Source organism: Myodes glareolus, chromosome 14, assembly GCF_982192425.1.
Source record: "Myodes glareolus chromosome 14, mMyoGla1.1, whole genome shotgun sequence".
Classification (NCBI taxonomy): domain Eukaryota; kingdom Metazoa; phylum Chordata; class Mammalia; order Rodentia; family Cricetidae; genus Myodes; species Myodes glareolus.
Window position 1 is genome coordinate 41,202,821 of NC_142039.1, and position 135,220 is coordinate 41,338,040.

The following is a 135,220-nucleotide window of genomic DNA, read 5'->3' on the forward strand; positions in this document are numbered from 1 at the left end:
ATGTGATAGCTGTTGTTTTGTGATATGATTGACTCTGACTTCAATTGTCATCAATTCCACAGATCCAAACTCCACAAACAATGCTAATAAAGGAAACACAGAAGTTCAACATGCTGTCAATGAGGTGTTTCTAAAATCCTGTAGTGTTGCTGGTGGGAATGCAAGCTGGTATAACCCCTTTGGATGTCAGTGTGGCGATTTCTCAGAAAATTAGGAAACAACCTTCCTCAAGACCCAGTAATATCACTTTTGGGTATATATCCAAAGGATGCTCAGTCATGCCACAAGGACATGTGCTTAGCTATGTTCACCTGGAAACAACCTAAATGCCCTTTGATTGAAGAATGGATAAGAAAAATGTGGTACATTTACACAATGGAGTACTACACAGCAGAAAAAAATGACAGTTTGAATTTTGCAGGAAAATGGAAGGAACTAGAAAACATTATTTTGAGTGAGGTAACCTAGACACAGAAAGACAATTATTACGTCTTTCTCATAGGTGGTTTTTAAACATAAAGCAAAAAAGCCAATCTACAAATCACAATCCCAGAGAACTTAGACACCAATACGGACACTAAGAGAGACTTGCATAGATATAATCTACATGGGAAGTAGAAAGTAGAAAAAGACAAGATCTCCGTAGTAAATTGGGAGCATGGGGACCTTGGGGGAAGGGAAGAGGCAGGGAGGGGAGCAGAGAAAAATGTAGAGCTCAATAAATATCATTGAAAAAAATCCTGTAGTGTTATCTTGAATGTTAAAATTGATATAAAAGTGATTTACATTATCAGTATTTCTATGATATAAAATATGTCTCCAGTTTCATGTATTAATAAATGCAAACTGTGGTATTCATTAAAGCTCTGAACCAGAGTAGAGAAACTGTGTGGGTGTTTGATGTTGAAACAAAAACACTTCTGTAAATGATAAGGTTTTACACCACATTGATACTTATTCTTCAGTATCTTTCTTAGTTCCTTTATTTCTCTTTGTCTTCAAGATGGGCATGCACTTAAATTCCCTGAATTTTGAGACAAATCTAGTCCTTTATTTCTTCCCTTTAAGATACAATACATTTTCTGAGACCAAAATTATTCGCTTGACAGAGAAGCCAATGAACATTGCCCAACGTAAAGATTTTGATACTTTTCTGTAATGAGATAGAAACAATATCAAAGGTTTCACTCTTTTACATTAATCTGAGGGTTAAGCTAACAATAGCAGAATTACACATGAATGGGTGAATCTTCACTCTTGTATTTCAACTACAAATCTCCAAACTCAAATCTCCAAATTTTCTCCAGGTGATTCTGACATAAGAGAATAAGACATAAGACTCTTCTTATGTCTCCAAATATGAATGCTTTAGGTTTTGCATAGCACGCTCTTACCCAGCCATGTCTGAGAGCCGGGGCTAGCTGGAATGAATGGAGGCAAACAAACACGTTTCTTCTCATGTGAGTATTTCTGTGAAAATCTGGGCTTGCTGTTGTTCTAGTTTGCTTTCTGTTGTAATAAACTCTTTGACCAAAAGCAGCTTGGGGAGCAAAGAGTTTATTTCAGATGACAGGTTATAGTCTATCATTTCGGGAAACCAAGAAGAAAACGAAGACACAAACCTGAGCATAATCCAATTGAGGAAAGCTACTTCCTGGCTTACTTCCTGGCTCATGCTCTCTGACTTTCTTAATATAGCTCAGTCCCATTTGCCTAGGAATAGCCCTGCCTACAGTGGACTGGGCCCTTCTCCATCAATTAGAAATCTAGAAAATCCCCACGGACGCGCCCCTGGCCCAATCTGATGGGAGCAATTGCCTGTTCCCAGGTGTGTCAAGTTACCAGTCAAGATTACCTACATCACCTGCAAAAAACTGGGACCAGACCAAGCTGCCGGATGTGAGCTCCTGGTAGGAAGATGGGGCTGGGGTGCAACTGGGCCAAGGTGAAAAGTTAGAGTTTAGTTCATCTTGGCGGGAGCAGTCTCTGTAGGTGGCCTATCTTCAGGCTGTAACTTCGGGGGCGGTGGCCACAGGGAAGAAAGCAGTGGTGGATGTTTCCTGCCTAAAGTGTCACTTTGGGACCAGATGAAAGCTTTGCCATCCTTCTGAGCTCACTGGAGGACGGCTTTGCCACCTCCGTGAGGCTAATGTGCTGGTTTTTTTAACACAACCATGCCTGTGTCAAACAATACACGTTTACTCAGGACTTCACTGACCCTCAACACTCCTGTCTCAGCCTCCTCTGCACTAGAGTGTCAGGTATAACCCACTATTCCTGTCTGCCTTTTATAGCGTTTCTAGGAATTTGGGAGTGTTAGAAACGTAGGACACTCTGGTCATTTCCATTTTGGATAGGTTAGCGAATGTGTTAAGGGGAAAAATGTGATTTTAGAAAAGCCGAAAGAAATTAGGCATGGTTTTGATTCCTTCCACTACACAATTCTGAATTCCTTGCCATTTTAACATGATGCTAGGCATGATCTTTCAAGGCAAATGTATTAAAGACAGAATTTGTGGATGCAATGTTTAAAAAATGAACGGAGTACTTATTAATTATCTTAGGCATCACTTTTCATTTAATTAAAAATAAATAATAAAACTGTGGCTTGTATACCTGGAGCTATACTCTGCAGCAGCATTTGAAACAATAAAAACCAGAAACAATCTTTGTGCCCATACGAATGAGGATGATTTAATGAACAAGGATATGTTCCCTTGATCAACTGATACACAGTTGTCTGAAGAAGGGCTCTGTGAACTAATTTGAACTGAATTACTGGACAGACCTTCAAGTAATAAGACAAACCCAAAAGAATATTCATGCTCTGAAACTCTGTAATAAAGAAGACAAAATAAGAAAGATGGTTTTTGTTCATCTGTATAGAATAAATTCAGGGAAGTATTTATTAAGTATTAAGTATTTAAAGCTGAAGTGATTGCTTACTTATAGCAGGCAGAAGAGAAATAAATAGCTAGAAAGGGTAGCAGGAAGAGAGGATATATTCTTTCATACAACACGAAATTGAAACTGAGCAAAACAAGCTCTTAATTAAGTAATTAAGACCAACAGGAATCCAATCGACTACAAACACTGACACAGGAGTGAAGTTGAATTAAATGAAGAGCAGGAGAGGCCTGCCCAACGCCTCTTGGCCCTAGGTGGTGGAAGACATCCATTAACGATGAGCGTCTCTATGGTGGGGAAATGGTACAGAAAGAGAAACAGAGCTGTGCTGTGGAGAGAGGGGAAACTGAGGAAGTCAAGAGGGTGAGCAACAGGCTGAAGTGGGTGGCCTGCTTGCCACCCGGGGCCATGGTGATTTCTGGGCCCAGGCTACTGCCCAGTACCACGTCTGAATTTGTAGTCCTACCAGAGCCAGGGGCTGTGCTGATGTCTGTGGCTCATGTTGCCCCCAAAGGCCACACGGCTGCCCAGGGTCTGGACTGCCACCTGTGGCCTTATTGGTGTTCAAGAGCCGTTTTGCCTTTGCGGCCTTGCAGATCTGGGTGGCACGCGCTGCCTCCCAAGGCCATGCTACAGCTGGGGTCTGTGTTGACGCCTATGACCCATATTACTACTGGGGACCTTGTGAGCCACGCAGGTGGAAAGAATCACGCCTTTTGAAATCCAAGGGCTATGCTGAGTTGACCCCACCCTTCACTGGGACCTGGTCCTGCCCAACACTGGCCTTGGCAGCTGGAGTGCTGGTCCCACCCCACATAGGAGAGCTGATCTCATTCCTCACCGTAGGTGTGGGTGAACCACCTGATGGTGTGGATGTAGGAGAGGGGGGCTATGGCCCTTGCCTGAGGGTAGTGGTCCCAGCAGAGGCCTGGATTGACTAACTCAGCTAGCACCTAGACCCACATCCAATGTTTCCAGTAGGTCCACCCCAACATCTAACCCATCCATAACCTGCTGAAGGGCATGAAGGTACTGGTCCTGTGGAACCAGAGGTGCATGCTCTCCATGACTTGGGGCAACCCCAGGATATCCAAGAGAGTTTTGGTAAGGTTCCTGTATTGATATTGTTCCAGAAGTCAGAGAGGCCTTGACGTGGACCAACAAGCCAGTGCAATGAGCATTTGCCAATAAATCTGTTTGAACAAAAGGATATCCTGCTTGACACAGCACATGACTGACACACCACATGACACATCACATGACACATCACATGATACATCACATGACACATCACGTGGGAGCTCCCAGAGCCACTAAGATGAATGAAGAAATGATGGAGAGGTGGGAAAGATGGAGCAATGTGAGCTTTTCTTTTTTGTTGTTGTTGTTGTTTTATTCTGATTAATATTGTTATTTTTAAAATTTGTCTTTGTGGGTGTGCCGCAAGAGTCAAGGGAGAGTATGGAGGGACTGGGAAATGAATGGGGTTTGTGTGCATTATATGACATTCTCAAAGAATCATTGAAAAGTTAAGGTTTAAAAACAAATGAAGACCATGATAACCTTGCGGGAATTAAGAAGAATAAAGACAGGGCTGGAGAGATAGCTCAGCAGTTAACAGCACTGACTGTTCTTCCAGAGGTCCTGAGTTCAATTCCTAGCAACCGCAGGGTGGCTCACTACCATCTATAATGAGATCGGTGCCCTCTTCTGGCATGCAGGCAGAACACTGTACATAATAAATAAGGTATGTTGCTCAGTGGCCGAAGCCATAGGAGTGAGTATGCCTCGTCAAGATGGAAGGTGAGAACTGATTCCACAAAGTTGTCCTCTGATCTCCACATGTATGCTGTGGCATAGACATGCTCACACTCACACATGCAATAAATAATTCTTTAAAAAAAAAGATGGAGATAAACTTAAATCACGAAGGAAAACAAAGATACAACTCCCCATGCAGTGATCTAGTGGAAGTGCTTCCTCAGGAATATGGGTTATGGATTTAAAAACAGAACTGTCTCTATTCGTTACACTTAGATGGACATATATAATATTCCGTGTTGTAGACAATGAGACCAGAGTTTTCTCTTGTGGATGTCAGTGACATTAATCAAACTAATTTATGTTACAATATTACTGGAAGTCACTTTAAAGTGGAACCACATTTATAAAAACCGAACACAGGCCTCTGTGTGAGTGCTGGCAGGACAGCAGATGTACACGCCTGTCTTCTGTCTCACCTGACCGCACACAGAAGTAGTCCAGTCCTTAGAGGCAATTACCACACTGATAAGGCTTTTAGACACCGTTCACCAACAAAAGGAACTAGTGTTCTTTACTGACGTTTGTTGAATTCCATGGCTAGGGTGTGGGGAACTATAGAGCGGGCCTGGATTATGTGCAAGGTGCGAAAATGAGGCTGGGGAAAAAAGAAAGGAAAAGAAAAATGGAAGTTTCTTGAAAAATGGAAGTCAGGTATCTCAAGGAGCTCGTAATGGTCAGAGTTAGTACTATTTGACAAAATAAGAATAAAAGGAAGAATTTGATTTTGATTTTAACCCATAGAATGATATATATGTATATAAAACTATATATTTACAAATAAATAGAGGTGTTGAAAACGTTCATATGGTTTAAGTCTAATTAATAGATACGGAAGGAAAGAAGCAGACCATCATACAATCACTCTTATGCTCTTATAGATGCAATCTAGGATGGATGTGGAAGAACAGGATTTCCCAGAGTTTTACATGTCTTCCCAGAAACATGTATTAGCTCTGAAGAAAAAGATAATGCGTTCATAGTGAAGAATTCCCATAGACATCACATTGACCTAGTAGGATAAATTTCACAAAGTGACAAGGTCTGTCTGTCTGTCTGTCTGTGCCTTTCTCGCCTCATATCAAGAAGTATGCTTCATCATTTGGGCAGTGTATCCTGGGAGAAAAATTATATATCTCCAAGTTTGTGTTCCTGTTGCTGTCATAAACACCATGGCAAAAAAGCAACTTGGGGAGCATCTTAGTCACTATTCTGTGACTGTGAAGAGACACCCTGACCAAGGCAACTCTTATAAAAGAGAGTATTTAATTGGGGGCTGATTACAGTTTCAGAGTATTAGTGAAGTGTCATCATGGCAGGAAGCCAAGATGGCAGGCATGGTGCTAGAGAAACAGAGACACACACACACAGAGACAGACAGACAGACAGACAGACAGACAGACACACACACACACAGACAGACACACAGAGAGAGATAGAGAAAGAGAAGAGAGAGAGAGAGAGAGAGAGAGAGAGAGAGAGAGAGAGAGAGAGAGGTGAGGCTGGCACGGGCTTTTAAAACCTTAAAAGCCTGGAGACACACTTTCTCCAACAAGGCCACACCTCCTAATCCTATCAAAGAGTTCCTCTCCTTGGCCACTAAGCCTTCAAACATATGAGCCCAAGGGGGCTATTTTCAGTCAAATCACCACAGGGAGGAAGTTTTTTTTTTTTAATCCTACTTATTATGGTCTGTCATTGAGGGGAGTCAAGCCATGAACTCAAGGCAGGAACCTGAAGGTACCATGTGGGAAAGTTGCTTACTGGCTCATATTCGGCCAGCTTTCTTATTCAACCCAGAACCATTTCCACCAAGGATGGCATTCCCTCTAGTGGACTGGACCTCTCATGCCAATCAGCAATCAAGAAGGTCTCTCATTAGACATGATCACAGGACACTGGTCATACTTCAGTTGAGACCCCACGACTTGTCAGATGATCCTGGGTCATGTCAATTTGACAATAGAAACATTCCAGGATGATACAAAAAAAGCACCAAAGATACATAAAAGTGAAAACATCAGACAAATGCAAATCAAAGGGCAGTCTTCAAAATGAGTGATCCTGACTGGGGATGCGAGCCAATGGTGGAGTATGTAGTTAGAGCACACAGGAATTGTGTGTGGTCCCCACCTGAGCTCGGTCTTCTAAAGATGAGGCCACTAACGAAGAGACAAAAGAAAAAGTAAAAATTAAAGTCCGTGATATTCTGAATCATGTCCAAGAGTCAACAAAGGATGCTAGCAGGAAAATCTGCAGAACTTGGAAAAATATCTGAAGTTTCGTTAACATTGTATCAATGTCCATTTCCTGTTTTTGATAAGGACAAACAGTTACGTAAAATATCAACACTACTGAAAGTCAGTTGAGGGAAATAAGAAAATTCTTGAGTGCTTCTTGCAACTTCTCTAACAATTTAAAAATAATTCAGAGTAAAACTTATTTCACCAGCTGGGAAAAATAATAAAAATATGATATCTTTTTGTGGTAGGTTTTTCTTTCTTTTTTCTTTTCTTTTTTTTTCTGAGACAGGGTTTCTGTGTGTAACAACCCTAACTGTCCTGAAACTATCTCTGTAGACCAGGTTGGCCTCAAACTCTCAGAGTTTTCCTTGCCTCCGCCTCTTGAGCGCTGGGATTAAAGGTGTGCACCACCACCATCTGGCAGAATTTTCATTCTTGTGTCTAAATCTTCATGCTTTCTAAATTTCTATTGTAAGGTGTACATTTATGAGCAAAGATCATGTTTACTTCAAAATGTGACTAAGCTTTTGTTTTGATTTGTTTCTGTGCTAATTTCCTCAAATATCCAGATACTGTTCCTCTTATCATAACCTGTACCTTTATTGAAATGATTTTCCATTCACTTAGTTTTCTCTTAATTTATTATGTATATGTTTAATTGAACAATATGGTTCTATTGTCTTTGCTTCAATTATTTGTAGTAATAGTACAATCAGTGTTTTGTGCCTTGATACCCCCCCCCCCCTTTTCCTTTCTCCTCAACAAGCATTGTTTCTAGTGTTTCGTTTTTGTTTGGGCTGTTGCTGTTCTTTTTCTGAGTCAGAAGGCTGGTTTGTCAGCAGGGAAGTCCTGATCTTCCTTCCCAAGGATGAGCATCTAAATCCACACCACCCCCACATGTCCAGTTTGCCTTTTTCTTGTGTAGAGGCTGCTTCATTAGAAAGAAAGAAAAGAAAGAAAGAAAGGAAGGAAGAAAGAAGGAAAGAAGGAAAGAAAGAAAAGAAACGTAGCCCAGCATGCCTGCTCACAGTAATGTGCTGACGGTTCTATGATGCCGATAATTTGTAGCCTTGGACTCCTGAGTTCTCAGAGGCAGTGCTGCTGGTACCGCTAAGTATGATACAGACAACCACACATGGAGGCCACTTCGCCACTCTCTTTAGCCATTCAAGCTTTTGATGCCCCTAGAGCAAGGGCCAGAAGTATGAAAGGAGTCTTGGAGGTTTCCAACTCCCTACACCCTGTCTACTTAGCTATAGCCCTGGACATCAGGGCACAAGGATAAACTAACTCCTCTGTTCCCTATCTGAACTTCTAGTGCACCAGCTCCATAGGAGTGTTAGACTCTTTGCCACTGACGGAAATGGAAGGGACTTAAGAGAAGTGAGATCGGTCTGCGCTCACGGCTTTAGAACGTTCAGTGATGGCTCCACGGGTGTGATTTCTGTTGGTACAGACATCACAGTGGCAGGAGTGTGTGGTGGAGGACACTTCTTTCCTGGTGGTAGCTGGGAAATAGGGAAAGGGGAAGTCCTGTAGGAGATCCGTTTTTCCATGGTGTCCTCCTACCTCCCCATTTCCCCTAGATGAGTTCCACCTTCAACTTTCACCACTTCATGGTCATCTCTCATATTGTCAACCCCGCAGGGGACTAGCTCATTAGGTCTGTCACTTTCCAGAAGACCATCAGCCTGCAAGGCACCAGTAGGTGAGTGTGTGGCCTGACCTTTCAAATGTAAACTCTGAGTGGTGAGAGGAAGGAAGATGGTTTAAGCTGCTGAATTTTGGTGTTCTTTGTTACATAGCTTGGATAGCCTAAACAGTAGTGGTTTACACTGACTGCTATTTTTTGAAACTCATTTTATTCATAACCTTCATTATGAAGCACATTTTGTATCAAATACATTCACACGTACATGACCTATTTAAGTGTGGAGGCCCAAAGAGGCCAAATGTCAGAGAGTGTGGGACTTGTTTTTAGTTCATTCGAGATTATTGTGTGTTCTAACTCAAAGGTCCCACCTAGTTGTAAATTAGAGTTCTGCTCTCTTAAGGGTATTGTAAATAGGTGTGGTTAGTTGCCAGCTCTCTTGTTCCTGAAATAGGGAAGCAGTTGGTTCCTACCTAAAACAAAAGTCTAAGGATCCAACTAAGTTCCCGTTCCTTTTACGGAAATAACTTGGGATTCCACACAGGGAGTGGTTTGCCTTCAGAGTGTTTGGTCTGGGGTATGAGCATGGGATGTAGCCTTGACTTCCAATTTGCACGTTAACACAGTCCTTTGCTTTGCTCGCACATTTTAGGGTGAGGGGTATATTAACCAGTTGGAAATTAAACACGGGCGAATTTTCAGTACTCAGTGAAATTCCCTCCCGATAATATCCTATGGTTTCTGTGTTTTATTATTTTTGTTCGTGTGTTTGTATTTTTTACTATATTTCTAAATTCCCACGCCTCCACTTGGAAGAGGGTATTTTGTCGAGGCTGGCCCCCGACATTTAAGACAAAAATTTGAAGTAGTAATGGATACACTTTCTAAATTTATTACATGCTACTTTTTCTTTTCCACTCCTCCTTCTTTTTAATTTTTTAAAAAGGGTTATTTTGTATATGAATGTTTTGCCTGTGTGTATGTATGCCACATCCCTGCAGTGCCTTTGTAGGGTTTCTCTGTAGCTTTGGAGCCTGTCCTGGAACTAGCTCGTGTAGACCAGCCTGGCCTCGAACTCACAGAGATCCGTCTGCCTCTGCCTCTCAACTGCTGGGGTTAAAGGCATGCGCCACCACCGCCTGGCCAGGATTACATTTTAAATTCAATGGAAAAGCTTGACAGAGTTTACTCAGTTACTATGGGACACCAGGAGATAATTCTTTGCAATCTGCAGGCAAGTTAGCATTTTTGGAAAAAGTATAGGTGGGCAATATTTTATATATGGGGATGAGGATTTTAGTATGTGCTCTCTTGGGATTGGAGATCTTAAGACTATAAGACATAAGTGTTCATATACATTTTGTCCTTAAAAGCAGTGCACATTAATTCTGAAAACAACAAGGATGTTCTCCTCTGTATGGAAAGATGGCCTGTATGAAACTAGGCTTTCAGAGATGCTAACCTCTTTCCATTACTTTTAATATTGGTTCTGCAACCATTTTCTTAATTCATATCTTTTATCTATTCAGAGGTCTTGCTGTAAAGTGATTTCCATAATAAAGGAGAGAATACTTTTGGATTTCTTGTTCTTCAGCTTCTCTATATTCTAGTTTGCTTTCTAATACTATAATTGTTATCTGAGGACCTCAACTTATAAGGAAGAAAGGTTTGCTTTGACTGTTTAGGTGTGGACTTGACTGACTGCATTCATTGTTTTGGGGACTACAGTGACATGGTACACAGTGGTGGAAGACTCCTTATCACATGGCTGCTGAGAAGCAAAGAGAATGACAGTGTACAGTGGACTGGGAACTGACATATACTCCAGTAATTTAGTGTCCTTTCACTAGCAGGCCCTGCTTTTCACAGGTTCTACTTTTCCCCACTGCATTACAGGGTAGGACTAAGCCTTCAATCCACTGGTTTTTGAGGACTTTCAAAATACATATTGTAGCAATATTACATTTCTAATTATTACTTGATCAATTTTCTACATTCTATATTATATGACTGCTAGATTTGTAATCTAAGCATTATTTAATAAACAGGATCACTAATTTATAAATGTCTATAGATTAGCATAAATGCTTAAGCAGATAAACTCTTGCATCATTATCTATTACTACATAACAAACTTTCCAGCACACATAGTATCTAAGTTACTTGTCTTGTTGCTATGACAAAACGCCTCATAAAAGCAACTTGAGGAAAGAGTCAATGCAATGCCCATCAGAAATCCCAGCCAAATTCTTCAAAGATTTCGAAAGAATGGTACTCAACTTCATATGGAAAAGCAAAAAACCCAGGAGAGCCAAAACAATCTTGTACAATAAAAGAACTCCTGGAGGTATCACAATCCCTGACTTCAAACTCTACTACAGTGCTACAGTACTGAAAACAGTCCGGTATTGGCATAAGAACAGACAGGGGGACCAAAGGAACTGAATAGAAGACCCAGATATCAATCCACACATCTTCAAACATGTGATCTTTGATAAAGAAACAAAAAAACATCAAATGGGAAAAGAAAGCATATTTAACAAGTAGTGCTGGCATAACTGGAAATCAACATGTAGAAGAATGAAAATAGACCCATATCTATCACCATGCACAAAGCTCAAGGTGATGAGTACATGGTTTTGAGATGTGGTTTCTCATGAGGTGTTAGCTGGACCTGCAGAAAGCCCAGTGGGCTGGAGAATGGGCTCTGATGAAGCTGGCAAGTTGTGCTGTCTGTTGGCAGAAGGCTCTGCTCATAGTTCATGTGATCATCCACAGGGTTGCATAGCAACTTACATCATGGCAGATTGCTTCCCCAGAATGAGTGATCGAGGAGAGCAAAAAGCACAGGTCCACTGCTCAGCGCTTCTGACAGGGCAGTCGTATACTTCAGGAAGAAACTGTACATCCTGTAAACTGCAGGTGAGAGCGACTGTTCTGCAGATAGCTCCTCGCTCCAAATCTCAAGCCTATCGTTGACTAGATGACTAAGAATTTTACTCAGTATCCTTTTTCAAACTTCCTGTCCTGAAATCTGGGCAAGGATACTGCAATGGCTATGCTATTGTTCTCAACAATTCTTGCTTGTTGTGGGGGAGACTAAGCCTCTGCTGTCATCGATGTGCACTTGCAAGGCCCCTCCCCATGGAGGGACCTTTTTTTTTTTTTGCTATCACATCTGTGTCATTCATCACCATGTGATGGATGCCTAAGTGGAAGGTGTCTGATTTACAGCTCAGTGATTTTCCTGCATGCCCTCTTATCTCAGTCTAGGTCCTTCTATGGTTAAAATGCAGAGTAGAGCCCCCACTGTGCACCAGTGTGCTTCCTGCATTGTTTTCTGGTCAGTAGACTAAGTAAAGATTGGAAGATAATCTTGAACATAGAATTATGTATGATAAGTGAAAATGCTTTGAAAAGAGGTTTCTTGACCAATTCTAAGGGCACTAGTGTTGTGAAATATTAGTTTGAGATGTGTTACATTTGTTTCTGATGTGGGATGTTTGTTTAATGATGCACAGATGTGTTACATTCTTTTGTGCTGCATTTGTTTAACTCCGTGAAGCTATGTGACTTTGCCTGTCTAAACCAGCTAATTGGTCCAATAAAGAACCAAGTGGCTAATAATTAGGCAGGAGAGGACTAGGTGGGGCTGCCAGACAGAGAGACAAATAGAAGGAGAAAAAGAGAAGAGGGAAGGAGTGAGAAGAGGAGGAGAAAGGATGCCAGCCACCCAACCAGCTAAGGAGTAAGAAGAAAAGAAAGATATTTAGAATAGAGAAAGGTAAAGCCCAGAGGCTAAAGGTAGATGGGATAATTTATGAAAATTATCCTAGAAATAAGTCATTAAGGCCTGGGGAGAGGGGTGAGGAAACATTCATAAGAAAGAATAAGTCTCCACGTGTTTATTTGGGAGCTGGGTGATGGGCCCCAAAGAAAAAGAGTAAAAGCAACCAACTACACACTAGTAGTTACAGGGAACCAGTCACTACCTGTGATCTCTCCTCTTTCTGAGCTCAGGAAGACAGGCTGGGAAATTCATGGGAATATGGATGGGGAAACAACCCCTTGCTTCTGAGTCTGGTTGAAGCAAATCACCAGCTGAAAGCCAAGAATTGCAACACAGTTACCACTTGAGAAGTTTGCCAATGTGGAGACAATGTTTCTTTTGCACGTATTACTTTTGAAGGGTCGGAGCTTATATGGCTTTCAGTTCTTGTTTCTTAGCTGTATGCCTTCATTATTCTAGGAATCTTACCAGAAACTCCATTTACAGTAAAAGACATGACTTTTAACCCCTTGTGTAACCTTTGTGATATATGACTCTATATTATCAGACCATTATCTTATCCAAGGAACCCTGACCTACCCTGTAATCATACTTACTGGAAATGGGCAAAGAGGAGAGGAGAGTGAGTGACTTATAAACTGGCTGAACAGTCAAATTCCCAAAGCTTCCTAAGTCCTGAAAGCAGTTGCCAGTGGACAATGAAGTGGAACTATCCTTGAGAAGCCCACAACTGTGATCCTGGGTCTACCTTATTCTTTTCTTCAACCCTTGTATATTTGTGTGTGTGTGTGTGTGTGTGTGTGTGTGTGTGCGCGCGCATTTGTGTGCACATGTGAGTTCAGGCCAGAGGACTTTGGGTGTCATTCTATAGAAGCCACCTTGTTTGTGAGATTTGGGTTCTCTAGTTGGCCAAACCAGCCAGCTCCAGGGCTCTACCCATCTCTCCCACGCAGCTCTGTATTATAAGCACCCATTTCCGTGCCTGCTTTCTTTTCCATGGATTTTGAGGATTGAATTCAGGTCTGCAGTTTTGTAAAGCAAGCAGTTTTCCAACTGAGCTTGCTTCCCAGTTCCCTTTCTCTTTTTAATAAAATGCAACTTCGGTTTCAAACTTGCTTTTCCTGAAATTCTCTTTTGCATCAAAGGAGCCGGTGTGATTCAGAGGTCTCTGAAAAGGAAGTTTTCGGACTCCTGAGGTAGTCCCGGGCTGTGTCTCCTGAAGCACTTAGCAATCCTTTGCCTTTTCCACCTCTGGTTTCTCTTGCTTGAACTTCACGGGCTTTGTTCTAGAGAAACAGAATGGAATATCCAATGGGATTAAGTAGAGTGGCTTACAGGCTGAGGTCAGCTAGTCCAGCAATAGCTGTTTCCCAACAGAAAGAAGGAAGTCTACACCATAGCTCACCAACTATTACTACCATTTCCACAGAAGACAAAATTGAATCTGCAGATGTAACATACTAGAAGGTGTGTGCAGCTAAGAAACCTAGCTTTGCTGTCTGCCCTTTAGGGAAATTTCCTCTTGTGACCAATTCTACTATCTTTTAGGAATGACTGTTATCCCTGTATGAGAGAATGCTATTCTAATCCTTATTTTTATACACTCTTCTTTGTTGTGGGGGTAGAGTAGAAATACAGAGGCAAAATCAGAGATAGCAAGCGATTTGTAGGCATGTAAGCAGTATAGTCCTTTGCTATTCTAAGGTTGGTTCCAAGCCTGCCACAGATGCCCCATTCCATGGATGCTCAAATTCCTTATATAAAATACAATAAATAGTACTGCATACATGTGACTTAGACCACTTACACTATAATACAATGTTATACCATGGGAACATCTGTTATACTGTGTTTTAAAGACAATAAGGACAGGATTCCTGATTACTTTAACCTGTGGGACTAGGAAGAATGAATGAACTTATTTTATAAAGCTGAGACATGAATAAATGTAAGAATCTCTATAATCTCTATCAGGGTACTCTCTTTGTATGGTAGGGACAATTCAATGCTTGGGGTCACCCCCATTTCCCTTTTAACTCTCTTCTTGTTCTCTGTACCCTCATTCCTTTGTCTTCAGATGCAGTGCTCCCCCCTTTGTCCTCAGATGCAGTGTTCCCACCCTTTGTCCTCAGATGCAGTGCTCCCCCTTTGTCCTCAGATGCAGTGCTCCCACCCTTTCCTCAGATGCAGTGTTCCCCCTTTGTCCTCAGATGAAGTGCTCCCCCCTTTGTCCTCAGATTTAGTGCTCCCACCTCTTTGTCCTCAGGTGCACTGCTCCCACCCCCCTGTCTTCAGAGGTAGTGCTCCCATCCAGAACATACTTTCTCAACTTTCTTTGTGGAGAAATTCAGGAGTCTTCACGTCTCTTAGTTAGGGTTACGATTGCTATGATGAAACACCATAACCAAAAGCAAGTAAGGGAAGGGAGGGCTTATCTGGCTTACATTTGCACATTTGTCTGTCATGGTCCATCATTAAAGGAAGTCAGAGTGGGCACTCAAACTGGGCAGAAACCTAGAGGCAGGAGCTAATGCAGAGTCTATGGAAGGTAGCTGCTTACTGCCTTGCTCCTCATGGCTTGCTCAGCCTGGATTCTTACAGAACCTTGGACCACTAGCCCAAGGATGGCACCACCCACAGGGGCTGGGCTTGACCTATTAATTGTTAATTGAAAAAAAAAAAAGCCAAACAGTTGTATCCTTTGGAGACCTTTTCTCAATCGACATTCCCTCCTTTGAGATGACTTCTAGATTGTGTCAAGTTGACATCAAACTCTTCAGCACATCAACATTCTTGGATTTACAGGACCGCAGGCTGCGCAAATCACCTCAATCCCCAAAGCAGGAAACTTAGTGCACAGGCTTAGGGCAGTCCTGATGAAACAGCCACGCGCCGTGGGCTCCAGCAGTGTGAGACAGTGCAGTCTTCAGGACTAGGCATGGCCTTCAGCACCACCTTCTTCCAGCTGCTTCGGAAAGGAGTTCATTATTGCATTCAGTCCCACTGTTAGCAAATGTATTCATACAGCGGTTCAGGGAATATTTCAGAAAATTTAGGTAGAGGGAACTAGGTCATTAGGACAACAGGGGATGAGTGGAGAGACTCTAGAGCGGGGGAGCAACCAAAGTGCAGCAGAAATGTACTACCTTTCCCCTGTTAAAGAAACAGGGCAGGAAGAATGGTACTGTCAGGCAGGAGCAGAACTGAACCTTATGAGGTGGGTGAAGAGCCAGCCAACTGAAGCAGCAGATTGGCTTTTAGTGGAGCCAGAAGTGGAGCTCCAGAGGAGATAGAGAAGTCGTAAGAAAGAGTAAAGGAAGAAGTATTCTGATCAGTCTGTCACCTTCTATCATCGCCTCCCATTGACCAAACAGTGAAGCAGGACAGTAGTAGCACATGCATTTAATCCTATCATCTTGGAGGCAGAGGCAGGTGGAGGTTGAGGTCAACCTGATCTACATAATGAGTTCAGGCTAGCCAGGGCTACAAAGCAAGACTCTGTCCCAAACAAAACAAAACAAAACAAACTAAGATTAAAAAAAAAAGCTGGGTGGTGGTGGCAGCACATGCCAGCACTGGGGAAGCAGAGGCAGGCTGATCTTTGTGAGTTCGAGGCCAACCTGGTCTACAAGAGCTAGTTCCAGGATATGCTCCAAAGCTACACAGAAACCCTGCCTTGAAAAAACCAACCAACCAACCAACCAACCAACCAGCCAACCAGCCAGCCAGTCAGCCAGTCAGCCAGCCAACCAACCAACCAACCAAACAAAACAAAGAAGTGAGCAAGATTAGATAAAAGACATGGGGCATTCCAAAAGATAGAAAATATTTGAGAAGATGGAATCTAGGTGATTAAAGATATGGGAATACTGAGATTTCTTCACTTGTGATAGTCTGCACGTAATTTGCTCCCATAATCTCATAGGGAATGGCACTATTAGGAGGTGTGGTTTTGTTGGAGTGGGTATGGTATTGTTGGAGGAGGTGTGTAGCTGTGGGAGCAAGCTTTGAGATTTCCTGTGCATAGGGTACCACCCAGTGTCTCAGGTGACTTCCTGTCAAGTGATGTGGTCCTGCCAGATGTAGGACTCTCAGCTTCCAGCACCACATCTTCCTGCATGCCGCCATGCTCCCTGTCATGATGATAATAGACAGAACCTCTGAAATTGTAAGCGAACCACTCCAACTATATATTTTCTTCCTAAGAGATGGGGTCATGTGATCTCTTCACAGCAACGTGATGATAATAGACAGAACCTCTGAAATTGTAAGTGAACCACCCCAACTAAATATTTTCTTCATAAGAGTTGGGGTCATGTGGTCTCTTCACAGCAATGGAAATTCTAACGAAGACATCTTATGCAGGATGAAGCCTTTCTCGGGGGCAGCTGGGGGAGTGGTCCAAGAAACACAACGACTACTGAAATTCTTGTCTCAAGAATTTGAAGAATGAAATTCCAGGACCCTACAGGGTGAGTTTCAGAGAGGCTTTTATTATAGACCCATCGCTTGAAGCTTAAAGAAGATGGCACTGAGCTTCCGTGTATCAGACGGGGCTCAGGAAATGGGGTACCACTAAGATAGTAGTCTGGGGCTTTTAGAAGACTTATTGCAGAAATTGGGGTGAGGTGTAGGAAGGAAGATGAGCTGGTCAGTCCAGCAGGCACACCCAGGTGTCCAGGTGCCTCCTCTCACTTTCAGTCACCTAAGGCAGTACAGTCTTTAGGCCAAGGCACTCACTAGGAGATAACAAAGAAATAGAAACCAGATTGCCCTCTTGCCCTCTTGGCCTTCTGGCCTCCAATAAGGACGTTGTCAGAATGACTGCTTTGGAGTCCCTGCCCTACTTGACCTCCCTTTATCTTCTGATCTGGTGAGAAGTTATAGCCTCACCTCCTAAGGAACCAAGGACCTATTCATTTCCACCGACTACCACCTGAGGAGCAAGGTAATGCCTCCTCCCCCAGCAGGTCTTTCTGCTCCTGGCTTCTGTCTCTTCTCTCAGAGGCACCAGAGTCGTGTATGCTAGCTGCAGCTCAGGGGAAATGCATGCATGCAGCCTCTTCTCTTGCATCAGGCAGAGCTGCATATCCAGGTGGGGCAGCCTCACACAGAGGGGGCTGGGCTCCGTAGCCCATACTTTCCCCATTGCTTCAAGAAAGAACAGGACTGATTTGAATACGGAGCACAGCTATTTTCTGTGTGGGTGTCAGCTGGGAAAGCCAGCTTCATAGCACCTGGGAAAACTGGCTAATTCTCCCACAGGGAACGATGCAACCACTCTTTCTAGTTCATTGCCAGGCAACCCAGAGGGAGTCCCTGGGGTTGCATGTAACAATCTCTGCTATGTATACAATGTGTCTCCTCATAGTATTTCTGGCCATGCTACTCGGAAAGTCCCTGCTGCTACTGTCACCATCCGTAGCCACCCTACCGTCACTGGGGAAGGCATCTTTTACGGTCCGGAAATAGGATGGTCAGGAAAGTCTTTACTTCATGGTGATAGCTGAGTAAAGGGCTGAGAGCAGTGAGGGGTTCTGATAGGTAGGAGATAACACTTAATTGTTCAGTGTCTGAAAACCAGTCTCACAGACTGTGCAGCTTGAGTCAAGCCTGGAAGCATCTGGGTTTGGGGTGAGGGGTCTTTCTAGGTGGCAAGAAGGTACAGTACAGGAAGAGAGACAGAGAGAGTATGTGTGTGTGTGTGTGTGTGTGTGTGTGTGTGTGTGTGTGTGTGTGTTAGAGAGAGAGGCAGCAGGGGAGGCGTTTTGTTGGGAAGAAACAGGTTCTTTAATGCTGTGGTGTGCTGGGAGATGTCTTGCTTAACTTTGCTGGTAACTAAACAAAAAACTTGAAGTCTTGGTTGGTTCTGTTGCTTAAGTATTACATTTATGGGTAATTTCACCCTGCTGATACACAGAGACTCTGAATGTAAGACAGAAAGGAAGGAAGACCTCAGACTGCTGCCATCTTCAGTGTGAGTTCTGAGCGAGCAACAAGGGCTGCCACATGACTGAGTGTGCGGTGTACAGAAGCCACCGCCCACACGAGTCCCCTTGGTATAACTGTGACTGTGACCTTGGAGATGCCCTGTCAGAGGCGCTGCGCTCAACTGTCAGCCTCTCAGACTACTGAAGCAATTGTTAGGGTTGCCTCTATTAGGTTTTGAGGAGGCCCATCAGAGAAAACGATTTTCCTGCTTTGGGTGGAGACCTACCATTCCAATCTACCCACAGCGTAGGAGGTAACACCGTCAGAAGGCTTTGCTGCCTTTGACATGTTCACCCACTCCACTGGGTCTGCTGTGTCTAAACTTACACAGGTGCACACAGTCCACACACAGGTGTGTATCCCCGCTTTCCTACTTAGCTTCTGCTGTTAGCTTGACACAGTCCTGAGTTATCTCAAGGAGTCTCAAGTGGGGGTTGGCCTCGATGTTGGGAACATTGTCTTTAGGGGCATTTTCTTGATGTCTAATTGATGCTGGAGTGCCCAGCCCTCTGTGGGTGGGACCGTTTTGAAGCCTGAGATCCTTCTTTGCACAAGCAGGTCAGCTCAACTCATGCCAGAGAGAACAAGTCAATGAGCAGTGTTCCTCTGTGGATTCTGCTTTAGCTCCTGCCCAGAGCTCCTGCCGTGGCTTCCCTCAATGATGAGTTGTAACCTGAAAGATGAGATAAATTCTTTCTTCCCTAAGTTGTACTTGGTCCTGGTATTAGTATTGTGGCAACAGAAGCCATGTGGGTACACACATACACACACACAAAACAAACAAAGTAAAGATGTCCATATAGACTTAAGCAAATGCAGTAAGGGATGAGAGCGAAAGGTGTTTCTCAGAATAGTGCATAAGCAAAATGGTGCTGGCTTCTCCGGAGTCTCTTTTGAGAGCCTCAGGAGCTGTCTGTGTGATTTGGTGCTTCTGAAGTCCATCACTCAAAGGGTTTCTAAGGTGCCTTAATTTTTTTTTTTATGCGATCGTAATTGGTTTCTGAGGTGTCCTGGACATGATTACAAGTTATAAGATAGACTCGTTGATCACATAGCTTGGGGGGATCCCAATTACACTAGGTCACAAGAGAGTCCAGATGGACTTTGACAGGAAACAAAGCGACCCCGTTCTCAGATCGCTGCAGATGTCCAGCAGCGGAAGCAGGGGTTTGAAAACTCAGAGGCCTCACACACTTGGGTCTCCAGCATGGTCTGTTATTTTAATGTTCTTACTTGAAATATCTCTACAGAAAATGAAATTGCTTTGTAGGCAAACTTCATGGCGAATTCTGTTGGTGGTACTGGACTTCTCAGACTCTCAGCTAGAGAAAACTGTAGCCAGTGTCAGGGGAAAGGGGCTCCTTTCCTTCCCGAGTCCCTTTAATTTCCCCTTTCTCTCCTGCTTCATATTGTAGATGTATTCTTAAGAATAAGCATGATGTGTCCTTCCAACTCAGCCTGTGAAACAATGTTTCTGTCTCTTCACCTCCTGGATTTTCAGGGCCAAAAGTAAAATTTCTCCCCAGCATTGGTCTTAGGAAATCAGCTATTTCTTAAGGCACTAACAGCTATATGGCAGACATCATCAGGTATCATATGGAAACAGAAAACACAGCAATGCACCAAATAGATTATAGGGTAGCAGAGGCCATTTCTCTAGGCTTGGGGTGCAACCCAGGTCAATGCTACTACTGAGCTACCTACCCAGGCGGAAGAGACATTCTATGAGGGGGATAAAGTAGGCTCTCTAGTAGGGGTGTGTGGTTCCTACACAGGCAAGGTAGAAAATGAAAGTTTCCTACCCAAGCAGGTAATCTGAGTCACTGCCTTCCTCCCCTGTCACCATTTTCTTGTCCTCTTCAGGCTGAAATTTGGGAAATCTACATCTATCAAAACATTTTGCTTTCAGCTCTCACAAAAGGAATGATATGGCAAATGAATTCATTTTCATTTTTGTTATTTCTTAGAATACCAAATACTTCATCCTCTTGATAATTTTTCATTTTCATAGCCCTTTAGAGATGAAGAAATTAAGGTTCCAAATACTGTGGTAGCACAGTTTTTAGTGGAAAGACTCTTGAATCCAATCCCAGGGCGACCTGAACTTCACACGTTCACCATTCTAGTAACACATGACTACAGCTATAGTTTAGTTGTGATCTGGGGTTCATTGTGTGGAAATTGTCTCACTAAGTGGAACGGGAAGCAACCCAAACCCCCTAACACTGTGGGTTGTGCTGTGGTTTGCACGTGACCAACAAAGTCACGCTGGGAACTGAATTACCAGAGCCATTCTTGCTCCTTTGTGTTTGCTGAGCGTCTTCCAGTCAGCTTTGGGCCTGGAGGGAGGGTGAACAGGAAAAGAGTCTGGTCTCTCTCACCTGGACCAAGGCCACACTCCTCTTTTTCTCTAGGATATTTGTTCTCCCGCCCTTTGGTAAGCCCAGTATCTAAACAAGGTCCCCCTTGCTGTCAGGCCATGGACTGAAGGTTACATCATCAGCTTCCCTTGTTCTGAGACCTTTGGCTGTGCAGTCAGACTTGTGTGTTCTGGTCCTGGAGCTTCTCAGCATCTGTCGGCTGTATATCTATCTAAACAGATGTCCTCTCTGGATAGATCTATTTGCCTATCTAGTTCTATATTACTCTGTTTTTGTGTCTTTGGAGAACCTTGCTAATATAGGAATAATTACATAAATTAAGACACACATTTGTGTTACAACAGCATCCAACATCAGATGGCAAGAGCATGTGTTCTCTTCTGGAAGGTTCTCTAAGATAGACTGATTAAAAGAGCACATGTACAGCCTGCTTCCCTCTAAGATGAAAAGGAAAGAGTGAGATAAAATATGTTCATTTTGAGAGTCACCAACATAAATCAACACTGGAACGTTACACAAGGGGGAAAAAGGAGCTAGGGAGATGGAGAAAGGTGGATTTTTTATTTTTATCTTTTGGCAGGGTTTCTTTGTGTAGCCCGGGCTGTCCTGAAACTGGTTCTGTAGACCAGACTGGTCTTGAATTCAAGAGATCTGCATGCTTCTGCCTCCCAAGTGCTGGGATTGAAGGTGTGCATTACTATGCCCAGCTAAAAGGTAGATTTTTAAAATATTTGTCTGATTAAAAATTATGTGTATGTGTGTATGCCTGCTTGCCTGCTTGCCTGCATGTGAGCCACATATGTGTGATGCTGCGGAGGACAGATCTCCTAGAACTGGACCCTGCTGCAGAGAAGTGCTGAGACTCAAACCAGGGTCATCATCAGGAGCTGCAAGTGCTTTTAACTGCAGATCTCTGAAGCCCTAATACATACCAAGATATTATTATTATCTTGGAATAATAATAATAATATATTATTCCAAGTTATTCAACATTTCCACTGCACGACTTCAGAACAGACACATTTCTCCCTAAAGGAGCTCCTCTGGACTTATTATTCTCCTCTCCTGCCCTCCCTTGTTCATATGAAGAATAAACCTAGACTGTTTATATTCTTTGACAATTTTGTGCAAGTGTACAATATATCTGGATTATTTTTACCATTTCCTTTTCTCCTTCACCTCCCACTCCTGTTGAACCCCTTCCTTCCTTTCTTTTCCCTAACAAGGCTCCTCCCTGCCCCCAAACCCCAGCATTTTTATGACCCACTGAATTCAGGGTTATTTGCATAAACCTGGGTGGTAGGTTATTTTCTGAATCCTGCAAGACTACATTTGTGTGCGTGCTTTAAAACATATTTCCTTAGCAATAATGATGTATTTTAGAATTTTCTTCTTTTGCAATATATTTTAGAATCATAACATAGGGACTAAAAAACAAGTTTCTCAGTATTTCTAATCCTGGCATAATATGTTGCTAACAACCTTATTTAAAATAGAAACAGATTTCGAGACTTTCTGAGGATAAGAAACACCTTCTGACCCTTGACTGATTAAGGACAGAAGAGAGTTGTCTGTACGATGTCAGAAACCAGCAGAACTGTTCAAACATGACTGGAAGAGGGGTGAGAACTGAGGAAAGAAATAGCCAAGAGACAAAAGATAGAGTCGGGTGGATGTCTAGGGAATACTGTATCCGCCCAAATTTATTTCTCATAGCCCTTATATACCCCAAGCAAAAGGGGAGGGTAAAAGACTACCATGCCATGCTATGAGGGACAAAGGAGTGTAATTACTTCCACATCTCTCAAAGCATACAGTAACCACACCTTAGATCAAACATTCAGTTATCTGGCTTTGAGGATCAAGAACAGGTTTGAACTCTTTGTTTTTAGGTCACGATGGAACAGAGAGTCCAGTCTGTGGGCTCCCACGGTATAATAGATGTTCCAGCGCAGAAACGCGGAATGTGCTACTTCTTCAGCTGTACAGGCTGAATGTCCACACATCCTCATCTTTGTTTTCCCCGTGGGTCTGCTAAGCAGACCCTTCTAGTCCTTGTCGGCTCAGTTTAATGACTGTGTGGCATCTCTGTGTGTAGTTGCTTCTAGCAAAGCCCAGCAGGGGAGGCACTTTCCATCCTTAGAGCTTCTTGAGTGCTCTTTGGGTTCCCAGCTTTTCCGGTTGAAAACCCCCATCCCAGACTCCAGTTTCATGGACAGAGCTCTGCTATCCACTGCAGGGTTATAGTCTGAGATTCAGAGATTATTGATCAGAAATTTCAAAATTTTGACTGTTTTCCACATACTTTTATCAATCTTTACATCCTATGATTTGGATAGTTAAATTCACGTTGAAAGAATGTAATTCTAAGTTCAGTAATACTTACAAAAAGCCTGTAGCCTGCAGTAATATGAAAACAATGAAAAACAGTTTAAATCCAATCTTCTTTTTTGTTGTTTATTTTTTCTTCAAGATAGGGCTTTTCTGTAGTTTTGGAGTCTGTCCTGGAACTCGCTTTGTAGACCAGGCTGGCTTCAAACTCACAGAGATCCATCTGCCTCTGCCTCCTGAGTGCTGGGATTCAAGGTGTGCACAACCACTGCCCATCTTAAATTCAATTTTCTAATAAGGTAACATTCCACATGGAATCACATGTAGTCACTGCCCATTTAAGGACTTGTTTAGTATTGAAAATACGTTACACCTTGAGCAATCATTCAAAGGACTTATACAAAGCACACAATACATGTGAACACCTTACTACTCATCTTTTTAAATTATCCTTCTTATTCCCCTTTTGACATGTCATACTATGCCTGCATATTCATTTGCTCTCTGAGTTTAATTAGGGTCTTTGCATAAGCATAGGTAATTAGTTTATTTACTAGATCATGAAAGACTAAGTTTCTGGTAGGAAAAATAATTTTAGGCCTGTGACACCGTTAAACCATTTCTGAGAATTGATGGGTTTGGTAAGCACTTGATAGCCCAGCATTTCTTTCTTATGGAACCTAAAGGAGAGAAGAACTACAGCAAGTGTGTTGGGAATTCTCTCTGCCTTCATCAATGCGCAGACCCTTTTCTTTGTTCTGAGTTAAGTTCCCTCTAGCTCGTGGCCCTTCTCAGTTCCCCGCATAGGAAATTCCCATAGCCAAAGGGCCCAGATTCCCAGGAAGGATAGATGCTCTTAACTTTGCCCACTGCATAGAGATGCCAGTTGGCAACCAAAATACAAATGTCTACTTGTAACTGAGACAGGAGTCAAGTCTTTAAAACTCAAGTGTATTGAGAGAGCCCACAGTTTGAGAGGACAGTGCATTAAAATCCCGAAAATCAGTCTCCAAACTCCTCTGCAGATGGAGAAGATGGGGTGGAGGCAAGGCTGTCAGTCAATCCAGAGCTTGGTCCTGCCCTTTCATTAGGTGACAGCCACATTTCTCAGACTGGCGGTGTCCACACCTCGCTACTTCTACTCTCTTCTCATTCTGTGGATGCTGAGGTTCAGGCTTTTCTTGACAGGGAGTCTAACTAGTTTCTGTTGGTATTAACTTTGTACTCTTCCGGGGGCATCTGGGCTGGAAATGGTGTAACTCAGAATGAATAAACAGCAGTGTGTATGCTAATCCAGTAATGACTCATATAAGCCAATCCCTTTCTACAGCACGGAGTAAAAGTGTCTTCATAATGTAGACTATGAAAGAGTTCCCATCTGTCCCTCTCTTCTCTTGTCACAGTTAGACTCAAATTTCTGGGGTTTTGGTTTTGTTTCACTTTTCTATTTAATTTTTGAGTACAGTGTCTCTCATTTACTACTGGGTCAGTAGAAACCAAAACAATTAGTTAATGTTTATCTGAAACTCAGATTAATCTGGTATACATCGTATCTCTCTCTCTTCTCTTCTTTTTCTTCTTCTTCTTCTTCTTCTTCTTCTTCTTCTTCTTCTTCTTCTTCTTCTTCTTCTTCTTCTTCTTCTTCTTCTTCTTCTTCTTCTTTTGAGACAAGGTTTCTCTATGAAACAATCCTGGCTGGCCTCAGACTCACAGAGATCTGCCTGCATCCCAAGTGCTGGGATTAAATGGAATTAAAAGTGTGTGTTATCACTGCCTGGCTCCACACTGTATCTTGTGACCTGATTTTCACATGGCACCCGAGGGAGACTGTTGAATATACTAGCCCTTTAGCACAGAGGAACAAGAAGTCCCCAGCTCACTGCTACCCTAGAGAACTTTGAGAAAGACACATGCATCTCTAGTCTGTCCAATCCATACAGCAGCCCCTGGAAACTTGAAATATGATGAATGAGACTGTGAGCCTGAAGTTTAAATTACTGAACAGAAGTAAAAAATGTGGCAGGTAGCTCTGCTGAGCTGGGAAGCACAGATCTATAGTGTGTCCTGTGTTCTCTTTCCAAACCTAGCTAATACAATTTAAGACCAAGAAGTGACTAAAATGGTCCATACCTGGAAATATGCTTACAGCTCTCAGAAGTTTAGACTGTGAGTATCCATTCTGTGCAGATGCAGATTCTTGTGTGGGAAGATGGTTAGGTGCCAGTATAGACACAGGGAACATATCATTCTTCAACAAACTCATCCAGTAGATGAGATAGCTAACTATATAATTTCAGCATTTAGAATGGAAAAAAAAATCTACCACAGAGCAGACATCTAAAATAGATGAAATAGCCTTTTTTGTTTGTGCTTTTGAGCTGTGTGACCCCTTTCCGCCAGGACTTTAGGCAAACATCTGTTAGCTATAGATCTGCAACATTTAAAGACGGCTCCTGTAGTGCGATTCAGCCGGCAGAGAATAAACCTTAAAAGAACTCATTGTTACTGTGAGACAGAAACTGGGGGACAAACTGGGGAAAGAGAAAACAAAGGAAGCGTTACTGTGTTTCTGCCAGGTGGGTAGGAGGAACGGGAATTTCCGACATCAGCAGCAGACAGTTTTATACAAAAGTTAGACAAACATGCTTTGGACAATAAAAGGCTGTCTGAGCAAAGGCATCCTTCTCTGGTTCACTGACCAGATATGTGAATGTTCACTAAATGCCAGACTCCCCGGTGGGTACTGGGGCATGACACTTGGTAGACCAGTTCTCTACTTAATGGAGCAACATCTAATTGGTGAGGGAATGACAGGATCTGATAACCTCAGACTATTTTTTAAAGAACTGAAGCAAGTGCTCACTTCGGCAGCGTGTATACTAAAACTGGAACAATATAGAGAAGCCTAGCATGGCCGCTGCACAAGGGCATACAAATTTGTTCAGCAAGATGTATTTCTTTTATCTCTGAACATGACACTATTGCAATTCTCAACTCACAGGAGTTCTAGTTACCTGCATATAACTGCACAATATCAAGACAACCCAAACTCTGGCATAGATGGGATATCTATGGCATATATGTTTGTGTGTGTACATATGTAAATATATACCGGAAATGTGTGTATGTATTTCCTTTTCACTTAATGACACCCCTGCCAAAAGTGTATTCATAAACACAAAAACCATGCATTAATGCTGTGGTATACAAAAGATCTTTAAAATGTCATTGATATTTATATCTCATAATTTAAAATGCAAACTCCTCCTATTTAGGTCTATTTTACAGGCGACTCAAAGGCTGAAACTGCTGTGACAGGAAAGTTAATGGATCAGCATTTCAGAGAGTTAATAGCAATACAAAAACCTTACAGCACCACAACGCAAGGCTATGGGGGAAAGACGATGAGGCCAGACTGACTTGAGGAGCAACGGAGATGACTTCAGAGAGGCAGTGTGGTGAGAGAGGCCAGAGACAGTTATGCGAGGATCCTCAGATGAGAATAAGAAATATGGAGGATTAATTTGCACAGGTCTGGATGTCTGTTGTGACTCGTAGGATTGGTAATACAGGAAAAGCATTAAATCTCGCGGGCTTGAATAAGCAAACGCAGCAAAGGATGGTCATGTCATTCATGCCATACCCGGTACCCTGTCAGCCAGGGCTGGAGCCAGCAGCAATGGCCTGTGCCTGCACCTGGATATCAAGCTCCCCTTCCAGAATCATGAGAAAATAAATTTGTGACGTCATTCGAGTCACCCAGTTTGTGACATTTGTTATGGGAGTGATAGCAGCCTGGCGGATCAGAAAATGAAGAGAGAGGGTGCTGCAGTAACAGACACCCAAAACTATGAAAGTGGTTTTATAACTCGGCAATTAGGAAAGGGTAAAACAATTCTGAGGATCATTTTGAAAAACCTTACTGCAAAGAGCCCGTCAGTAGAAATGGGGTTGTCAAAGGAATTTCTGGGGCGCTTAGAAGGCAGAATGAAGGGTGATGTAGGGTGTTTCTGTTTACACATTTTGCACGCTGGGGGAAAAGGTGATCCTCATTCTGAAATGGCACCAAACTTGGCTGCATTAGTTCAAGTGTTGTTGAAGGTAACACTTACAAGTAACAAAATTAGGTATTTAGTGGAGTAGCTGTATAAGCTAAATTGGGAAGAGAGATTTAATCCCTTCATATAAGTAAATGTCAAAGGAAAGAGGTGATTTGGATCAAGGCAATAAGCCAAACACTACTAGCTCTTTGATACTGTAAAAATCTATATATCTACCTTCTTTTTTCATATTACATTTGTTTTATTTTGTTTGTGAATGTGTGGGAGAGTGTGTTGGTGGGAGTCCTGGGATTCAAACTCTGGCTGTCCATCTCAGCGTGGAAAGGTACTTACTTGCTGCTGAGACATTTAGATTACGTGCTGTTTCTTCTGAGGCAGGGTCTCCTGTAGCCCAGGCTAGCCTGGAACTCACTATGTATCTGAAGGTAACTCCCAGCTGTCCTGTGTCCATGTCCCCAGTGCTGGCCTTACAGACACACGCCGCCACACTTCGGTGTTGAAGATGTATGGATGAGTAGCCCTTTAACAGATACATCATGGGTGCCAGTTGTGAGCATGCTCACTTCCTCAGCCATCTGAGCAGAAAGCCCCAGAGAGAGAGGTGGGGATCATTTCAGCAGGGATATTACACATTTAATCTAAACTAAGGAAGTGGAACCGAATGAAGGAAATTGTCATGCCTTTTGGATTCTATATGAAGAGACCATAAACTATTCTACTGTGAACAAGTCCTGGCTTCCAAGAAACAAAAGAGTACTCCAGAAGTTGGTTCAAGATCATTGCGGCTGACACTTCCAGTTAGGGTATGCTTTCAAATTCAGCTGATGGTGGGAGAGGGTGGGCAGAGTTTGGTTTAAATAGCCATGCATGGGCCAGTCTTTTATGGAGAACTGCTTGATTGGAACCCCACCTAACTACAGGGTCAGGACTCTGTGCAGAGGAGGAGTCAGCCTCATACAGATTCAAGCCGGTAGCATTGCCACACAGTTGGCCTGACAGTTGAACTCAGAGTCTGTGAGTGTATTCTCAAGACAAGATCTAATTGATTGGCCTTCTTAGATCATGGACTTGCTTGGGATGCGTTCTCTTTATTCTTCAACATATCTCCCTTTGGGCACGCAGATGTCTGTCTTATGCCTGTCACAGCTGTATTTTAATGTCGTTTATTTGTAATTTTTTAAAATATGTGTTTGTTTCTCTGCACCATGTGCCTGCAGTGCCTGCAGAGGCCAGAAGAGGGCATCAGATTCATTGAAACTGGAGTTACATATGGTTGTGAGCAACCAGGTGGGTGATGGCCATCAAAGCCAGGTCTTTGGCAAGAGCAGCCAGTACTCTTAATGGCTGAGTCATCTTTCTGGCCAGACAGCTGTATTTTAGAGGCATATGACTTGGCTGGTTTCACAGCTTCACAGCTGGAGAGAAATTTTGACTCAGGATAAATGTATCTTGTGTCTGCTCCTGATTCAGATGATCTACATATCACTTTGGTCTTTAGAATTAATACTGGAATGAGTTAAGTCTTTGGGGGCTTTGGAGATGTGATAAGAGTATTTTGCTTAGAAAAATGACATTGGTTTTGTCAGGCCAAGGGTGAAATTTAGAATGGATTGTGAGTCAATATCCATACATTGAAACTCTAAACCCAGGTGTGACTATTATTGGGGATACGGATATAGGGTTTGTTGAAAAAAGGCCAACAAACACACAGTGAGACAAAAGTCAAGCAGGGAGCATCGTCTGGGGCCAGACACAACAGTACCTTGGTCTTACACTTCTAGGCCCTAGAAGAGGGAGAAGTCAGGGAACTATTTGACCATCAGCCAGAGGAGACCTGGACAGTGGAGCGTGTGATAAGGGGCTAAGCCTTGACAGCCAAATAGCACATAGGGAAGAATCTGGACTTCAGCACTCTTGCTTCTTGAAGACAGAGCTCAGCTGACAGCAAGTGCATAAGTGCTAGAGCCTCCAAGATATACATTCCCTCATCATAGACAAATTAGCATTATCAGTGAGAATTCCGGGAAAGATGCTGTGTTGGTGAAGACAGCTTGACTGATTAGACCTGCCACGCTGTGGAGAGGTCCGAATGTTTTCACTCTGGAGGCTAATCACCTCTTCTCGGCTAGCCTTGGCCACCTGAAAGCCACTCCTTGCCCACTTCTGAGTCTGAACTAACATCTTGTGATCAATATATAAAAAAAACATGTTGAAATTGATTAACTTAGCAGGCCACTAGCTTTCATCATTCCAAATGATAAGAATGTCATCAAATAGCATCTGAGACCTAGAGAAAAGCTTCTTCCATCTTGTTGTATCCACCCCTCTGATGTACCCACCAATCTGTTTTAAGCGTGCCTTGATTTATGACTTTCTTTGTACTATAAGACTATAGAACACCAAGAAAATGCTTGCATGTTGGGACATGGAATTTTGGGTTCTCAGGCCATGGTCACTAAGATTTAAAAATAAACTAGTTCTTTTATTGTTGCCTGTGTGTGTGTGTGTGTGTGTGTGTGTGTGTGTGTGTGTGTGTGTGTGGAGAGAGAGAGAGAGAGAGAAAGAGAGAGAGAGAGGGAGGGAGAGAGAGAGAGAAGACAGTTATTATGTGTGCCCGGAAGGAACCCTAAGGATGATCCACTCATACACCAGCAGAGCCCCCTGAATGGGAGTGATGTACTCATTGAGTCCAGGCCCACTGATGTTTTTTCTGCTGGTGAATTATTGTGTTCTTTTCCAGGGTTCTCAGATCTCACTCCGTTTGACTCACAGTCTGTTGGTTTACTAATTAAGGACCCTGAGATGATAGATCCAGGTTTTGGTCAGTTTTCAAAGTATTTGGTTTAAGGTGTCTAATTGGTTTGTTTTGAAAGAATTTTGGTGTAGAAATTTGATTTTGTCTTGTCTGTTTTCAGGTCTCTAAACACGTTTTGGATTTTATTTGCTTTTGGAAGTACGAAGGAATTTTGGTTTCTGTTTTGGTTTGCCATTGATTTTGCCTTTGGCTTGTTTTATTACCACTTGGCCTTTTTCTCATGACATTCTTTCCCAAAAACCTAATTCTGTGATTTTCTGTTGCATTTCATGTGACCTTACCAGGTCTTTAGCTTAGGATATGTATGGGCACTTTTTCAGAAAAAGAGACAATCCATCAAATAGTGTTTTAATAGGGTGGGGGTTAAGGTTTCTGAGATTTAGGAAGTGCTTGGAGACAAACCTCCATCAGGTACTCCAGATGTCCTTACTTGTGACAATTATTGACTTCCAACTTGCAAATATTTGCAGAGATGGGGCTATCTAACCAAAGGAAACCCAGTTTTATGGTCTCCCCACTGGGAAGGTGGATGGTTGTATTAGTCAGGGTTCTCTAAAGAAACAACTGACAGATGAATCTGTATATATAAAATTGGAATGTTTTAGAGTGGCTTACAGGTTATGGTCTGACTATCTTGCATTGGCTCTCTCCCTGTGAAAGTTCAAGGACCCAGTAGCTGCGCAGTCTACGAGGCTGGGTGTCTCAGCCGGTCATTAGCACATGTAGGAATCTGGAAGAAGTGGCATACAATGAACGTGGCATTGTGAATGAACTTGACAGCAAGAGTGAGCATAAGCGCTCCTTTCTTTTAGGTCTTTTATTTCAGCTGCTATGAGAAGGTGTGGCCCAGATTTAAGGAATGGATCTTTCCACCTCACAAGATCTGGATTTAGGATGAGTCTTTGCACTTCAAATAATGCAATCAAGACAGTCCTTCACAGGAGGACCCAGATGCGTAGGTTTCAGTTAATTCCAGGTGCAGTCACATCGACAGCGAAGAATAGACATCACAGGGGAACATTCGATGTTCCAAAACTGGCATTTCTGTATGCTTAATTAAGTTCTAGGCAATAAAATAAAAGCCACAATTTTTATAAAAAGCGTTGAAATTGGTAATTTATTTTTTTATTGATATTTATTGAGCTCTACATTTTTATCTGCTCCCCTCCCTGACTCTCCCCTTCCCTCTTAGCCCTCCCCCAAGGTCCCCATGTTCCCAGTTTACTCAGGAGATCTTGTCTTTTTCTACTTCCCATGTAGATTAGATCTATGTAAGTCTCTCTCAGTGTCTTCATTGTTGTCTACGTTCTCTGGGATTGTGGTTTGTAGGCTGGCTTTCTTTGCTTTATGTTTAAAAACCACCAATGAGTGAGTACATGTGATGATTGTCTTTCTGTGTCTGGGTTACCTCACTCAAAATAATGTTTTCTAGTTCCATCTATTTTCCTGCAAAATTCAAGCTGTCATAATTTTTTAAAGTTGGTAATTTATAAGAACTCTAACAGAAGCCTGCATGTGCGTTAGAATGAGATACTAGTGAGGAATTTATTTAAGATGCCGATCAGTGCCTTGTTCAGCTATCATCAGAGAGTCTGAACTGACTCTCAAAAGCATTTAAAATCTATCAACTTAGCAGACCACTAGTTTTCATCATCCCAAATGTTAAGAATGTCATCAAATAGCATCTGAGACCTAGTGAAAAGCCCCCTTGATCTTGTAACTGCCCCTTGGATGCACCCATCATTTTATGATTAAGACTCTCGTTCTGTAAAAGCTATAAAATGTTAAGTACATGTTGGGATGTGGAATTTGGGGTAACCTAAATTTGTGTTCTCAGGATATGGTCACTCAAATTTGGCTCTAGAATAACCCATCTCTAATTCCAATTAAGGTAATGCTGTTGTGTCATGGCATTCCCTACCGCCATCCTCTCCAAAATAAAACCAAAGAAAACCAGCACCACCAGCCTGCTATCCAATCAGTGTTCTTAAGGTAGCCCGAAGAGAGAGGATTGTAGTGGGTATGGCCTTGACAGTCAAATAGCATATGTGGAAGAATATGGAATTTAGCACTCCTGTGTTTTTGTTTTTCCAGAAACAGTCTGAACTATCAGCAATGTGCATAAGTTCTAAATCCTACAAAATATAGATGCCTTCATCATTGCCAAACTACTATTAAAGTCCTTACATGTATCAGGGAATAAGGAAAAGTTGATTTTAATGCTTGAGAACTCAGCTTATTTTGAAGTATTCATGACATATCTATTTCCTCTGAATGGCATAAAAATTCTATGTACTTGTTATTTAAAAACAGAGATCAATTTGTTAATGATAGTTTCCAAGTGTAAATACAGGTGATGAATATCTTTAGCAGATACCATCACGATACTAACCTCTCTTGCTTTAGTCTAAAGCAGAGACAAAAAGAAAGGTTAGAATTCTTTGTTACATATGAACTCTCATTGGTTCCAGTGTGAGTGGAGAATATACAATTAACTTCCTGATAATCTTTTCATACATGTGCATTATACTTAATATTTAAAAGGAGTAAATATAAAGATGAATAACTACAATTTAGGATCATCGGATGATGAACTTCTAATGAAATAACCTATGTATAACTAAAATACATCCTTATAATTTTAAATTATATTACTTCAAGTGGATACAAAGAAAAAAAATCCACAAAAATGAGTGGCGATGGCAGGGAGGAAGGGAAAGAATATTACTGTCCATAGATTATTTTTCAGTGTAAAGGGATAGAGCAATTGGTGATACCATATTAAAGTTTCTTTTTATTTTTGCTTTATGTTTGTTCTGGATGTGTTAAAAAAATCAAATGATAACTCCATCTCAGTCTTATGTCTCAGTAAAACCCTAAGATAAGTGTTATCTCTGGTGCCTGAGAATCTTCCCTGACCAGGAAGCCAGGGTAAATAACTTTTATCAATGTGCCCTAGTATAGAGACGTCCCCAAGACCTTGAGACAGAATTGGTGAATATCTGCTCAAAGTCTGAAAGGCAGCTGAAACTGCCAGTCATTTAATGTTCTAGAGAATTCTGTCCAGTGATAGGCAGGGTTCTGCGATATAATTAGTGAGTGCAAAACAGAAGTTAAAGAATCACGTCAGAGATGAGCTGGGTCAGAGATGTGCGAGATGCTCTGTGTTCTGTAGCCTGTTCTTAGCTGCCCCTCCAGTCAGAGCAGTACAGCTGTCAGCCTTGTATCTCCCTGCGGCACCCCAAACAAACTCCCTGCACGATCAGAACACTAGAAAGCACGATCTACTTGAAAAGATGATGCTATTTGAGTTTTAGTTTGGTGTGTTCTTATTGTCTTCCCTGGTAGTAAACTAACTGTCTAGAACAAAATGCCTTCTGGCTTGCACTGTGTCTGATACATTCAATTCAACTGCCACTCAGTAATTTTTAAGCAAGCGTCTTTGTAGTTCTTAGCCAAGTATTAACAATTTAACAAGTTGAGGCCTTGACCTTATGGTCTTGTTTAAGATGAAAATAAAAGGATTAACAATGTTCATGATGTAACCATTCACAAGCAAATGTTCAAATACAAACATTGTTCTGGGAACCTGAAGCAAAGAATTCAAACCTCAAGTCCTCGCTACCTTATCTCCTAACTCATCCTGTGGAAACAGGTCCTCTTCCTCCTGAACACCATCCTCCCGTAATATCAAGTCTTATTTTGTGCTATTTCAATGTTTTTCATAATAATCTCTTAGGCAAGGATGGTTATAGGATAACTAAGCATTTGGAGTGCTGGCTTTATAAGCCTGGGGACTTAGTCACCTTCTTTCAGCTCTATTCCTCTGTCTATAATAGCAATGGAACAGGGTCTTGATTGTTGACTCGCAGGGATGAATATGGTGGAGCGCACATGTGGCTGGCACACAGTGGTGCTTAACCAGCCATCTTGACCAGCCTTGCTGTTCTAACTTCAGGACATGCCCTATAGAGTTTTGGTTTCTTTCATAGCAAAGTGAATAAAGATACAGAAAGACACAGAAATACTGATGCAGGGAGAGTTTACACACAATCTGAAGGTCTGTTTCACCTCTGGGAAATTTGGGTTCAAAGGGAACTTGACAAGATTTTGAAAATGATTCCAAGGCTCATATGAAGGAAGTGAGATCCAAGGATCCAGTTCTCAAATTTGAAGGATGCCTTCACTGCTGAGCTGGACGCCTCATCTCACAGTAGCAGCTGTGCACAGTGAGACCAGATTTCCCGAACCCAGTTGCTTGTGGGACCTCTCTTAACACCTTGGAAGCAGGCAGATGATGCTCAACTGTATTTCAGCGCTGAGGAGCTTGAACTGAGAGGGTCAGAAGTTCAAGGTCATTCTCAGCTTCCTAGCAAGTTTGAGGCCAGCCTTGGGCCCTGCATAAACAAACAGAACTATTCTTCCTCAGCCTGGTGTATTGATGTGCATCTGTATTCCTGACATTTGAGAAATGGTGGCAGTAAACTCAGGAGCTCAAGACCAGCCTGGGTTATGTAGGTAGCACTCAGGCTTCTTGGATTGCGTGAGACTGGTTCTCACTCAAAACCAAACACCTCAGAAAATTATTTTTCTTTTCTCTCTTTTTCAAACCTAGAGCACTAGTATCGACAGGTGGTTTCCCATCCCAGCACTAACCAGGCATGACCTTGCTTAGCTATTGAAATTAGGGATGTTTAGAGTAGTATGGCCACACACAGGAAATTCTTACAATCAAGGTGATTGTTTTTCCTCTGCCCTATCTTCAAAGCTCCTGGGCACCCAATTATTTTCCTTTTAGAATGTCTGCTAAGGAATGAATAAGAGGTTGTCTAGGTCCTCATACATTTGTCAGTATCTCAAGACCACAAGGACAGGCTTTGCTTGGATTAAGAAACATTACTAAATCCGGCATGGTGTCCCAAGCCTTAATCTCTGCACTCAGAAGGTGGAGGCAGGCAAATCTCTGAGTTTGAGACCTGCTTGGGCTACGAGGGATTCTGAGAAACCATGACTCGAAAAAGGAAAAGAAAAACAACCTCCCCAAAATAAAACAAAAACCAAAATCACACCTAATCCACAGCTACTACATACGTGAATTTGAATTGTGGGGACTTAATGGTCACACCCTCAGTGCTTTAGTGGAGTGTTTGTGGTTCATGCTGTCCAGAGGAAAAAGTTGGTGAGACTGAGAGCTCTAGAGTTAGGAGTTTCCCTAAGGTTTCAGATAACCTCCATTTCCGTTGTTTTGTGGAGGTCTCACATCTCATCGGCTGTTTGTAAACTGAGAAATAGAAGTAAATTCAATAGTACCCATTGAATACCTTAGGCTGTAGGTTAATAGTTAAGATGGATACCACTCTCTATTACCTGGTGAGAACTAATAGTTGTGGAAGGTACGTTTGGCTTTTTATATGTCCTTATTTATCTAGTTACATTCTAGGAGGCTCTACTTCTGCAGTTTGTTCAACTCTTTCTTTGAAAACGTGGGGGCTCTGAAAAGAGCCTTTGGGTCTGAAGCTTCCGGAAGTTCTGATGGTTGTCAAATTACTTTCCCTTGGCCTTGTGGTGGCTCTCAGTCTTCTTGGGCAGCAGCACCGCCTGGATGTTGGGCAAGACGCCGCCCTGCGCGATCGTCACGCGTCCCAGCAGCTTGTTGAGCTCCTCGTCGTTGCGGATGGCCAGCTGCAGGTGGCGCGGGATGATGCGCGTCTTCTTGTTGTCGCGGGCCGCGTTGCCAGCCAGCTCCAGGATCTCGGCCGTCAGGTACTCCAGCACGGCCGCCAGGTACACCGGGGCGCCGGCGCCCACCCGCTCCGCGTAGTTGCCCTTGCGGAGGAGACGGTGCACACGACCCACGGGGAACTGCAGGCCGGCCCGGGAGGAGCGGGTCTTGGCCTTGGCGCGAGCCTTCCCGCCCTGCTTGCCACGTCCAGACATGGTAAAGCTACAAGGAATCAGCCGACACAACACAAGCCACTAAGCTTTGTAAAGCACGGCCGCTTTTATATTTTGTTCCTGGGTAGTAAAAGGCCACATTTGATTGGTTACAAGAGGACTCAGCGATATAGCCAATAGAAAATCGGAATCTCAAACCCTCATTTGCATGATTCCACCCACGAGCCCACTAGTGTTGTTTCTTCCAATTAGCTAAGACTTATTTGAGATCCTTCATTAGCATAAACGCCCTATAAGTAGGAGTTGTCTACTTCCAACCCACATTGAGCTTCCTGTGTTTGGAGATCTCAAGATGCCAGAGCCAGCGAAATCCGCGCCCGCCCCGAAGAAGGGCTCCAAGAAGGCCGTGACCAAGGCGCAGAAGAAGGACGGCAAGAAGCGCAAGCGTAGCCGCAAGGAGAGCTACTCGGTGTACGTGTACAAGGTGCTGAAGCAGGTCCACCCCGACACCGGCATCTCCTCCAAGGCCATGGGCATCATGAACTCGTTCGTCAACGACATCTTCGAGCGCATCGCGGGGGAGGCGTCGCGCCTGGCGCACTACAACAAGCGCTCGACCATCACGTCCCGGGAGATCCAGACGGCCGTGCGCCTGCTGCTGCCCGGGGAGCTGGCCAAGCACGCCGTGTCCGAGGGCACCAAGGCCGTCACCAAGTACACCAGCTCCAAGTGAAGTGACCGTTCCAAGTAAGCCTGTATTGCGATTCCAAAGGCTCTTTTCAGAGCCACCCACCTTCTCAAAAAAAGAGTTGTGACAAAACACTATTGAGCTTATTTTAAGATTTATGTAAAAGCTATTGGTACTTTAAACCCTTTTAATTTTTAGTTGTCAGGGCTACGTAAAGCATTAGTATGTTTTTAGTTGTGTTTTGAAATGTTAAATAGAGGAAAATTTTAACTTCCAGAGCCTATAAACGTCATTTCCGGTCGAGCTGTGTCAGCTTGCCGGAAGGAACGAAGTCGTAGAGCAAGGAAGACAGATAATGCAGTCAGTTAAATATGGTAATACTCTGGCTACTGGTGGACTTTTGTCTTTAAAACACTCCAGGTGGTTTATTTTTGGGAAGAAGTTCGAAGTTCAAGTTCGCTTTCGTTTTGAAAGCTCGAAACAGGAGCAGCCTGTTAAAAAACAGCCTTTTCATATTTGTAGATTTAACATACATCAGACCCCCTGAGATGTTGGCTCCGTTTTTGATAAGTTTTTAGGGTACAATAAAATGTAGTCTGCCGTTATTAAACGAACCTCTGACACTGACAATCGCCGCCCCCAGATGCTGGTGAGGAAACGAAGCAATTTGTTCAAAAGAGATGTCGACATTTATCACACGTTTGAGTCCTTGGCCCAACTATATTTCAGTTTCATAGTTCCAGTGGGGTGAAAGGCAGTAAGGGGAAACAGCCACTGGGTGGGGGTGAAACTATAATTTTTGAATGAAATAAAATTTTATACGAGTGATAAGAATTCAACATGTCAGCTTAAAAACCAAATTCACAGGCAAATTAAAAACTTAGATAAAAAGACTTTAGATGAATATTAAAAGGAATGAATTAGTGTCTCATCATTGGATACTCTTTAGTTTTAACTTAGAAGTTACAAAATAGAAGACATTGATATGTTGCCGCTGAGGAGTCTAGCCCCTAGCAGGCCTTCAGCAGGTCAGAAACAGAAGTGAAGCAGCAGCTGGGAGAGACACAAAGACTCAGGCGACTTTTGCTCAGGATCAAAGCTTAATTCTTCATTTTCTTTTCCTCTCTGGATATTCTTTATCTGTTCTGTCTCTGTTCTGTTCTTTTACCCTGATGTTTCCCTTCTCCCAGTTCTCTTTCCTAACGTCATCCTCTTTATTTCTGTCCTGATGTTTTTCCTTCTATATCTTTTCTTCTATTTTTTTTCTTATCGCTTTTATACTACCTAAGACAAAGACTTCAGTGCAAGGAAAGATTCACAGCCATAAGTTATATATTTTTCATAAACAAAATCTTCACATAGGAAGAAATCATATTAAGATCACAAGTTACTTGTTTTCCTTAGAAGCTCTAAGTACTTAAACATTTTTCTGTGTGTTAATTTTCCCACCATAACATCTCCACCCCAAAGCAACGATTCTTTTGTTATTGATTAAAACATGTTTTAAGGAAGTTAAGTATATTTTAGCCAGTTCCTTTTGTACTGGCAGGCAGCTGTCTGGCCCTCAGTGCAGCAGATTTCTATTTTCTACTCTAGAGAAACTTTAAATGAATGGTCAGCTAACAATCTAGTTTACTTTGCGCCCAGCAGAGTCATTTAGTTTCTTTTCACAACTTTGCTTTTAAGATGCATACCGGGGCTGGAATTAGTTCTGTAAATTATGGGACCGAGGAAGGCAGGTCTAACCTTGGGTGTTGGGACTAATTGCTTTCTTTTGTCATCCGCCTGTTTTTCCACAGACAGCATTCCTGATCTATAATGTATGAAAAGGCCTTTAAGGGGAAGATGACTTCTAGTCTATTTTTGTCTTTTTTGTGTCTCTTAGAGGAGCAATAGGCACAATAACCTAAACCATTTCCCTAATCATCTTTACTGTCTTAACCACTTGTATCTTTCAGGCAAACTCAGAAAGTCCAATTAAATCACAGATCTAACTATTATTACCCTTATAAAAGCCATCTTCAATATAATCTGCAAGTAAATTGCCCAGAGAGGAGTGGGATTTTCCCAGGAAACAATCACACTATATTCGATTTGGTGGAATCCCTTTGTAGAGCAATCACACTTTGCCAAATACAGAAGGAACAAGGGGCATTCTGGAAACAATCCTCCCAGGGGGTCTGCCTCTCCAGGCTGCTCCCAGAGAAGCTTTGTTACCCCTGAACTGTCTTCCACAAGCTCTATTCCTGACTGCAGTTCCTCTGACACCGCCAATGGCAGCTTGTTCTGTGTTAACTCTCTCAATGTTAACACAGGTTAGAATGAGCTTTGCTTAACAAATTAGAAAGCCCTGTCCTTTCAATTTAGGATGGTGGTAGTCATCCGTGCCTTTGCTACTTTTAAGTCTGTAGGCGTGAAAAATACACCGTGAGCCCGGGTTTGGGATTGGGGCTTGTTAGTGTATATATAAGGAAACACGATTGCTTGCTTCATTTAAGGACTGTCTTTTATACCCAGTTCCCTAGCTACAGAGGTAAACAAATAAGGATACATGATAATGATTAAGTTACTCTGTGTTTTAAGGAAGCTGGTAGTCTTAAGTAATATAGCTTAGTAAGACTCTAACCTGTGACTGTCCCAGTTTTCTTTTTGTGTAGCTGGGATTTATGTTCATATTTTAATGCAAAGATCAGTCCTTTTCCAATATTAAATTCAAGTTTAAGTTCATACTAAATTTGGCAGGATGAGTTTTAGACCAAAACCTATTCTGGGAGTTTTCTCCTTTGTTTCTTAGTGACAACCAATTTCCCTCTACACTGCAAAGAAGGTTAGGATACTAAAATAATTAGCTGTGTTTGAGTTCCCAGGGACTGTCTGGGAAGTGACATAATTGATTCTTTAAAAATTATTTTGGAGAGAGTACTGAGAAAATAATACAATCAATAAAGTGCTTTCTATGCTATATGAAAACCAAAGTTCAGTTTTCAGGACTCAATGTAAAAAATGCTGAGTGGTGGTGGCGGTGGTTTGTGCCTGCAGTCAACGCACAAGGAATGTGTGCTAATAATTAACTGACTGTCCTTGAGGTACGGACAAATGTCACCACACAGACCTTGCACAGGACAATAATGACCCACACAGAAAGACGGGCTGAGGAGTGAAGAAAGCATCACTGAAGAACAGGGAACTGAGCACTGGTTCACACCAGCAAAGCTGCTGCAAAGCATTGCTCCCTGTTGAAAAGGGGAAGCCTCTGGGGTTGAAGTTTAATTCTTATGGGGAGACTTTAAGGCAAGCCGTGCACTATTTCCGTGCCTCAACTTCTTCACCTGTACCTTAAGGGTAACGGTAATCGCTCCCACCTTCTAGAAGGGACACAGCAAATTCTGTAGCATTGCAAAGTGTCTTCCTTCAGGTAGTGGGAAAATTGTCACTAAGTGGCAATGGAGAAGATCCCCAAAGACTGTTTTGTTTGTTTTTTCATGTAAAAAGCATCTTAGCTGTCCTAATATTATGAACTTAGAACTTCAGTTTAAGATAGGTAAAAATGAAAGTTGTCAGAGAAAGGTTAAAGAAGTTTTTCCCTTTAAAATTTATGTCTTTTCTATTTTGTGCGCTTGTGGTGGGTGGGGAAGCTCACACTTGACGCTGCATAAGTACAGGTCAGGACAACTTGAGGGAGTCCACTTTCTCCTTCTGCTTTGTGGATCCCAGGGATTGAACTCGGGTCATCAGACTGGGTGGCAAGCACCTTTACTTTCTGAGCCTTCTTGCCAGGTCAAGGTTAAAGATCTTTAATCCACATGCATGCTGTCTGTGCTTGTCTGACACAGTTTATACATTTTATTCTTATATTAGAAGGATGTGAAACAGCTTTATGTCAATCTGGGTAATAGTCATTAAGAGAGATGGAATTTTATACATTATAGAATTCAGATAAAAATGTTAGATGGAGAGAAAATGCACCCCTCCCCCAAATGTAATCTCTTTAGGAACTCTTAAGGAGATTTAAAACAGTTATCCCCAAGGAGTTTAGATCCAGCATTTTTTTTAGACACTCCCAGTAATTACAAGTTTATGGCATTAAGCATCCTTTATCTGAACCCTCATCCCGTGCTCCCTGGGTGAGGAAGCCTGCAGTCAAGTGAGCCAAGTAAGTACATAGCTGCTTTCGGCCTTTTCTTCAAGACATAATAAACTCACTAGATTACTTAGATTCTAAAATCAGCTTGCTGCGTCTTTAAGTATTGTAGTTGATTATAAATTAGGAAAAGGGAAGTAAGTTTTCTCACAGCCCCCTAGTTCTGAGTAGACAGAAGCAGTTGAGGGGCTGAGAGTTGGCTTAGTGTTAGTGGCTGCCCTTCCAGAGGACCTGGGTTCAATTTCCAGCCCCCACCTGGCAGTTTACACCCGAGTGCAACCCCAGTTTCAGAGGATTCCATGCTCTCTTTCAGTGTCCATGGGCACCAGGCCTGCAAGGAATATGCAGATAGATATACATGATGTACACTCATAAAAGAAAATAAATGCAATTTTGGGGTCTCCTAAAGATTTCTGTAGAGCAACATCCCAATGTGCACTTTGTAGAATATTGGTGGTCATCCCCCAGTGTCGGGTCGCCCTGCTGCTGGCTCCGAAGTGATGCAGACTAGAGAATGACAGACCTATCGCAAGGAGGCAACTCAGTGCCTTTTTTTTTTTTTTTTTTCCCAAGACAGGGATTCTCTGTAGCTTTGGAGCCTGTCCTGAAACTAGCTAGACCAGACTGGCCTCAAACTCACAGAGATCCACCTGCCTCTGCCTCCCGTGTGCTGGGGTTAAAAGGCGTGTACCATCACCGCCCGGAAAATTAGTACATTCTTGACATGCAGTCCTGGCCTTCCTCAGCAGTATCGCATTCTCCAACAGCAAAATAACTGCACTCAAGAACAAAAAAATTAAAATTTTTGTCATGCCTAACCATGGTTAACAGCTTGCTGGAATTTAGAATTTCCATGGAAACAACACTGACTGTATCTGCAAGGCCATGTCTGGAGGAATTTTAACCCTTTAACTCTCTAAGTGTCATCCCCTGAGCTGGGGTTACAGACTGAATAAGAAGCAGAAAGCGATCTTCCGGACCCTGGATTCAGGGTGACCAGCTACGTTCCTGCCACCTTGCCTTAACTGCTGTGACGGGCTGGGCCGTGAGCCACAGCAAGGTGTCCTTCAGTGGCTTGTCAGCATTTATCACAGCAGCAAGGCAGTAATTCAGGGACCTTTATTCTTGCTTTTCTTTTTCTTTCTCCTTTCTCTCTCTTTTCTTATGCTTAATTTCCCTCACATGTTCTCTACTGTTATCGGCCAAACTTAGAAAAGCTGATTATTTTAATTTTCAACAAATGTCCAATTCTATTATTAGACTTCCTTAAACAATCGAGGTGATGGACACTGGACTCTAGCTTTTACTCACGAATTTGGACTTCAATATATTGAAATAAATATAAAATTCTAAACATATGTAATATATATATTGTAGAATTGCTTGGGAATTTTACAGTAATGATTCAGGTCCCAAGGTATTGGATAGAAAACAAACAAAAGCTCCCAAACACTGCCAGCTCCAAGTGTGGATCAAAAATGTCCATTTTATAGGTATTAAAGAGAGTGCTGAGGGTTTTGAACTCTAAGAATCAGAGGTTGATCTCCTGGCCCAGTCAATTCTAAACATAAAGAGGAGCTTTAATCAGGTGAATAGGAAGGGAAGGAGCAATGGGTCTCCATCAGTCTGGTGTGTGAGCACGCATGGTGAGACACAAAGCTCGGGAAAGGGGCTTACAATGCTCAGGATATCAGGGATTCAGGAAGGCTGGCTCCATAGAGTAACAAAAAGACCTCCCGGTTGTCAGACAACATCCGGTTCAGCCCTCTGGGTGGCTGGGCAACAGTCGCTTTTCTTCCTTGGAAGAAAATAGACCTGAGGGTTTCATAAGTCTGGTTTCTCCAATGCTTTAAGCTGTGCCTCCCACATTTTCCCTTCTATTCTTATAAAGGACCCCAGGATGGCTTCTCAGTTAACAGTGTCTGCTGTGGGTTAGATGTAGCCACAGGCTTACAGTGATTTAAGGAAGGAGGCTTAACCCTTCTCCCCCTGCCCTGCTGGATCACTGCTACGGAGCTGTCTATCTCCAGAGACTGGCTCATGGGCGAAGGACAGAGTGCTTGCCCTCATGGGACTTCCACCTCAGCTGGGAAGACACCGTGTAAACAATGGGTACTCTAATTCTGGGTGTACAGAATGTCAGAATGGCCTAAATTCTGGGGAAAGCAAAGCAGTAGAGCAGAGAAAGGAGGATTATGCACGGCAGCAAATACAAAAACTAGGAACTCTGATGCAAAGGCTTGCTATCATTAGCAGTTAACTGTAGCATCGTGCTTACTGTGTGCCAGGCACTGTTCTAGGAGTTTTACGTGCCTCAATTAATCCCTAGACAATACGATGGAAGCTGGAGGAATGCTTGAGGGATTAAAGCAGAAAAGAAAACAAGTGTAGACTGATTAAGTCTGTCTTGTGCTCTTCTGGATGCACATGCTCTTCTGGATGCACATCCATGCTGTTGTTCTTGTTGCCCTGATAGTTGGTGTGATTTAAAGAAGGAGCTGTGAAGATGAGTATGAACACTTGAAAAGGGAGCTGTGGTTCTTTCCCGCGCAGTCCTTTAAGTGTGCTACTTTTCTTGTTGTTTCCATTTATTTTGTGTGTGTGTATATGTCTGTCATGCGTGTGTATGCACACGTGTGTGCAAAGATGTGCAAGCCTATGCGTGCACACTGAAAGAAGAAAGGTTTGGGTGTTCTCTTCTAGTGCCCTCTGCTTATTTCTTTGAGGCAGGTCCTTATTGGACCTGGGTCTTGGGTCTTCTTGGCCAGGCTAAAAGCCAGCAAAGTCTACTTCTGTCCCTGCCCCTACTTAGAGCCAGGGTTACAGGCTTTTGTGGAAATGCCAAGCTTGCTATGTAGGTGCTGAGATCCAAACTCCTATGCTCATTGCAAAGCAACCACTCTTAACCATTGAGCCAATCCTCCAGTCCCTAAGTTCAATGCTTCTTTAATTGTGTTTACATACACTTTATTAAAACAAAGATGCTGGAAGAAACACAATGAGGTCTTGGGCCTTCAGAGGTCACACCCTGAGTAGGAGAGATAGTAGAAATGCATACCTCCCACTTATTAAAGAAAGTGAATCCCCTTACCTCTGCTTCCCTCTATTGTCACCAGGTTCTTTTGTTCCTCGTTCCTGGTTGCCCAGACCCGAATAATCATACAGAAACTACATTAATCACAACACTGTGTGACCAATAATTTAGGCATATTTCTGGCTCACTCTTATATCTTAAAATCAACCCACTTCTATTAATCTGTGTATTGGCTTACCGGTAAAGTTCCACTGTGTCCTTCTCCTTCAGTAGCTACATGGCGTCTCTCTGACTCTGCCTACTCTCTATTTCCTGCCTGGCTTTACTCTGCCCTGTCATAGACCAAAGCAACTTTATTCATTAACCAATAAGAGCAATACATATACAGAAGGACATCCCACATATCACTCAGTGCCTCCCTCATGTGGGAATAACAATCACTACTTTTTCCTGCTTTCTTCATGCAAGGACCCTTGCAGTCCTGCACAGGCAACTCCACAGGGTCCAGCTCAAGCCAGTGCTCCCCCTTTGTACCATCCCTACACCTGGGCAGTGCCACCATTTCCCTTAAGAACAACCCTCACTCCTTTTCCACCTGATGGATCCCTATCCTTTAAGGTTTTCATGAAATGGAACTCCCAGGACACTAACTCGATAATCCCATTAATCCTTTATTGAAACCAGGCTCTGTAGTAAAGGGGTTAGGTTTACTGTATAGGCCCAGCACCTATCCGCATCTGGGGATACCAGTGTCTGTTGCTGAGTTCCATTCTTCTATAATCAGGAGGGGAGCAGCCGTAGTTTGGCATAGTGTGGTTGTGATGACTAAGTGCATTGAATGGTATTCATAGGCTCCTCAGAACACTGCTGGTCTCTCAGGAAACAACAACAACAACAACAACAACAACCACAACAACAACCACAACCCCAAACTGTGCTAATCCCCATTGTCATTTTCACTCCAGGAAGAGCTGCAGGCATCTGCAGAAGACCTAGAGTGAGTTCACTTTTCTCTTTCTCTCTCTGCAGGAGGAGTAGACCCAACATCTCTTCTCCCGCTCATCAGCGCTGGATGTTGTTTCATCTGACAAATGAGACAAGGGAAATGGATGGTTCTAGCAGACTAATGGCGGTATTGAATTTCAAAACTCGAGAACAACTGATAAGCATCTGGCGAAAGATTCGATAGAAAATGTTCACCGTAGACCTTTGTGATAGGAAAGACACACATGAGTAGAAAATGAAAATACTCCTAGCTAAAAAAAGCTTTGAAGTGTTGGTGATATGTGAATATATAGTGTACATATAATAAAAATATCACGTAAAGCAAAAACGCATCCTACGTATGTAATTTTAATTAAATATGATTAGAAATTACTATATGTGGAGGTATGATATTTTATTTATGAATGAATCACTACCTATGTAACTAGTTTTGTATTTTTGAGTTAATTTGCATCTCTATTTTTTGGAATATAGATCATGCAAATTGTAAATCTTCATTTATAAATCTCTTACTTATAAACCTTTTTCTTCTTAAGAGGAAAAACTTAGGTCAACCACCTGAAAGAAACAGGCCTGGACAGGTCTGGGTATATGTGATATATAATTTTTTTAATGGTTATTTTCAGTTGCCTGGAGCAAACTATGAATCCAAGTTCTTTTTCTGAATTTTCAATTACAGTATCTAAGAACTCATTACATTTGTCGGTTCCGTGTTACCTTTAAAGCAATAGATTCATATGCGCTGCCAATCTGTAAAGGTCTGCTTGATGACTGTGTAGCATTGACAGTTAGTGGTCCAGAAAGCAGGTCTGTGATAAAGGGTCAGAGAGACCAAAGTGATATCAAATTTATAGTCGCCCAGAGAGACGGACCTGTTTTCACAGGGAAGATCACACTACACTGGCAAGGTGGAAATTAGTCTCATAACTTTTAATTGATAGTTTTGTTTTATTTTGTTTTTAGCTTTTTTTCCCCCACAGGAAACATACTAGAATAAAATATATGAATTTAGGCATTTTATTAAGATACCCTTGTTTTCTGGACTATGTGTGTGAAGGTCAGGGGGAAGAAGAAACTTTTTATCTCTTGCATTCAGAAATTTGACGCCTTGTCCTCAAGTGTTGGTTCAGAAATATTTCAGAAGTAGACTTTCCCCACACTGTCCCCCTAGACACTGCCTTTGAAATTCTAAGGTTCCTGCTAGAGTCCCAATATTATATACTCAGCACTTATCAGTAATGGTGATGATGTTTATTTCAAACATATAAAGCCTAGATACATACTACAATAATATAATATTTAATTTTCATGAACTTCTGATGACTCTTGGAATAGAGAATACACTTTTCACACAAGCATCTGGAGAGTTTCACAAATAGCCCGAATGAGTTTTCTTTGGGTTGAGGAACTGGGCTCTGGTGATAAAAGATAGAAAGACAGGAAATTCAGAAGATACAGGTAGGGGACAGCCTTAGTCAGGGTTTCTATTGTTGTGAAGAGACACCACAACCATAGCAACTCTTATAAAGTAATACATTTAATTGTGGTGGCTTACATTTCCAGAGGTTTAGTCCATCATCGTCATCTTGGGACTTGGTGGCATGCAGGCAGACATGATGCTGGAGAAAGAGCTGAGATTCCCACAGCTTGACCTTCAAGCAACAGGAAGTGGTCTGAGACACTGGGTGTGGCTTGAACATATATGAGACCTCAAAGCCCTCCCCCACAGTGACATATTTCCTCCAATAAGGCCTCTTGACTCCAACAAAGCCACACCTCTTATTAGTGCCCCTCCCTTTGGAGGCCATTTTCTTTCAAACCATTACAGGAATAATTCACCCCGACCTCAAGGTGTAATTTCTGCTTTTCACTGTTTGGGAGTCAAGTTTTAATACAACCATCTTTAACAAGAGGAGCACAACGGCTCACAAATTGCTTAAGGACAACACATATGTGACCTCTGAGGACAGCCGTGCGTGCTCACCTCTCATCCCTAAGCCTGAACGGTGCATCCTATAAACATCCCTGTCAGTTCATTCACAAAGGAAATTCTTGAAGAGAAATGAGTAACCACTTCATAAAACTTTACTTAATTTTTGAACTGCTTTATTAAATTTTAAAGACGATTGAGCAATGTAACTTCAAAACCACAAAATATACGTGTAGACATACTCACACAATAAATTCTCTCACACACACACATTCTCTTGCAGTCCCGGACTTTGGACCTAGGATCTACTACATGCTAGAGAGATGCTTTATTACTAAGACACACTCCCACTCTTTTCAGTGTGGTTTTTATTTTGAGACAGGGTCTCCCATCTGGGAACTTATTCTACAGCCCATGCGTGCTTTGAACTTAGACCCTCTTTCCCTTCTAGCCCATGGTGGCCTCAATCTCATGGCAATCCTCCCTTCTGCCTCAGCTGCCTTAATTCTGGGCATATTTTCCACAAAGCCCAATTGTAGGCACTCTTATCTCCAGACGTGCCCCATGGATGCTCTGAGAAGAACACTTCTCTAACACACCAGCAGCCGCATCTACCAGCCCAGTCACTTTAAGATACTGTAAACTGTCATTCCAGCTTTATAATTTTATAGATAATTAAGGGGCAGGCACTATGCCTATTCAACTGGGTAGATAAGACAGAGAGAGTAGGCCCCTGGTGGTGTTTAATTCGCGAAAGGAGAGGCAAACTCCGTTGAAAAACACCCTTGAGGTTGGTTGATTTGGCTACAGAGATGCCCTTGGTGAGACGTATATGATGGCGTTTGAGCAGTTCCTCTTACGATTCAGGGGAAGTAGTGCCTGCCACATGCTCTGTGGAGCGTTTATTAGGCTCTGCTCCCTTCAAGAAGGCCTCACTCTGGAGTTTTGAGATAATTCTAGGAACACCGTCTGATTCTACAGTGAGATGACTAAGATCCCTGTGTTACTTCTGTCACATATATAAAGTATTTCGGTAAGACTTCGGGCCTGAATAATTGATTTTAATCGCCAGTTAGAAGCCACACATATAGAAGATCCCTCTGAAGACATTGGATATATTTTCTACCAAAAATTACTTTTGAATTTTCAAAGAAAAGAGAAAGTTTTCTTCTTCTTCATGATTTTGATTGATAATCAAGGGCTTTTCGCACTAGTTCTGGCATGCAGGAATATTTATCAATAAAAGGTAAAAAGTCAGGTGGAATCCAAGTCCCCGTGGGCCATCTGGTGTCACAACCTGAGTGATTCTGCAGTGAGCACACATGAAAGTTTCTACTTTTGGGGGGAAAAGAAACACAAACGCCCCTCCACCAGGGGCGGGGGAGGTGCCTGGGAATGCACCAATCACAGCGCGCCCTGCTCTATATAAGCCCCCCCCCGCCCTACCCCCTCCTGCGCTGTTGGTGGTCTTTTACTTTTTCTTACTGGGTTAGTTATTGACTAATTCTTGATTATGTCGGAAACGGCTCCTGCTGCTTCAAGTAGCCTTGTCCCAATTCCTGCCGAGAAACCTCCATCTAAGAGGCGAAGGAAGAAGCCTGGCCTGGCCGCTGCTCGCAAACCCCGGGGTTTCTCGGTTTCCAAGTTGATTCCCGAGGCCCTTTCGACGTCTCAGGAACGGACCGGAATGTCCCTTGCTGCCCTGAAGAAAGCCCTGGCTGCGGCTGGCTATGACGTGGAGAAGAACAACAGCCGGATCAAGCTGGCCCTCAAGAGACTTGTGAATAAGGGGGTCCTGGTGCAGACCAAGGGCACCGGCGCCTCTGGCTCCTTCAAGCTCAGCAAGAAGGCTGCTCCTGAGGTCAAGGGTAAGGTCAAGAAATCTGCTTCTGCCAAGGCGAAGAAGCTGGGCTTGTCCAGGGTCTCGAGATCCCCCAAGAGCAATAAGACCAAGGTTGTCAAGAAGCCGAAGGCCACGCCCACAAAAGCATCCCCCGGCCAACCAAAGACCAAAGGCACCAAGGGTGTGCAGCAGCGGAAAAGCCCTGCCAAAGCGAGGGCAGCCAACCCTAATGGTAGCAAGCCAAAGATGGGCCTGCAGAAGACCGACCTGAGGAAGGCAGCAGCGAAGTGAGCTTCAAAGTCAGTTTTAAAAAACCCAAAGGCTCTTTTAAGAGCCACTTCCATAATTTTTAAAATGGCTAAACACTTTAAACAAAAGTTAATGAAGCCGGGCGGTGGTGGCTCATTCCTTTAATCCCAGCACTCGGGAGGCAGGCAGATTCCGTGAGTTCGAGGCCAACTTGGTCTACAGAGCAAGTTCCAGGGCAGGCTCCAAAGCCACAAAGAACCCAGTCTCAAAAAACAAAACAAAAAGTTAACGAGGTAGACAGTCGCTTTATGTGGATCGGTCTTCTAGCCCCTAGAGTTAAAAGGTTTGGAGGTACCTATTTACAGATTTGGTCGTGTATTTTATGATAATTTCTCATTATCATAAAGGTCATCATAGGCGTATTTCATTCTAGAAACGCCCCCATATCAAGGAAGAAAGTAGAGATGAGTTCACCATTAATCAGTGTCCAGGCTGTCAAACCACCACTATGAGCCCAGATGATTGGGAGTCAAGCTAAAGATTATACTTGTTTAAATTGAGTTTAACTTTTAGGATTTCGTGGGAGATGAATGGAAAAGAGCAGCAAGCAGTCTCAAGAACATTGGAAGTTTTTGCAATGTATCAATAAAGATCAATTTTGTTCCATTTTATAGAATGATTTAATACTATTGGTCTAACAGAGTTACAGTTGAAATCTTTTGTATATTTTATGAAAATAACATGTAGGCTTCATGAGATTGACAAGAGCAGTATTAAAAATTAAGGAGCCCTGTTCTTTTAGGGAAATGTTGGGGCTTGAATTCAATGCTCGACATAACAAAAACAGTACTGGGGCAGTCTGGTGTGAAATACTTAAAAAAAAATCCTGTTTTTAAAACTTGTGATTTAGCAGTTTTATGCATTAAAGAGTGCCACAAATATTAAACTCATATTCATCTATTCTAGGCCTTGGTTTGAGCAGTGACAAAAAGACCATAGCGGGGAGAGAGATCTCTAGTAAAACTAGAGAGATTGCCTAGTAAAATACACATGCTGTTCTTGAAGACCAGACTTTGGATACCAAAACACAACTACCTGTAACTGCAACTTCCGGGGAAATCCGACGCCCTCTGCTGGCAACTGTACAAACGTGCAACATACACGAACTTAAAACGATAAAACGCCATTCGACAACTATACTGTTCGTGTATAAAAAAGTCGTTCCCAATAAAGAGTATGTAGTCAGGCCTTATTGTATACAGTGAATAATAGCTAAACATTTAATACTTTCAATACCTTCTGTGTAGAACAAGCCCCTTGCCCTTCTTAGATTAACGTTACCCAGCCACGCAACGACAAGCAATTCCCAAAAGTTCAGGTTACGATGGGATTCTAATTCCAAGCCTGCTAAATTAACGTATTCAGTACTAAATTACACTACATAGGCTTTCTGGTTACATCTTTAAAAACATCGCCTTGCTCTTGACACAACTATGTCGAAAAACATGGATTAACAAGGTTATCTAACACCGTCTGTCGAGTCAGAATTTGCTTAAAGATCGTAAGACGTGCAATAGCTCTTTGCTGAGTTTGTGGGTGGCCCTGAAAAGGGCCTTTTGCGATAGAGGAATAAATGAAGCAAAGCTTAACCACCGAAGCCATAGAGGGTGCGGCCCTGGCGCTTGAGCGCGTAGACCACGTCCATGGCGGTGACGGTCTTGCGCTTGGCGTGCTCCGTGTAGGTGACCGCGTCGCGGATCACGTTCTCCAGGAACACCTTCAGCACCCCGCGGGTCTCCTCGTAGATGAGGCCGGAGATGCGCTTGACTCCGCCACGGCGGGCCAGGCGGCGGATGGCGGGCTTGGTGATGCCCTGGATGTTGTCGCGCAGGACCTTGCGGTGGCGCTTGGCGCCGCCTTTGCCAAGACCTTTACCTCCTTTACCACGACCAGACATGGTTGAACGAACGGAATAAAGCCGCAGCGCCCAAGCTTCCCTTTAAATAGACCTCTGGCGGACCTGATTGAAAACCACAGGCGTTAGGCGGGGTTTTCGAATCAGGCCCTCGAAAGGGGGTGGAGCAAAAAGGATGCGCCATTACAATCTGAAGGTTTTGATTGGCCAGAAAACCCCAGCTATTTTCCGCGCTGTGTCATCACGTACAGATTTCAATCTCGCGGAAAATATTCAATTTTGTTTTTCATTATTTTTGCGCGAAATGAAAGCTTTGTAGGGGATATTACGCAAAGCAGATATCCCCATTTCACGTTTGTTTTTATTTTACTATTAAATTAGTTGATGGTTGCTTTGTGCGGACGCCCGTAAAATATCCAAAACGGTGAATTAAATATGCCCACAACACCCCTTACTGGTAAAGTTTAAGCCTGTTTCTGACGACTTTGTGAAGACAAAACATGGAAAAAAGCCTCTCAAATTGAACCTTCTAATTGTAGACTTCATAGTCCCCATTTCGAGTCAGACACCTAGTGCCTTCTCCCCCCACTCCCCCTTTTTAAAATAAAGACTGTAACAAAAGGATAAACCTATGGTATCGGTTGTCTTTTACCTGCTGTGTCCTTCCGATCCGTCTTGGTTCCGTTTCTGTTTCCCTTTCAACCTTTATTAACCACAGCATGGCCTTCGCAGTTTCTGAAAAGACGTATTTTCTAGATCTGGGAATTACAGTGCAGAGCTAATACTTGATTAAGGTCATTACAAAGCCCACACGGACATGGTGACGCCTGTGATAAGATTAGGGATGTCAGAACAAGGCTAATCTCAATTTTTCAAAAGATAGAAGAGCAGGCAGCATTATGTGTGTGGGTTTATTGTCGGTTTTGGACTTTCAAATATTTTTAACAATGAGGTAAGATAGATGGCTCAGAAATTAAGAGTATTTGATTTGATACTCTCCCAGAGGTCCTAGGTTTGGTTCACAGCACCCACACGGAGGCTCACAACCTCCCAAAACTCCAGGTCCAGGAATCTGACACCCTTTCCTGATTTCCATGGGTGCCACAAGTACAGGCAAAATAATCACGAAGAGAAAATAAAATAAAGTCTGAAATTAAATATCATGGTTATTACACTTCTAAACTAGATAAAGCCTTCTGGCCAAATCAAGAGCCTTTAATTCCTCTTTCTTATTATCCACCCCTACTACAAACACCTTAAACCAGGAGCCCCAGCTAAGTATGAATTTAAAACACATTTTTAAAACATGGAAATAGTTCTGATAAGTTCCTAGGATTCTGGTTAATTTAGAAAGGGTACAGCATATTTATTCCTTGCTGAGGGAGACATCAGAGGTCTGCTGCCAGGTAGCACTGGCAGTACCTTCTGTAATTTGGCAAGAAATGGTAACAGCGTCCCACCATGGGCTTTTTCGGCTTGGAGATAAGTATTGTAGCGGTTGGGAGCTGGATTAAAATTCCAGCACAGTCATTTGCTAGCTGTTAACCAGAAATTTCAAACAGCAAACTGACTCATCTCCAGGCTCTTATTCTCATAACATTGAAATAAAAGCTAATGTTGCCAAAAAGCCCTTCCTCATAGAACTCTCCAGAGGAGGTAGCAGTGAGAACAGCCTAGCCTCTAGTATTTATGTAGTTACATAGAATGTTAATTTGACAAAGCCTCGGGGGAGTGGGGGAGTACTTGCTTGGTTTGATTTTCACTACAGAAAATGAATGATTTTTAGGAAACCTTTGTTCCTGAAAAGATGTTACTCACACTGCAAATTCCTATTCAGGAAAATGGGGAGGCGAGCAGAGAAGCTTTTCCTCAAAACACCATTTTTTTTTTCCCTCACTCTACATTGGACAGTTAAGAAACAGCAGGCCTGAGCCATCAGCATGCATGACCAGGCGATGTCCAGTAATATCTAAATGGATGCATATGCCAAAGCACCCATGATTTCTAAAAACTGGCTGCCTGAGTCCTGAGACAGTGCATCAGTGTTCTGTATGCGAAAGAGCTGGGGTTAGTAATGAAAGCACAAACAAGCTATGTTCTAAAACGCTCAGGAAGCTTTGAAATTTCAGGCGTCTGTCTGTCCACACTCCTTTCATGCTTAAAGCTGTTCAGAGTGGCCTAACAGTCATCATTAAATTAAAAAAAAAATAAAGGTAGCATTATGACAAAATTTGGCAGTGCACGTGCAAGATTTCAGTTTGAAATGTGCCCTGGTGTTGCAGCAGAGCAGTACTGAGAGACTGGAAAGAGCAACCTCTCTTTTCTCAGTGCAGCACTTGAGAGGAAGTGCTTCTAGGGTGGACCTCCCAGCAGGCGCCAGTCACTGTGGAAGGCACTTAGAAGATCACTGGGCTTCCTGTTTGCCTTCTGTTCACTATACCAGTCTTCCCAGTATCTAGTCATAATCCTGTGTCCTATAATTTTCATGTACTTTCTCTTTAAAAATATCTTCTACACAGACACAGAAACACAGACAAACACACAGAGACAGACACACCTTGCTATTTGTTCTTTTAAGAAAGTTTCTTGTGGTCTCCAACTCACAGTATTGCGGAGACTATGCTGAACCCTGATGTCCCTGCAACCACATCCCAGGTGCTGGGATTACAATTGTGCCTAACATACCTGGTGTTGTTCTGGACAGGAGTTGCTGCTTCCATCAGCCCTAATCCAGCACTTTACCTTAGGGATATGTCCTTGTCCTTAACTTCTTGACAACCAGCTGTGATGTACTGAAATTAACCGCCAGGTGTCAGCCTTCCTCCAACCTACCACGGTAGGTAAACATTTAACCAGAGGTGGAGGAAGATGGGAGATTTGGGACTGGAAGTCTTAATTTTTCAAATGCAGCCCCTAAAATTTTATGAAAAAGGCAGAAACGACCCTAAGAAACACATCAAAATGCAAATACATCATTCGTGCAGCAGTCTAATTATTATAGCATTTTTTACTTAACATTTCCCTCATGGCATTCTGTTATGTACAAAGGGGTATTCAGAGAGAATAAATCACACTGTGTTTCAGCCTAGCTTGCAGATAAACACGTACCCGCAACTCAGATGATAATGTCCTTATATCAAAGGAAAAGTATGTAGCTAGCTATCACAGTGTGGGGTAAGGGAAAAGTATTCTATAAAACACGAAGAAAAAGTGCATGACTGTACCCATATTACAGTAGGTGTAGTTTAAGGCAAGCCTGAGCCACAGAAGGAGTTTGATGCTATTCTGGATTATGTGGTGTCCAATTTAAGAAAAAATTAAGCCAAATCAAACAAAAAAAAGCCAGAATTAGAAGTGATATTAAAGTTCTTAAACTGATATGAGTTAACTACATCCATAAAATGGGCAAGAATATCAATAAAGCTGTGTAGTACAAAATAAAAAATGGCATATTTACCAAATCATGAGTTTATTAGTTGCACATTATTTTGGGCATGATACCGAGGCAATATACCAGATGCTAGAAGAGTTTGTAACACACTGAGGAAATAATAGCTCTAAGTTTATCTATCAGATTCTGCTGTTTTCTTATACCTAGCTTTTACGAACAGAAAATAAGACAAAGGTAAAAAAACAGAAACAAAACAAACAAAACAACAACAACAGCAACAAAAAGCTGAAGTCCCTGCTTAAATTCAGTCTTCATTAAAAAAAACTGTAGCTGTTGGCCTGGGGCACTTGGTCTTTAAGATTGAATATCTAGCAGTCATGTGGGCAAATGTGTAAACTGGGGGACACTGAACACATGTCTTCTGGATGCAGACATGTGCCCACACACATGTTCACATATATGAACACACACGTGAAGGCATATGTGTACTTATACAAACACGAGACAAACACAAGGCTTAACTTTGAAAAATGAACCGATGACCCTTTGTTCTGCAATCTAGCAATTTCTAAGTTGTCTAGTTAGATCACATTTTTTTTTTTTAAAATGTGCATAACTAGGAATGAGCAGCAGGACCCCAGTAACTCCTGGCATTCTCCAGGACACCTGCCAGCTTCCATTTTACTTTCTTAAGATGAGACAGATTGACATATTTTTGGCTGCCAGGACAGTCAATTGAAGGTTCTGATTCCAGAGGCCTCCGCTTCAAGGACACCAGACAGATTAGCTAAGATTTAAACTGAACTAAAGCCAGAGACCAGAGGACACAGGAGACTGAAACGGTAGCTGAGGGTTGGAGAACTGGAAGCTATTTCTCATCTTGTGGGTCAACCTCAAGGAAAAGAAACTGCAGGAGAGAAGAAAAGAGTCATCTTTGTTCTCCACTCACTTCATGTAACCATTCCAGTCCACGGGGAGCATCAAAGAGCCAGGAAGGCACTCTTACGGCTGCCTGCCTGTCTCTGGAGAGCTGTGAGCTACTGTATTCTTCACTTTCTAAAGTGAAAAACTAAAGAAAAGGGATGTTGGCACAGATAATAATTTCTACTGCATAAAAACATTAGGACTTCCAAGCGGTGTTTATGTTTAGCAGGTGATCAGAGTATAATTTCGAGCTCTTCTTCACAAGTGCGAAGCACAATTTATTACTATAATCACCCATGATGTCTCCTATCAGGACACGGAGAGAGGGTACTTCACATGCCTCGTATCACATATGCATCTGATAGGAATCTCTGAAAACCTGTTCAACACCTTTGTAAATACAAACACACCACAATCATTATGCACACAGACATCTGTATTTTCTCAGAGGGAGCCTCCTTGGGTTGTACAGTGTGTAGCCTTCACAGCTGTATTGAGGACCCACAGAAGACTCTGGCGTCAGAGAAGTCAGGGCTTGGTGACAGAGGAATCACTAGGTAACAGGTGGACACGCTCAACAGACAGTTGATCTTGATTCCAGGACACACGCGCAAAATTCTGGCACAAGTATGAGTGTGCATTCCAGGATGAAGATTCAGAGCTTCTTCAGACGTGAAAAGGAACTGTGTATCCTCAGATTTAGAGAGCCCTTTTAAGAAGTACACACATGGAATCCAGATGGATGGAGAAAGCTGCTGGAGATTCATGAGACCACTTCTGGAGACAGAGGGTGCATCTGGAGCGTTGTTCGGGAACTCAAAGACTTGACTGGGGGAATCATCTTCAGAAAGTGAACAGGGAAAGCTACGAGCAGAGTACCTCAGGCCGTTTCTGTGTATTAGGTCCAACTGTGTTCTAGAACGGAGCAAGTGTGCTTCCTCCAGGTTTTCGGCTGAGTCTCCTCGCTTCATGGGACTGCAGGCTGCAGGTCATTCACACTCCGCTAAGACATAGTCACCCATGGTTTCTTCAGCTGGAGTCGGGATGGGAAATTGGTGAATGAGGTACACACAAAGTAGGGGACAAGGCCCAGTAATACACACTCTCTTACTCAGCATTGTTGTCCTGTGTGTGTGTGTGTGTGTGTGTGTGTGTGTGTGTGTGTGTTCTAAGAGAGAGTCTCACAACCCTTCAACTCCTGGCAATCCTTTTGTTGAGATTAGGGTCACAAACTATCACAGCTGTTTTCCATGGCCTTTCTGGGTGTAATGTGAGCATTTCTTAGAGTGACATCCTAAATCTTTTCATTCTCTGGGGTCCTCTTTAGCTGCATCTACTGGTCATAAGTTCCATTCCACGGTAGATTTGGATTCTGAGACTCACCTAGTGGCTTTCTCAACCTCGACTCCCTGACTCTACCTTAAATAACATCTGCAAAATCGTAGGTGCCTAGAAGGTTTTCCCTGAGTTAGGAACTTCCAATCTGGGAAAAACAAAACAACACAAAACATCCCCAGAGACATTCTGGAACTCTCAAAGCAAAGAACATAGAGAGGGCTGGCTTCCCAGAGAAGTCTCATTTTCCACAGAAGTATGCGTCCTGGAGGAAGAGGTACCATGACACTTCCCCCGCGCCCCTACTCACCCGAAGCCTTCCTTTTCCTTAAGATCAGAAACAAAGCCCCAACCAGGAAGAGGACAAAAATGGCGACTCCACTGATGACTCCAATAACCATGGCCGGAGACGGCAAGGGCTCTAAAACGGCAAATGCAAATTCATGCCCACGACTGCCACATACCAGCCCAGAGCAGACTTGTCTCTCAGGCGATCATCTCTACAACAGATGATCTCTGCCCTGCATGCCCATCCTTACCCCAGGAGACAGTGAGGGGCCGGTCGAAGCCTGGATGGTCCACTTGACAGGTGAACCTTGTCTCGTCCCCAGGGGCCACAGCCACGGTCACCTGGCTTTGATAGGTGCCATCCCCATTAGGCAGCACATCCTCGGGGTTGATGGCCATGGCATCCAGAGGCTGGCCGTCCTTCAGCCACCTCATAGTGATATTCTGGGGGGAGAAGTTCAGAGCCCGGCACCTTAGAAAGGCCCCGGCAGAGGTCCAGTGACGAGTCACCTTCACCAAAGGAGGCACTTGAGGGAGAGAGGAAGAAGAGGGGCATCTTTTACCCTGGGCAGGAGGATTGTGGGTAGGAAAAGCACACTCTTCTCAGAAAAGCCAGCTGGAGGAGATGCTTGGTATCCTGACAACGGCTTCAAAAACTGATGCTACTGAAGTGCCACACTGAGAACAGATGCTTCTGTCTGCTCCCCTGTTTAACACCGGCAGCTGCCCAAGCCCTCTGACCAGGCAGGCGACATTTCTTTCTGTGACACACATTAGGCTTGGACCCCCAGTACATCTGCTTCAGCCTACTAAGCATTCTTGTAGGAAAGGGCCTTTGTAAGTAGGGAGCCATCAATGAGACTGGCTAGTTTTGGGGAATAATCTTTAACTCCTTAAGGATTTTGCTGCTCAGATGGGTTGCCTTATTTGGTATTTTCATCTGATAACTGACGTTTCTGTATTCTTAAAAACATAGTAAATATACACAGGCTTTGTGGCTACGTCAGGGGAAGGGTACTGATGCTCCCTTTTAAGCCACATGCGTGAAGAAACTAAGTTTGTGTTCATAGTTGTGTTATACACCTGAGTATGAATTGAAACCTCCATCCTAAATGGTGGTTCACGCTTTGTAAATCAAGGACTTGGGAAGCTGAGGCAGGAAAATTGCTGCGTCTGTGGCTAGTCTGGCCTAAATAGTGAGATGTAGCCCAGTCTAGACTACAGTGCGGGAGACTATCTAAGCCAGTCTAGACTACAGTGAGGGACAGTATCTATCTAAAGAACCAAAACAACAACAAACAGATAAACAACAATGATGACAATGAAAAGTCAGGCTGGCATAGGCCAGGTGTGGGTTATGATTGCAATCCTAGAACATGGAACGTTGAGACAGGGCTTTTCTTCGAGTCTGAGCCCAGGCTGGGTTACATATTGAATTAGTTCGTCTGGGCTACAGAGTGAGAGATCTTGTCTAAAGAAAGATAAATGACATGAAGAAAATGGGAATATGGAAATCTTAGGATTGAGAAAGTATGAGATGGAGAAAGTACTTTCAAAACTCGGGGGTGACCGAAACCTTGACCTGGGACCTTGAATTCCCCTCCACTCCCACTCAAGAGCGTGGGGCCCGGGTATCGGTCCTCATACCTTGCTGCCCCAGAAACCCTCTCCCCAACTCCAGGAACTGTTTCAGGAGCTCAGGACAGTCCCTCTCCAGGTAGTCCTTGTTCTTCCTGGCCCCGAGATTGTGCTCTGTCCACTCCACCTTGGTGGCCCAGGCCCCTGGCTCTGCCGCTCTCCACTCCAGCGTCTTGGGGCAGAATTCGAGGTGGTCTTGCCCATCGTACCCATACTTCCAGAAGCTGCTGGCAGTGTTGTCTTCATGCACCTCACAGCCCAGGATCACCTGCAGGATGTGGGACTCGGACACCACTCCCACCTTAGTGACTGAAAACAAAGAAGGGAGGTTTTGTCCCCACCCTCCCCAAGTATGGAATGATGGGGACAGACAACTGTCACCCTCTTCTGTGCCCTTCCCCAGGGTCTCACACCCACCGGTGTCTACTTCAAGATGTATCCCCAAGGTAGCAAAACAGGGCTGATCTCGTTCTGACTGCCATGGTGGGGTGACTCCCCTCTTCACATACCTTTACTGTGGTTATAGTTGTCTATGATAGTCCAGAAGTCCACAATGAACATATATTCCCAGCCTTTCAGGCTCTGACTCAGCTGCAGCCACAGCTGGCTTGAGGTTTGATCCAAGACCCACGGGGCCCGGGGCTCCGCACGGCGACTCTCGTGATTGTAGGACACGAAGAGTTGGTCGTCCACATAGCCCAGAGCCTCAAACAAGGGCAGCCCAAGGTCTGGCTCAGAGGCACCCATGAAGAAGTAGTATAGAGAATGGGACCCTGGGGAAGTAAGCAAGCCGGCTTTCAGAATGGGCAGCAAGCAGGATCAGGAGGCAGAGGTTCCGTAGCCCTGCGTCAGCCCCTGCCCGCTAGGAGCTGAGCGAGGCCTCCTTGTGGAGTGATACAGTTTCCTTCCCAGCACAACCCTAGCTGCTCTGGCCTTCTGCTTTTACTCTGCCCATCTTGATGTCCCCCACTTGAGTAGAGTGGGGAACCCAGGTTCTGGAAAGTCCTTTGGTTTCTGCAACTGTGGGGGGCCAATCTAGGGAGGTGCTGCTGGATTTGTAAAGATGAAAGCCCTAACGAGTGGGAGGTAGTGAGTTTTCTCTGCTTCCATGCCTGTACATTTCCGTGTGGAGATGTTGGCCGAAAAACACTGGGGACTGTGTTGACACTGAGCTCAGGACAGCCTGTCAGCAAACAGAAGGGGTTCCAGGAAAAGGAACTGACTCACCGTGGGGCTTTCCCCACTTTCTCTCAGTTCCAGAGCAGGCTTGATCAAGGTTGCAATCTTAGTACTGAGAATGGCACCTGGCATGGGGTCAGCGCATCACAAATGCTTGTTGGCCTGGAGTAGGTGGCTCACTCACACTTCTAACCCTAACATTCTGGAGACTGAGGCAGGAGAATTGTCTCAGCTTTGAGGCCATCCTGGTGTGCACAGGTGAATTCCAGGCCATCCTGAACTACATAGGGAGACACCCCCACGGCAGGGGTGTGTGTGGAAATAAAGCAAGGTCAGATTTAAGTTTGTTTGCTTGTTTGTTTTTCAGTCTGAGGAAAGATCTAGGCTGAGAGTCAGCGAACTAGCAATAACTGCTGCTTCCCAGTACATAATTAGTCAAAAAGGATCACAGATTCAAATGTTTTTAAAGGGTATTAAGTAGTACTTTGGCATTCTTTAGAAAAAGTCTGCTAATCTTTTGCTAATTTGCAATTCAGCAAAGTCCAGCTGAACAAGGGCCTCTAGCAGAGTGCTTCTCAATCTGCGGCCAAGACTCCTTGGGGTCGAGCTCTCTTTTCACAGGAATCGAATAGCAAATATTCTCCCTATCAGATGTTTACATCATGATTCATAGCAGTAGCAAAATTATAGTGAAGAAGTAGCGATGAAAATAATTTTGTGGCTGGGCGTTCGTGACACACTCCTTTAATCCCAGCACTCAGGAGGTGGAGGCAGGCGCATCTCTGTGAGTTCCAGCCTGGTCTACAAGGGCGAGTTCCAGGACAGCGAGCACAGTTACACAGAGAAAGTCTGTTTCGAAAAAGAAAAACAAACAATAATGATGCAATGATGATGATGATGATGATGATGATGATGATGATGATGATTTTGTGGCTGGGGGTCACTACAACCTGAGGAATGGTATTTAAGCGTAGCAACATTAGGAAGGCTGAAAACCATTGCTCTGGTCCTGCAGGTGTCCAGAAAGTGACTCTGACCCCTCACCCTCAGTGAGTGAGAGGGTGTGGAAGCCTAGCTCTCAGCTGCCTTCCTGTCACCAGACTCCTACTGAGCTCTTTTCTTAGCCTATCTCACCTGCTCCCAAGTCTTACGACACGAAGATCTTATTGTCCCAAACCTGAAGTAATACAGGAATATAACAGCCTCAGGACAGGAATGCCCCCACACACCCACCCTGCCCCCACATGAGGGTAATTAATTATCTTATGACGTCAAGGCAGCACACCAAGGCAGAAAAAAATGTTGCATAGTATCCTAACAATGAACAATGTATGGACTCCGTTGTAGGATGCAGAGCTGTTCATCCAAAGGAATCTTTTGCTTTCTGGTTAAACCTAAGTGTCGTGTCAGGACCTTGAAGATGGACTCATTTTGGGCCACTGATCTCCCCAATATGACCACAATGAATAGATCTGTTCCGTCATCGCTGGACTTCTTAATTGGGAAGTCGCTATCAGTCAACCGGAAGGGCTGCCAGAACCCTGGCTTCTGCCCTGAAATCTTTGTTTACATTATTACACCCATTTGTTAAAAAAACAAACAAACAAACAAAAAAACAAAAAAAAAAACAAAAAACACCAAAACAACCTTTCAAGATGAAAGAACAATTTCCAAGCGAGAGGAAATGTCCTCCGTGCCTGCCACTCCAAGTGACCTTCACCTCCTCTCACCAAAATGTAATACAGGGGGGTGCCACCCAGCACCTCCAGCGCTCACAGGGCAAACAGGAGTCTTTCTCCTCCTCGGAAGAGAAACCGCCAAAGGGACAACTGTAGTCACTCTTGGTGAGAAACTTCAGATCCCGGGTGAGTAGGCGAAGTAGGACAGCGCAACTCACAGTTACAACAAACCGCAGGCTCAGCTCTATCAACGTGGCTCCTCACCTTTGCTTAGACTGGCAACACCCCACCCGGCCAGAGCAGGGGAGGAAAGTGCCCTGAGCTAGCTAGAAAAGCTAGCAGTGGTGCAGATGTCCCCTGGGGGGTCTGCATGTGGAGAACTGGAAGTGGGACAGCGGAGGGAGGCATTGTTACTCTGCAGTGACCAACTCCGTGCACCAAGAAAATCACTTTCGGTTTTGTGTCCCACACCCCGCTTTCCCCTCCCGCACTTACGCTGCGGTCGCGCCTGCGGGGCCATGAACCACAGCAGCAGCAGCAGCACAGAGAGCCCAGCTGATAGGTCCATGTCCCCAGTCTGGTCCACCTGTCTTCACTAGAATCCGGAAACGTGGAGGATCCAAGAAGTTACCCCGAAGCCATTGCTGAGATTGCGAACCTCTCAGATAAAACTTCCTGGCAAGCGAAATCCCTTTCCGGGACCTTTGGTGGAAAGAAACAAGTCCTAAGTCTCAGTAGTTCAAGTCTGTGACCTCAGCATTCATGAGGCTGAGACAGACGGATTGATATGAGTTCGAGTCCACCCTGGACTACATAGTGAATTACAGCCCAGCTCGGACTACAGAGTGAGACTTTAAAAAAAAAAAAAAAAAAGAAAGAAAAAAAGAAAAGAAAAGAAAAAAGAGAGGAAAAAAAGCTAAAATTAAAAAGAAAAGTGAGTATCCAGAACTTGCACTCTGAATCCTGAAGCTGAGGGCGCTTGTTTGTGAAACACTCAGTGACCCAGCAGACTCCAAATCAATCCCCGGTCTCCGCCCTTAAATCATTATAAATGTTGCTAATTGAGAAAATTTATCTCACAAATTTGAGATCTAAACATTCAACATTTTCCCACTCGCTATCTAAATTCTGGCTTAGACATTTCAATCATGTTAATACACTGAATGCATATTTATTCAAAGTCTTTAAATTATCTAACAAATTTAGCAAGTGGTACCTTTCTAGGTATGCCAATTTTGGTAATTCTAAAAGAAAATCAAATTAGGGAATGAAGGGCTCTTAACCGAATGTGGATCGTTGAAATAAGGTTGAGAAAATGGGTACCTAGGGTTTGGTTATTTTTTTTCTTCTTCTTTTTCTTGATTGATTGTCATGTAGCTCATGTGTCTAATATGTAGAAGTTAGTGGGTTTTAATTTATTTGATGAAGTTAACAGCCGTTCTCAATCAATTATAGAATATTTACATTTTCTATCTCTCAGTTTTAGCCATTACCTCTCAAATTCCTACGTACACCCTGCCCCACCCCCAAGACTGAACAACCACTCATCTTCTTTCCTTTGATTCTGACGTGCACGTGCCCTACAAATCGATCTATACTTCCTGTAGCTAGTGTGTGTGTGTGTGTGTGTGTGTGTATGTGTGTGTGTGTGTAAGAGACAGAGACAGAAAGACAGACAGACAGAGAGAGAGAGAGAGAGAGAGAGAGAGAGAGAGACTTCTGTGGCTTTGCCCAATGTTATCATACATGCTTTCCTGCTCCATCTCATTCTCTAATTAGGATTCATAACGCCACATTTTATTCCCTCCTCGGCTTGTGCACTTGTGAGATGTCTCCATTTTCCACTCTGGGAAATAACATTGTCACGAATATCAGAATATATTTTAATATTTCCTTATTATCTCATTGCTCTTACATACACACCATGAGTAGAGGTTGTGTAGTAACCATTATAAACCTTTTAATAAACTGCGTGGCTGTTTTTCAGCAGCTGCAGACAGCATTTCATCTTCCCATCAGCAGAGTACAAGAGCTCCGGTTCCTTACATCCCTTCCTGTTGTCCGTCTTTAAAACTCCAGCTTACCCATCGTGTAAAAAATGGTACCTCAGGTCTCGGGCTTTCTTCTCCTTGGTAGTCAGTAACATAAACATTATTTCACTTGTTTATTGCCAATTTGGAAATGTTTAGGGAAATGTTCTTTCAGATAATTTACTTACTCATTTTTGGGGGGAAGGGGTCTGGGTTATTTGTTGCTTGGGTCATCAAAGCGTGTTTCTCAATGAATGGGTTTGAGAGACTACTAGACCTCAGAATGTGTCATTGTGTCTTGTAAAGTCAGTTTCTAGCTTGTCTAAGTTTTGGTGAATGTAAGCATTTGCATCCCTTGTGGTATTGTGATGGATATCTATCTAGCTCCTGTAAATGCTCGTGCATTTTGCTCTTAAGTCCTTATAACACCTTCATCTTGTTCTCATCTGCCACTAATGCTTAGGACCTCAAGGAAATGAACAAGTATTGACAAAGTTACATCGGCAGCAGAGAGATATCCTATGGGGAAATATATCCCATGGGGGAAGTATCTGTTATCAGTTACCTGTACAATCCTATAAGAAATAAACATCAGAGGTCCTGTTAATAATCCTCCCCTTTCTCACACATAGATGTATTTACATGATCTTCCTTCATGGATACATGATACATGGATACACATCTACCTAACCTCCCACATAATCATATGTATGTATGCATGAATAATAAAAACCCAGAGACAGATATTTGGGGTTCAATTTAGATATCAGAAAAGCAAAACAGCCAGTCAGTGGCTCTTATCTCTACCTCAGACCCCAAACGGGGGTTCCTGCCTCCATGAATCCTCAGATGGAGATTGAGCCCTGTCTCCTTCTGTCTTACATTCCTCTCTAGTGCTGGGAGTAAGCCGTGCACCACCACCTCTATGGCTAATTAGTGTGGCTGCTGGGATTAAAGGTGTGTGCCACCACTGCCTGGCCTGTATGGCTGACTAGTGTGGCTGTTGTGTGTTCTGATCTTCAGGCAAGCTTTATTTATGAAAACACAAATAGTATTTCACTATATATGTACTAAATGCTCTAACTGCCCACCCCACAAATACACACTTATGGGGAAGTGAGACAAAGTTATAAAAACCAACCTGATGCATAATATGAGATGTCAAAACCCGCAGTGTAAAATAGAGGTGAATAAAAGTTTTTAAAATTACACACACACACACACACACACACACACACACACACACACACACACATACACACGTGTATTTGTGTGTTTACTGATTTATTGTCTGTGAGTTATGTGTGTAGGCAACTGGGCAAACTTGTGGCAATCAGAGGACAACCTGCAGGCGTCAGTTCTCTTCTTCCACTAGGTGGGTCCCAGAGATCGAACTCTGTAGGCAAGAAGTTCTTGACCTGCAAGCAGTTTCCAAGTAACCACACAGAGGCTTAATATGAATTATAAAATGCTCAGTCAATTGCTCAGGCTTGTTACTAGCCAACTCTTACATTTAAATTAACCCCTATTTCCTATTTATGTTTTGTAATATGGTTCTTGACTGTCATCTCGTTTCCATAAGTCCTGTGTTCCTCTGCATCTGGATTGTGACTCCCGGCTCTGCCCTTCTTCCTCCCAGCCTTCTTAATTTGACTCCCTCAACTAACTTTATCCTGTATAGCTAATAACCAGTCACCTTCTTTATTAAACCAACCACAGTGACATATATTCACGTTGGGTGAAGGAATATTACACATTTCCTCCTTTTTGTCTAATTAAAAAGGACGGTTTTAACTTCAACACAGGAAAATTATGTAAAAGGAAACCAGTTATCAATTAAGAATTACCGTTACAACCTCTAGTCCATTTGTATTTGGCAAAAATAGGGAAAATATTCCATTATCTATTTTATCATTGTGACTCTAAAGTTTTATACCTAACTTATCTTTTATTAGAACTAAAGAAAACTTTAACTATGATTGTCTAGTCTTCATCTCCATCAAAGACCCTTAAAGGGTGAAATCTTACCTAATAAAAGGGACATCTGGCTGCCTGGACAATCATCCTAAATTCTTCTGTAATGTTGGGGCATCCATCTTTGGTCCATAGGCATAGTATATCTGACAGATTTTTCTGAGGAGCAGGGAATTTTGATGGATTGTTCTACCTAGTCTTGGCAAAGGTTGGATGTCACTTTCTTCTGCATCCTAAGGGTCCAGTTTGAACGTATACTGTCAGAATCTGAGGCAAATGCTGTAGAATAATCTGCTAATCATTTTAAAGATTTGTCACTTGAAGCAGTTTAATAAAACACTAGTTGGCTGGTAACCAGGCAGGAAGTATAGGCGGGGTGACAAAACGAAGGATGTTGGGATGAAGAAACATGTATTCAGAGGAGCCTCGAGAGATGCAGAGAGAAGCAAGATGGACATGCTGTGCTGAGAAAAGGTACCAGGTTGCATGGAAAAACACAGATAAGAAATATGGGTTAGTTTAAATGTAAGGATTATCTAGTAATAAGCTGAGCTATTGGCTGAGCATTTGCAATTAATATTAAGGCTGTGGGTAATTAGGTGGGAGAGGCTGCAGCACAGGAAACCTCCACCTACAGGCAAGGTCAGCTTTTGATCCAAAAGGCTCGCATTTTCTATGAGGAATATAAACTCCAGATGGAGTTTCTTTGATACCCATTATCTTCTCTGAAGTAAATTGGTGATGCCAGGAGCAGATGTGTCTTGCTGTTATGAAAAGTCAGGTTATTAAACATATGAAATGCCATATTCTTTGCATGACCTTGAAAACATACCTAATATGACTATAAGTTTGACTATTATTGTTGACCATGAATTTATGCTTATTAATTATACATTATGTTTTTAAATAAGTTGTATAAACACAATACCCCAAACAAAAGTAGAAATAAACATATGCTATAACAAAATAAACTTTAAACTTTTATCAATATACCAAAATCCGTACCAATGTTAAATATTTAAGACCAGTGGGTTTGTTTTGGTTTAAAATAAGATTCAATAATCTATCCTTTTATTCTATCATTTCTATATGCTTCCCTTTTCTTTTTAGAATGAGATTCTTGTGATCTTATCACCTCTGTTTAGTTTTTTTGACCATTACCAATAACAACTTCTAACCACTGCCCCCTTAAATGGTAACAAACATTTATATCCAATATTTTCAGAATATGGCCATTGTTATTTAGACTGTTTACTTTTGTTTGGTGACTCTGGTAATATTTGGACGCCGAGAAAGCTTAGGACAATAGTTAAGTTTTGGTTATAGTACGCGTGTGACTGGATCATCTCAGTCAGTAGCCTTAGAGTTGCTCTTGATACTGGACCATCTGGACCATCTGTTTTTATTGGTGTCTGGTACCTTGTTGTGAAGACACATAAACTTTTAAAAGTGCCATACATATCTGTGTTAATACAAGTGTATGCTGTGCATTATACACAACTCAGCCAAAGATGATTTTTGTTTTATGTTTGAACAGGTAAAATATATGTCTTGTAGTCCTCCTAGGTTTATATCTTTATTCCTGTAGCCAGGATTTCATGGGGTCTTCCTTGATCAAAACTGATCATCTTTAACCTTGAATGAATCTACAGCTGTTGATGTACAAAAGAGTTCCACATTAGCCCAGAATGGAGTATAGCAAAGGTTTATTTATTTAGGGATAAACTCACAAAAAGGGTAGCCATCCACAGTCCTCTGCCTGTGCTGGAAACTAAAACCAAATCCAGCAGCCAAGAGGCCCACACATGTGTTTCATCTGCATTTCTAGTACATGAGACTACACCCAAAGTGGGTCAGTAATTTAAAGACAATTATTGACTGAAGGAGTTCCCACAGCACCTACATTCTCTCATTACCCGTGGGAATAAAAGCAGCACCTCTTCCTCAAAGTAACATACCTTTTGACTTTTATTTTGAAGTCAAGATATTTTTTAAATATATAGGTTGGTTTAAGATAGCAACTTTAATCCAGCATCTCATAGAAACCAAAAATATAGACAGCATAATATTTACAGTATCCAGTGTATTTCCAACCTTTATATGACTTTTCTTTTTTATATTACTTTACTCCCTTTAAAGGACTTTACTTTATTAATCTTAAACTATTTTTTATAAACCCTTTCTCTTCTCTCTCCAAAGCCTATAAAAAATTTTAAACACACTCTATGACCCATTTAGAGGTTTTTTTTTTTGGTCTGAATCTGTCTTTACTGTATATATGTATTATTTTTTGATAGCATGAGACAAATCTTGAAGTGCTATATCAGCCACCACAGGCGTAGCTTAGTGCACGGTGGTAGTGCTCTTCCCACAGGCAGCTGCTAGGAGACTTCTTGTTTTATTACTGCAGTCAGCATGAGAGACACGAGGCTAGGAAACCATGTTTGTCTCTGTTTCTGTGCATTTAGAATTTTTTTTTTTTTTTTTTTTTTTTTTTAGTTTTTCGAGACAGGGTTTCTCTGTAGCTTTTGAACCTGTCCTGGAACTAGCTCTTGTAGATCAGGCTGGCCTCGAACTCACAGAGATCCACCTGTCTCTGCCTCCCAAGTGCTAGGATTAAAGGCGTGCACCACCACCGCCCAGACCATTGAGAGCCTTTTTAGGAGCTTTCTCAGGCTTTATGTGGATGTAGGTGGGCCTGGACATCTGATGCCATTTGTAGGCAGAAATTTCTGTCCTGCAAGTAGCTCCCAAGTAACCACACATAAATGCTCAGTTAATAGCTCAGGATTATTATAAGCAACTCTTACATTTAAATCAACCAATATTTCTTACCTAGGCTTAGTCATGTGCTTCATTGCTTGCTGCCTCCTTTTGCACCTGTCCTACTTGCTCTGCATCTGGCTTGTGACTTCCGGCTCTGCCCTTCTTCCTCCCAGCATTCTCAGTTTGGCTCTCCCACCTAACTTTATCCTGTTAATGTTATTGGCCAGTCAGCTTTATTAGACCAATCATAATGATATATATTCACACAGTGTAAAGGGATATTCCACAAACCTCGATTGACAGGCTTGTCCAGTAAGCACCTTTACCTACTGAGTGACTTTACCAGCCAGGATTGAAGTTTCTACCATCAAAATTAGTATTTATGATCAGTAAAAGAGCCTATGAATAAAGTTTTATAGTTAACACAATGACAGAAACACAATAAGTTAAAACATACAGAAGGATTGCTTAGTAACTTGAATATAAAAGAAATTTCTGTAAAAGAAGAAATATAAAACAGAGATTCAACGTAGAACTTGATGAAAGAAATGAACATAAATGGATATACTGGAGAGCCCCAAACACATGGTAACCAAGGAAATATAAAGCAATATTTCATTTTGTATTGGCAAGTTGGAAAGTTGAGTAATGCCTTCCTGACAGGGATAAAAGCCTAGGGATCTTTATGCACTACTGAAGGAAGTACAGAATGTGGCTTCCACTCAGTTTCTAGCATATAATCCATAAGGCTCACCAGGAGGTGTAGACAGATCATTTTACTTTACTGAGGCAATGGAATTCTGTATTGTATGGAGTTGGAAGCAATGCAAGTCAGTTAATGCATTGAAGAAACTTCAGTGGGGGACAACAAATGTGTTGATGATGCCTTAAGAAATAAACACACAAACAAAATAAAGAAGAAATAAAAACGTATTTCCTATTGAATTAGTTTGACCAAGAACGAGCCCAAATTGGAATTCTCCACTTGTCTCCCTATTTCAACCACTTGTAACCTGTGGTTATTGGCCTGTTGGTTGTTAGTTGTTTGTATCTAATCTGTCCCTGGTGCCTAGCTATTATACGTGGTGTGTGTGTGTGTGTGTGTGTGTGTGTGTGTGTGTGTGTGTACCTGATTGTATCTGTGCCTTTGACTAGCAAGGTGCTTCCCTCTGTACTTACTGGACCAGACAGAAAACATGGTATGTGAGAGAAACAAGGGATTCCTTTTAGAGATCTTTAACAGAGTTTTCCAAAAGTGACTTTATTGCCAATGACTCAGAGCAGCACTCAAAAGCATGCAGATGTTAGTAACTTGTATTTATATGTTGCTTCCAACAATTATGAGATATTTGGATTAAGACTACTTTCAAACTGTTGGCTCTTTTCAGTAAATGATAACACACACACACACACACACACGCTATTCTGGGAAAAATGCATAACAAAAGATTAAATCTATGTATTTGGCTTAGGTTACAATAGTTAATTACATTGGAAATCAAGGTGCAGTAAGGTTTGTTCCTTTGATCTCTTAAAGGCAGATTAAACTAAAATAAGCTGAGTACACAATAAGATAACAGGTTAAGTACACAGTCTTAAATAATCTCAAGGCTGATTATTAACTTGGAGGCAAGTCTGGAAAGAGTTCATTCTCTCTGAAGACAAGAGTTATTTCCATAGAAATACATCACTACAACAACACACTCAATGACCACACTCACCCTAGGACACAACTTCAGTAAACATGCAGGCAAGCACAGCTTTTATGGAAGTTTTCAACCAAAGATATCCATAGAACTTATTAAAACTTTTCCTGGACGTGTGAGTGAAGAGTGGCAGAGGGAGACTAAGGGAATCTGCTGGTAGGGCGAGCATACGTGTGTGCTCTTCCACTGATGGTGTTCCGGCAGGAACTGGTGGGTGTGTCTGGAAGATCAAGAATATTTTATAATGTACTTGCTGAACAGTCAGCGGCCACAGTGAGCTTCATTCCTTTAAGGCGACTGGAGCTAAGAGCCTAGACACTGTTTTCGGGCTTGGGCATCCAGAAGCTGTTTCTGCAGAAAGAGTGAGGCTGTGTTGCCTCTTTTCCATCATGATGATGCAATAACATGAAAATATCTCTTGTAGCCTAAGAGAATGGAATTTTTGCTGGACCCCCACAGCCAAAATTGATAATTTGCCCTATGATCACTTCCCTATGGTAACTTAGTCTGCTTAACCTGCCTTTAAGAGAACAATGCAACAAACAACTTTGCTTGCCTTGGATTTTCCATGGAGTCAACTTTTACAACCTAAGCTAATGCATAGGTATAATGTTAAATTATGTACTCTTCCATGGCGCTGACCCAAGAGTGATGTGCTGTCTTCATTAGCTTGCTGGTGACTACACTGGGTGCTTGGGATCTCAGTGCAGCACTGAGCCTTTTGAAGGGTGAGCTTTTAAGCACAACAACCATGACCTGGATTGACATACTTCACTTAACAAGAACAGTTAGCCAGAAGCAGAATTACAGAAGTCAAAAAAACAAAGTTAATGCGTTAGAGACTTTCCCAGAACTATGGACTTTGATGGATTAGGTCTTTGCTTTAGTTTTGGCAGGTGATACTGTCTATGTGTTGAGCTTTGCAGCCTGAATGGCATTTCCGTGGTGGAGTCAGGTGTGCTAAGGTCTGGGAGCCCTATTACATTATGTATGTGGATTATCATGATCATTTGCTAGAAACGGAAAATAGGCTGGCTGAAAATGGTCTTATAAAATGAATATCTATCTACCATAAATCTTGAATGAAACACACAGATATTACTTAATAAACAATATTTGCCATTCAGTTTGCTACCAGTTCAGTTGGGGAACCAGTTGGAGCTAGTAAAACTCTGATAAAGATTTTTATAATGCATTGCATTCCTTCCCCCACATGATGCTTTCTGTGTTGTTCAATAAAAGCGAGGGCAAAACCCTTAGAGAAAAGACACAGACACAGGGAGAGATTCAGAAGACAGCCTTCAGGCAGGCACAGGTTCAGACTTATCCAACACATAGCAAGGCCGAAAGCCACACGAAGCGTGACATAGAGAATTCCAATGTGGCCTTGATCTTGGTTAAATGACACGAAGTGGAAGTGCTTTGATTTCTCAATGTGCCACTGATACATTATTGGGGACTCGGCATTTGTCATTAACACGTTCACATATCATGTCTCCTGACTGATTTGACTAACTTCCTCAAAGAAAAAGATGCCTGCTAAAGTAACTATGGAAACAGCTCTGTGGGGTCACATAAAGACCCCAAACTGAAAGTGTTTAGGGCTTATCAGGAACACACTTTGATATATTTCCACACTCACTAGCATGCTGGTTTCTGGGACCCTCCTTCTATCTCTCTGCATAGGTGAGGGACCCTAGAGTCACTATCAACCAGCTTTAGCTCACCTGATTCCTACCTCACAGAGAAGGTAAGGAAACCACATAGCCTTCACCATTAACTACCTGATTTTCTTTGGAGATGGCCACGTTCACCCAACATTGATATATTCCCTCCGCAGTAAGCTACTCCCTCTCTGGTTCTAGTCCAGGCCTTCCTTGCCTGCATCATAGAAACACAAGGGAAGAATGACAGGTCTTTGCGCCATAACACACCATACTCCGAGAAGTGTGACTGTGAAACACTAAGTAGAGCAGGTACTGTCTGGAGCAGATTGTTATAGGAATGTCCTCTTAAGGTGTCCCGTCCTTTATGCTCAGCTAAAACTATGTTCTGCAAGCTGATCATGTGGTGGTAGTTTGAATGAGAACACCCCTCCCCAATAGGTTCTGGTATTTGAACTTGGTTTTCCTTTGATAGTCCCATATGGAGAGGTGGTACAGCCTTGCCGGAGGCAGAACATCATCGAGGGAGGGTTTTGAGAGTCTATAACGTCAGACAACTTCCAGATACCTTGCTGCTTCACAATTGCAATTGAGAACATCATGTGGTCACACAATGAGAAGAAAGCTGCCTCAAACCAGGAACTTAGCCCTTACTGGAACCAGACTGACTGACCAGAGAGTGGTCAGGGAATACTCACGAAGGAGTGAAGAGAAACATCAAACAACTTTATATAAGAACAGATGCCCCAGTCTCTAAAAGGAAAATCCAGTTCCAGGTTCCTGGAAGAGTTAGGGCAGCTTATCATAGGTGAGGTGATCCATTAAAGAAACTGTAAAGTGTCTGGTTCTGATTCTCTACCTCATCAATGGCAAGCACAAAGGGAACTCACTTTCACACATTAAACTCCTGATTAGGACATAGGTACCTTTTCCAAGTTGAAATATGAATACAACCCATTGGTTAGTGTTTAATTAAATGTTATTTGATTATTATTTCAGGTTCCTATGATCTTGTGAGGATGTCGTCAGAGTTATTAAGGTCAGAGCCTGGACCCTGAAGCCTTAATAAACTAGGCCATCACCCTTCCACATTGGAGTAAAAAAAAAAAAAATACAAGTAGTGAGTCAGGCTGTGGTGGCATACTGCTTTAATCCCAGCACTTAGGAGGCAGAGGCAGGTAGATCTTTGGGAGCTGGAGGCCAGCCTGGTCTACAAAGCGAGTTCCAGGACAACCAGGGCTGTACAAAAAAACCCTGTCTCGAAAAAACAAAAAACAAGCAAAACTTCAAGTAGTAGTAGGAAAAACAAAAGGAAGAAAAGAAGAAGAAGGAGGAGGAGGAGGAGGAGAAGAAGGAGAAAAAAAGACTTACTCATGGATACCACATTAGAGAGAAGAGCAGTGACACCCACTCCACTCTATCTGTCCTTAGGGTACTGACATACTGACGTGAAATTTAGGAATAAACAGAGGGCAACTCATCCCCATAATTAGGCATTATTTTTCATGGTGTGGTCCTGCCCTCCTGGCCTCTAGTCTGTTTATACAACTTGTCATCTTGTATAAAATCTCTTCCTGGGAGACAAGTTCCTCCTGTGGCTGGCACCAGGCTTCAACCTTTTCCTTCTTCCAACGTGAGACTCTAAGGAGATACCAATTCCATGAGATCCATCGTCTCAATAGTCTTAGAGTCAACGGTGGAGCCTAGTGTTTCTTTGTTTTTTTGACAGTTAAGAGAACACTGGCTACTCTTTCAAGGGACCTAGGTCCAATTCCCAGTAACCTCATGGCAGCTAACAACTGTCTTAACTCTAGTTTCAGGGAGTGAATCCAGTGCAAATAAAAAAATTTTTTTAAATGAAAAGTGATACTCAGAACTTTTAGTTGTGGTGGCCTATGCTTTTAATCCCAGCACTTGGGAGGCAGAGGCAGGTGGGTGTCTGTGAGTTCAAGGCCAGCCTGGTCTACAGAGTGGCAAGTTCCAGAACTGGTTCTATAGCTTCTGAGAAATCTTGTCTCAGAAAAACCAAAAAAAAAAAAAAAAAAAAAAAAAAAAAAGGTCTCCATTTCTGCCACGAAGGTCACAATGATTTCCTGTGCTTTTAGGATGATCTCTGCTTTGGCAGAATTAGGTCCCGTCTACCACTGGACTGTGTATCTATAAACCCTAGTTTGGTTCTAATGCATATGAGCTCCTCTGACTAAAAGATGGAGGTAGAAGCAAGGTTAGCATGCCGGTGTACTTGTCCTGGTGATTCCAAACTTCAGGGGGTAGTTGCTTAATTACACCCAAGGCTTCTTCCCAAATCACTCGTACTTTTGAAGACAGCATTTAGCCATCCCTGACAAGGGAAGAATGCTGTGCCAAGTTTTCATCTTCTTCAACTCTGCAACACGGTTTGGACTTCACGGATGTTGGCAGCCCCTAAACCCTGCTTGGAATGGGAGCTAGTCCCTCTCCTCATAATCCTATTCCAAAGCCTTTTGTAATTTTCACCCTTTTTGAGATCACAGCCCAGAACATTTGTAAAATACAGGGTTCTGTATACAGATGAGATGTTTCTCATCTGTTCATTGATAATAGAAAATAAATTTGGGGGGACTTTCAGGGACTTCCTCTCACATGGGGCTTCCTGATTTCTCTTAGACCTCAGATACAACTCTTGCTCCCCTGAAAACACACATCATTTGTCATCTGGACAATTTCTGTACTCCAACCTTTTCCCTCTGATCCACCGACTCAAGGGGGCTCCATTGCCTCTAATTCCTTCACTTTCCTCTTCCTTTATATGTTCCCATTTTCTTTGGAAAATCTGGTCCTGACCTGAGTCCAGGTTCAGTGTGCAACTATTTCAGTCCTGACATGTGGCAGAGATTCCAAAAATAGCAAAATGATAGTTTATCATTACTGTTTATTATATTTATTATACGTCCTATGAGGGAGGGAAGAGACCTTGCAGAAACGCAAATAACAGCAGCCATGAAAGTGAGCCTGCGCGAGAGACTAAAGAACCTCAAGCCTGGTCAAGCCTGGTTGGAGCTCTTTGAAGTGCTACAGGGATCGTGAGGTTCTGGACACTCACCATGCACACTTGGTCTTTATTTATGTCACTTCCAAAGTATACATGTGGCTGGGCAGGTATACTCCAGGCCAGGCAGCAGCTTTATTTTGGAGGGTTCTGGCAAAGTAGGCATAGTACTTCCCCCACACAGAATGAGAAGAAAGTGGAAGAATGGGAATGTCATTGTCTGGTGCAGCCATATGGGTTATGTGGCAAAATTCTCAGCCCTGTCTTGGGAATTATTGACATGAACCTTAATGTTAATTGCTGGAGAAACTGGCACAGGAGACAAGCCCTTGCCTTATTGTACTCTAGCTGATCACCGTCTCAAGTCTGGTTCTACAAGTCCTCAGAAGTTATTATTCCCACTATAAAATGACTACTTGGGCTTAGGAGGTCAATCTTAGTTTTCACCAGGGATGTTTTAGTTACTGTGAAGGGACACCATGACCAAGGCATGATTGATTTCTTACAAAAGAAAGCATGTAACTGGAGGGTTGCTTACAGTTTCAGAGGTTTACCCCATTATCATTGTGGTGGGGAACATGGCAGTGGGTACGTAGGCCCTGGAGAAGTAGCTGAGAGTACATCCTGATCCAGAAGCAGCGAGGGAGAGAGACTCTGGGCTTGGAATGGACTTTTGAAATCTCAAAGTCCAGCTTCAGTGACACACTTCCTCCAACACTGCCACACCTCCCGATCCTTTTAGTCCTTTCCAATAGTGAAATAGTGTCCCTTCCTAGTGACTAAGCATTCAAACATATGCTCCTATTGGGGGGCATTCTTATTCAGACAACCACAATGGGAAAAGCTGTCTCATTTAACCAGGGCAGTCATATCAATGGGCCATTCAGTTTTGTCATGTCGTCATGTCAGGTGCTCTGCTGACTCGGCTTAGCTGTTTACTCTTCTGGAAGCTAAAGTACCTGCAGGGGTGAATGATTCAGGTGAAGAAACAAGTTTCTCTCCCGGTTTGGGCAATGGCTGGAAGGGTTTAGAGGCTGCTCCAGTGGGCTGGAAGAGGAGCTTGTAAGGAGCTTGTAAGGAGCAGCAAACTGCAGCTAGCAGTGGGCAGTTTGCTGTTTATGATCTTCCTGCAAATCTGAACAATGAAAAAAATCAATTAGTGTTTTCTGTGTGTGCATGGAAGTCTGAGGACAGCCTTCCAGAGCTAATTCTCTCCTGCCCATCTGGGATCTGGAGATCCAAGTCAGGTCGCCAGGCCTAGAAGGCAAGTTTGTCTACCTCCTGAGCATTCTTAAGGACACAACCTTAGCAAAGTTACTAGCTTTGGTATTTTTCCTGTCACTGTGATAAAAATACCCTGATACAGGCAATTGAAGGAAGAGGTTATTTTGGCTCACACTTGGAAGAACAGCCCATTATGGCAGTTCATCTAGGAGCACAAACTGCAATCGTGGTACACACACATCCAGGATGAAGGGGACAGTGATGCTCATGCTCGGCTAGCTTTTTCCTTTCTGCATGGTCTAGGACCCGCATCCTCCTTCATGGCTGTTCTTCCCACCTTAACTAACTTAACCAGCATAATCCCTCACAGGGGTACCCAGAGGCCAACCTAATCTAAACAATCCCTCACAGGTGTGCTAGAGGAATTGTCTCCTAGGTGATCCGAGGTCCTGTCAACTTAATAATTCTAAGCATTACAGACGCCAACGTGGCATCCTGTTTTCCTAGCTCGCTGGGTACCTGCAGGCCTAAGAAAAAAGTGGTAGGCAGCCTTTCAGCAATCGTATCACAGCATATGCCTGCCCCTCCCAACTTTCTGAGATCTCTGAGGGATAGCCAGTGTGCAAACAGTCCAATTATTGTAAACTGATTAAAAATTATGAAGCTTTCTTTGCTCATTTGTAAAACAAATTAAACAAGTTATTTGATAGGCTATTTAAAAGTAAACTGGAAAGGCTGATACAGTATCAGGGTTTTGATCGGGTTCCTGTTTTCTTCCAGATATAGAATTAAAAAGCAGGAAAAAAACAAACTCCACTGTTACATCTCAAACATGGCAGACAACAGCACACAGAACCAGCAGTTTAAGAAAGGCATTCCTGAGGGTGAGGAGAGGCACACACATGCAGCAGACACAGAGAAAAAGACCCTCTGCAAAGTAGCCAAAAACTTCAGTCTCCTTTCAAAGGCTGTTTTGTTGTGTTTGTTTGTTTTTGTTTTTGTTTTAAGTTCCTGAAGAGTGGTTTGAAGGAAAACAGTGTGGTCAACTGGCCCATAACTCTTGTGTAACATGTCCTGATCAGGCCTCAAATTTCTTGAGCCAATCTATCAGCGAGAGTCTACTGGAGAGAGAGAAAAGCCTGCCAGGTCGTTGTTTTAAGTCAGGAGGTTGAGGAAGAAGCTGTTTATCTTGGAAATTTGCTGCCTTTATTACCTAGTCATGACCCCTTCTCTCCTTATCTGTCTGTCTACCAGAAAATCTGTTTAACTCCTACTCTCTAAAGATGATATTTGAAATCTCCAACATGGTGCCTGGCACCCAGTTCAGGATAATTCTGGCTTGCTGTGATACATACCTTGATATACTACCACTGCTCCAATCAATTACATTGTTTATCCTTTTTCTTCTTCTAGAACTGGAGATTAAACCCAGTGGCCATGAACATGCTAGGCAAGCAATCACAACTGAACTGTTTCCCCAGCCCATTTCTTCTTCTTTCTTTCTCCCCGCCCCCCCGCCCCGCTATTAAAAGGGTTTTCATTAGCATGTGATCCAATGGTCTAACAATGGCTGTCTCACAACAGATAGATCAAGAATCTTGTAGTTGTTCAATTTACAGGAGTGTCTCATCAGTTCCAATGTAGTGCTGGCATCATTGTTGGTTCTCTGAAAGCACAGGTAGAGTTGAGTCACCAATACTGGCCCTACCGTCCCCTGGACCAATCTTTCCTCTCTCTCTTCAACAGGATTCCCGGAGCTCGGCCCAGTGCTTGGTGTGGATCTCTGCCCCAGCCCATTTGTTAATTTTTATTTTGACAGGGGTCTTTCTGTAGCCCAGGCCAGCCTTAAGGTTTCAACTCTCCCGCCTTAGTGTATTGAGTAGCAGTGATGTCAGGCCTGTGCCACCAGGCCAGGTTGATGGCATTTTTACTGAGGTTGTTGCTCTCTATCAAGATATAGTCCGGTATTCTCTTATAAATGGCTTAGGCTGTGATTATTTCAATAAAATAAGTAACAAAGAGCAATAAACACATTTAGCCTCAGACAGTGCATGTGTTCCCGGCTTAATTCTACAGGCCCCTTTAAGACTCAGTGGAGGTGACTTTCCCACCAGACAACCATCTCCTCTTTTGGTGTCTAAACTAACATACATAAGACATTACCAGTCTTGTACTGAAACCCAAGGTGCTATGCAAGAAGTTATTTGTCCAACATAATAGCTGTTTGAAAAAGCAAAATGGTTTTTTTCCACTGGAGTGAGGTTCTTCTCCATTTGTTAACTGGTTCCTATTAAGAAACTTGAACTGGGTGTGGTGGCTCACATCTGCAACCCCAATGTTTGGGAAGCTGAATAGGAGGTTGTGATGAGTGTGAAGTCTGAAGCCATCCTGCACTAAGAGCTCTAGGTCAGCTTTGGTTATAGAGTGAATATGTCCAAAAGAAAAAACCAAAAACAGAATTGATGGTGGGCCATTGTTTAGTTGTTTTTTTTTTCCTGATAGACTCAGTCTTAGAAACAAAGAAACAAATAAGCAAACAAACGAAAAACCACCCTTAAAAAGCATTCTTGAGTGGAAGGTCCTGGGAACAGACGTCACCAGTGGAACCCTGGCTTCAGCCTCAACTTGTCTCCCTCTCATTCAGTTGTGGGAAATCAGTTTTGTCACCAGAAGACTCTGTAACTGGATGGGCTTTTAAATCTGCAAAGTAACGGTGTCCAAGTAAATGATTAACCAGGGGTGAGACCTACAGCCTTTCCTCAGATGAAGATTTAACCTGGAATTCCATGGATGGTCTACCAGTACAAAAGCTTGCAATGGCAAAAGCCTCGTGTGAGGAACTGTGCAGAGCTGGGGGAGCGTGTTCTATGTTGTTCCTCTTCAGAGGTTCCCCTTCCCTTGGACAGCTGCAGGGTCAAACAACCAAACCTCTTCCTGTTTGACTCTTTGCCAAAAACCATTTAAAATTACTAGTAACCATTTGAACTGGTTTTTTGCATATATTTTAAAAATTATTTCTTATTCATTTGTTTTTGCTCTGTAGCCCTAGCTTTTCCCCCTGCCTCAGATTCCGGAGTGCTGAGATTTACAGTCATATACCATCACGCCTGGCTTGAATGCTTGTTTTGTTTTGTTTTTTCTTTCCTCTCCCCTAATATTTTAATTAAATTAATTTAGCTGTTCATTCAGAAAGGACAAAAGAATGGTGAGGTGTCTCTTCAGTAGGACTTTCAGATACCCACACTGTAGTGCAGCCTTGGATTTGTTGGGAGTATGGCTCAGGGAATGTGTGTTGCAATCAGGTGCTGGGCTGATCGTGAGCCCACTCTACAGTTGCAGGCCCTTTGTAGCTCCTTGTCGGCATACCGTGATCAATACATTTATTAGCATGATTATCAATAGGCCTTAATTATGGATTTTATATTTTCCTCCCTACAAGACAAGAGCCATTTCTTGCGCTTCGGTCACTAGCAGGGGACCAAGTCCAAGGCCTAGTTCTGAGTTCTTAGAGACACCTGCTCGGATGGAGCCGGGACATAAAGCAGCACCGCAAGAAAGTCTTTCAGAAGCCACTGCGAGCAGAGTCAGGGTCTAAGGAAAAGGAATTTCAGCACAGGTTTCAATTAAGTAGACAGAGGTGTGCAGGAGGATAGCTAATACCAAGCGTCTCTATGGGATTCTCAATCGAGCAGTATTTAAATGGCTTTACAGTAGTCACATATATGACTTTGGTGGCTTCTGAAGGTGGGCTGGTTTCTCGGGGACTTCTGTGGGATCATAAGGCAGCTCCTGATTTTGTACGTAGGATTACAGTTGATAAGGTAAGACCATAGGGTGCAAAGATTACACAAGTGGCTTTTTATTTCATTTTATTTATTTACTTTTTTTTTTACTGTAAATGAAGTTTATGATCTTGTCTGTTAGCTTCACAGGAATTTGTAGGTTCATATATGGCAAAGGCTCAAGGCCTGTTGGAAGGTCATATGTGTTCAGGTCTTATGTAGAGTTTATCGCTTATTTGAAACATCTCTCTATAAAGGGAATATTGTCTCTACCTAGGCCACTTTAATAGCAAATACTGCTAACTGGGCTTCAATTATTGGCTTTTCGCTGTTAGACTTCAACCAGACAGCAGGCGAGGGACTCCTTTGCCTTGTGTATCCCTTTAACTTCCCATCTCTCTGTTTCCCCCCTGACCAGGTTTACATAGCAGTGTCCCGCCAGCTTCTTTGCTGTGGTCATTTTTCTTTAAAAATATGAGGAGCTCATTTGATAATTCCAGTTAAGTCTCTATTATGAAGCTCTCCCACCATACAAAGTAAACCATCGCTTTTCCTTCCCTCTGGGAGCTCCTTCTCACAGTCAGTTCTCCTCATTGTTTCGGAGAGCTCCATTATCCAGCTCCTACATGAGAACAGACTGCCCCTCCCTTTGTTATTCCCTAAGCCGGACTGGCAGGTGCTAGGCTGATTGTAGTTGATGACGAACTCACCGTAGGGTGAATGAGCCAACACCGTTTTTTCTAGACCACTTAGAAAAAGAGTCCAGTTCACTTAATTTCTTCTTCCCATGTTTCCTGCCTGTGGAGAGGCTGTATCTCGTGGACTTCCAGGTATTCAGAATGCTTATCTGCCAAATGGTGCTATTAACTTCTGAACGAGTTGGAAAAATATGGACATAGATGAAGATTATTAGTTTTCTAGGTCAAGAGAAATTTCAGTAGTGTCTAAAGCAGCATTCTTGTTTAGGACTGCCATCTAGTGTCTACTACAGCAAACAGTATGACTGATTCCAAGATACAAACTCCAAACTTAATGTATTTGCAGGGGGGAAACCTGTCTTTCTAAAACTAAATATATTGATAAGTAGTTAATTGGTAGCGATGTGTTTTCATTTTTCAATTTCTATATAGGAACTAAAAGTATTATCTGGTTCAATTGACTTTTTCCCCCTTTGAGAAAGGATCTATTTCGTTATGTATTCCAAGCTGCTTTCAACTTTTAGGAATCCTCCTGCCTTATCTTCCAGAGTCCTGGGACTATAGCCATGAGCCACCACACCTGATTTGCTCTGTCTATAGTCTTGCCTGGCCTGGACTCACTTGGTAGACCAGTTGGCCTGGAACGCACAGATATCTGCCTGCCTTTGCCTCCTGAGTGCCGGCCTTAAGGAAGTGTGTCACCAATCGTGGCTTCATTTGAAAAGTTAATACCGATTTGAATGTGAATGTGGTGCTGGAGGCATAAGAAATGCTAAAACTGCTGCACTGTCTTAGAGAAGTCTGAGTTCTCAGTCGTCTTTTCTGAAGGCTGAGATTGTAATGGTAGCACTAGGTAGGATATTGTTAACTGGGCTAACCACGGTGCTGGAATGTCTGTTCTGAATGGTGTTCTGTTGGCTGTTTGTGAGCCTTAATGGCACTCACATCAACTCTGACATGGTTGGGGACTAGCTTGTATGCAGATGTTTATGTACAATATTTTAAAAATAATTTTTATATTTCTCAGCATGCACATTTGAAATACGTCAAACATTATAAATATACCAGAGCTATGTGCATTGATTCACAAATCCCATAACAACCCATAAAACATATGGTATTATTGTTGCCTTTTTCAGATGATAAAACTGAAGCAAAGGTAGGTTAATTAACTCATCTAAGGCTAAACATCCAGAAAACCAAAGCTGAACTGAATTCAGATAATCCTGTTATGATCCAATATGGATAGGCTTTGACTAATTTACAATGTTGATTTGTTTAATGAAATTATAAAGAAAACACAGCTGCAACTATTAATCATGAAAAGTATATTTCATAGATTGACTGCTACAAATCTTAGGTCAGTTAATAAGAATTTGGTCACATCAGAAGTTCTGTCTAATGTTATCCGATTGTGATAAATTTAGGAATATATGCAGAGTGACGAAACATCATGGTCTTCTGAATTAACCAGGCATCCCCTCCTGTCGTCAAAAGTATGATCTGCCTAGAATGGAGAAAACAGGGACAGGGGGATTGTGTGAGGGTCTTCACAAGCTTGCAGAATGCACATGTAGCAGGGTAACTGTGGGGGAACCTTTAAGTGGATAGTGATAACTTTGCGTTATTTACTCATCTACTGGTCACCCAATGCATACCCACATTTGTTTACACCTGTGCAAGCACACACAGGCATGCATACCCCATTCCTTCCGATGTTTGATGACCTTGCACCATCTCTTCTTAGTAGGATAACACCTGGGTTCTGGGACCTTTAAAATGCATCTAAGAAGAGACCCAGTAGCTGGTTGGACTTGATCTACCCTCATCTGTTTCTATAAAATTCAGGAGAGGACTACCTCTCCCAGAATCATGCCCATGACAGAGGGTTCTTATATCTTTTGGGTCTAATGGGAATAACTGTTAAATGTGGAATTTCTGAGTGAGCCTACTCCAAATCTAGAAGGGAAATACTCATTACTTAAGCCTCACTGTTTTCTGAGTAGAGGTTGTTGCTCAAGAATTGGGCATGGTCCCTGGCATATGAATGGAGGAAGTAGAATTAAAACCAAACCAGGTTGCCTCAAAACTGTTTCTTTCCATCCCCGACATCACTAATAAGTTGTAAAGTCCTCCCAAAAGCAACCTTACACATTTTGGGTTAGCCTAGTATGGCCTTCTGAGTTGGTTAAAGCCTGAAGAACTTCCAGCAGATGTTGTGTGGTTTCTTTCCCTACTCAACAGAAAATATGTAGTGTAGAATACATAGCATACATGTGAATAGCATATAGTGATAAATGTATTTAATGAAGTTTATATCTTAAAGGATTATCAAATAAATCAAGGTTATCAGCTATCAAATTACCTAATTTAATACCCAGCTTCAATTCCTAAAATGGCACCTACCACAGGTTTAATATGTTAAAAGATTTTCAGAGGACTTGCTAAATTATTCGAGTGGAAAATGGGCTTGAAATTTAAGAACTTGAGGACCACTAGGTTAAGCTATTCTCCTTGTTTGTTTTCTTTTTGAGACAGGTTTCACATAGTGTAGGCTGGTCTTGAACTCTGTCTTGAATTCTCGACCCTCCTGCCTCCCTAACACCATTGCTGGGCTCACAGCCCCCTTGCTGGGCATAAGCAGTTGTGTGTTACAGTTTCACAGCTGAATCGCTAGCTACTTAAGAAAAAGGTTTAGCCCACACATTATTCTCCTAGAAATCTTTTTTTTTTTGTTGGACATTCCCTTTCCTATCAGGAGTTCTTGCTCTGAAATGTTTGTCCGTGCCCGTCCTGTAGGTGCTTGCCCTTGAGAGAAGATGTTCTCCATGCTTGATCTTTGTTTATCTTCACAGCAGGTGTTCTGTGTGCAAATGAACATGCAGTGTCCGGTGCAGTTTTCACAGCTTGTTGGCAATGCAGGGTAAGAAAATAATGTCTTCGTATATTTGGCACAATCTGTACATCATATTTCCTATAAAAACAACCACTGTGTGAGAATGCATTGGCTCTGATCAAAGTGATTATGTTGGCCTCTTATGTAAGCTTAGACAGAAGAAGTATAAAAAAATGTATATTGTCATGATTGACAAATCTGTTTCTTTGGAAGGTGAACTTGAGGTTTTGAAACTGTTTTAAAGTCTTTTGGAAAAAGTTGGAAGAAGGAGGAGATGGAGGAAGAGGAGGAGAAGGTTTATCCCAGGGCTCTGTCAACAATTTCAAAGTGACAGGGGAAAGTTTAGCAGTGTGTCTCTCTTTTTGCAATTCTCGACTTGGATTAAGTTCCTCCTGTTTGTTTTGCTACTATGATGTATTTCTGTTTAGCATTTGCTGGTGCTCCAGGGAATAAAAGTTCAGTAATTTAGATCTTGGCCCTTCAGATGCTCAGGTATTTCAGGAAAATATTGGAGCTAATGTTTGATCTTGTATCTGTTAGACAACTGCACGGAGAAATTGAGAAAAAAAAAAACAGAAACACTGCGAATGTTACTTGCAGAAAATATGAGACCGAGGTGAGAAAAACAGTATAAGTCTCCTGACATCACTTACACATTTCTTCTTATGCTGCAAAAAATTGTCTCACAGTGCACCAGTTAGCATTTATCATTCTGAAGCCTGCATCACTAATAAGATCCCTTGATGCATTAGGAAAAAACACGTTCCAATCACTCAAAGTTGGGATCATCTGTTGGGGGATATATGTTGGTTAACTAATAGTGGTTAACCAGTTACCTCTAAAAACTGTTCCAAGCCCACTCTGCCATGTTGGAGGGAGGAACTGGAAAAGAAAAGGTGTAAACCCCCATTCCTTATACTTGTCCTAACTACTCTCATCCTCCGATGAGCGTATCTTGCTGCTAAGCCTTTTCTGTCTCCAGCTCCTTGCAGACTAAACAGTACATTATCTATATATTTAACTCTGCCCATCATGGGAGCACAGCCTGAACAGTAGGACATGGCGAAAGCTTTGCTACCTGTAATCTTCATCATACATACAATGTACAAGATTTCATGACAGTCACCACAATGCTTCATCAGTGACCTCATTTCATGAGAAGGTCATATCCTTGATCTGAACTTCTGCCTGGAGCTCATATTAATAAAAGTTTTCTTGCCCACAGCTATTCAACTTATTTCAAAATCTAAGACTCCATGGGACACTTATTACCTGGGATTATAGAAGGCCCTTCTGTAACAAGGCAAACTTTTTCTAAACTAGAATTTTTATGCTCTGAAATTCTGTGCTGCAGCAAAAAATAAGCAAGTATTTGCTCGTTGCTTTAAAAACAGATCTTTCAAAGTCTCTAATTGACACTTTTTGGGAGGGGGTCCGCATGCAGGCTTATGGGGGTCCTTTCGCTTTTTATTATCTCTATTCTTCAGGGTTAGACCCCCTACCTTGCACAACTCAGAGGGGAACCAAGAGCTTCAAAATACAGCCCGATGTTTCCCCTTTGGAGAAGGGAAAAGGGTGCCCCGCCCCCACCAGTGAAAAGGATTTGACGGTGTCTTTAAATCAGATATTTAAATCCTTAGCCCCCCATCACATGGTACATCCCCAAGGCCTATGAGCCCCCATCTCAACCTGCCCAAACTGCTTTAGACTGGAAATCCCAGTCCTAGTCCGCGGTTATGGTGGGTCCATACTCAGAAGTCACCAAGGACTTGTGTTACTTCCCTTGCGAAGAAACAGAATAATCGTGAAAATTTAGGCGGAAATCGTTTCGTTTTTGTCCCTAAATTAAGGGAAGCATGTGCCCTATAATCCCAGAGAAAAAGAACTCTCAGGGGCAAAGGAGCGACCAGGTAATTTAGAAGAAAAACAGAAAGTGGTCTCTGTTTGCCTGGGACTTCCTTTGGAGTTGGGGGAGTTAGGGACTCCTAGATGCGTTGTCTTTGGGGATGAGGAAAAAATAAACAGATATTCCGAAGCCTGAGGCTTCTCGGATCCGTTACCGACCAAAGTCGAGAGATTTGGTGCAAGACATTTTAATATTTTCTTCTTTTTGTGAAGTGTAACAAACACAAGTTGGGCGCAGCGCGGCTGCTCTGAGCTTGCCAGCCAGGCAGGCCGCTGGAGCACCAATCAGCGCGCGCCTGCGCTCTATATATACGGCGGCCGGGCCCTTGCTACTCCATCGGCATATTGCCACTAGTTCCTGAGTTTCGAATCGTCAGCATGTCGGAGACCGCTCCCGCCGCCCCCGCTGCCGCTCCTCCTGCGGAGAAGGCGCCTGCCAAGAAGAAGGCTGCCAAGAAACCCGCAGGGGCTCGACGCAAGGCGTCCGGACCCCCGGTGTCCGAGCTCATCACCAAGGCCGTGGCCGCCTCCAAGGAGCGCAGCGGCGTGTCCCTGGCCGCGCTCAAGAAGGCGCTGGCGGCCGCTGGCTACGATGTGGAGAAGAACAACAGCCGCATCAAGCTGGGGCTCAAGAGCTTGGTGAGCAAGGGCACCCTGGTGCAGACCAAGGGCACCGGCGCCTCCGGCTCCTTCAAGCTCAACAAGAAGGCGGCTTCCGGCGAGTCCAAGCCCAAAGCCAAGAAGGCGGGCGCGGCCAAGGCTAAGAAGCCCGCGGGTGCAGCCAAGAAGCCCAAGAAGGCGACCGGTGCTGCCACACCGAAGAAAGCCGCCAAGAAGACCCCGAAGAAGGCGAAGAAGCCCGCGGCTGCTGCCGTGACCAAGAAAGTGGCCAAGAGTCCGAAGAAGGCTAAGGTCGCCAAGCCCAAGAAGGTCAAGAGTGCGTCTAAGGCTGTGAAACCCAAGGCTGCCAAGCCCAAGGTTGCTAAGCCCAAGAAGGTTGCAGCCAAGAAGAAGTAGGCTGTCTTCCTCCTAAACCCAAACGGCTCTTTTCAGAGCCACCACATCCACTTAAAAGAGCAGTGACATTTGTGTAATAACTCCTTCCTCCTTGCTTTCCGCAGAAGCAGGTTGCGTGGGATGCAATCAGTCAGCTCCCCGCGGGGTGGGGTTTCCAGTCCCACTTAGAGTGATGCTTGAACTGTCGTCGGCTGGGCGGCCGAGAAGTGCTGGTGCGCTCCCCATGGCTGTCAACAGCAAAGAGCACCCCTTGGCGCTAGCCAGCGTTAGATTGTAGATTATTTGAAAGTTCCGCCCTGCTTGCGGGTTGGCTCACTCCCGCTCAGGACTTTGGTCCTTATGGCTCACTCCCGCTCAGGACTTTGGTCCTTAGTTTCATTGGGCGCCATTCGTTGTTGCGTTCTCCTAGAAGCTTTCGCTTCTTGCAGGGAGAAATGCATCCCGGACCCTTTCCCAGGGCGGTTTATGTGCTTAGCGCCGACGAACTGACTTACTTAATATAAAAGACTTTTAAGCGATAGCTGCGGAAAGGACCCACCCGCCCAGTTATGCCGGATCCGTGACTGATGTTTCTCGTACTTTCGGTTTGTTTCCTACAGCAAGGGACTGGTGGGGTCGAACTGCGTCACAACCTTGGTCAGCCATTTTTTTTTCTAAAATGGCAATTTGCGGGTTGTTTGGACTTGTTTTGCCTTCTTTGACACAGGTTCTCATTTTTAGATTGTTATCGAACTGATGTGTTGGAATGCGTCCAATAAAAGCATTTAGTTTTCATTCATTATTGGGGATTCTTTCATGCTTGCAGCTTTTTTCCTAGATAGGGTGATTGAGATTCCCGTTCTTCACCAAATCGAACAGATTTTTTTGTTGAAGCTTGGACCACACTGCTGGTGTTAACTATAAAAAATGGATAGCATGCCTTTTAGAGACCTACAACAGGCATTTCCACAACAGTGGGTCCTGTGTTTATTTCAGTGGCTAAGTTTATTACCTGGGAAAGCCAGGAGATGAAAAAAGGAAAATCTAGTTTTCTTCTAGTGTTTTGAGTCCTCAGTTTAAATGAACAGCTTTTTAGTGCAAGGCATAGTAAACAGACCCTTCCTCTCTACCCCACGACCTCAGGACTGTCTGAACTCTCAATTCTTCCCAGCTTTTGTTTTACGTTTGCCATAGGCTAAATGCCTTGGCTAGACTAAATGTAAAGTTTCTGTTTTAGTCCGACTGGTAGTCTCTAAGGTAGAATTATCGTCTTGATCCAATGTGGAGGGTACTTAACACATAACAAGGATTCAAATATTGTTTGCTAAACTGATATGTTATAATGTCTTCAATAGGGATGAGAATTAATTCCTTCCCACAGTCTCCCCCCCTCCCCCAATAGTTATTTAGTTGTCCAGGGCAATGAGCATGCTATCAGGTGTTCTACCACTGAAATGTGTCTCCTTGTTTCTATTTTGTGAAATAGGTCTCATCCTGTCTGTAACCTAGACTGGCCTTAAACTTGTGGCCTTCCTACCTCAAGCCTCCTGTAGTTGGGATTAAGGTATTTGCCACCATGCCCAGTTATTTTCTCTTTTCCTTTGTCCTTCGCTGCCGCCGCCTCCTCCTCCTCCTCCCCTCCTCCTCTCCTTCTCCCTTCTCCTCTTCCTCCTCTTCCTCTTCCTCCTTCTCCTCCTCTTCCTCCTTGTGGTGTTTAATATGTTTTTTGAGATGTTCTCTAGTATCCCATCACTCAGAAAAAAGTTTCTTGGCATTTTGATTGAGATTGTGTTTTAAATAATGTGGAGCTGGCACAGTTTCTTATGCAACAACAAAACCTTGTTTTTTCTTTCTGTTTAGGTATTTATCTCCCTAGAAGTCTTTAAATTTTCTCCAAATGTGTCTTGATAGTCTTCTTCCTTTTAATCCTATAGGCGTCTTTATTGCTGTTGGCAATAGCACTTTATGAGATTTGATTCCTTAAGTGACATCCCAGGAAGTGGACATTAAAACTACTAAGTTATTGAAGCAAATGCATTAACAATTTTAGGACAGGTCTGTCCATTGATACATAAGGTGAGCACAGTTGTAACACATATGAAACTTTAAAATCTAAAAGCACTATTCATAAGGGGAAAAAACTCACAAGTAAAATCCATTTTAAATCCACTACATCTAAAATATTGTCATTTAATGTAAAATGAATATAAAATAGGCAATATGCTATGTTTTTTGTTTTTGTACTGCATCTTTGGGATAAATGTATTTTTTTTGTGAAAACTGGATGTCTTGAGTGTTCCTGATGTTATTGGACCCAGTTAAGATAATCAGAAATTTTCTGTTTAAAATGGAATTGAGTTGGATTTAATGGCAAGACTAAACCCAGCCACCTGGAGACTGAGGCAGCAGGATCTCTGTGAGTTCAGATAAGCCTGGTCTAATGAGTTCTCGGCCCAGCAGGGATACATAGTTGAGATCCTGAATCAAAAATAAATCAATGGGATTTAAAAGATGGGATTGAACTACAGGAGCAGAGACAACCCAATGTCTGGTGACTGCGGCTCCTCTTCTGGGCCATCAGAAAGGAGAAACCAAGTCTGTTGAGCAAAAGGGTAGAAAAGAGCAAAATTACAGGGAAGGACTAGATAAAAGATGTGCATGGCTATATTTTCTCGTCCCCACATCTGAGTTTCCCAGTTCTTTCCTAAGCCCTGTGAACTCCTGTCCCTGGAAATGCTTCACTGACCTGAATCAAATCAATTGAGTTGTTGCAATTGTGGATGCTAAAAGTAGCCCAGGGCATGGTGGCTCATCTGTAAAGTCAGCACTTAGGGAGCTGAAGTAGGAGGATCTGAAGTGGTCCACCAGACCGAACTACTTAGCAAAATCTTGCCTGAAAGACAAACAGAAAAACTGCTGGGTGTGGTGACTACACCTTTAATTTCAGCACTTGGGAGGCAGAAATAGGTGGATCTCATTGAGTTCAAGGTCAGCCTGCTGCCCTTAGTGAATTCCAGGTAGGCCAGGGCTTTGTGGCGAGAGTCTGTCAAAACCAAAGCAAACCAAATCAAAAAGCTCACCTACAAACAACCACAACAAAAATCAAAAGAACTAAACATCCAACCAACAAAAATGTTACCTCAAATAAAACCACAAATAGCGTTTAAAGTAAGACTGAGGATATGTCTGTAGTGAGGTCTTGAGTTCCATCATCAGTAAATAAATAATAATCGTCATGTAACAATAAAGCTCAAAATAGTGATACTATCCAAACTATCCACTACAGTGCATCTTTGAATATTTTCAAATCTACACATTTATTTCATTTCTCTACTTCAGGAGTTGTATGTGAAGAATCATCTGAAGAAAAAGTAATTGCTTTTATAATTTTTATTCAATGCTTCTTTGGATTTTTAAAACTAGCCTGAATATAGGTAATGTTATATAAACATATTTTGCAGTTCTTTTTTTTTTTGTATACTTTCCTCTCCATTTTGGTATTGGTGGTGAAACTAAGGGCCTGTGTCTGCCAGACAAATGATCTCCCATTGAGCTATATACCCAGTCCCCATCTGTACTTGTATAAGAAACACTTTCCTTTAATTATTTGAGTGCTAAAAATAATAGCTCACCCACAGCCTTTAGAATAACATTACAATTCCCTCACCTTCTAGTTTTTTAATTTTTTAATTATTTTTAATGGTCTTTACTTTTTTCCCTTTACCTCAACACAAGTGCTTCAGTAGGTGGTTGGCTTACGTTTGGCCAGCTCTTTATTTGAGCCTAAATATTGTTTAAGATATTTTTTTTTCCTCGGTTTATGTTTATGAGATTGTCACCAAGGACTCTCCCTTTACTTTTGAGTATCTGGTGACTTCTGAACTGATAAAGCTCAGATGAACAGGAGAAAAAAAATCACGAGGTCATGCATATTTTAAAAGCACAGAGTTCACAGAAAAGGAATAAAACTCAAAGATGTAGTTAGAACTGAGAAACTTAGAATAAATTATGGTAGCCCAGGAAATTTGGGCTTAGGTTTCAAGAGATGACACAGGTGGTGAAGAGAACCATTCCTGCCCTCATCTTCTCCGAGGAAAGCCTTGCATGATCGCCCTCTTTGCATCCAGAGTGGTAGAAATTGTTCTCCGTTTCCAAGTAGAAATTCCTTCACCAGGCAAATTTCTTCTAGTTTAGATAAGAAAACTGATTTTTTCTGTGTCTGCTGATTTTCAGTTCAATATAATCCTCACGCCAACATGCCAACATTCTCTTTTCTTTCCAAGTTTATATCTATTCTTACTAATTTTATAATTTCCAACAATTAGATATACTATTACTCTCCCTAGGCCTAAAGCTAACAGGTAGTTGAGCTACATAAACTGGAAGGGAAATGTACACAATAGCTTTGTGTTTGAAATCCCAGCTAGAGAGGAACAGAAGCCAGGCATGTAAAGTTCCACCATCAGAGCATTTGGAAGAAATCGGGAATTAGGGGCTGGTGGCAGCAGCACTTACTGAGAGAGCTAGCATTACCTGAGCACTCATTTGTAGTAAGTTAAACATAGTAGGTGTTTATTATACACTTATTTCACAACACAGACTTGGCATAGCACATCTAGGTGGGTGTTATTATTACTCCCATTTTAGAGATTAAGAATGGAGGTTTGGCAACACTAAGGATTCAATTAGTTAGCTTCTGATCTATGAGTCAGTATCATTATCTACTATGTAGTAATAATTTCCGCAAAACTATATGAAACATAAATTTAATTTAAGATTTCTAATCTTGCATTAAAGCTAAAAGAAACAACTGAAGTCTATTTTAATGTTGTCAACCTAGGATGAACAAATATTTAAATAATTTGAAATATTTTTTCAACTTTTTTCATATGAAGTCTTTGTAATCTGGAATACACTTTTTACTTAAAGCACAATTTGAACTAGACTAGCTAAATTTCAAATGCTTATCTGCTATCTATACAGTTCTCATAGTAAATAGTTTAGGGAAAATAAAAACATGCTCTGGGGTAGTATCTAGCTGTTTCCAAGGAAACTGACTCCGCTGTGGTTCTTAATTTTAGAGAGCATCATTAATATCGTGTGTTTTACTGGCTCATCTATGTCTCTTCACGCCAGCTCTGGTCAAGTTCAGAATCTAATCCAGGCCAGTCTCTCACAACTTCTCTTGTCTATCTGGAGGCAGCCTTATATCTGAAATGAAATCACCTTTGAAGAAGATGAAGAAGAAACTGTGTTTGATCATCCATTTTGTTACAAACTTCTTTAAGAGAAGATATTAATTGTATTTGTTTGCTGTGAGACTGGCTGGTAACATTTGTCAGTTGTTAACTTATTAAAATCCCTTAGTCTGAAATGAGAGAAAATGATTTGATAGCTAGTAATAATAAGTAACATTTCAAGCTACCTTTTATATTTATTTCTTTTGAGACAAGGCGTCACATTGTTGCCCATATTAACCCATAATACACCCATGACAGCCAGGCCTCAAATTCCTTATCATCTTGCTTCAACCTCCTGTTGAGGCTAAGTACTTGATTCAATACTGGATGAATCTATAAAGTGTTCTAAAGTTATACCAGGGATTTCACTTAAGGTCGAGTGTTCAGATTGCTCGTAATTATCGTTTTTATTGAACACCACATGCTTTCTCCCCACTTTCTCGGAGAATGGCATCACCATCTAAAGGATTCTAGTAAGCAGCCATGACCCAGGGCCAGAGTCTCGAAGCAGATGAGCTGTGCGAAGTAAAATGTAAACCAAGTACGGGACGCAGGTGTGGAGCCATGTATGATCTGAGAAAGGCAGAGCTTAGAGACAAGTTTACCAGGTGTCTGACCTCTGAAATCGGATCATAGGTCTGTACTCATTCTGTTATTTAGTATTATGTTATGGATATAATTTTATTATGTATTGTAGTCATTTAGACTTGGGTTTTTGCATACACATCTACTGTGTGTATATAAAATCTTACCAGGATCCAAACAACATAATGGTATGCGAACAAACAGCATTCTTAAATTTTGCATGTTTTCCAAAATTAGAATATTCAACATATTCATAGGGTACCTAAATTTAGATATAGAACAGCTATATTTCTTAATCTGGGTAGATTTGATGCTTCTATTCTGAAGGTGGGAAGACTCAGCTGTGCTTTCCAACACAAAACGCAAAGCCTGTGCCATACAGTTACTCTTAGTGCACAGAAAGCAATCTAAAGATATTAACTGATCCTTTGAATTACAATCATTTGAGAAATAGAACTAAAAATGACAGGATATAAAACCGGTAGAGACCATTGAATGCAACATAAAACAGGCTACAGCACCATTACATGAAATTTTGGGTGGCTCTTAAAAGAGCCTTTTTTAAAGAACGAGGATGATTACATTATGCCCTCTCGCCACGAATGCGGCGGGCCAGCTGGATGTCCTTGGGCATGATGGTGACCCGCTTGGCGTGGATGGCGCACAGGTTGGTGTCCTCGAACAGACCCACCAGGTAGGCCTCGCTGGCCTCCTGCAGCGCCATGACGGCCGAGCTCTGGAAGCGCAGGTCGGTCTTGAAGTCCTGCGCGATCTCGCGCACCAGCCGCTGGAACGGCAGCTTGCGGATCAGCAGCTCGGTCGACTTCTGGTAGCGCCGGATCTCGCGCAGCGCCACGGTGCCGGGCCGGTAGCGGTGGGGCTTCTTCACGCCGCCGGTGGCCGGGGCGCTCTTGCGGGCGGCCTTGGTGGCCAGCTGCTTGCGCGGGGCCTTGCCGCCGGTGGACTTGCGAGCGGTCTGCTTAGTGCGAGCCATAGTAGTCACGAAAACTACACAAATGTAATGAAGGAAGGGAAATCTTGCCCTTAAATATACTTAGAAACATTCTGATTGGCCTTGAAACTTTCGAAAGTCCCGCGCCACAAACTCATTGGCTGAGAAATATTCGTAGTATCCGGCAGCGTTAAGAGTATCTGATTGGCTTCAAAGTTAGAGAAACCTTGTACCCACCCACCCCCCCCCCCCGAAAAGGAAAAGAGTATCTGTTTGGTCAAATTATTCTGACACTTTCATATTACCTTTTATTTTTTTAAAAATTGGGGCTTTTTAAAAAAAGTTTTGTGTATCCTTGGAAATCCAACAAGCCTGAGCGCCTTTACTATGCTCCATTTTTCCTTCGTTTCGTGGTCTTATTGTTTCGTCATGGTACAATATTAGCGGTTGGTCAAGAAAAAAATCATGATTCAATACTCAAAATTTATGTTCTTTAAAGAAAGAAGTTTCCCACGGCCTTAATGTGGAGAGTTAGTGCATAGCCTTAGCAATCTCCAAATTCAGACATTTAATGGAAGAATATTTTAACTTTGTTTTGTAATAAGTTGTAGACCGTGAGGTTTTACGTTGGAGTGCAACATGCCTTTTCAATAATCATGTATTAAAAGCAGGATACTCAAGGTACCCTATTAATCACATTGTTTTGTGGAAAGTAAGTGAATCTTTACATATGTTGGTGCTAACTCCCGACTTTGGTCTTTGGTTCTATTTTTCCTTGGCCTTGTGGTGGCCCTGGATCCTCTTGAGCAGCAGCAACGCCTGTATGTAGGGCAGGACTTTGCCCTGCGAAATGATGCGTTTATTCTTGTCGCGGGCGGCGTTGCCAGCCAGCTCCAGGATCTCGCCCGTCAGGTACTCCAGCACGGCAGCCAGGTACACGGTGGCGCTGGCGTCCAAGCGTTCCGAGGCGTTACCCCGGTGGAGGAGCCCGCGCACGAGACCGACAGGGAAATGTAGATTAGCCGGGGAAAAACGGGTCTTGCCCTTGGAGCAAAGCTCGCAGACAATCTGAACAATTCATTACCGAAAACACGTAAACAGTGAAAAATCAAGTGTTAAAGTAAACGTTCTTATAGACTAGTCTAGTTAATAAAAGAGAACAGTCCTATTGGTCACGGTAACCCTTTTTTGTCCAATAAAAAATAAGGATTTGGGTCCTTCATTTGCATGAAGCCGTGTAAATTTTTTTTTTTTTAAATCCTTTACTTTTATCCAATCAGAGCTGGTTAATTTTACAGCCTCATTTGAATTTCAAGAGTATAAATAAAACCATCCTGCCCTGCTTCTTTTTTTCCATTTTAGGACTTACAGCTCCTATTTGGTCTGTAAAGGATGCCTGAACCTTCCAAGTCTGCTCCAGCTCCTAAGAAGGGCTCCAAGAAAGCCATCACCAAAGCTCAGAAAAAGGACGGCAAGAAGCGTAAGCGCAGCCGCAAGGAGAGCTACTCGGTGTACGTGTACAAGGTGCTGAAGCAGGTCCACCCCGACACCGGCATCTCTTCCAAGGCCATGGGCATCATGAACTCGTTCGTCAACGACATCTTCGAGCGCATCGCGGGCGAGGCGTCGCGCCTGGCGCACTACAACAAGCGCTCGACCATCACGTCCCGGGAGATCCAGACGGCCGTGCGCCTGCTGCTGCCCGGGGAGCTGGCCAAGCACGCCGTGTCCGAGGGCACCAAGGCCGTCACCAAGTACACCAGCTCCAAGTGAGCGCGCCCATCTCCGCTCTTAACCCAAAGGCTCTTTTCAGAGCCACCCACTCTATCAAAATAAGAGTTGTAATTGGTGTCCTTTGCACTTTAATGTGTTGGCCCCAAATTTAATGTGTTTGTACTTTAGTAAAACACAGGTCATTTAGGGTTTACCTTAGGTGTTACACGTTCACTTTCTACTTAACCAGTTTCTGTTCTATTGTGCGCTTACTAAGTGCTTGCGTTGTGGGAACGTTTATAATGGTAAAAGTTTAGGTTTCTAGTGTGATCTTAGTACTTAAAAATTGTACCTAGTTGAGCCCTCCAATTGAAAACAACTAGTTTCCTAAGTTAATATTTTTTCCTTCGTCCAGAAATCTTGGGCCTTTTAAGGGTTGGGCATTGATAGTGGCCGGAACTCTCAGGAGTTTATCTGTAACCACTTCGCTTTGCTGAGGACCATGTTGACAACTCCAAGACTTCCAGAGTAATCTCTAGAAACTGGTAAAGGCTTTGGTAAAGGATTCAGCAGTGTCCTGAGCCCTTGGACTAGGGGAGGGAGGAAGACTGGACCAGGCCTGGTGAGGTAAAAGGCTTATTGAGTAGAAAAATAATTTTTTTCCACTGGCTTTGAGAATAAGACAAATTTTGGAAAATAACGGAGGTCTATCAAGAAACAGGAGGCAAGCTGGATGGTAGTTGGTGCAAGCCTTAAAGCCCAGCAGTAAGGAGGCAGAGACAAGTGGATCGCTGAGTTCAAGCCAGCCTGGTCTACAGTGCTACAAAGACCCTACACCCCGCAAAGAAAAGAAAAAAGAAACGGATGGCAGAAAGCCCAGAGACTGTTCATTATCCAATGTGGCAAAATGCATAACCAAGAGGCAAGGAATACCCTATTCTGACTTAATTGCAGGCTGGAAGATGTAGGTTTCTCAATTCTGCCTTCAGCATCTTTCAGCAAAATTTTGAATTAAATTATGAAATTGAAATCATTATGTAGCTGAGGTTGACATGAAACTTGATCTTCTTGCTTCTACCTTGCAAGTGCTTGGATTACCTGGGATTATAGAATCGTGACATTACTCCCTGTACATACGATTCTGAGGTCGATATCCAGGATTTGATGCATGCTATGTGAGCATTCTTTTTCACCCAGTCACATGTGGAAGCCATGATGGTGTTTGGTTTGTTTATATTTGCTAGTTTTTTGTCTTAAATTATTTATGTGTGAATCAGGTTTTAAATTTTAAATTTTAAGTTTCTGAAACTTAAAATTTACTTACTTAAATATTCACCACTATAAATAGTTTCAAATATAGACATGGTAGGCAAACTGAGACAGCTTTTTAAACCATAAAAATACATTTTGATACTCCTCTATGCACTTTATGGGGAATATTGTAGGTGGGATTTGTCGGTTCTGTGATAAACATAGGCTATCTCCATCCCATTACCTAGCTGTGCTCCAAAAGTTGTATAAAATCGTTTTCAGTGGGCAACGGTTAACACCAACATAATCTTTTTTTTTTTTTTTTTTTGGGTTTTTTTCGAGACAGGGTTTCTCTGTAGTTTTGAAACCAGTCCTGGAACTGGCTCTTATAAACAATTCATTCTTATAACATTTCTTTGAGTGTGATTGCATTATTTATATCTCCTTCATTTTTCTTTCTCACTGACCAAAATAAACCATGCCTCTCAAAATTCTTCGGTGTCATCGAATAATTTTGAAAATACCAGGCTAACAGGATTTCTTAAACCGCTGCCCACCTCAGTCATCTAAGCACACAAGCTGAAAAAGAAGCTCAATTTTGATCAGTTCCTTCTCCAAACCTGAAGCAGGGAAAGTTTACCACAAGAAAGACTACATGTTAAGACCAGACATTGGTATGTATTGTCCATTTAATACACTTGAACACATACATACCAATCCTTTCAAAAAAGACATGTTCTTTCTTACCTTGCTCACATTCCCATGATGTACAGTGAAAACATCAAAGAACCACCTCCATCACACTGGATTTTGGGGCAGGAATTATTCTTTCCTGTGAAGCTTACAGACAGCTAATTTATATATGTTTTCTTATGTTCATTCACGTGTAAATATATTTCATAGGCTTAATTCATCAGACCATGAGTCACGGGATGTTTTCCAACCCCTACACCCTGCAGCAGGCTATGCACAAGTAGAAGAATGGAGGATAATGGGAGTTTTGTGAAAGCTTAAAATGCATTGGGTTACAGTCAAGTGAAAACAGGAACACGAGAATAATGGAAACAGCTTGGCAGAAAGATGGGCGAGGCTTTCCTAGCGAGCAGAGGAGTTCTTGGTACCTCACAGCCTTGCATGTTCTTTTGAGTCAGTGACTACGCACGTTCTCTCTGCTTTCAGTCTCCAAGCTTCTAGCATTTTAGTGTTAACAGGCCCACTATAAGAAAACTTGCATGACATATTTATACTAATATATATCTACCTACCTATCATCTATTTATCTACCTATCTATCTACTTAAGTACACACACACACACACACACATATTTTTCTTTTTTGAGGGGTGGGATTTGTGGAGGCAAAACAGAGCCTGGCGTAGACTCTCAAAATGTGTACTCAACCTGTTATGGGGCGCCCATCAGAGATAACCACTCAGGCACAGTTTATAGTAAATTGAATTATTTATTTCTCAGTCCTGAGCATTTAGGGTGAGAGGCTTTTAAAGGCAAAACCCACATCCTGGGGTCTCACTCTACAAATCTAGAGAGGTTTTCCGCAGTTAGCAGTTTAACAGGCGTTATCTGGGGCATCTTGACCTCTGGTTCCTAGAATGCATCTGGGTCATTTTGAATGGGATTCTACCAGGAAATGAAACTAAAAATTGAACCTGAAATGGCCTTAGCATAAACACGAAGTGCAGTAGGCTCTGCACCGTCTTGCCCTGTCACAAAAACTATAATTCTATGTGACTCAAAACAACTCAGAAACACACCTGCTGTGTATTTGAGAACTTTTGATAACAAAATCTAGAAAGAAAAATGTCATTTAGTAATTTGCATTTAAACAATGGTTGGGGAAAAGTCAGAAGAGCCCTTGGCATTCAACTACCAGAACCCTTTTTTTTTTCTTTTAAAGTAGAAGTTTAAAGAAAATTGAACAGACAAAAAGAGTCATATGCAAATTAGGAAGTCAAATTCTTAGTTTCTATTGGATATTATCTCTTAACCAATGAGAGCAAGGCATTCAAAATCCTTCAAGCTTGTATAAATACTTCACATTTCCAACTCAATGCTTACACTGAAATTTTCTTCCTTTCTATTTCCTGCTATAACTTAACTGTGGTTATGTCCGGACGTGGTAAGCAGGGCGGGAAGGCTCGTGCCAAGGCCAAGACCCGATCTTCCCGGGCCGGCCTGCAGTTCCCCGTGGGCCGCGTGCACCGTCTCCTCCGCAAGGGCAACTATTCCGAGCGGGTGGGCGCCGGCGCCCCGGTGTACCTGGCGGCCGTGCTGGAGTACCTGACGGCCGAGATCCTGGAGCTGGCTGGCAACGCGGCCCGCGACAACAAGAAGACGCGCATCATCCCGCGCCACCTGCAGCTGGCCATCCGCAACGACGAGGAGCTCAACAAGCTGCTGGGCCGCGTGACCATCGCGCAGGGCGGCGTCCTGCCCAACATCCAGGCGGTGCTGCTGCCCAAGAAGACCGAGAGCCACCACAAGGCCAAGGGAAAATAAGTTGCTCACCTATATCGTGGACTTTCCTGGTGGAAGTGACCTTAAAACAAAGGCTCTTTTCAGAGCCACCCACCTTTTTCCATAAACGAGCTGCCACCTCAGTTTGAGTTTTTTAGTATAGTCCGTGGTGTATTGTGGAAGGCATACATTACTATATGAAACTCCAAATCTTCCTTTGTTTTATAATTTCATACAAGTACTTTCTCCAATCACTTCGTGAACCAGTGTTGAGAACCCGTTAGGATACATCACTAAACCAGAATAAGTAATTTTCTACATACGTTTCTCCAAACTGGTCGTGAACCAAAGTTAAGAACCCATTGGTGTTCAACAACACTAAACAATTAGCATCCGAGTATAAAGGCACAACAATACCAATCATTACCCGGCGTTAAGGCACCCTTTTACAGTTTGCACTGCTCCCAGTTGGTTTTCGCTGACACGAGTTGTTTTCGTGAGACTCCTATTGTGCATTCAAATATTTGGAAGTGATAAACAGTATTTAATACTAAATTACTGCAGTACTAAATTACTGTCAATCCCATTAAACCTTATTAGATGAAATTCCTGATTACCTGAGTTGAACATTTTCAGCCTGAACCTACTGAATGTACAGATTCCTGAGTAAAATTTCTATCCACAGCAGTTATTGTGACGAAAGAGTAAAAGTGGACGCAAACATGGCGGAGGGGCGGATGCGCGGTGTGACGGAAGGGGTGGAGAGAGGGCAGGTTCATTGAAAAACCCGAAAGCGTGTGTTTTAATCAGGATTTAGGAGCAGAGATCGACCAATCCCGGAAAAGCGCGGGATCGTTTGAATGTTCTTGTGTCCAATAGCGGATAGCCTGATTGTATAAAAGATGGACAGCGTATTGGAAGTCATTACATAGTATTTCGCCTTCTTTTTGTTTCACTCATGGCTCGTACCAAGCAGACCGCTCGTAAGTCCACCGGCGGCAAGGCCCCGCGCAAGCAGCTGGCCACAAAGGCTGCCCGCAAGAGCGCCCCGGCCACCGGCGGCGTGAAGAAGCCCCACCGCTACCGGCCCGGCACCGTGGCGCTGCGCGAGATCCGGCGCTACCAGAAGTCCACCGAGCTGCTGATCCGCAAGCTGCCGTTCCAGCGGCTGGTGCGCGAGATCGCGCAGGACTTCAAGACCGACCTGCGCTTCCAGAGCTCGGCCGTCATGGCTCTGCAGGAGGCCAGCGAGGCCTACCTGGTGGGTCTGTTCGAGGACACCAACCTGTGCGCCATCCACGCCAAGCGAGTCACCATCATGCCCAAGGACATCCAGCTGGCCCGCCGCATCCGTGGGGAGAGGGCATAAATTCTTAAGTCAGTGCAAAGTTGAACCCAAAGGCTCTTTTCAGAGCCACCCACGTTTTCTGTAAAAGCAGCTGTGATTCAAAACTAATACCTTTGAAAGTGGCTTAACGAACAGACCATTCTATTTGTTATGTGTATTGTCAGTAGGTACTAAGGCTTAGATACTGTTATTTGAAACCCTTTATTATACTGCAGAAATTTCTTTTTTTTCTAGACCTTGTTTCATGTTTTTCCACCAAGTTTCTTCTACCTAATTAAAATTTCCCAAGATCTAACTTCATTGGGTGGTTTGCCTTAATATACTTTAAAGAATGGAATCCCATTGCTTTGCAAAATAACCATTTCATATGAAAGTAAATATTAACTGGGCCCTAGTGGCTCAGGCATGTACTCCCTAATACTGCATAGGCTGAGGTGGCACGATCACAATTTTGAAGTTTGCTTGCCTTACAGGATGATTTTAAAGATAACTGGTAGTTTATTAGGACCCTCTCTCAAAATCCGAAGGTGCTCAGGTAGAGGTCAAAGGGAGCCAACACTTTCCTAGCCAATATACAAAGAAGAAGAAAGTAAAGGTGTATTCCAGGTGTTTGGTTTTTCTAGTGGCTTTTAAAACAGCTCTCCCTGCCAACTGCTTGTCATGTACAGGTGTTTCAAGGTGATGGGGTCCCTTGAAGGTCTACCATCTCAATATTTTGATTTTAGCTGTGCTGGCTTTGATGTCCCCTGCTTTAGTTTCTTTTTTAGATATTTTCTCCTTTCATAAGAAACTAGTGTTTTCAGTGCAGGTCCCAGCAGGCAAGCACTTACTGTTTTTCTGTGATAAGATAGTCTTACATTATCCTGACTCCACAGCCCCCTCCTAAAACCAAGGGTTAAAAAAAAAAAAAAAAAGGATTCTGGATTCATTCTTTATTTACTTCAGGCTTTTCTTTAATAGAATTTCACAATGAGAGCATGAGAGAGGGCAAGCAAGCAAGCGAGTAGGTTCCTTCAAAAGGGTACACACCAGGGGCCTGGCACCATAAACAGCCATTTGTATGGGAAGCTCACGCAGACTCATTCTGTTCTTGATGTCTGTTGTGTCATGGGAAAGGATCTTTTTCTCCATCTGAAAAGGAGATCAGCACCAGCTGTCCTTCATGATTGTGGCTGGGTATATCTGAATGCCTGGTTTCAGTCTTTCACTGTCTATTATTTTTTTTGTAGTTTAAGTTTTTTAAAAGCCCAAACTAACTTCTTAAATTACTTTCTACCTGGCATTACTCAGTTGCATAAAGTCTGCTCAGTTTATGAATAAAATGTTATCATGTACTTGAAAATCAGCAATGGTAGAAATTCAAGGTCTTTTAGGTTTGTTTTGTTTCTTTGTTTCAGCAAGGGGAATAAGTATTGTCTAATAGCTTCTTATTCTCAACCTAAAACAGGAGAAAAGAAATATTGTTCAGCAGAGTCTACAGATGAGATCATTGTTTACCAAACTATCAGGCACTAAAGGCTAAGTGAATTTTGATCAAACATTGTTTAGCTTTCTTTAGCTTTCTTACTCTCCCATAGTTGTCTGTACTCAACTTGGAATAAAAACACTTAAATTTTTGTGGCTGGGCAGTGGTTAATCCCAGCACTCGGGGAGGCAGAGAGAGGTAGATCTCTGTGAGTTCAAGGCCAACCTGATCTATAAGAGCTAGTTCAAGGACAGGGCTCCAAAGATACAGAAAAACCCTGTCTCAAAAAAACAAAAATAAACAAAACACTTAAGTTTTTGTCATTTCTTCCGGTCTTCATTTGTGTATTGTGACTTGTTGCCTTGTCCCAAAAGTGATCTAAATTATATTTTTTTGCCAAATTCATTCTCAGGCTCTGATGGAGATCCTGACAGTAAAGCCTTACCTTTAATCTATATAAAATTGAACAGACAGCATGTATTAGACATACTAGATAGTGGCTGTTATAAGAAATTCCGAAAGCATGTGTGCTCCAAGTACCAGAGAGTGGTATTAGGCACAGGATGAAATTACAGCTAGTGTTCTTGAAGGCAATAGCTTGTGTGAAAATTCAAAGCTTTTAAAGAAAAGTCCGATCTTATGTTCAGGACACATTCTTTAGGTTGAACAGTAGTCATACACAGGGACACACGCCTGTAACCCAGCTTTGGGAGGTTCAGACCAGAGGCTTACAAATCTCTTTCCTGGTTACATTGTGCTGTGCAACATTTTCTGGAAAAAAGAGGAGGGGGAGGAAGGAGGAGGCAGAAAAGGGAGTGGGAGCGGGGAGAAAATAGAAAATGGAAAGAAAGACTAGAAAGACAGGAGTTAGCAGCAGGCCATCAGTCTTGACCAGTAGAAGCAACTTCCTGAGTAAGAAGGTAAGCATGTAGAAAAAAGTGAATGGAAGTTCATAAACTTGAACCACACTGCATCTCGGCTGGGAAAAGCTGGGATATGAATGCCAATGCACCGTAGAAAAAAGGACAGAAAGAACTTTTCAAACAATTTTTAAAACTCCATCCCCGAAATACAAACCAGGATCTGACACTGTCTTCTACTTTACCATCCGCGGTGAGTAAAGCAGCCGCAGTGCCAGACAGACGACTGTGATGAAGCCCATCACACAGGGTTTATTTCCGCTGCCACTTTTCCATCCCTGGCCATCTCTGAAGTGAGGACAGGAATTTACTCAGGGCAGAAACCTGGAAACCTGAGCTGCTGCAGAGACCACAGAGGGGTAATGCTTACTGACTTGCTTCCCATGGCTTACTTTCTGAGAGAACACAGGACCACCAGCCCAGAGATGGTACCTCCCACAAGAAATCCCTCACTGCATCATTCCCTAATTAAGAAAGTGTCCTATAGGCTTCCCCAGCCTGACCTTATGGAGGCATTTTCTCACCTGAGGCTTCCTCCTCCATGATGACTCCAGCTTGGGTCAAGTGGGCATAAAAGTGACCAGCAAAAATATTAACAAGTAAACATATTTAAACAGTACTTCTTTGGAACAATCATCACATTTTAACGTATTACCCAATCCAATGCCCACAAAATACTGGTAGCATTATCAGATGAGTTTTATAGGTAAAAGGGAGAAAGGGGAAAACTACCAGTTTTCCTTAATTATCTATTAATTCATCCCTTTGAACGAGGAATACACTATACAGGTGTGGTAAAATCATACCTCCATCCTCTTGGAGTCCTGCTCAGGTAGGACTGCAAATTAAATTAAGAGAATAAAAGCACCAAGCATTTAACAGTTTTATTGCTCTTATTCAAAAATAGTAATCGGGCAGTGATGGAGCATGTCTTTAATCCCAGCATTTCGGAGGCAGAGGCAGGCGGATCAAAGTTAACCTGATATACAAAGTGAGTTCCAGGTCAATAAGGGCTACACAGAGAAACTCTGTCTGCAAAACCAATCAAACAAACAAACAAGCAAAAAACCAAAGCAGCAGAATCGACTACCTACAGAATCAGGCAAAGGACCAAGTGCAACGATTTGACAAAGCAAAGGGGTTTCAGCTATTACTTGCACTAATTCTGCCTCTGTTCCTCCTAGTAATAAAAAGGTTTTATTTTGTTCTTTTACTATCTTTCACATCAGAATTTTCACTTTCAAGAAACAATAATAATGTGTTCTTTTGGCACTAGGTGTGTATGTGCGTGTGTATTGCTTTGAGCATACATGATTTAGAGTAGTATATGTTTTAACACCTTCAAGTAGTGGGCCATAAATACGTAATTCTTTGTTAGAAAATTCATACAAAAATATAACTTAGATTAAAATAGTGGTATAGTGCAAGCTGGGTGCAAGCTTGGGAAATCTTTTGGCAAATCTTTTGGCTGAAGAAAGGCAGCATTCCTTGTGTTCCACTCCTTGATCCCCGCCCTGCCGGGGCGGAGCAAAAGATACGTTGGCAGCCTTTTGGTCTCCGCCCACTTGATGTTGAGGTTCTCAACCAGGTCCGATAGAAGCCTATAATAAGCCACCATCGGCTTTTGCTGTTCACTTGTTCGTTTGGACCAAGTTTCTAGATATGTCTGGCCGAGGAAAGGGCGGTAAAGGCCTGGGCAAAGGCGGCGCCAAGCGCCACCGCAAGGTCCTGCGCGACAACATCCAAGGCATCACCAAGCCCGCCATCCGCCGCCTGGCCCGCCGTGGAGGAGTCAAGCGCATCTCCGGCCTCATCTACGAGGAGACCCGCGGGGTGCTGAAGGTGTTCCTGGAGAACGTGATCCGCGACGCGGTCACCTACACGGAGCACGCCAAGCGCAAGACCGTCACCGCCATGGACGTGGTCTACGCGCTCAAGCGCCAGGGCCGCACCCTCTACGGCTTCGGAGGTTAAGCTCTTGCTGCGTTTTTCTCCACTGTCGCAAAAGGTCCTTTTCAGGGCCACCCACTTGGTCCTTAAAAAGCTGTACATTTCATGTCTACCATTGTTATCGTATGCCTAATTTGTGCTTCCTAGGCAGTCTCTGTTCTCTAACTTGCGTTAAACAGCTCTTTTGTATTAGCTGTGAGCCGTTGTTTGGGAATCTTTCACCCCTTGCGCCAGATTTATGCTAAAAAGATACTAAGGTTTCTTTAAAGGTAGGATCCTACACTTAAATATTTTATCAGTCTGGGGCACATGTAGTCAGTCCCTTTCGAAATTCTGGTCACAAAGTTTCACACCAGCAGTTTGGATGTTTTCGTCATGGGAAGTCCTAACCTTTAAGGAGCTCTCAGGGATCCAAAGGAGGTGGGCTTATAGCTTAGTCTCAAGTATCAATAACAATCATTAAGGTGATTTGTAATTCAGCTTCAGAAAGTAAACCAGGGTTGGCAAACTCCAGAAAGCTATTTCCTTTCTCAGTGGGTTCAAGGTCAGGTTGGACAGCCTTTAAAAGCCTATATTGGGGATAAATACGTTTTAAAACATTTTGCACCACCAGGGCCTCATTTCAATCACCCATTACCACTACCTGAATAAAGAACCTTCGGGTGGTGCCCACACTGAAAAAGCATCCACAATCCATTCAACTGGTGGAAAAACGACTTAAGAAACAGGACACAGAGAAGCCCTGTCTGCAAATAAAACCGAAAGAGAGAGGAGAGGGAAGGGGGAAGAAGGGGAAGAAAAGCAACAGACCCAAGTGATCCTGGAGGTTTTAAACAGAATTAAGAGTAAAATTTGAGATGAGACATTTAAGGTGTAAAGGAAACCTTAGGTCCTATCAACATATAGTCTGGTGGTAGTTTTTCTGTTTCTTTAGTTGGGTTTTTTTGTGTGTTTGTTTTGGTGTGTGTGTGTGTGTGTGTGTGTGTGTGTGTGTGTGTGTGTGTGTGTGTGTGTATTGCAGAAAAATCAGTGAGATTTGACTATCAGAAGATAGAAAGGAAATAGTGGTACAAACAGTACTGATATTTATGTGATGTTTTCCTTGACCACCCCTTCCAAGCAGTGCATGTAAATAAACACTGACATAAAACCTATGTCGTTTCTATGAGTAATGTAGAGATCACAGAGAATATAATGTATGCATACAGGTTGCTTGTTTATGCCACTATGCCACCATATACAGGGCTTCAGCATCTTCGTACAGTCTTTGAATGTCCCCCCGTGAGTTTTGACAGTAGACTAAATAGCAAAACTAAATGAGACTAATGATGTAGAACATAATGTAATGCAACATTATCTGTAAAGTGAACAGGTAGAGACAGGACAGTTTCAGCAGAAGAAACAACCTATGAGCTATATCCACTGTCCCCCAGCACTCCAGAAACGGATGGAGAAGGACCTCAGATCTGAGGCCAGCCTGTGCCCTGTGGAACGTGGAGAGATTCAGAAATGAGATTGTATTATGTGTATTGCATACTCTGTCTCAGTTCTTAGACCTTTTTATCATTCTTGGAGCTGCAGCTTTGTCAACTAATGTGTTCTGTAAAATACTTTTATTTATTCAATAGAATTCCATGCCCCAGCTGGGAAGCCAGGTTCATCCCGTAGCAGCGCAAAAATTGATAATAGTGGTCGCTTCTAGTCATTTCTCAGCACACCAGTAGGAATATGATTTGTAAAGATATTGAATCTACTCTCTGCTCAGAATATTTTGCTGAACTACCGTACTAGTCACAATTCCTTAAAAACACAGTTCTCAGGCTGGGCAGTGGTGGCGCATGCCTTTAATCCCAGCACTCGGGAGGCAGAGGCAGGCAGATCTCTGTGAATTCGAGGCCAACTTGGTCTACAAGAGCTAGTTCCAGGACAGTCACCAAAAGCTACAAAGAAACCCTGTCTCGAAAATCAAAAAAAGAAAAAAAAAAAAAGATTTTCCAAACCTCAGGTTGTCAAAATAAATAAACAACAACAACAAAAAAAAAAACCCCACAGTTCTCACTTCAAATAGAGTAAGAGATAGTTTAAGTTTACTTGGGAGCCCAATAGGAGTGACCATGGTCCAGGAACAGAGGCTTAAATTACCCCAAACTCTATGTTCCCATGTAGAAGAAGTTTCATGAAAGTATTATAGTTACAAAGAAAGGTCATTTATTAGGACACTTTTTTGAATATATTGGTGGAATCATTACATAAGCGGTCATAGCCAAGGAACGAAATCTCAGCCAGTGGCCTCATATGCTGTCTGATGACTCACCCTTTTCGTTGGTACAAGCTAGACTTTATTAATACACTTCCAGAAGCTTTCATCTGTTAGTTATAGGATGAGGAGTGCACAGCACAGAAATTGGCAATAACTATTCAGAGAGCTAAAGACTGCTCCAAATAAATTGTAATTGGGTTTTGAATACAAAACATTCCATCCGCTCAACATCATTGAAAGTCGAATCACTGTCAGCCTTTGCGGATACTTCTTTCCAGGAATTGTCGTTCACACAGTCCTTAATTCAATACCTAACTCTTTAAGAGTGACCATATGGGGGTTTTATTTAATGTGATATGTATAATAATATTCTTAGTATGTGTGTATAAGTATGTATGTCGGTATGTCCCCCTTCGCTAGGATATAATGCCAAGACAGTGTGGACTTCGTTGTGTCCTCATGACTATAGCATCTAGAACAACCCTGCTATCTCACAATTTGTCTACAGATTGTTATTTATGCTTTCTTTTGTCTTTTATTTTAAAGTTATTTTTCTTTTATTGTATGGATATTTTGTCTGCATTATGTCTGTGCACCACTTTTATGCTGGGTGCCCAGAGTACAGAAGAGGGAATTGGATTTCCTGGGATTGCAGTTATAGGATATTGTTGCAGCATGATTAATAAAAACCCAAAGACAGATATTGGGATTCAACCTGAAGATCAGAAAAGAAAAACAGCCAGCCATGGGTTGTACCTCAGTCCGAAATGGCGATCCTGCCTCCAGGAATCCTCAGAATGAGACTGTGTGAGAGCTGTCTCCTCCCATCTATGATCCCCTCTAGTGCTGGGATTAAAGGCCTGCATCACTACTGCCCGGTTTCTATGGCAAACGAGTGTGGCCATACTACTGGGATTAAAGGTGTGCCACCTCTGCCTGGTCTGTAAGGCGGCTGTTTTACTCTCTGATCTTCAGGCAACCTTTATTTATTAAACTACAAATGAAATATATCACTGGATTTCCCCTTTTTGTCTAAAATAAAAGGGGCTATAGCTAATATAAGAAAAATATATACAATAAGTACAATGACTATTTATAATATATACAGGCAACAAATACATCAACAATGTCTAGTCCATTTGTATTTGACAAATTCAGAGAAAATACTCCATAGCTAGCCTATACTAGTGACTCCAAAGTCTTGTACCTAATCTACGTTTTATCATAACTTGCTTTTTGTGTCAGATAAATAAGGAAAACTATAGCTATCCAGTCTTCAACTCCTTCAGAGATCCAAGAAGGAAATCATAACTGATAAGAAGGAAGTATGAGCAAGCGACTTCCAAAAAAATGTGAGAAATGACAAAAACAGCTGGCTTCCTGGACAGTCACCCAAAGTTCCTCTATAACGTTGGGGCATCCATCTTCGGCCTACAGGCCCAGCATATCTAACAGACTTTTCTGTGAAGCAGGATGTTCTGAAGGGCTGTCCCTTCTTGTCTTGACATTTGGCAGTCACTCTCTTTTGTGTTCTGCTTGCTTGTCCAATTAGGACAGCATACTGTCAGCAGTCGAGGAGGGGCATTTTCTTGCCCAGTGGCTTACTTTTGCCACAAAGAAAGTAAGCTCCATGTGGAGTTGCTTCGATGCCCATTATTTTCTCTGAAGTAGATTGGTGCTGCCAGCAGCAAGCATGTCTCATTGTGATGAAAAAAAAAAGAGCCTATGTTATTCGAACATTTTAAATGCCATATTCTGTAGACCTCTGAAGTGTTTGAAGATGGCCTACCTAAAACATAACTTTGTTTGACCTTGAAAACATTCCTAATATGCCTACAAGTTCAATTGTAATAGGTGACTAATTACTAACCTGAATTTCCTTATTATCCTAAACAGTTGGCAATAATAACTTTCAAAGACTAGACATTTGCATTATATTGTTAAAAGAGCTGCATAGGTACAATACATTGAACAAGATTAGAAATGTATACACAGTATGTTTTAACAAATTAATCTATTTGTATCAATACACAAAATTTGTATGCAATATACAAGAGTCCAATCTAATATAAAACATTTAAAACTAGTAGTGGCTTTTTAAAAGTAGATTCAATAATCTACCTTTTTATCTTATCATTTCTATGCCCTCCCCTTTTTCTTTTCAGAGTAGATTCAATAATCTACCCTTCTATCCTATCCTATCTATGCTCCCCCCTTTTTTCCTTTCTTTTCAAAAAAAGAACTTAGAATCTAATCTCCTTTGTTTAACTTTTTTCCTGGCCATTACCAACAACTTGTAGCCACCCTCCCCTCCAAATAATGACAAATATCCATAATCCACTGAATGACCCAACACCAACCACCGCACCCTCTGGGGAACATGGACGTCGTATTCTTAAATTTACTTCCTGCTGTCTGTGGGCGATGGTATCTTTAGGGGATCCTGAAAAGAAACATGTGGGGGTTAACTGTCAAGTCCCGGGAGATGTATTTTTGTTGTTGTGTCTATGCGTAATAGGGAAGTGCAAAGCTTGTTTCAAATCCCGGGTAGAGCAGTCTGTGAGGTTGGATCATCTCAGCTAGCCACCTCGAAATTATTCTAAGCAGTTTGTAGCCCAAAGCTATCAGTTGAATGGTATCATATGAACCAGGTGGAAGCGTTGTGGGGCCCCATCTTCTTCCTGGAGGACTTCAGAAATCAGTGTAGGAAAATTTATCATTCATTGTGGAAAGCTTAAACATTATTCATATCAAAATGGAAAGTTTGCATTTCAATAGACATATATTCAAAGAATGGTACCATAGAGAAAAAAATAGGTATGGCGAGAAGTAGAATTTTTGAAAGTAGAATTTTGATAACCTTAGTCCCAGTCAGCTTTGATTTTTAGGTGAATTGGAACAACTATCATGCTGAGAAGAAAGGAGATAAGTATGCTTAGGTAGTGAGATTTTACCCTGGTGAGAATATTGGTATCATAAGTCAGATTCTTCTTTGCTTGGTGGTTCTTTCTGGATAGCTATCTTTTCTTCTTTAGGTGTTTAGATGTCCAAGATCTCTTGACTTCTTGAAGATGGATGAGTCTTTTCTATTTTCCTGAAAAGACAAGAACAGAACCCTGCCCCAACCCTTGTGAGATTTCCTTACAACTTGTAGGACTGTCACCTTGTGAATGGGCTCTATCATTTCTCTTTATCAAGAGGTTTCTCCTTTTCAAACAGAATCTTGATTAATTTTGATGATATACATAAATAAAGGTTGCCTGAAGACCAGAGAGTAAAACAGCCGCCCTAGTGAGCTGTACAGACCAGGCCAAGGTGGCACACACCTTTAATCCCAGTAGTATGGCCACACTCGTTTGCCATAGAAACCGGGCAGTAGTGATGCAGGCCTTTAATCCCAGCACTAGAAGGGATCATAGATGGGAGGAGACAACTCTCACACAGTCTCATTCTGAGGATTCCTGGAGGCAGGATCGCCATTTCGGACTGAGGTAGAGATCAAAGCCTGTGGCTGGCTGTTTTTCTTTTCTGATCTTCAGGTTGAATCCCAATATCTGTCTCTGGGTTTTTATTAATCGTGCTACATACAGAGTGTTAGACACCATGTGGGTGTTGGGAATTGAATGCAGGTTCCCTGGAAGAGCGGCAAATGATCCATCTTAACCACTGATCCATCTCTTTTAACCATTGATCCAGTACTCTTTTTGTCTTTTAAAAATTTCATTTTAAATATTTTATAATCATGTGTGTGCCTGCACACACACACACATGCATGCGTGTGCAGTAGCTGGTGTGCACATATCAAAGCACACTTGTGGATTTCAAGAGGATAATTTAGAATTGGACCTAGCACATAGGTCCAGGAGTTTGAAACCAGGTCTTTAGGCTTGGCAGCAACTTTACTCAATGAATCATGTCATTGACTTCTTTTGTCTTGCTATAGAGCAGGTTAGCCTGGAACTTGTAGCCCAGCCTCACCTTAAATTTGTGGTCTTTAAAGTGAACATCAGGAACCCTCAGGCAAATCCCCAGGCCTCCCTCCACTAAGCCCCACTATGATACCTGCACAATTGATTCCTCAATAAGCATGAGACTCCTGTCAATCTTGAGAGTTAACGCAGACTTGCAAATCTAGGACAATATGAACTGACTGAGGAAAAGTGAGAGGTTTCTGTCCTCAGTAGAGGTAGATACCACACCAAGGAGAATATATGCCTATTAGGAACGCTTTGGAAAAAGGTCAGGCCTGCCTTAAAGGCCACCTTGGCTACTGATCTCTCATATAGAGAGCTGCATCTACAGACTACACTTACTGATTGCTCATGAGAACTCGGTCACTGGCCTCAAGGAGCAGCTGGCACATATAATTATAAAATAGCTCCTTGGGAAATTCAGATAGAAGGAATAAAGTGATCAACCACTCTCAAGATACACTGTTCCTGTCTGGACTATGCCTGAAAGCTCCCAGGGTACCTATGGATTCTCATTAGTTTTAAATGAGGCTATGCTGAATATTCCACGGTTGGGTAACAAGAATGGCAAACCAGGGAAAGTCGGACATAGCTAACAGTGACAGGCTAAAGTTCAAATCTGTCCCTTTTAAAAGGGATGCCTAAAATAAAAACCAATAAGAAGAGAAATAAAAAACAAAAACAAGAAGAGACAAAAACTGCTGCCAAGCTGGGTGTGGTGGTAACCAACAACAATCCAACCACTTGGGAGGCTAGGCCAACCCAGGAAGACAAAGTACTGTTCAGTTGGGTTGTGAACCTGAAATTGTAGCAGATATTTCCCAAACTGCCTCTACACCAATGTACAAAATAGGCGAAATACAGGAAACCATTTAAAGAACACATCTGTCTTTACCAAAACTAAGACCCGAAATGGAAGCTATTGTACTTCACACACGATTTGCCCCCGTTTTCAGATGACTAAAAATGTAAATGTGTTTTCATCCCTCACTCTGGCTTTTCTCAAGTTGTTTGGCCGCCCAGGCTTGATGGGGCCGTACTTATTTAAAAGAAAAATGTGGTAAAACTTAGTTTGAAGGTCTCACTGTTCAATTCACTGAACGTATACAAGGAGAAACAAACCAACACGTACTTACAGGAGAAACAATTCCTCAGCCGGTTCTCTACGATCCGGTACGATGTACATAGCATGGCTCAGCATTACAACGCCTTTTCAGAGTAGATGGGCGGCCCTGAGAAGGGCCTTTGGTTATGTAAAAAGGATGCCAAGATTTTTGAGGACCAAGTCGGTGACCCTGAAAAGGGCCTTTTGCGACAGTGGAGAAAAACGCAGCAAGAGCTTAGCCTCCGAAGCCGTAGAGGGTGCGGCCCTGGCGCTTGAGCGCGTAGACCACGTCCATGGCGGTGACGGTCTTGCGCTTGGCGTGCTCCGTGTAGGTGACCGCGTCGCGGATCACGTTCTCCAGGAACACCTTCAGCACCCCGCGGGTCTCCTCGTAGATGAGGCCGGAGATGCGCTTGACTCCTCCACGGCGGGCCAGGCGGCGGATGGCGGGCTTGGTGATGCCTTGGATGTTGTCGCGCAGGACCTTGCGGTGGCGCTTGGCGCCGCCTTTGCCCAGGCCTTTACCGCCCTTGCCGCGACCAGACATAATGGCACAAGTTACAAGAGAGAAGACGTGCCTGATACCTGAGAGCGGGTCCTTATATAGCTGCTTCGCCTTAGTTCCCACCCCCAACAGAACGAAAGCCCGCCGGCGGGAAAGTGACGTCACAAATTCGGCCTCTGAACCTTGCCCAACAGAACCGAAAGCCCGCCAAGCCGGTGGCGGGAAAAATTACGCCACAAAATCCCGCCTTCATGTCTTGGCGATTCAAAATGAAAGCCCGCCGGCGGGAAAATTATTGTATAAACACCACCTCTGACCATTGCCCAACAGTGCCGAAAGCCCGCCAAGCCCGTGGCGGGAGAGTGACGTCACAAACCCCGCCTTTATGCCTTGCCCGTACGAAATGAAAGCCCGCCAAGCCCGTGGCGGGAGAGTGACGTCACAAATCCCGCCTTTATGCCTTGCCCGTGCGAAATGAAAGCCCGCCGGCGGGAAAGTGGCGTTGCAAAGTTGGCTTTTGATCCTTGCCCAGCAGAACCGAAAGCCCGCCAAGCCCGTGGCGGGAAAAGTTACGCCACAAATACCGCCTTTATGCCTTGCCCGTGCAAAATGAAAGCCCGCCAGCAGGAAAAGTGATCAACCACTGCCCTTGAACATTGAGTCAAATTCAGAGTGGTATCAGATTAATGCTTTTAACATACGGTTCCTAGAGGTTCTTTACTAATTATCAGAATAGAGAATCGAGGAGTAGAGCCACTTAAGATTTGGCACACGTTTTATTCTTGAGTTGCTTAGGTGCCAGTACCTAGTTTGAGTTAACGTAATTATTTCTATTCTCATGTTACGACTAAGAGGACGTCCTAAGATATTTCAAGTTTGAATGAGGAAACCGACCTAGCAGTTAAATTGACAAAAGTTTGTCAGATACGGTGAGCGGTAAAAACATTTCTCAGTCCCACAGCTACTTTACTTGAAATTGTGGGTGGCTCTGAAAAGAGCCTTTGGTTGAGATTAAGACGTTAACAATTACGCCCTCTCCCCGCGGATGCGGCGGGCCAGCTGGATGTCCTTGGGCATGATGGTGACTCGCTTGGCGTGGATGGCGCACAGGTTGGTGTCCTCGAACAGACCCACCAGGTAGGCCTCGCAGGCCTCCTGCAGAGCCATGACGGCCGAGCTCTGGAAGCGCAGGTCGGTCTTGAAGTCCTGCGCGATCTCGCGCACCAGCCGCTGGAACGGCAGCTTGCGGATCAGCAGCTCGGTCGACTTCTGGTAGCGCCGGATCTCGCGCAGCGCCACGGTGCCGGGCCGGTAGCGGTGGGGCTTCTTCACGCCGCCGGTGGCCGGGGCGCTCTTGCGGGCAGCCTTGGTGGCTAACTGCTTCCGCGGGGCTTTACCACCGGTGGACTTGCGAGCGGTCTGCTTTGTGCGAGCCATAGCAGCAAGTAAGCACAACGGCCAAAGACTTGACACGGCAATGACTGGCTTAGAACTAATATTTATAGTATAGAAAGCATACTGATTGGATGAAAATACTGTTCACCGGTGACGTTTAAGTCTCTGATTGGTTTACTTTTAAAAACTACAATTGCACAGTTTTTCTGGCAAAGGTTTGCGGCCGCCCTTATCATGTATGTGTGCGTTTTTAAGGAAAATGAAATAAAATTTCGGTCACTGTTAACTTCTCCACCACCTCTGTTGACCAATACAAGACCATTTGATCTTGCTGCCCTTAAAGAATCGAGAATCAACTTGATTAGTTGAAATGTTGAATTAGAGATTCTTATGCGCTGGGCGATGGTCGTCCAGAGTCTACCTTTTGATTGGTTTACTACGTCTTCCTTAATAGCCAGTAAAAAGGCAGATCTTGAATCCTTCATTTGCGTGCGGCATCTCCGTTTCGTCACAAGCTACAGTATAAACAACGGAGTGGAACGTAGAATTAAAATACAGAAATCTGACTCAGGTTATTCTGCGTACTTTTACCATTATATAGCTGAGTTTGTTTAGAAGCTTTGAGTTCTTGCATTTAAATCCAACTCTTGGCCAGAAATCACTCCATGCATGTGAACATTATTCTTTAATAAGCAGTAGTAAAACTGGTCATATAGTAGGTTAGGATTATTTAGTACTTTATATAAGAGAAAGTGCATAAATCCTTCCCAGAGATATTTCGACTTGCATGTGCCGGGATAAGAAGTCATGTCATGGCTTTGCTCTCGAGCTTTCTCAGGTTTGTAGGGGACAGTCCAACCACCTGTTATTAGCACTGTTGATTGGAAATGTGAAATCCGTATAGCAAGCTGATGCTTCTTAAAGCCCTAAAACACTTTAAGTAAAATATAAAAACTAACGTCACATAGTTATTACGTACAGATCAAAAAGATCTGCAACCCGGTTTTCTGTCTACCATGGAAGCAAACAAACCCTGAGTTCTGGAAGCCATCTCTGATACCTCAACTGTCCAACAATTTGGCTTTTGATTGGCTAATTTGCAGAAGCCATTCACCGTTTGAGCTACCTTTTGATAGACATCTACCGTCTGGAGATGCCCCTACTGTGCTTGAATTTCCACCTCAAGCAGCCGTCTAGCGAGGTTTGGGGGTAACTCAAGGGCGTAGAGATCTTGCAGGTGCGTCGGGCCCGAGGGGGCGGGGCTTCCAGGGTTCAAGGGGCGGGCGTTAGCGTGCACCAATCACAGCGCGGCCCTGCTCTATAAATACGCCGAGCGGGGCCTCGTCTTTCTACTTCTTTTCCTGGTTTTGGCAGTAGCTGTGCTATCATCTTCAGCTATCATGTCCGAGACTCCTCCTGTCGCTCAGGCAGCCGCCGCTGCTGCTCCCGAGAAGCCTGCAGCTGCAAAGAAGACCAAGAAGCCCGCCAAGGCTGCAGCAGCTAAGAAGAAGCCTGCTGGCCCCTCGGTGTCCGAGCTCATCGTGCAGGCGGTCTCCACCTCCAAGGAGCGCAGCGGCGTCTCCCTGGCCGCGCTCAAGAAGGCTCTCGCGGCTGCCGGCTACGATGTGGAGAAGAACAACAGCCGCATCAAGCTGGGGCTCAAGAGCCTGGTGAACAAGGGCACCCTGGTGCAGACCAAGGGCACCGGTGCTGCTGGTTCTTTCAAGATCAACAAGAAGGCGGAGGCAAAGTCTAGCACCACCAAGGTCTCCGTGAAGTCGAAGGCGTCGGCTGCGTCTAAGAAACCCAAGAAGACTGCCGGGGCCGCAGCCAAGAAAACTGTTAAGACCCCGAAGAAGCCCAAGAAGCCTGCCGTCTCCAAGAAGCCTTCCAAAAGCCCAAAGAAGCCGAAGGTGGTGAAGGCCAAGAAGGTGGCCAAGAGCCCTGCTAAGGCGAAGGCCGTGAAACCCAAGGCTGCCAAGGCAAAAGTGACGAAGCCGAAGGCTGCAGCTAAGCCCAAGAAGGCTGCACCTAAGAAAAAGTGAACAGTTCGGTTGGAGGCTTCTTCAGTAACCCAACGGCTCTTTTCAGAGCCACCTACATAACTTAAAAGAGCTTGGCACTCACTTCCAACTTGTCTGGTACAAACTAGGCTACTTGTTAGGAACTTCTGAGTTGTACACCTGGTTGACTTAGGCAGCTAAGGGCTTTTTCCCCCCACAGAATAGATCATAGCTTATTTGCCTTACCTGATATTTAAACCCAGGGAGGGTAATCAGACGTTCCCCTTTCCAGGTAAGTCCTGCCCCTTAAACATGAGACCCAACAACGCTCTATAGTACGTTGTGTGACATGGGGCATAGAACAATTTTGTAAGTCCAGTGGGATTGGTGACTATGAAGGGAGCAATACATAGGCTGTCACTCAAGTGCCAGGATTAAACGCTTGCGTCACTACCTCCCGGTGGTACTAAAGCCCTTAAAGCTGTCTATCTGCCAAGAACTGGAAACTGTCACAGGCAGGCAGCACTTTAAGCCTTTTGGAGATTTTTGATTCCCGCTGGTGCTCTTGAACTGATTTTCCTGCCTCCTGAGTACTAGGGTTACTCCCAACCCCTACCCCCCTAACTCAGTCTTTTACTGGACTCCCCTACTCAGCCTTGTACTTACCCTGAGCCATGTTTCTGGCCCTGAATTTAGTTGGGTTTTTTTGTTTTAATACATTTGGTCATAAACAATAATGATTGATTCACCTTTCACTTAAGGGTCAATTTACTTCAAAGTGATATACGCACATTTAGACATTTTGTTTTCCTTCAACAAAACTTTAGAAAGCCAATTAGTCGACAACAGACAGGCCTTTTATCTCAAGCACATGGGAAGTTGAAGCTAAAGAATACTGAATTAAAGCCAGCCTAGGCAGCACAGTCAGAGGCTGTACTAAAACAAGTTCAGGGACGATTTGGTTGGGTTTTGTTTGTTTGTTTTGTTTTCAACCAAAAAGAAGTTGTTTTATTTTTAATAAAGTCTCACACAAAGTATTAACCATTTGTTAATCTGTTGGTTGGCACTAAACTGATCATGATGCAACAAACAGGACTCCATACTGCTAAATATAAAGTATGTCTGACATTTTTAGTAAATGATTTATTCTGAGGACAGCTCAACTTCCAGAAGTGTGTCAGTTTCAGCTTCCCCTTCTGAGTGTGAGCTCATTAACTTATACAGCTTTTAAAGGATGTAGAATAATTTCCGTTATTTTAATGCAAAATTTCTTGGCTACTAGCATCAACTTTCTTTGGTGGCTACTTTAGTACTCCTGGGAATTGCTTGTTTCTATTTCTTGCTCATTGTTTCAGAGTGGTCTGTTTTCTTGTTCCATTATGAGTTTGTTTTAGATGCACATTTCTTTTTATGTGTTAGTATTTTTTCATATATATATATATATATATATATATATATGTGTGTGTGTGTGTGTGTGTGTGTGTGTGTGTGTGTGTGTGCAATCAGAGTTACACATGATTAGGAGCCACCATGTGGATGTGGGGAACAAACCACCAAGGGTTTGTTCTCTCCAAGAACAAGTGTTCTTAGCCACTGAGCAATCTCTTCCCTTGCCTCTATTGTATTTTTTAACATAGTAGAAAAATGACTTTTTTTTTTTAACCAACATGCACAGTGTTTTAACTTTGATCCTTTAGTCTCTTTATTTTCTGTGTGGCATATTTATTTTCATCTGTGATACATTAAAGTTTTGAATATTATACATAAATGTTTTAATGTGTTAAACATGCATATGTCTTTAATGGGTTTTGGTTTCAAGTCTTGATTCAGAAATTACACCCGAGTGCCTGAATTATTTGTGTGGTCTCTTAGATTTTGAGAATGTTGCTTTTTAAAACATTTTAGGCTCAGCTAGACCTAATACACAAGTGTCCTTGAGAGGCTGAGGCAAGGTGATCCCAAGTTCAGGTACTGCTTGGGCTACAGAGTGAGGTTTTTGAGACCATCATAAGCAAATTAGCAAGACCCTGACTCAATATAAAATGTTGAAAGAGGGGAGGGCTGGGAGAAAAAAAGGCTTAGCACTTAGCCCAGTGGTAGAACATTTGTCTAGCATTTATTTGTAAGACCCTGAGTTTGATTCCCAGTACTGCCAGAAGAAAAGAAAAATTAGTTTCTTATCCATAAATACTATATTTAATATTGTTTTAGTCAGTTGTTCCAAAAGCATTTCTTAAACAACCCATTCATTTCCTTCACTGGGCTAACATTCACTCTTATTTCTAAACTTATTATATAAGAGGATCTAGGGTCTATTTTTGCATCTACTGTTCTCCACATAAACTAGGTACGTACCTTTTAAATTTATTTCTTTTTATAGGCATAGTTTTACTGTGACTGGAACATTTCTCATGGCCTTTTGTTACCTCTTAGTGCTAAGAGGTATATTGGTAATAAATAAATCCACCTTTTAAAAATTCCTCAGTATGACTTTCCTACATTTGGCGGCTGTGGAAGCTTGAGACAGGGTTTCACTGTGTAACAGCCCTGGCCTCCCAAGGGTGGGGACTAAAGGCGGCAGCATCACAGCCCAGCTGAATTCCATGCATTTTTTTGTGCTGCTTTTGCTACAAAACTCCAAAGTACTGATTTTAGCATTTTAATTTCTGGTTTTAGTTTATATTGTATTGGATGTTTGTTAGCATACTTATTAATTTTTTAGTGTAAGTATTTTAAGTAGTTTCCTTTCATTCTCATTTGACTTAAATTTAGTAGTTGATAGCTTTTCTTTATATAGTGATATGATTTTAATATTTTTAGCACTTTCTTAAATGTTAGGCCCTCAAATATGGTGTGACTGGAAGACTTAAAAGTATGAAACTTGTTTCTCTAAGACGGATGTTTCTGAGAGAGAAGCAGAGGGAAGTGATGGAGATGAGAGGGGGCAAATCACAGTTCTGAGTCTGCAGCCTGCGAAATTACAAAGTAGAAGACAGACTCAGCAGCTGACTCCGATAATGGGAGTCAATTCCTTAGCTCTGCTGCGCGGAATCATTTCATGGCCTTGATAGCAGTTTGTGGGAGAATGAAGTGATATATTGGAGTCTTTGAACTTATAAAACTAGGAGATTGGGTCAGACTGCCAAAACAGTGACTGTGGTTGTATATATGAAAAAAGAAAGAAGCCGGGCGGTGGTGGCCAACGCCTTTAATCCCAGCACCTGTGAGTTCAAGGCCAGCCTGGTCTACAAGGGCTAGTGCCTGGACAGGCTCCAAAGATAGAGAGAAACCTTGTCTCGAAAAAAAAACAAAAAAAACAAAAACAAAACAAAAAACAAAAGAAAGAAAGGAAGAAAGGAAGAAAAAAGGAAGATCTGAATTCTGAATCATCCAGTGTCAAAAGAGAGGGAGATCTGTCCTTGAAAATTTATTACACATAATTCTGAATATATATTTCTATATTTGGGGGCTTTCATTTGTTTACTTCAAAGTAATTTGGTTTGAATTGGTTTTAGTGGTTTGAGATGGGGTCTCAATGTTGCTCAGTGTGCAGCCGGGGGTGGTCTTGAGTGCCGGATGCTACTGCCTCCATCTCCAAACTGCTGGGATGACAAAGACATGTTGTACCATGGCCGGCTAAAGTCGTGTTTCTGTAGATTCCAGCCTGGTAGGAATGGAATGAAACCCGTGCTACAGCACGTCACGTCACAGAGGGGAAAATGTCTTTCTGGAATATAGCATATATTTTAGACGTTTTTGTTGTTAGCTGTGTACGTGCGTTTTCTGCATCATTTTCACCAATATTTCATATTGGCGATCATTGTGAAATATTCTGAAACCAGAGGCTGAGATGTGACCGTGGTCATCCAGTCTGGAGCCTCTGTGTTTAGATGTCTGATGTCCTGACTGCAAAACTGGCAGATCTACCTATGCATACAAGAAGCAGAGACGAACAGAGCTTCCGGCAACTCCAAGGTGACAGCAGGCACACACATATTCTTTTTATCATTCTTTTTTTTTTTTTTAATTATCCCGTTTATTTTGTAAGTGAAAGGGAGGTGGGGGGGAGGAGTGTGAGTGATCACGTGACCCCATCTCCTGTGAAGGTTAGAGATTGGCTTGAGAGAATCAGTCCTCTCCTACCATGTGAGCAAAAAGCAGGGACTGAAAGTAGGTCAGGCACTTTTTCTGGCTGAGCCAATCTTACGGATCCAAATTCTACCCCTTACTACTTGCTTTGTCTCTGCCTTTGGAGCTCTTTGAAAGGAAAAAGGAAAGGCTGACAAAAGTCACCGGAAATGATTGAAGACTCATAGGGCCTCAATAAAGGGGTGCACATACACTACAAATAATGGGATTTGCCAGTTCGTGCAAAGATCGCAGCACAAACGGGAGAAAGATGGGAGTTGGAGGAGAATCTCTCATGCAGCTTTTATTATGTCGTATGTAGCTAGATTACAAAAGGAAAATGTGGAAGAAAAGGGGGAATTTATTGTTTTCTTTATAGTTTCAGCTTCTTGACAATGTACAATGGGATGTAAATTAGAATATACTAATTTGTATATAAAACCTGGCTGGAGTGATGGTGAAGGATATTTGCAGCAGCAAGCTCAGATCTGAGTGTTCTGCTTGTGACCCGCATTGCATTCAGCTCTCACAAGTTCTCTGACTCATAGCATGCCTGTGTGTCGGGTGTGAGGATGTATGTGTGTGGGTGTAAGACCGGCTGTAGGCAAGCCTGTCAAGCACTTTCTTAATACGTGATTGATGAGAAAGAGCCCAGCTCTTTGTGGGCGGTGCTATCCCTGGGCTGGTGGTCCTGGGTTCTACAAGAAAGCAGGCTGAGCAAGACAGGTGTCGTGAGCCAGTAATCAATACCCATCCACCGCTTCTGCATCAGCTCCTGCCTCCAGGTTCCTGCCCTGCTTAAGTTCCAGTCCTGACTTCTTTCAGTGATGAACAGAGATGTGGAAGTGCAAGCTCTTTCTTCCCAAAGGTGTTTTGGTCGTGATGTTTCATCATAGCAATGGTACTCTTAACTCGGACACCATCTCCTTTATTTTTTGTAACATATTTTTTAAGCCAAACCATAGCACTGCCCGATCTCCACCCTAGCTGGTCTGGACCTCTTCCTATAGGAGTAAGATCAATTTGGGAACTCAAACATTCAGAAGATGCCTACTTAGTGATAAGAATCAATGCCCAAGAGAACCCACTGCCCAGCTATTAGAAGGTGAGGGCTCACAAATTCCCCAAACTTTGAAGGTAGGAAGATAGTTACACCTGCTTTATCTCTTCCTGAACATTGAGCTTTGGCCATCTGCTTACTCCTCCTTACAGAGACTGTAACGGGGGCTATAACAGCGTATCTTACTACAAGCAAGAGTATATTCTTTCTGTTAAAGGCCACATCCTAACATTTGGTGGTTTGAAAGAACCAGTTGGAAAATTTTCAGGCATTTTTTTGAGCCCATTGTTAAGCCCAGTGGTTACTAAAAGCATGTGAGTTACAATTAAATAACATGTTTAGAGTCAGGTACTACACTCTTCCAGCTATGTAATAAGCATCCATACCTCTTGTGCTTTGAGTGAATGTATTACATGATGTGGTGCTGTGTGTTTCTTCAGTCACGCTGTTAGTTCATTATTGGGTGGGAGTAATTCAGCCATAAAAATGGTGGCGTTACAAGAGCTTTTTTTTTTTTTTTGTGCGTGTATGCTGGGGAGATTGATTTTCTAAGAGTTGGCTTGGTGGAGTAGCTACTGGATTTTCTGTAGAAGCTGATTCTGAAGGGTATAGAAGATGCTGGTTGCTGTTACTGGATCCAACTGTTGGCGCTAGGAAGAACTCTATGCTGGTCTCAACAAACTGGAAAGTAAATAGAAAGTGAGGTCTTTCTTATCCTTGCAGCCTTCGACTTCCCATGGTGCTCCCACGTAGGACCTGAGGGAGGTTGTGAGGCGGGGCGATCTGAAGCTTTGGCTAAGTCTTCACGAGTAGCACATGGCAGCTTAGGTCATCACTGTTCCTGACCTTGTCCTGCCCCCTACTCACTGGTGCAGCTCTCAGCCTTGCCACACCTTTGTAGGCCGTCTCGGCAATACATGTGTCTGATAGTCTTTTGATCAATTTTTTCATGTGGGAATTCTAACATCAGATCCTTTCATTTTCTATCACAAAAAGAGTAAAAAATAATAAATACATATCAGTCATGGTGCTGGTATCCTACTGCTTTCATTGTCCCTGTAAAGGGAGCAGGGTGGCAGATAAAAGTAGGGGCTAGAAGAGGTTGGGAGAAACAATGCTTACAGGGGAGGGAGCAGCATGTAGTTGGCATATAGCGTCTCAGGGAGCTGTTGCTGTGATGAAACACTGTGACCAAAAGCAGCTTAGGAAGGAAAGAGTTTATTTCACTTACATTTCCATATAACAGTTCATCATTAGAACTCTGCCAGGTAGGACCCAGAGGCAAAAGCTGATGCAGAGGTCATGGAGGGGTGCTGCTTATTTGCTTGCTCTATATACATTGCTCAGCCATCTTTCTTATGGAACCCCGGACCACCAGCCCAGGGGTGATCACACCCACCATGAGCTGCACATACCCCATCAATCACTAAGAAAATGCCCTACAGGCTTCCCTGCTTACGCCCTGACCTTCCGGAGATTCCCTTGTCTAAGATGACCATAGCTTCTGTCAAGTTGATGTAAACCAAGCCAGCACGTGGAGAACAAAGGCCCGAAGGAGACAGAGACTCTGCTTTCCACTCTTCGTTCACACTGTTTAATAAGGCAGAGCCCTCAGATGTAGAAGGAAGCGTTTGTGATCTCCATTAATGTTAATGATGAATCCTTAAGTCTTTGCTTTAAGCATCCCTCCTAGCATCCATTTTCTATGAGTAACCAAAGGTGCTGGTGCTGGAGCCATCTGACTCCCTGGTGCTGGTTGATGCTGGAGCCATCTGACCCCCTGGTGCTGGTGCTGGAGCCATCTGACCCCCCGGTGCTGGTGCTGGAGCCATCTGACCCCCTGGTGATGGTGCTGGAGCCATCTGACCCCCTGGTGATGGTGCTGGAGCCATCTGACCCCCTGGTGATGGTGCTGGAGCCATCTGACTCCCTAACTGGCAGGGGTTGGGCTCCTTCTTGTTGCACTGACTGCCTTGAGGAAAAAGAATGTCAGCCAAACTACATTTATGCCAACACCAGCTGGTACAGATGTCTCAGACGCCTTGAGACAGCCATACAAAGAATGCCCTGGCTCCTGATGGCACAGCCTCAGCCAGGATTGTCTAAAAGTAGTTGGATGAGGATCTTTGCAATCACTAACTTGTGTGAACTCTGGATGACCTTATAGCTTTTCCCAACTACCTGCTCCTAACACAGTCAGATAGCTCTGTAGAGCAAGTAGGGCTTAGGAGAAATCAGCATTGAGTTCAGAAATGTTTAATGTCAATTGGACACACAAACTAGGGTTATCGGAAAAGAGGGAACCTCAACTGAGAAAATGTTTCCAAAAGATTCGGCTGTAAGGCATTTTCCTAATTGGTGATTGATGTGGAAAGGCCCAGCCCATTGTGAATGGTATCACTGGGCTGGTGGTCCTGGGTTACATAAGAACGCAGGCTAAACTAGCCTGCGATAGAAAGCCAGTAAACAGCACCTCTCCTATGGTACGGGAGAATTATCTGTATTCTGTCAATCATATTTTAATAAAACGCTGATTGGCCAGGCAGGCAGTATAGGTGGGAAAGCCAGACAGGAAGTAGGGGTGGAGCAAAGAGACTGGGAGTATTTTGGAAGCAGAAGCTCTCTCTCAGCCACTCCTGCTCAGATCACCGAAGAGGCAGCATGTAACATGTCCAGCTGAGAAAGGTACGGAGCCATTATGGCTAACATAGATGAGAATAATGGGTTAATACAAGTTATAAGAATTAACAAGAAGCCTGACCTAATGAGCCAATCAGTTTATAACCTTATGGAGTCCTGTGTGTGATTCTCTTTGGGCTTTGCCAGCTGTTGGGTACCGGGCTGGACGGGAAACCCCAACAAGCCAGCCCCTCATGATACATATGGCGCCAATACTGTATGCTATTATGCTCTCTTTAAATTGTTTGATTGTTGAGGAAGGAGCAACAACTGCTAAAGGACTTTTGTTTATAAATGCTGCTAAACTAATCCAAGATAGGTATTTTGAAAATACCTTGGCTTCAAAATTGAAGTCAAAAGGTATGTTACTTTGGAGAAGAGATTTTGCTTTTGTTTCCACAAAAAACGATAGACTCTGGATTTATTCAGAGTTAAGAATAATCACCTTTGACCAAGGGAGGCCACCTAAAAAATCTCCAGTAGGAAGAGATGGCCCAGATGACAGAGTTCTACATCCAAAACAGATTCAAGACTGCTGCCTGAGATGATCAAGACTCACAGGATACTCCAGTCAGGACTTGATTATAACTCTAAATTTTCTTTAGGTCCCCTTAAGACTATCAGCGCCCCCAACCAGCAGGAAGTAGCCTAAAATACTACGCCCACATTCCCAACAAATGGATTATGGGTATTTTCCTTTGTTTAAAAAAAAGAGAGGGAAATGGTACGGGAGAATTATCTGTATTCTGTCAATCATATTTTAATAAAACGCTGATTGGCCAGGCAGGCAGTATAGGTGGGAAAGCCAGACAGGAAGTAGGGGTGGAGCAAAGAGACTGGGAGTATTCTGGAAGCAGAAGCTCTCTCTCAGCCACTCCTGCTCAGATCACCGAAGAGGCAGCATGTAACATGTCCAGCTGAGAAAGGTACGGAGCCATTATGGCTAACATAGATGAGAATAATGGGTTAATACAAGTTATAAGAATTAACAAGAAGCCTGACCTAATGAGCCAATCAGTTTATAACCTTATGGAGTCCTGTGTGTGATTTCCTTTGTTGCTTGCCGGCTGTTGGGGTACTGGGCTGGACAGAAACCCCAACAAGCCGGCCCTCATGTTACACTCCTAGCCTCTGCGGCAGCTCCTGCCTCCAGGTTCTCGCCCTGTTCTGACTTCCTTCGATGATGAATAGCAGTATGGATGTATAAGCCAAATAAACCCATTCATCCCAACTTGCTTTTTAGTCATGGTGTTTCATGGGAGCAGGGGAACCCTAACTAAGACAGGAAAGAAAAGAAAGGAGCTGTGTGAAACATATGGCATCAGAAGCAGATACCCTACTGTCACTGTGCCTGGCAAGCACCGCTATCCTTTCCTGCCATTGATCCCTAGACTGGGGCCTTGGCATGTTGAGATTATCATGCCAATAATAATGTATGAGGGACTTGGGGAGATGATTCAGTTGGTAAAATGCTTGACTTGAAAGGATGGGGGGCCAAAGTTCAATTCCCAATGCCTAGGCACAAACAGGTCTACGTCCACTCGTGGAATCACTTCCTCTTCACTCCCTGAAGTTCCTTACCTGTGTCTCCCTGCCCCGCACCTTCTTCTGAAGAGGGTGGAAACTTACAGATCTCACTGGGTTTTAGGAGATTCTCTTTTCTTTCATGTAACATTCTTTGCATGTGAACAAATTCTAAACAACTGTCCCCCTGTAATGTGCTCGGTGGCAGCTTATTTCGTAGACGGGGTTATAGAACCCGTAGAGGGTAGCGACACAGCTCTGCACACCCCTCCATGTTTCTGTTGCAAACCTGTGTTGTGTCAAATGTTCTCGGGCCTGCCTGCCTGCCTGCCGCCCTGCTCCCTGTCATGACGGCCATGAACTCTAGCCCTCTAGAACTGTAAGCCTCCAGCAACCTCTTGCTTATACAAGTTGCCTTGGTCACGGTCTCTTCAGAGCAACTGAAACACAAATGAGAAAGAAGGGTCACGTTGCTAGTGCTTTAATTTAAGACGATGTAGAAAGTCGCAGCTGGAGAAAGGTGGGGATCATGTTTAAGGCACAGACCAACAATGATACAAATCATATTTCTAGAAGTGGAATACAAAAGCCACTTCTTTTGAAATCAGCAAGATAGGTTTCTTTGTTAAAAAAATTAAGCCCCAGGTGGTAGCAAATCCCTGTAATTCCAGCCCTCTGGAGGTGATGGTGACCGAATTGTACCTGCCAGGCAGGAAGGATGTTCTAAAGGGAGATGTGCCTCGCCTTAGCCTATCAGACGGTTGAAGTGATGGATCCCAAAGAGGAAAAGCTCCCCCAGAGGTCCCAAGCTTGGGAAAGGGAAAGGATAAAGCCCCAGGGCCAGGCAGGGGAGGAATCTGCCTTCCAGGAGACAGATTCAAACAATTCCGAGAACTTATTGAACCACACAGAGAGAGCAGAGCTCAGACCATACCTTGGTAAGGTAGAACAATACCTTGACCTAATAGTTTACCTGTATGTACTAATTAAGCTCTTACCCTCTATTTAAGCCTAAGCCTTATGTCAGTACCCATGAAGGCAGACTTGAAGGCTACTAGACCCCTTTATTTGTTCCTCTTCCCACTGTGATCGACATAAATAGATCCCCTTTCCTCTGCGGTTCACTATTTCATTAATTGGTATAGTGGGCACAGGTGGCTAAGCCTAGATTATTGAGGTTGGGGAACCTAGATCTTTGCCCTCAGAACTCTAGAAACAGCCCAGACACAAATCCCAGGCTAGCGGCCTCCCTGGCAAAAGAAACAGAAGAGGAGGATGAAAAGTAAACAGTGAGACAAAAATGTAATTGTTGCTGCCCAGAACAAAGTTTTAGTGAAAGTGGAAGCTTGGTGAGGCTGCGGACAGTTTCCCACAGCCCAGGGCAGCATTAAACTTGCTATGTGCGCGGGAATGACCTGAGCGCCTGTTCCTCTTGCCTCTACCTCCCAAGTGCTGGATTCACAAGCATGTGCCACCACGCCTGATTGACTTTGTGGGCGTTTGATTGGTTTAATAAACACTTTTTTGAAATGTATACAGATCAAAAGGAACCAAAGATGATTAAGCTAACTTTAAGATGCAAGCAATCAGCCGTCCTAGATGACAGTAACGTGGTGAGAAGAACAGAGAGAATGTGGACAGAGACTGAGAGCTCAGAGGAGACTCGGTGGGGGCTGCACATGGGAAAAGCAAGCAGCGCCTCCACAGGGAAAGGCCAGGCTGCAGCCGGTGCCAGGAACAACAGTGCGTCACTGAATCACAAAGCAGTAATCCAGTGTGCGAGATGCTTAAAAGAACAAGTCTAAGTTTTGTAACATAAAGCAAATAGCCATTCTGGAAACAAGGGGCAAGGAAGAATTTCTCAAATCCAAGCCTAATTTATGAGGTGAATTTCGATAATTTTGACTGCAGTAAAGTTCAGACTTTACCTCAGTTAGGAGATTTACGCTGTTAACACAGACATCAATTTACTCCTACTAGAGCGGTATGAAGTAACACATTAGAATGTGTCCTGCGGTGTCTTGCATGGTGGGGGGTCTAAGACATAAATTTAGAATATTTTCAGGGTATGTTACAAGAACACCTGTCAGTCCTTAGTACTTGTTTGAATTAAAGTTGTCAATGAAGCACGGGGCGGGATGCAGAGGGAAGGGGCTGTGTACTCTAGAGGTAGATACTCAGTCTGAAGTTTCTAGACCGGGCACAGGGAAACAGGGAAGGGCCTTGTCATCAGAAGTGAGAAATGCAAGTCAGTTTTTGCCCTGAGCCCTGAGCGCACAGCCAGAAGATTCCTCTCAGGGGCCTCAGGTGCACCCAGATCCTTGGCATCCACAAGGAAGTGCACAGAAAAGTCAGACAAAAATTGCTGAGTTTATTGATTAGACAGAAAGACAAGACACTCTTGAAAAGAGTGGGTGAGGTGACGACGTTAGGCAAAGCAATAAATGTGGCGGCAGAGGTGGGGGTGGGGTGGGATTGAAACTTTCTAATCTGTGACTAAATTTAGGCAGTGGAAAGATTGTGTGTGCTGGTATGCGTGCGTTTATCTAAAGAATTCTGTTCTGGAGACTGCTTAGGTATCTTGCGTCTTGCAGGTAAAAAGCGATGGCTAGAAAAGGGAGAAGCTCCCAAAGAAGAAGAAGAAAAAAAAAAACGCACAAATTAACATCACCAACCATGAAAACTAAATTAACAGAAGACAGCAATCACTGGTCATTAATATCCCTTAATGTAAATGGACTCAAATCACCTATAAAAACGCACAGGCGATCAGATTGGATACGAAAACAAAATTCATCCTTCTTCTGCATACAAGAAACACATCTCAACCTCAAAGACAGACATCATCTCAGAGTAAAGGGTTGGAAAAAAATATACCAATAAAATGGTAAAAAAATACAAGTGGGTGTAGCTATCCTAATATCTAACAAAAATAGACTTCATTGACAACTTAATTCAAAATAGACAAAGAAGGTCATTTCATATTAGTCACAGGAAAAATCCATCAAGAGGAAATTTCAATACTGAACACCAATGCCCCAAATACAAGGGCACCGTCATATGTGAAAGAAACACTTCTAAAGTTTAAATCATACATTAAACCCCACACACTAATAGTGGGAGACTTCAACTCTCCACCTTCACCACTGCAAAGGTCAGTTAGACGAAATATTAACAGAGAAATAAGAGATCTAACAGATGCTATGACTCAAATGGACTTAACAGACATCTATAGAATATTCCATCCAAACAGAAAAGAATATACATTCTTCTCAGCACCTCATAGAACTTTCTCAAAAATTGACCACATACTCGGTAACAAAACAAACCTCAACAAATACAAAAAAAAAGTTGGAATTACACAATGTACCTTATCAGATCACCATGGTATAAAACTAGACGTCAACAGCAATACCAATTCCAGAAAACCCACAAACACATGGAAATTAAACAATGCTTACCTGAATCATCAATGGATCAAGGAAGAAATAAAGGGAGAAATTAAAGACTTCTTTAAATTCAATGAAAATGACCACACAACATACCTAAATTTATGGGACACAATGAAAGCAGTGTTAAGAGAAAAGTACATAGCACTAAATGCCTACATAAAGAAGCTGGAAAAATCCCACACTAGTGAATTAACAGAACATTTGAAAGTTTTAGAACAAAAAGAAGCAAACTCACCCAAGAGAACTAGATGGCAGGAAACAAATTGAGAGCTGAAATCAACAAAATAGAAACAAAGAAAGCAATACAAAGAATCAATGAGACAAAGAGCTGGTTCTTTGAGAAAATCAACAAAATACACAAACCTTTATCAAAACTGACCAAAAGGCAGATAGAGAATATCTAAATGAGCAAAATCAGAAATGAAATGGGAGACATAACAAGAGATGGAGGAAATACAGAGAATCATCAGGTCATATTTCTAAATCCTGTGCTCCACAAAATTGGAAAATTCAAAGGATATGGATAACTTTCTGAATAAATATCACTTACCAAAATAAAATCAAGACCAGATAAGCAAATTAAACAGAACTATAACTGCTGATGAAATAGAAACAGTCATCAAAAGTCTCAAAAAGGAAAAAAAAAAAAAAAGCCCAGGACCGGATGGTTTCAGCTCAGAATTCTCCAAGACTTTCAAAGAAGAACTAATACCAATACTCCTCAAATTATTCCACACAATAGAAACAGAAGGAACGTTGCCAAACCCTTTTTATTTACCCTGATACTCAAGCCACAGAAAGACATTACTAAGAAAGAGAATTACAGACCAATCTCACTTATGAACATTGATAAGTGTTAATACTAAATAAATGTATTGTTTATTGATAAGTTTATAATACTAAATAAAATACTGGCAAATCAAATCCAAGAGCACATCAGAACCATCATTCACCATAATCAAGTCGGCTTCATCCCACAGATGCAGGAATGGTTCAACATATGAAAATCTGTCAATGTAATCCACCATATAAACAAGCTGAAAAATAAAAACCTTATGATCATCTCATTAGATGCCGACAAAGCTTTTGACAAAATACAACATCCCTTCATGGTAAAGGTCTTGGAGAGAGCAGGGATACAAGGAACATACCTAAACATAATTAAGGCAATATACAGCAAGCCAACAGCCAACATCAAACTAAATGGAGAGAAACTCCCAGCGATTCCACTGAAATCAGGAACAAGACAAGGTTGTCCACCCTCTTTAAATCTATTCAATATAGTTCTTGAGGTCCTAGCTAGAGCAATAAGACATCAAAAGGCGATCAAGGGGATACAAATTGGAAAAGAAGTCAAACTCTCACTGTTTGCTGATGACATGATAGTTTACATAAGTGATCCCAAAAATTCTACCAAGGAACTTCTACAACTCATAAACAATTTCAGCAATGTAGTAGGATAGAAGATTAATTGTTACACAAGATTAACAGTAGCCCTCCTGTACACAGATGAAAAAAGGGCTGAGGAAGAAATCAGAGAATCAACACCCTTAACAATAGCCACAAATAGCATAAAATATCTTGGAGTAACTCTAATCCAACATGTGGAAGACTTGTATGACAAGAACTTTAAATCTTTGAAGAAATTGATGAAGACACCAGAAGATAGAAAGATCTCCCATGCTTGTGGGTAGGCAGAATTAGCATAGTAAAAATGCCAATCTTAACCAAAAGCAATCTACAGATTCAGTGCAATGCCCATGCCCATGAAAATCCCAGCAAACTTCTTCAAAGACCTCGAAAGAACGGTACTCAACTTCATATGGAAAAGCAAAAAAACAGGATAGTCAAAACAATCCTGTACAATAAAAGGAACTTCTGGAGGCATCACAATCCCTGACTTCAAACTCTACTACAGAACTACAGTATTGAAAACAGCATGGTATTGGCATAAGAACAGACAAGAGGACCAATGGAACCAAATAGAAGACCTGGATATCAATTCACAAATCTTCGAACACCTGATCTTTGATGAAGCAAAAAATATCAAATGGGAAGAAAAGCATATTTAACAAGTGGTGCTGGCATAACTGGATATCAACATGTAGAAGAATGAAAATAGACCCATGTCTATCACCCTGCACAAAACTCAAGTCCAAATGGATCAAAGACATCAACATAAAACCAGACACACTGAGCCTGAAAGAAGAGAAAGTGGGAAGTACACTTGAACGCATTGGCACAGGGAACTGCTTCCTAAATATAACCCTAGCAGCAGAGACACTGAGAGAAACAATTAATAAATGGGACTTCCTGAAACTGAAAAGCTTCTGTAAAGAAAAGGACACAGTCAACAAGACAAAATGACAGCCTACAGAATGGGAAAAGGTCTTCACTAACTCCACATCAGACAGAGGTGTGATCTCTTGAAGTAATAACTGAATCCCATTAGAAAGTTTTCACAATGCTTATGTTTATATACAGCTAGTACTCATAACCAATATCTGACAACCAAAGATTATCTGGCACATAGAGAAGCCAGAAGATAAATAGATCCAGTACTGATACAGATGCTAGAATTAAAATAAATACATCAAGGCAGTTATTAAAGTCACATTCTTCTTTTGTTGCTGTTGTTGCTGTTGTTGTTTTGTTTGTTTGTTTTTCGAGACAGGGTTTCTCTGTAGCTTTGGAGTCTGTCCTGGAACTAGCTCTTGTAGACCATGCTGGTCTAAACTCACAGAGACCCACATGCCTCTGCCTCCTGAGTGCTGGGATTAAAGGCGTGTGCCACTGCCACCCGGCAAAATCACATTCTTATATATTCAAAAATCACAAATTAAACCAGCATCACCAAGTTCTGAAACAGCTGCATCTACACTAACACACACAGAAGAACGGGGGGCACGAGCCAGAAAAATAATCTAATGGCAAAACAGCTTCCAAAAGGATTGCAACATTGACACCCAGATATTCCAAAGAGTAGATGAATAAGCACAGAAAATATGGTGAAACTGAGGTCAAGACCTATTAATATCCCAGTGTTCAAAGCCAATGATGAAATCTTAAAAATAAAAGAAATTTTAAAAAGAGATTTTTTTAAATTAAAAACAAAACAACAGACAAGTAAGCTGAGAAGTACTGAAAGTGTTGAAAGCAAAAACAAAAACAAAACAAAAAAACCAAACCTGTCAATGTAGAGTTCTACAGTTAGCAAAAGGTATAAAGCTGTGTGCATAAGGATGCACTTGCACATACATGGACACACATATGCAAACACAGATCAAGCAAAGTGTCACTAAAGTGCCTTTTGTTACGGGGTCTACATTCTAAGTACACGCAATGTGAGTTAGTACATGATAAACTCAAATACAATGAAGTCAATTTTCAATGCACCTTAAAAAAAATACTGATTTAATAAAAGACTGTGCTTTCAAAATCACTTTTTTACCTCCTTCTTTTTAAAAATAAAATACAAAACTGACTTCATTTATTTGAAGTTTTGGATCAGGGTTAGAGCATGAATGGTCGCAGTAAATCTGCAAATGAAAAAGAAACCAGCCCACTGCTGACTCCCGCATAAGTCCCCAAGTAAACTCAGCTGTAAAGTTCCAAGTTCCAGCCTGATGAGATAGGAAAAAGGGACAGTATGGACAAGACAAAAACTGATAAGCAATGAAAGACAGGACACCAATCAGAAGCCAAGGAAGACATGGAGAGCACGTGGAGCACAGCGGGGAAGGGCAGTGCTTGGGAAGTGGCTGTGAGCTCTGGATTAAATGTTAACCAAAATGAGAGTCATTCTGCAAAGTGAGAGCAACACACCTGCTGCATCTCTGTCTCCACACCTGCCTGGGTCACTAACTAAAGCAGCTCATCTTCATGGAGACGGACCTGGGTTTCAAAGCGGGCCGTCTTTCTCTCGGACCACCTGCTGCATGGAACTCAACTGAAGACACAGCCAGAGAGACTAGACAAGTTACACTCCAGAGTAGTTCACAGACAAGTCTTTCAGCCTAACCTCCAAAGATGGGCACACAGCACTGACGGACAGCGCTTCTCTAAACTGCAGCTCTGAGGGGCAAGGGTGAGAATGGCAGAAGAGCAAGAGGCCTGGCAGTAACTTCCAGACAAGGGAGAAAGTCTACTATCAAACTCAGAATCAACCATACATAACTTTAATTTAAAAAAATCTTCACAGATATTAAAAATGTTATAAATATGGGAGATTTTTTTTAATTCGGAAAAGATTAGACAATAAAACATACAAGTGAAGTTAATTTTCTGTTAACTCCTTCAGTATCAGACTCATGCTCAAAAAATGGTCCTGGAACCTCCCTCCTATAAATTAGCAGTTCAAGCCATCAACATTATTCCAAAATGCTCTACAAATGGAAATACAAGTCTATTCTTTCTTGTATGGTTTTCAAAACTGCTTTGATTAAAGAACTGCTTGTGTTTTCAAGGGCACACCACCTCCACAGAAGCCACGTCCAGTTGTAACTCCGCAGGCCATTCCCTTTAATGCATTCTTCTTCTCTGTCTTTCCCAACTCTTCCCCACAAGAACGTGGCTTGTCTAGAGTGTGACCTAGCTCTTGGGGTTCTTCTCTGACTTCCCCACAAGAACGCAGTTTGTCTTGAGTATTACCTAGCTCTCGGGGTTCTTCTCTGACGTCCCCACAAGAACGTGGCTTGTCTAGAGTATGACCTAGCTCTCAGGGTTCCTCTCTGTCTTCCCCACAAGAACGCAGCTTGTCTTGAGTGTTACCTAGCTCTCAGGGTTCTGTTTAAATCCCATCTTTTTTTTCTGTATAAGTTTCTATAACTACCATGTTCACAAAATACTTTAAAGCTGATGCTACTTTTATCAACTTTATTTCTTGAGATAGGTCTCCCTGTGTAGCCTGGAACTTGCCATGCAGTCAACACTGGTGTCAAACCCATGATCTGTACACCTCAGTCTCCTGCATGCTAGGGCAATGGCTTCTGTTACCACACATGGCCTTTGGTATTTTTTTGGAGTGGCTTGCTCCACAATGGACCTGTTAACATATTCATATGCCTTGGTTGCCTTTTTTCAAAGTAACTTAAAAGAATAAAATATGTGCAACATTTTCCTGTCCTACACTATGTATGAAGCATGAAAGCTCCAACAGAAGCTAATAGGATAAGATTATCAATTTCTGGGTATATAACTCTGTGTGCCCAACCGTCAGCCATTCCTACATGGAAGACACCTCTGTTATCAATATGTGTGATGGCTAAGATCAGCTGCATGTTGTGTGCAAAGACTTCCAGGGATGAAAATGTGGCATGGTACAAAAGCATCCTCAAAGGAGAACTACAGGAAACTGAGAAAAACAGAGTTGAGGGAGCTGGCGCAAACAGGCTGGCTCTCGCTTCAGGATGATCATGATAAAGAACGCTGCATACTAGAGTCATTAGCAAGGGGCTTCATACCCTTCTCTGCTTCTTTAGTCTATGCTCATTAAGTAACTTGAAGGTTAACATGTATCTTCCTAACGAGATTTTAATTAGAAAAGAACGAAGCTAATAATTTTATTTCTTTTGTTTTATCTATCCATTTCCTTTGAGTTCGGCCATGAACCCATTCTTAAGATACAGAATCTCTGTGTGCTATTAAAATGTAGTATCTGGACATAAGGACTAAAAACAGCCATCTTAAAGCTATGGCAAGTTCACCAATATAAATGGCGTTCTTTTGAGGGGTTCTGGTATTTCCTACTAAGATATGAACCACTTAGCATACTTCTAACTTCTTCTGCCACACCTTCCTAGGCTTGGCTTTAATATCCTAGCTACCATACTTTCATCTACCAAGCTTTACAAGCAACTGCTGGGATTGACTTGCCACCTGCACCATTCTGGACCCCATGGATTTTGTCCTAATGGGGGTGCCATCATCCTACCTGTGCAGCTTGATCTGCCTGTGTCTAGCTGAGCTGAGTCCGCAAAGTGCTAATGAGTTCTTCCTTTTCATGAAGCTGCTGCTTCATCAGGACAAACTCCCCCATCTCTGCCAAACTCTTATCCAACTGAAGGGGGAAAATATTTACTTAAGCAATGGGGTTGGCATTCTTAGTTCTTTTGACTTTCTCATTTGTCTTGAATACCTACCATATTTCCTTCTAATTTCCACTTTAATGCAAAAAAAGAATTTCATTTGCTAATTTTTAAAGTATCATAGAATTGCCAGAATTTTTCAGAAGAAGACAGAAGCAATAGCAATATTTTTTTGATTCCTTTGAAAGCTAATATAGCAAAACTACAGACCAATTAGACAGTGAGCAGAAAAACACGGATAGTATTAACAATATGTGGGACGCTATCCTACCAACCTTGGACTAAACAAGTTAAGGGCAAACCATGAAAATCAGGATTTTCTTGGCATTAGAAGCTGTGAAATAAAAAGGAGAGAGCAATAGAGCTACATCTGATGGTCCTGTGGAATAGGAAAAAAAAATTTAAGGTAACCAAGAATTATTTGTAGGAATAGATGGCAGCCAGCATTAGAAGAGAAGCAACACTTACCATTCTTTGATCATGGGTAAATGCAGGCCATCCACAGGGGGAAAAATCCCATATGCGATCTGTATATAGAGAGGCTTAGGAAAGGTTCAGAGGCAACTAGCACTTGCTGCTCTTGTGAAAGGACCCAGGTTCAGTTCCAGCGCCCACAGCTATCTCTAACTCCAGTTTCAGGGGATCTGATGTCCTCGTCTGACCTCTGTGGGGATGTAGTGCATATGCATCCATGCAAGCAGAAACATTCACACAGAAAATGAATGAACAATTACATAATATCATTAAAAAGTCAGGCATGGTGGCTCATGCCTAGAATTCCAGTACTCAAGAGGCTGAGATAGGAGGACTGCCACAAGTTCAAGGTAAAACTGGGCTACAATGTGAGACCTTGCCTTAAAAATGACAACAAAAATCATAAAGAATAAGGAGCAGAACAATATGCTGAAAGACATTATAACTTATTTCAGAGTTAAACATGTTTAAGAAAAATGACAGGACAATTAGAAAGGAAAATTAGAATTAGAAAAATTGTTTAAAAAGTAATAAAATTCATGAAGTTTGTATAAAAGAAAACTCACTTCAGAAAAGAAAGCCAAACACAAAACAGAATGCCTCGAGTTAAATAATAAGAAGGATAAATCTAAAAAGTATTAATCAAAATTGGTAAAAAAATAATATACAACCAAAAATAAAGGTTAACATAAACATGCAAGGAAGAAAATGAAAGCATCGGAGCTGATCAGGTGCTGTGAATCATGTAATTCAAGAGTTTCTGAAAACACATGATCCATATATGAAAGAATATACTGAGTATGTGAAAATACCAACCGAGAAGTGCATACCACACATGCAAACTCTAGTAAATGAGTAGATGTGGAAGTAAGAGAGAGCGGGAGGG

The 135,220-nt window shown here is 42.6% G+C and overlaps 14 protein-coding genes and 1 non-coding gene across 15 annotated transcripts; 8 read left to right on the forward strand and 7 right to left on the reverse strand.

Moving 5' to 3' along the window:
• Positions 1-25,970: 25,970 nt before the first annotated feature.
• Positions 25,971-26,079, forward strand: LOC125396345 (U6 spliceosomal RNA). The gene has a single exon (XR_007230790.1). It is a non-coding gene; the product is annotated as a U6 spliceosomal RNA (small nuclear RNA).
• A 7,394-nt stretch (positions 26,080-33,473) lies between these two features.
• LOC148119847 (histone H2A type 1-E) lies at positions 33,474-35,994 on the reverse strand. Its single transcript, XM_087896470.1, has one exon. The coding sequence runs from the start codon at positions 35,926-35,928 to the stop codon at positions 35,536-35,538; it is 393 nt and encodes a 130-aa protein (XP_087752596.1). The 5' UTR covers positions 35,929-35,994; the 3' UTR covers positions 33,474-35,535.
• A 201-nt stretch (positions 35,995-36,195) lies between these two features.
• LOC125396240 (histone H2B type 1-C/E/F/G/I) lies at positions 36,196-45,082 on the forward strand. The gene is made up of 2 exons (XM_048428086.3): positions 36,196-36,633; positions 44,779-45,082. Exon 1 carries the CDS (start codon positions 36,239-36,241, stop codon positions 36,617-36,619), a length of 381 nt encoding a protein of 126 aa, XP_048284043.1. The 5' UTR covers positions 36,196-36,238; the 3' UTR covers positions 36,620-36,633; positions 44,779-45,082.
• A 150-nt stretch (positions 45,083-45,232) lies between these two features.
• H1-6 (H1.6 linker histone, cluster member) lies at positions 45,233-49,736 on the forward strand. Its single transcript, XM_048428077.3, has one exon. It carries the CDS (start codon positions 48,198-48,200, stop codon positions 48,816-48,818), a length of 621 nt encoding a protein of 206 aa, XP_048284034.2. The 5' UTR covers positions 45,233-48,197; the 3' UTR covers positions 48,819-49,736.
• A 289-nt stretch (positions 49,737-50,025) lies between these two features.
• On the reverse strand, positions 50,026-50,812 carry LOC125396247 (histone H4). Its single transcript, XM_048428094.3, has one exon. It carries the CDS (start codon positions 50,731-50,733, stop codon positions 50,422-50,424), a length of 312 nt encoding a protein of 103 aa, XP_048284051.1. The 5' UTR covers positions 50,734-50,812; the 3' UTR covers positions 50,026-50,421.
• Positions 50,813-55,424: 4,612 nt separating this feature from the next.
• Positions 55,425-61,984, reverse strand: Hfe (homeostatic iron regulator). The gene is made up of 6 exons (XM_048428070.3): positions 61,621-61,984; positions 58,777-59,040; positions 58,277-58,576; positions 56,881-57,156; positions 56,652-56,762; positions 55,425-56,039 (listed from the first exon to the last, which is right to left on the reverse strand). The coding sequence occupies exons 1-6, from the start codon at positions 61,691-61,693 to the stop codon at positions 55,996-55,998; spliced, it is 1,068 nt and encodes a 355-aa protein (XP_048284027.2). The 5' UTR covers positions 61,694-61,984; the 3' UTR covers positions 55,425-55,995.
• Positions 61,985-85,136: 23,152 nt separating this feature from the next.
• Positions 85,137-86,593, forward strand: H1-2 (H1.2 linker histone, cluster member). Its single transcript, XM_048428076.3, has one exon. It carries the CDS (start codon positions 85,177-85,179, stop codon positions 85,813-85,815), a length of 639 nt encoding a protein of 212 aa, XP_048284033.2. The 5' UTR covers positions 85,137-85,176; the 3' UTR covers positions 85,816-86,593.
• A 4,589-nt stretch (positions 86,594-91,182) lies between these two features.
• On the reverse strand, positions 91,183-92,634 carry LOC125396236 (histone H3). Its single transcript, XM_087896471.1, has one exon. The coding sequence runs from the start codon at positions 92,611-92,613 to the stop codon at positions 92,203-92,205; it is 411 nt and encodes a 136-aa protein (XP_087752597.1). The 5' UTR covers positions 92,614-92,634; the 3' UTR covers positions 91,183-92,202.
• A 702-nt stretch (positions 92,635-93,336) lies between these two features.
• Positions 93,337-93,928, reverse strand: LOC125396197 (histone H2A type 1-B-like). The gene is made up of 2 exons (XM_048428026.3): positions 93,902-93,928; positions 93,337-93,639 (listed from the first exon to the last, which is right to left on the reverse strand). Exons 1-2 carry the CDS (start codon positions 93,926-93,928, stop codon positions 93,337-93,339), a joined length of 330 nt encoding a protein of 109 aa, XP_048283983.3.
• Positions 93,921-98,625, forward strand: LOC125396237 (histone H2A type 1-B). The gene is made up of 3 exons (XM_048428083.3): positions 93,921-94,051; positions 96,124-96,136; positions 97,652-98,625. Exons 1-3 carry the CDS (start codon positions 93,964-93,966, stop codon positions 98,049-98,051), a joined length of 501 nt encoding a protein of 166 aa, XP_048284040.2. The 5' UTR covers positions 93,921-93,963; the 3' UTR covers positions 98,052-98,625.
• A 233-nt stretch (positions 98,626-98,858) lies between these two features.
• Positions 98,859-101,065, forward strand: LOC125396235 (histone H3). The gene has a single exon (XM_087896472.1). The coding sequence runs from the start codon at positions 98,968-98,970 to the stop codon at positions 99,376-99,378; it is 411 nt and encodes a 136-aa protein (XP_087752598.1). The 5' UTR covers positions 98,859-98,967; the 3' UTR covers positions 99,379-101,065.
• Positions 101,066-103,365: 2,300 nt separating this feature from the next.
• Positions 103,366-103,891, forward strand: LOC146891997 (histone H4). The gene has a single exon (XM_085699305.2). The coding sequence runs from the start codon at positions 103,405-103,407 to the stop codon at positions 103,714-103,716; it is 312 nt and encodes a 103-aa protein (XP_085555431.1). The 5' UTR covers positions 103,366-103,404; the 3' UTR covers positions 103,717-103,891.
• Positions 103,892-105,877: 1,986 nt separating this feature from the next.
• On the reverse strand, positions 105,878-111,877 carry LOC125396273 (histone H4). Its single transcript, XM_085699304.2, has 2 exons — positions 111,060-111,877; positions 105,878-109,068 (listed from the first exon to the last, which is right to left on the reverse strand). The coding sequence occupies exon 1, from the start codon at positions 111,573-111,575 to the stop codon at positions 111,264-111,266; it is 312 nt and encodes a 103-aa protein (XP_085555430.1). The 5' UTR covers positions 111,576-111,877; the 3' UTR covers positions 105,878-109,068; positions 111,060-111,263.
• Positions 111,878-112,290: 413 nt separating this feature from the next.
• On the reverse strand, positions 112,291-113,427 carry LOC125396272 (histone H3.1). Its single transcript, XM_048428126.3, has one exon. The coding sequence runs from the start codon at positions 112,968-112,970 to the stop codon at positions 112,560-112,562; it is 411 nt and encodes a 136-aa protein (XP_048284083.1). The 5' UTR covers positions 112,971-113,427; the 3' UTR covers positions 112,291-112,559.
• An 874-nt stretch (positions 113,428-114,301) lies between these two features.
• On the forward strand, positions 114,302-115,966 carry H1-1 (H1.1 linker histone, cluster member). The gene has a single exon (XM_048428061.3). It carries the CDS (start codon positions 114,329-114,331, stop codon positions 114,971-114,973), a length of 645 nt encoding a protein of 214 aa, XP_048284018.2. The 5' UTR covers positions 114,302-114,328; the 3' UTR covers positions 114,974-115,966.
• The last annotated feature ends 19,254 nt before the right edge of the window (positions 115,967-135,220 follow it).

Excerpts from the sequence above, each read along its gene's own strand:
- LOC148119847 (XM_087896470.1), bottom strand. The coding sequence starts at position 35,928 with ATGTCTGGACGTGGCAAGCAGGGCGGGAAGGCTCGCGCCAAGGCCAAG.
- H1-6 (XM_048428077.3), top strand. The coding sequence starts at position 48,198 with ATGTCGGAAACGGCTCCTGCTGCTTCAAGTAGCCTTGTCCCAATTCCT.
- Hfe (XM_048428070.3), bottom strand. The coding sequence starts at position 61,693 with ATGGACCTATCAGCTGGGCTCTCTGTGCTGCTGCTGCTGCTGTGGTTC. Across the intron at positions 56,763-56,880 it reads GCCCCTCACTGTCTCCTGGG|AGCCCTTGCCGTCTCCGGCC; the intron begins GTAAGGATGGGC and ends TTGCCGTTTTAG. Across the intron at positions 56,040-56,651 it reads AAGGAAAAGGAAGGCTTCGG|CTGAAGAAACCATGGGTGAC; the intron begins GTGAGTAGGGGC and ends TCCCGACTCCAG.
- LOC125396247 (XM_048428094.3), bottom strand. The coding sequence starts at position 50,733 with ATGTCTGGTCGTGGTAAAGGAGGTAAAGGTCTTGGCAAAGGCGGCGCC.
- LOC125396236 (XM_087896471.1), bottom strand. The coding sequence starts at position 92,613 with ATGGCTCGCACTAAGCAGACCGCTCGCAAGTCCACCGGCGGCAAGGCC.
- LOC125396240 (XM_048428086.3), top strand. The coding sequence starts at position 36,239 with ATGCCAGAGCCAGCGAAATCCGCGCCCGCCCCGAAGAAGGGCTCCAAG.
- LOC125396235 (XM_087896472.1), top strand. The coding sequence starts at position 98,968 with ATGGCTCGTACCAAGCAGACCGCTCGTAAGTCCACCGGCGGCAAGGCC.
- LOC125396272 (XM_048428126.3), bottom strand. The coding sequence starts at position 112,970 with ATGGCTCGCACAAAGCAGACCGCTCGCAAGTCCACCGGTGGTAAAGCC.
- H1-1 (XM_048428061.3), top strand. The coding sequence starts at position 114,329 with ATGTCCGAGACTCCTCCTGTCGCTCAGGCAGCCGCCGCTGCTGCTCCC.
- LOC125396273 (XM_085699304.2), bottom strand. The coding sequence starts at position 111,575 with ATGTCTGGTCGCGGCAAGGGCGGTAAAGGCCTGGGCAAAGGCGGCGCC.
- H1-2 (XM_048428076.3), top strand. The coding sequence starts at position 85,177 with ATGTCGGAGACCGCTCCCGCCGCCCCCGCTGCCGCTCCTCCTGCGGAG.
- LOC146891997 (XM_085699305.2), top strand. The coding sequence starts at position 103,405 with ATGTCTGGCCGAGGAAAGGGCGGTAAAGGCCTGGGCAAAGGCGGCGCC.
- LOC125396197 (XM_048428026.3), bottom strand. The coding sequence starts at position 93,928 with ATGGAAAAAAAGAAGCAGGGCAGGATG. Across the intron at positions 93,640-93,901 it reads AAAAGAAGCAGGGCAGGATG|ATTGTCTGCGAGCTTTGCTC; the intron begins GTTTTATTTATA and ends TGAATTGTTCAG.
- LOC125396237 (XM_048428083.3), top strand. The coding sequence starts at position 93,964 with ATGCCTGAACCTTCCAAGTCTGCTCCAGCTCCTAAGAAGGGCTCCAAG.